This window comes from Tachysurus fulvidraco, chromosome 8 (assembly GCF_022655615.1).
Source record: "Tachysurus fulvidraco isolate hzauxx_2018 chromosome 8, HZAU_PFXX_2.0, whole genome shotgun sequence".
Classification (NCBI taxonomy): domain Eukaryota; kingdom Metazoa; phylum Chordata; class Actinopteri; order Siluriformes; family Bagridae; genus Tachysurus; species Tachysurus fulvidraco.
The window spans coordinates 5,064,558-5,208,736 of NC_062525.1; the positions used below are offsets into that span (position 1 = coordinate 5,064,558).

Here is a 144,179-nt window from a genome sequence, read left to right on the forward strand (position 1 = left end):
AACGTTACAGAATTTGTGTGTGGTGTGTGTGTGTGTGTGTGTGTGTGTGAGAATTCACTTGCCAATTTTGTAAAGGATATTTTTTTCAATTCTAGTAGTTTTCCAAAAGAATTACAAAGAAAATTTACTCAAAGAAAAAGAAAAAAGCAAAATCAATAATTTTTTGACCATAACAAAAAAATTCTGTGAAATCCTGAAGGAACTGACTAGTAAGAAAAAGCATAGACTATTCTAGATTAATGCATAAAGAAGTACATCATTGATGCTGTATATTTTCTCAGCTACAGCTTCAATGCCACATCTGCAAAATGTAGCAGTGTGAAACCACTTGAGGACACAAAATAGCACATAAACTTCACACTACATTCTGCAAATTGAAAAAAAAAAAAAACAGCTGCAAAATCAGACATTAGTCAAACCATCTTAATCTGGCCTCCCTAACTTTGTCTCCCAAATGTCCAACATGAGCTGTCCCTCTGATGTACTCGTTCCTATTCCTGTCCGATCTTGTCACTCCCAAAGAGAACCTCAACATCTTCAGTTAGGCTACCTCTAACTCTGACTCCTGTCTCTTCTTCAGCGACACTGTCTCTAAACCATACAGCATGGCCGGTCTCACCACGGTCCTGTACACCTTTCCCTTGATTCTCACTGATATTTTCCTATCACAGACACAAACTCCTGAAGACTTTCTCCAACCACTCCAACCTGCCTGCACTCGCTTCTTTAACTCTTTCCCACTCTCTCCATAAGTCTGGACTGTTGACCCCAAGTACTTAAACTCCTGTACCTTCTTCACCTCTTCACCTCTTCACCCTGTAACCTTACTGTTCCACTTCCCTCCCTTCATTCACACACATGTACTCAGTCTTACTACGACTGACTTTCATTCCTCTTCTCTCCAGGGCAAACCTCCACCTCTCCAGGTTTTCTTCCACCTGCTCCCTGCTCTCACTACAGATCACAATGTCATCTGCAAACATCATCGTCCAAGGAGACTCCTGTCTGACCTCCTCTGACAACTGGTCCATCACTATAGCAAACAGGAAGGGGCTCAGAGCCGATCCCTGATGCAGTCCCACTTCCACTTTGAACTCCTCTGTCTGACCTACTGCACAACTCACCACTGTCCTGCTCCTCTCATACATATCCTGCACCACTCTGACATACTTCTCTGCTACTCCTGACTTTCTCATACAGTACCACAGCTCTTCTCTTGGCACCCTGTCATACGCTTTCTCCAAGTCTACAAACACACAGTCCAACACCCTCTGACCATCCCTATACTTCTCCATCAACATTCTAAGAGCAAAAATTGCATCTGTTGTGCTCTTTCTGGTCATGAAGCCATACTGCTGCTCACAAATTTCCACCACTGTCCTTAACTTTCCTCCTTCCAGATGAGACACCCAGCACCTTTCTCCCTGTCTCCCTGATCACTTCTGCTGTAGTTTCCCAGTCATCTGGCAGCACTACCTGACCACCCAGAGCCTGCCTCAACTTCTGTCTAAATTCCTCACAACATTCCTCCTTTTTCAGCTTCCACCGCTTGGTTTTCTTCTCTATCTTTGACCTCTTCTTCTTACAGACCACCAATTCAATTCAATTCAATTCAAGTTTATTTGTATAGCGCTTTTTACAATAGACATTGTCTCAAAGCAGCTTTACAGAACATAAACATAGAGCAGAAGGTAAACATAATTAATGATAAAGGAAATAACGAATAATAAAAGAAATAAGAATTAACAGAATAAAAATTCTAGATTATTATTAGATGTATATAGTTCACAGTGTGTATGTATTTATTCCCCTATGAGCAAGTCTGAGGTGACTCAGGCAGCAGTGGCAAGGAAAAACTCCCTTAAATTGGTAAAGGAAGAAACCTTGAGAGGAACCGGACTCAAGGGGGAACCCATCCTCATATGGGTGACACTGGGGGTGTGATTGTAATATACAGTCAGTTAAATGTTGTATTGGTGTGAGGTTCAAGGACTTCTGATCTCCTGAGTACCACAGAGTCTAACTGGAGATGTCTCAGGATTCTTAGAGTCGGCCTCGGCTCAGTGGATGTCCAAAGGCTTCGTCCCACAGAGGACGATGGGAGCTGGTACAGTGTCTGGATGCCTCGGGATGGGTACAAAGAGAAAAGCAGTGGAAAGGGATTAACATATCTGCCGTTCATAAAAAATGCGCTGGTCTGATGTACTGGTGCATGATATTATGGGATGTATTATGTGTACGCCTGACTGAAGAGATGAGTTTTTAATCTACATTTAAACTGGGAAAGTGTGTCTGCGCCCCGAACACTATCAGGAAGACTATTCCAAAGTTTGGGAGCTAAATAAGAAAATGCTCTACCACCTTTAGTAGACTTAGATATTCTGGGAACTACCAGAAGCCCTGAGTTTTGTGATCTCAGAGAGCGTGAAGGATTGTAACGTGTTAGAAGACTAGTTAGATACATGGGAGCTAAACCATTAAGAGCCTTGTACGTAAGTAGCAGCAGTTTGTAGTCAATTCTATACCTAACAGGTAGCCAGTGTAGAGATGATAAAATTGGGGTTATATGGTCATACTTTCTTGTCCTAGTGAGAACTCCTGGCAGCTGCATTTTGGACTAACTGTAACCTATTTATTAAAGATGCAGGACAACCACCTAGTAATGCATTGCAATAGTCCAGTCTAGAGGTCATGAACTGCATGAACTAGCTTCTCAGCATCAGATACAGACAGGATGTTTCTCAGCTTGGCAATGTTTCTAAGGTGGAAGAAGGCTGTTTTGGTAGTATGGGCGATATGATTTTTAAAAGACAAGTTACTGTCTAATATAACACCGAGGTCTTTCACTGTCGAGCTACTAGTAACAGTACATCCCTCTAAATGGGAGTTAAGTTGTGAGAGTTTATGTGCACTGGTTTTTGGACCTATGAGTAGTATTTCAGTCTTATCGGAGTTTAACAATAGAAAGTTGCAGCTCATCCAGTATTTTATCTCTCTTAGGCACTGAGTTAATTTGGACACTGTGGCTATTTCATCTGGTTTTGATGAGATATATAACTGTGTGTCATCAGCATAACAATGGAAACTAATCCCATGTCTTCTAATAATGTTCCCTAATGGAAGCATGTATATAGAGAAAAGCAGAGGTCCTAGAACTGATCCTTGAGGGACCCCATAATTAACTGGTAGTAAACTGGAGGATTCACCATTTAATTCTACAAAATGGTATCGGTCAGACAGGTAGGATCTAAACCAGCTTAAAGCCTGACCATGAATACCTGTGTAATATTGTAAGCGATCTAGAAGAATGTTGTGATCTATAGTGTCGAATGCAGCACTAAGGTCAAGTAGAACTAATAGTGACATACAGTCTTGGTCCGAAGCTAAGAACAAGTCGTTTGTAACTTTAACAAGTGCAGTTTCTGTGCTATGATGGGGCCTGAAACCTGACTGAAACTCTTCAAGGATGTTGCTCTCCTGTAAGAAGGAGCTCAGTTGAACAGACACAACCTTTTCAAGTATTTTAGACATAAACGGGAGGTGTGAGATAGGTCTGTAATTTGATAGTTCATTTGGGTCTAAGTTAGGTTTTTTGATGAGTGGCCTAATAACTGCCAACTTAAAAGACTTCGGGACGTAACCTAAAGATAACGAGGAGTTAATGATATTAAGAAGAGGCTCACCAGCTTTATGTAACACTTCTTTCAGTAATTTAGTTGGGATGGGGTCTAGTGAACATGTTGTTGATTTAGCTGTAGTAATAAGTTTATCTAACTCTTCCTGTCCTGTACTTGTAAAGCTGTGTAAAGCCTTAGGTGAGATTGTGTCACTGGTTGCTCTCATATGTTGGGTGTCACCTATTTTATTCCTGATACTTTCGATTTTATCAGTGAAGAATCTCATAAAGTCCTCACTACTGAAATGTGATGGAATAGTGTGTTCAGATTTCTGATTTTTTGTTAAACTAGCCACTGTGCTAAATAAAAACCTGGGATTGTTCTGGTTATTTTCTATGAGTTTGCTCAGGTGCTCAGCCCTAGCAGCTTTTAGAGCCTGTCTATAGCTGGACATACTGTCCTTATACGCAATTCTAAACACCTCTAATTTAGTTTTTCTCCATATTTAGTTTTTCTCCATGAGTGATCACCAGAGTGATCCTACACACCACCATCCTATGCTGTTTGGCTACACTCTCTCCCACTACCACTTTACAGTCACTAATCTCTTTCAGATTGCCTCTTCTACAAACGATGTAGTCTACCTGTTTTCTCCTACCTCCGCTCTTGTAAGTCACTCTGTGTTCCTCCCTCTTCTGAAAATAAGTGTTAACCACAGACATGTCCATCCTCTTAGCAAAGTCCACTACCATCTGTCCTTCATGGTTCCATTCCTTAACTCCAAACTTGCCCATCACCTCCTCATCACCTGTGTTCCCCTCACCAACATGTCCGTTAAAGTCCGCTCCTATCACCACTCTCTCACCCGTGGGAATACTCTCCATCACCTCATCTAATTCACTCCAGAATCTCTCTTTCTCTGCTAACTCACAACCTACCTGTGGGGCATAACCACATTGACAACATTCAACATCAATATCTAACTTCAGACTCATCACCCTGTCTGACACTCTCTTCACCTCCAGAACATTCCTCACAAACTCCTCCTTCAGGACCACACCTTCCTCCACCTTCCTTCTCTCCATCATATCAGCCAGCTCTCTACCTTTCCCTGTCATAGTACCAACATTCAGAGTTCCTATTGTCAGTCCTACACTCTTACCTTTCCTCTTCTCTCTCTGTCTGTGCACTCTCCTTCCTCCTCTACTATTTCGACCAACAGTAGCCCAATTTCCACCGGCGCCCTGTAGGTCAACAGCGCCGATGGCGGTCGTTGTTAACCCGGGCCTCGACCAATCTGGTATGAAATTTGTATTGACGATTTGCATAGTTAGATTTGGCAATGTTTTACACCGGATGCCCTTCCTGACGCAACCCTCTCTATTTTTCCGGGCACAGAGGTCACTGGACTGTGACCCCCATGGCTAGATTAAAATCAGACATTAGTGTTATTTGTTAATAAAACAGCACTCAGATATATTTACTTGTTTACTTAATATTAGTTACTTATATTTAATTGGTTAAAATGGGGAAAATCTTCAGAGCTTTTATTGGACTGTAGATACAGCTTATATCTGGTGCTTCTAGTGTGAGAAAGTCTATTTTACTTGAATGTGGTTGTTATTTAATATTGCTACCTTTTTGTCGCAGTTTGAAACTGTGTTTGAACCAACATAATTTACACTGAATATTTAATACAGTAGAACTACACAATCTACTCAATCACTCACTCAAGCACTCTTTGACCCATAGTAGATTTTTAACCTTAATGTAAAGCAAAAATAAAGCGTAATCCACAAACTTACATTGACTCTGTCTTTACGTCAGTTTGACTTACTGTACGATCTTTGAGCTGATAAAAAGAAACATTTCACAAATTTGGATTTCCAAAGTTATTCTTTACTTATGCTTTTTATCTTATAAGATCTACTACTGAAGCTTTACATTCGAGCTGAAAAGATTGAAGGTGTGAAAAGCTGAAGGTCTGAAAACTGAAAAAAGCACTTGTATAATAATGGAGGACCTGGCAGGGTCATAGTGTAGGATATGATGAACATGTGTACATGTAGTTCTGTAAGAAACTAGAGGAGAACATTATGTGTGTGTGTGTGTGTGTGTGTGTGTGTGTGTGTGTGTGTGTGTGTGTGTGTGTGTGTGTGTGTGTGTGCTGAACACAGACACAAGAGAAGTCAAGTGTGTGTTAACAGAAGCATTATTTATAATCACAGTGCAACAAATAAATACATTAGGCAGCCACAGGTAAAAAAACAAACATAGACTCACACAGATTAATATGTAAAGAGGTCCGACATTGTTTCTCAAACATCGTGCACCTCACCTTTAATGCAAGTTAAATTGAAATTTAAAATGAGAAAGTGTGTCTAAGCACCGAACACTATCAGGAAGACTACTCCAAAGTTTGGGAGCTAAATACGAAAATGTTCCACCAACTTTAGTAGACTTAGATATTCTGGGAACTACCAGAAGTCCTGAGTTTTGTGATCTCAGAGAGCGTGAAGGATTGTAACGTGTTAGAAGACCTTGTACGTAAGTAGCAGCAGTTTGTAATCAATTCTAAATTTATCAGGTAGTTAGTGTAGAGATGATACATTAAAATACTGCATGCTGCACATTTTGAAAAGAAAAATCTAATCAATTATAGACTAGTAAGACAAAACATAGACTATCCTAGATTAATGCATAAAGAAGTACAGCATTGATACTGTATATTTGCTCAGCCAAAATACATGTCCAATGCCACATCGGCAAAAATGTTGACTCATAGTGTGAATGAGAAAACATGTTAGAGCACACTGTCTGTGTGTGTGTGTGTGTGTGTGTGTGTGTGTGTGTGTGTGTGTGTGTGTGTGTGTGTGTGTGTGTGTGTGTGTGTGTGTGTGTGTGTGTGTGTGTGTGTGAGCATTGTGTCTACTCAGAGCTGTGAGGGGCTGAACACAAACACAAGAGAAGTCAATGGTGTGTCAACAGAATCACTATTTATTATCCCAGTGTAATAAATAAATTAGGTAGCCACAAAGGGGTGAAAGCTAAAAACCATCAATGAAAGGTGACTTTTTGGCAGCGATGTTGAAGGCAGATTTCCAATGAGGTGTCTAGTGGCAGGGCTGGACCCAGGAGACTGTCAGCATGCAGGAAGCATGTTCAGGAAGACTTCCTCTTCTTCCACAGTGGTTTCCCTGTGTGGGAGAACAGAGAACATTCATTATACTCTGCACTCTAAGGCCCCTTATCTCTGTGGAAGTGCTGCACCATGTGGTCTCCTGCTGTCCAGGAAGAGTAGGCTGAAATCTGGGTTTTGGAGAACTAGGCTCCCTGAGAGGACTTTTTCCAGCAATTGGAAGGCCTGTTCTGTCTTCTCTATCAATTGCCCCCGGTTGTCCTTTTTTTGTGAGGTCTGAGATGGGGTAAACTGTAGAAGAGAAGTTAATCACAAATCTTATGTAGTATCCAGGCAGCCCTAAAAAGGCATCTGCTTTTTGGTTAGCCTTTGGAATTCATTACATAGGTGCAGGCTTCCGTCGGGCTTAGGCACAATCACGATGGGGCTTGACCTGGGGCTGGCAGACTGCTTGATGATGTCTTTCTCTAACATTCGGCCTACCTCCAATTCTACGGCCTGATGGCAGTCTTCGGGGACCCGGTATGGCCGCTGCTTTACCACCACCTTGGTGGAGGTCCTGATCTTGTGGAGGCCTGGAGAAGAGGAGAACACATCCGCATATTGATCCACCAACTCCGTTAAGTCTTGCTTCTGGGGCAGAGTAGGACTGGGCCCCCGCTGGACCACGCTCTCAGGGATCTGTCGGAAAGGGATCTGTAGTGAACACACATATAACAGCAACAGGTTCCAATCATTTGTTGAGCAAATTTATGTGGTAAAGCTCTTTATTTGCATGCTTACCCGGCTTTTGCAGGTGGTTGACTGTACCCACCCTCTCAGACTATGTATGGGTTCTGCTACTAGGCCAGGAATTTGATTGTTATTAATTATTGATCATTGTTATTTGATTGTTAAATTAATTCAGCCACAAGTAACTTAACTATAAGTCTCTTTCCTATTTGGCTGAAGAGCTCTATAAAATTATGGTAAATGTCATAGCCCTATGTCAGCCCTGTGCTTTACTTTTGCTTCATGTGTCTCAAAGATCTTGTGAGATTTTTTCAAAATTAAAATTTCAAAGGTGTAAAAGAAAGAGAAAAGTGTGTGTGTGTGAGTGTGTGTGTGTGTGTGTGTGTGTGTGTGTGTGTGTGTGTGTGTGTGTGTGTGTGTGTGTGTGTGTGTGTGTGTGTGTGTAAACCCATTTGCCAGTTTTGTAGAGGACATTTTCCCCAGCAACATTAAGCATTAAGCATTTTGGCCACAGCATCAAGACCCCTGAGCAAGAACACGTTCAGTTGTATTGAAATTAAAAAATATGTAAGTCACTCTGGATAAGGGCCTGCTAAGTGCCATAAATGTAATACATATTAAATATCATAATTAAATATTATACATATGTTTATAAAGCTGTAACAACCAGGATCTCTGAATATCCAGAGTTAAAGTTAAAGCAGATAAACCAACGTAAATGAATGTGGATCTCTATCTATCAAATTAAAACGATAGAAATAGATTTAGTCAGTTCTGAGTGCTAATAAATAAATAAATAAATCGGTGTGGCCAGCAGGGGTCGTATAAACATTATTTATTAAGAATTATTTACAGAATTTAAATGTTACTCATTTTGTAAATGTGTTTTCGTTTCCTAAACAAACTCAGAACTTAAAATAATAAAAGCAAATCATGCTGAATTGTAGAGTAAAAATTAATTTGTAGAGTAAAAAGCTTCAATTTTCTAATCTTTTAGTCATCACTAAGGATATATTGTTGTCTGTTTATGTTGTTTGTTTTGTTTGTATATTTTATTCTTAAACTAATTAAATCATCATATCTGTTAATTGTTTCATTTGTTTATTATTTGACTTATTTGGGTTTATTTTATTCTTATCTTGTCACTAAATGAAAGTGTTCAGCAGGGGGCACTGTAACATAATCTTTACTTTCTAAAATACCTCCAGACACACACACACACACACACACACACACACACACACACACACACACACACACACACACACACACACACACACACACACACACACACACACACACATTGTGAAATACTTAATATTACAAAATACTCATTTATTAAAATATTTCTCCTCAATATAAAGAGTTCTAAAAGTTTGACATGACAGTAAACTAGTCAGAATGGGAGTGAAGTACAAGCTGAAATATTTAGTATACATTTTGCAGTCGCATTATCAGCTCTACACAAACATTGACATTGTTCTTTAATAAAAAAAATAGTTTTACCCCCTTTAATAACGCCCCTGATGACGTCAACACGTTCTTGCTTGGGATTGGACCAGAGCCAGATTTTGGTCAAACCGAAACTGGTAAGTGTGTGTTTAACAGAGGAGGAAAGGACAACATAAACGTTTTAAATGTCGTTGGGTGAGTGAAGTAAAAACATTATTGATCATTATATATATATATATATATATATGTGTGTGTGCGTGTGTGCGTGTGTGTGTGTGTGTGTGTGTGTGTGTGTGCGTATGCGTGCGTGCGTGCGTGTGTTAACATTGCTGACATCAAAACATGCATGATATGAATAATAACACAGCGTCTGTCAACATAATACACTTTGATCTTTATGTACATTTTCTGTTATTCGTTTTATTTGCTTAGTAAGATCCATCTTGTACCAGTTTTCCATTTCTTATTTATTTCCTTATTCATACAGTATGTCACATGGCCTCCTTTCTCCTACAGTACGGGCTCGTACACACTTGTTCAGCTAATGTTGCCCACAATATTAGAAAATAATGAAAATAATACATTAAATGATTAGTATGAAATAAAGAAAAGATGAAATGCGACGAGGAGTTTGTTTACGATGTGCGTAACTAGGCAACCTTCTAATGAACTTCCGTTATCTGATCTGTACTAATATCCGGTTATATGTTACATAATATTACTAAACAATTTAAAGCATGCAGTTTTTCTTCACATACTTTTAGTGTACAGTATAAGTGAGAGAATTACATGTAACTTTATATACAAATAATTTAATTAACCTTGTTTTATTATTATTATTTTATTATTATTATTATTTTATTATTATTGAACTTTTTTATTCTACTTTTACCTTGTCACATTTTTGTCTTCAATTAAGTCAAATTAAAAACAAACTTCAGATTTCCATTTTTTATAGAAAGAAAAATCTTGTCGTTTCTGTAACTTCACTTCAAGTTTCCTTTAATCGTTTATTAGCTTTGCTCACTGAGGGACAAGAAAAAGAAGAAATGATTCAAGACTTGGTTTAAAACGTCTTGCTGTCCCTGCTGTCATTACTAAGTCAAATACAGTTATGTTAGTTTAATGACTCAGTTTTTTTTATCCGAAAAAACCTTTAAAAGTTCACTTTGTGTTGAAAGAGATTGTTCAAAAGTAAAAAAGTATGACATTTCAACATGGGTTTCTCCCTAATGAGAAAGCCAGAGGAAACAGTGATTAGACAAAATAAGGTAAAAACCTTGAGAGGACTCAAACCATGTCCTCATCTGAGTGACACCAGACAGTGTGATTATACCATACCTCCCTGGAAAAATTTAGTCTCCCTTCTCTGTTATAATAAGCTCTTCTCTTCTCTTTTCTTCTCTTCTCTTCTCCTCTCTTCTTTTCTCTCCTTTCTTCTCTTCTTCTCTCCTCCTCTCTTTGGAAGGTTTCCAAGTAGATGTTGGAGTGAGGCTGAGGGGATTTGTGATCATTGAGCATTGAGGAAGCTTCAGTTCATTCCAAAGTCAGGGCTCTGTGCAGTATTTAAAGATTACTGCATTAAAATTCCTGATTTAATAAAATTCTATAAAGATTACTGATTCATTCAACATTGAACATGTAAGTGTGTTCTTCCAAGCTTGTCGGTGATGGTCGGGGTGCACATATTTTTGCTCATATTGAGTACGTGTTTAGCAGTAAATATTTTTATGCGTTTTATTTGGGGGGTGTTATCTTTTCATGCAGATTCGTGGAATGCCGGTTTCGATGATAACGCTGCAAACCTGTTGAACGAGTAAAACGAGTAAAAAGTATTACATCATTGCTATCAGTATGATGTAACTGAACAATGGAATCCAAACAAGCTGGAATATCTCTTTATAATTCATTATCACAAGCCGGTTTTTTGTTTTGTTTTGTATTTATTAATAATTTAATAATTATTCTCAAATTCTGCATTTGTAAATCACTTTGGATTAAAGAACCAGAATGAATTTAAATGTCATCTAGAACTAAAAGTTCTATGTGAAACCACCAAGAACTTTTATTTACAGATTTTTTATGATTTTTTTTATTTGTTGGCTTTCGAGCGTGGTAAGGGATTTTTTTTTCCCCTTATAAGTTTAATAATGTTGCATAATAAAAAAAAAAGAAGAACAAAGTCTTCCGGGGAGAAAGTAGGGAATGTAAGGCATGTTTTTTTTTGTTTTGTTTTTTCCATTTCTTTATTTTTACTTCACTGCAGTTTTCAGGAGGAAGTTATCATTACATTAAGACTGTATGACTAAAATCATATGACTTTATGAATTAATGTCACAGGGTTTAACTGCACACTGAACTGAGAATGCAGCATGAGCCTCTCTATATATAGGGTGAGCCATCAAGTGGCCTCTAAACTTTGGCGGTTTTGTTTTGAGAGACGGTACATGAAACAAGACGATGAAGCCTGATGGCATAAGATGACAGAACATTTGTGAGTTTTTTGTTTGTTTCATTGGATAATAAGCAAGTCATTTGGACACTAGCCATCATTTAGTCATAATAGTGAAAATCCATACCATTCTGTTACTGTAAAGAAACATTCATTTTTTAATTAATGATCTCTTTGGTTCAGTGTGTAAAATATTAAGTTTACCAGTGCATGGTGGTTTAGTGGACCTCAAGGTTCAGTTCCTGAATCCACCCTGTTTATGTGGAGCTCGTATGTTCTAAAAGTGCTTCAGGGGTTTCCTCTGGGTACTCTGGTTTTCTACTCCAGTCAAAAGGCATGTGTTGCTGGATGATTGTGGTCTCTAAATTGTTTTGTGTGTGTGTGTGTGTGTGTGTGTGTGTGTGTGTGTGTGTGTGTGTGTGTGTGTGTGTGTGTAGGGAGTCCCCTACCTTATGCCCTGAGTCCCCTGGGATAGACTCCATGCTTCATCATGACCCTGTGTAGGAAAAGTGCTACAGAAAATAGATAGATGGAAGGATATTAAATTTCCAGTTTTTTTTTTGTCTATATCCTCATTTATATACGTTTGTATCTGTTTTTATATTGTTCATTCATTCATTCATTCATTCATTCATTCATTCATAAATTTGAATGAATATTTTCTTCTGCAAGTGACATATTTTTAAGTGGAACTACATATATTGTGTGCATTGAGATGTGATGTCATAGACGAGTGCACATCTGCACACTTTTTTTGGTAGACAAAGTCAATGTTTTAATACAACTGGAAGGCTAAATGACTAAAAATCAGTGCAACTAGAAGACTAAATGACTACAAAACCTGGGACTGGACATTGACATGCTGTGTGTATTAATGTTAGATTAAATTACAATACATTGAATTCAGGCTATGGTATCTTCAGGTACCCTCTCTGGAGATTTCTCAGATTTGATGTTGAAAAAGTTTTTAAATGTTCTTGAGTTCATGTGAGGTTTTCCCCTGGGGCAAATGTGAGTGTGTGAGTGTATGTTCTTACCTTCTAATATATAAGTACCCACTGTGACCCTGAGGTTAATGATAATAAATAAATGGAGATCTCAGAATGCTGTGCCACATAAAAAGTGTGAATACATGGCTGATATAATATTTTCCCTGAGTGGAAGCATGTTTTGTATATAAAGTGCAACGGTCGTTCTTTTGTGGTTCTGCAAATGTACCAGAAGTTTCTATAGATGCTTAGTTTTTATGCGTCGATCATAGTTCAAGCACTTTGTAGCTTGAACTAAGGTCCAAATGATAAAGTGATGCAACTTACCATCTGAATTACTAAGCCCAACACATGATGTATTAAATTTCACAGAGATGATGGGGTAAGCCTTAGGGAACTGAAAGTGCAGCATGCCCAGCACCTAGCATGAGTAGCATAAAAAATGCATTTTCCTCCTGTCATAAAAGTAGAGACTCTGAACACAAATGTGGAACTTTTTATGCAAAAGTATGTATGTTCAAAGTAAACATTGATTTCGAACCTGTTATATCTCTGAGATGCCCCAAGTTCTTGTTCATAATCTTCTCAAATTTGAAGGTACTATCTTAAACCATTAAAATTTATGTAGAGGGAAAAGCACACAGCTCACACTGAAAGCCAACAGAGTCCTGACTCATTTTATATCAGACTCTTATGTCAAAAAAATATTCATTTGCTACAACTGATTGAAAATATCATCATGAAACACCAGTTTGCTAGTAAGGAAGGCTTATCTTTCCTGGTAAATGTGCTGAATCCAGATCAGCCCCGGTCAGAATTGGACCGATGTACAGTATTGTAGAGCAGCGGTGTCCAATTTTATCCGGAAAAGGCCGGTGTGGGTGCAGGTTTTCATTCCAACCAATCAGAAGCCACACCAGAGTCTACTAAAAGCCAGGAACAACTGATTAAACAGGTGGAATCAGGTGTGGCTTCTGCTTGGCTGGAATGATAACCTGCACCCACACCGGCCCTTTGTGGATAAGATCAGACACCGCTGTTTTAGAGACTACGACTGTAATTAGGACCACATTGTCAAGCCCAGGACTAGGACAAGATCGAACCAGGACCAAGTCATAAGGGACTCAAGATTAAATCATAATTGAGTCCAAATGAAGGTGAAGACTAACATAGAAAACCAACAAATCCTTTTTAAAGTCTGCCAAATGCTGTAAATATATATGTAAAGCTAAGACGTTTCTACTTGGCTTCCTTCATTCATAATGCTTATAAACTCTCAACCAAGACCATATACCCTGCCAAGCACACCAAGAACAAGTCCGAGTACTAATAGACTTTTCAGTCCCATGATCCTATGTAGCATCATGGTCCTGGGGAAACCTTGTTCACTTTGTACTGCATCAGCTAGATATGGTTGAAATGACAATAAAAGCTTCTTGACTTGACTAGACTGGCTTCGTTTACAGCCTATGTATGTAATATGTACCTTGTGTTTAATGATTTTACACCAGAGATACAGATCCAGTTTCAGTTTCATTAGAAATTATTCAGGATTAATCATTTTAATGCATGTTTGAGAAGTGCAGTTTTATTGGAATTATTTTTAATCAAGTTCTGATGTTGCAGGATTAGCGTTAAAGACGAGCGGTTCAATGTAACATTCACTTTGACCGGAGAGCATCATCAGAATCATCAGCAGCATCAGCAGATGCATCATCATCATGATGTTTAATGGGGTTACCTCCAGGATGATGCTTCCTTTGAGCAATCATGTGGAAGGAACACCTGAGACAAAGTAAGTAGCCATGTATTAGCATCAAATGTGAGTTGAAGAATTGTTTGTATGTTTTAGAAATGTAATTGAGCAATAATTCATGGTATCATGTCATGGTGGACTTCACACACAGGTTCATGACAGAATCTCCAGCTCCCAGCTGCGTGTCCATGAAGAGTGACAACTCCATAGAGCAGCCTCCAAGCCTGGATAAAGATGGCGCCGTCCCTGAGAGCAGGTGAGTGCAAACCCACATGAGTACATTTTTCACCCTCGCTCAGATTCCGACTCCAGCTTCTCATGAAATCAAGCTGCTTCGCAGTCGTTGTTTTTGTTGCTGCTTTTCTATGGAATAAAAACACTGTCAATAATAATCGTACGTAATTCAAAGAATTTGTGTGTAAATTTTAATTTTGTGGAGTTGGATCCCAAAATTTACGGCCACGACAGTTTACACATACGAGATTTTGTGTGTTTGTTCAAATACAACTCTAAAATGTACGACTATGACAGTTTACACACACAATGCTTCTTTTCACAACACCTCTTTTTCACACACGAAAACGGTCTGCGAAACAACTGTCAAAAATACGTCATCACGTTCACAGGCATTACTATCCGAGGGAAGATGAATCGATTCCACGAAGTGCGCATGCGCCCCGCCCTCTTTTAAACCACTGGCGAAATGGTGGATCAGCAGCCAAGCGCTCACTCATCGTCAGTGTTGTATAAAGTATTAGAAAGCAATACTTGAGTAAAAGTACAAGTATCATACTAGAAAAAGACTTTGGTAGAAGTGAAAGTCACCTTTTAGAATACTACTCAAGTAAAAGTCTTAAAGTATCTGATATTTACTGTACTTAAGTATCAAAAGTCATTTTCTGATATTTAATGTAATTAAGTATTTGAAGTAAAAGTACAATTTCAGTGATTTTCGGTAGGTATAAGATCAGGGACGGTTCTAGGGTTTCATCTTTAGGGTTTTTAGCCCTCAGTGAGAAATTAAAACAAGAAGAGTTTTATATTATATATTATATGACTACATAGTAAGCCAAAAGTTATGGTATTATTAAATCGAAAAGTGGACACCAAAACGTTATGCATGATGTAATGATGCCAGTCTTGAATCAGATCAGTTCATGTATGTGTGCATTCTCTACAAACAGTGTGTCCAATGTATGCAGTCATTAATAAACAAATATTTACAAAGACCAAATCAATAAATGTTATTTTTATTTAGTATTGTATGGATTGTTTGCATTAATATTTTGTTTGTGCTACAACTCTGGTAATAAGAATAGTGAAATTTCACTGCTTTTGGTTGCTGTATTTGCAGCTTTCCGATTAGCGTTAAACATTAACGCCTCCAGCTCTGACTGCGCGCGCACGCTGCGCGTACCTGTGCTTCTCCGTACAAGAATCCACAAATAGGTGGACTCCGCCCACCGTCTACTCCAGCCAATCGGACAACGGTCTCGTGGCGCTGACCAATCGTGGCACGGTCTACCTCCAACCAATCACGTTCTGATTTACTCGCTCTTCACACTACCCCTGGACACATTGATGATGCTGAAATCGTTTCCAAAGAAAGCAGAATTGAACTAACCCTTAGTGCTGGCTACAATCCATACAGGGTTACCAGATTGGGCTCGAATCTGCTACAAATGTTTTTTTAAATCGTATTTTGCAGTACATATTACCCTGTGATAGTGCGAGTAAATCAGAACGTGATTGGTTGGAGGTAGACCGTGCCACGATTGGTCAGCGCCACGAAACCGTTGTCCGATTGCCTGGAGTAGACGGTGGGCGGAGTCCACCTATTTGTGGATTCTTGTGCACGGCTAGAAATGTTTCAAATCCACAAATGCACAGAACGCGATCCACAAATGAGCAGGAAGCCATTCACAAATAAATACAATTAAATATATATTTATAAATATTTTTTTTTATTTGCAAATCCCATTTTATTCATTTGTGAATTTCATTTCTTTTTGTGAAATTTGTAACATATTTACGGTTTGCTTATTGTGCATTTGTTGACTTAAAAAATATTTGTGAAACTCTTTATATTTATTTGTGGATCATAGTATATTTATTCAGAATATGTGGATCATAGTATATTTATTCAGAATAACGAAACAATTCTGACCCCATAGTGATTCACCAAACCTCTCTTATTGCAGTCACACACATTTCTTCTGATTCTATTTTGTAGTAATGAAGATGCTTAGTGGAAATATAACAGAGTAAAAGTTTACATTTTATCTAGGAAATGTAGTGGAGTAAAAGTGAAAGTTGACATAAATTTAAATAGCGAAGTAAAGTACAGATACGTGACATTTCTACTTAAGTACAGTAACGAAGTGTTTTTACTACGTTACATTACAACACTGCTCATCGTCTCAGGTAAGTTGTTTTTTTTTGGTTATTTTATTGTTTATCAGGTTCCATTAGGTGACATCTTGCACTCAGCCCTGAATCTGGTGTCGATGTTGACCAACACCTTAAGTGTTTTGGGATCCAACTCCGCAAAATTAAAATTTACACACAAATGCTTTGAATTACGTACGATTATTATTGACAGTGTTTTTATACCATACTTTTCAAAATGCTTAATAGGTAAGAAAAAGATGTTTGTCTACGATATTTCCAGATCCACTTCTGAAAATGCCAGACCTCCAGCACCCAGCTGCGTGTCCATGAAGAGTGGTAGGTCCATAGAGAAGCCTCCAAGCCTGAATATGAAACACCCCGTCCCTCAAAGCGGGTGAGTCCGAATCTGGATGATCTCACACTTTCTAGCAAGTTAGAGAGGAACTAAGAAGGTTAAGATGAAGTTTAGTTTAGTTAGTTAGTTAGTTAGTTGGTTAGTTAGTTAGTTAGTTTATCTATCTATCTATCTATCTATCTATCTATCTATCTATCTATCTATCTATCTATCTATCTATCTATTTATTTATTTATTTATAATTAAAAAAAAATCCACCACTTCATCATCACTCATTCAGATAATTCTGTCTCTCATCAAATCAGGCTGCTGCAAAGCCTTTGTTTACTTTATAGCTTATCATTAGGCTTGAAAAAGATCTCTATGATGTTTCCAGATTTAATTCATCTCCCCAAACTGCCCACTCTATTGAGCGGCCTCTAAGCCTGAGTGGGGAAGATCTAGATCCTGAAGGCGGGTGAGTTCAAACCAGTCGTTTTTAGTTGCAAACTTTTTGCAAAAAAAAAAAAAATGTTTTTGTCAATGTTTGGCAATGTTAGTCTATGATGTTCCCATAGTTCAGTTCAATTCAATGCTATTCTGTTTGCATTGGTGCTTTTAACTATACACATTATTCAATTCCATTCAGTTTTATGCGTATAACTCTTTTATCAGTAGATGCTGTCACAAAGCAGCTTTACAAAAATATAAAAATTACAATAAAATAAAATTTATATTTATATCGTAAATATGCTCTAAAATACAGACGTAGAAAAATCCAGATGTGTACTGATGTTTGTATTACTCTGTTGACTTTCATTAGACAAAAACTTCGAGCAGAAGCTCTGCAGGAACCCACACTGATGCAGATAACCACAGACTTCCTGCTACATTCTTCCCAACCGGTGAACGACCTTTTATGCAGAGTCGTAAAGGTCCACAAAACCAGCATGTGCAACAGGAACCAGAGTTTATTCGAAGGAATCAAAATGCCCAGAAATAAAACCCCTCTGAACTCTATATACACGCAGCTCTACATCATAGAAGGAGAGAGCGAAGGAGTAAATAATGAACACGAAGTTTTACAGATAGAGAAAAGGCCCAGAAAACAGCACTTCCATGACACGTCAATCAACTGCTTAGACATATTTAACCACATTCAGGACCTCAGCGGAGGAAATGTTACAGATAGAAGTGGAGCAGGAATACAGAAGCTCAGAACTGTGTTAACTAAAGGAATTGCTGGAATCGGGAAAACCGTGTCAGTTCAGAAATTCATCCTGGACTGGGCAGAAGAAAAAGCAAACCCAGACATCGATTTCATGTTTGTGCTTCCTTTCCGAGAGTTGAATTTGATTAAAGACGAATGCTACAGTCTTCACAAACTCTTGTGCGACTTCCATCCCGAGCTAAAAGTCTTGGACACGCATCTGTACGAGGAGTGTAAAATCGTCTTCATATTCGACGGCCTGGACGAAAGCAGGCTCCCGCTGGACTTCTTCAACGATACGAAAGTATCTGATGTCACAATGACATCATCAGTGAGCACCCTGATATCAAACCTCATTAAAGGTGACCTGCTTCCCTCTGCTCTCATCTGGATTACCTCCAGACCTGCGGCGGTCAGTCAGATCCCTCGAACGTACATCGATCGCGTGACGGAAATACAGGGGTTTAGTGACACACAAAGGGAGGAGTATTTCAGGAAGAAAATCGCCGAGCCCAAAAACGCAGAGAATATAATTTCACACATTAAAAAGACCAGGAGTCTTTATATCATGTGCCACATCCCAGTGTTTTGTTGGATATTAGCCACAGTGCTACAGCAAATTATGAAAGAAAATAATCACACAGAGGTTCCTAAAACTCTCTCTGAGATATACGTGCACTTCCTGCTCATTCAGATGAACATAAAGAACGAAAAGTATGAAGAAAAGGATGAAAGAGATCCAAAGAAACTTCTGGAAACAAACAGAGCCATAATTTTAAAACTAGCACACCTGGCTTTTGAACAGCTGATGAAGGGCAATGTGATGTTTTATGAAGAAGACCTGACGGAGTGTGGGATCGATCTTACCGAGGCCTTGATATACTCTGGGATTTGCACTGAGATCTTCAAAGAGGAATCTGTGCTGTTCCAGAAGAAGGTTTTCTGCTTCGTGCATCTGAGCTTTCAGGAGTTTTTCGCTGCTCTCTACGTGTTTTACTGCTATCTGTCCAAGAGCATGAAGCCATTGCATCATTTCATGGCGCAAAACCAAGAAAGATCTGTTGACGTTTCTTTGGACGACTTGTTGAAGGTAGCAGTCGATAAAGCCTTACACACTGACAACGGACATTTAGACCTTTTCCTCCGATTCCTGCTTGGCATCTCGCTGGAGAGCAATCAGAGACTTCTACAAGGCCTTCTGACCCACACTCACAGCAGCTCGGAGAACATCCAGAGTATAGCCAATTACATCAAAAGGCAGATTCAAACCGAGGACCTTCCGAGTGACAGATCAATCAACTTGTTCCTGTGTCTCACTGAAATGAAAGATCAGTCTCTCTCGGAAGAGATTCAGGAGTTTCTAAAGACACAGAAGTGGTCAGAGAAGAAGCTCTCGGCCGCACACTGCACGGCAATCGCGTACATGTTACAGGTCTCAGACCACGTCCTGGAGGAGCTGGATATGAAGAAATACAACGTGTCAGAGGAGGGATGTAGGAGGCTGATTTCAGCTGTGAGCAACTGCAGAAAGGCTCGGTAATAGTTCATTTCAATAATACTAATAAAGTTATAGAACGGATAGTTTTAGGACCAAACTCATATATTTACCGAATATTATTGATTAGAAATTCTCAATAGACTTGATTTTATACTATCATTTGGGGAAGAAACTTTATGGTGTCCCCGTGGGACCTTCCAGCATAGTCAGATATGCAGAAGTCTTAAAGCAGAAGTTGACATTGTCCCTCACAGAAATAGCAATATAAATATATCTCCAGTGACTCACATGTGACTCCATGCAGTTTTTAACAATACTGTATTCCATAATTATTGTTTGTTTGTTTGTTTGTTTGTTTCAGACTAGCAGGCTGTTATCTCACCTTGAGTTCCTGTGAAACCTTCACTTCAGCTCTGCAGTTAGAAAAGTCCCCCCTGAGAGAACTGGACCTCAGTAACAACGACCTGCAGGACTCGGGAGTGAAGCTGCTCGCTGATGGACTGAAGAGTTCACACTGTAAACTGGAGATACTGCGGTGAGCTCACTGCAAATCATTTTAGAATCTGAAATATTAACTTGGGAAAGCACAGCAAAGGTTAGCTACATCATATTCAGTACATTTTTATACCCTAACACTGTTGAATTCTTACAGCTGATTGGTTAGAAGGTGATGAATAGTTTTCTATATGAGAAGTAGCTCCATTTGTAATTCCAAGACAGGTTACTATAGTAACAGCTTGTTTCTATAGTACCTCAAATCTGTAGTTACAGCTCCTTTCTATAGTAACACCCTGTTTCTATAGTAACACCCTGTTTTTATACTAACACCCAATTTCTATAGTAACACCCCATTTCTATAGTAACACCATATTTCTATAGTTACAGCTCCTTTCTATAGTAACACCCAATTTCTATAGTAACACCCCATTTCTATAGTAACACCCCATTTCTATAGTAACACCCTGTTTCTATAGTAACACCCTGTTTCTATAGTAACACCCTGTTTTTATACTAACACCACATTTCTATAGTAACACCCCGTTTCTATAGTAACACCATATTTCTATAGTAACACCCTGTTTCTATAGTAACACCGCATTTCTATAGTAACACCCTGTTTCTATAGTAACACCCAATTTCTATAGTTACAGCTCCTTTCTATAGTAACACCCCATTTTTAGAGGTACACCCTGTTTCTATAGTAACACCCCATTTCTAGAGTAACACCCTGTTTCTATAGTAACACTCCATTTCTATAGTAACACCCTGTTTCTATAGTAACACCCCATTTCTATAGTTACAGCTCCTTTCTATAGTAACACCCTATTTCTATAGTAACACCCCATTTCTATAGTAACACCTCATTTCTATGGTAACACTATTTCTATAGTAACACCCCATTTCTATAGTAACACTGCATTCTATCCTAAACCTTTTGTCTCTCTACTTAGACTAGCTATTTGTAATCTTGGAGAAAAGGCTTGTGAATATCTGGCATCAGCTGTCATGCAGCCACACTCAGCTCTGAGAGAACTGGACCTCAGTAACAATGACCTGCAGGACTCAGGAGTGAAGATGCTCGCTGACGGACTGAAGAGCTCTCACTGTAAACTGGAGATACTGCGGTGAGCTTTTAAGCTTCCTGAATGAATTCTTGAATCTGATTGGTCAGAAAGTCAGACAGTAAAGACTGTTCTGCTGATCACAGCTTTAAATTAATGCAAATTTAAACTGGTGCTTACGTCTACTTTTGTAAATGCCTCTTACACATTTTATACGTCTGTGATTTTTCACTTTCTTCCTGCAGACTGTCTGGATGTTTAATCACGAGTGAAGGCTGCGATTCTCTGGCTTCAGCCCTGAGTTCGAACCTGTTACTGCTGAGAGAGCTGGACCTGAGCTACAACCATCCAGGAGACTCGGGAGTGAAGATGCTGTCTGCAAGACTGAAAGATCCAGACTGCAGCCTCAGGTATTGTGTGTATGAGAGATTGTTTTCAATATATTTATAGGGACCAACCGTCCACACAAACAGAAATATCTGATAGTCTAGGACTTTTTTGCAGATTTAATAAATATATTAATAATAGTAACTAAAAGAGACAAAATCTTTATATTTGTTTAGTGCTTTAGGTGGGGGTTATGTTTAGTGTGTGTTTTATTATCCTGGTCGGTGTCAACTGTCCCCACAAGGATAGAAATATCTGATCTTGTTTGAATATCTAGTCTTGAGAGGACATTTGTCTGGTCCCCATGAAGAAGGATTATTTTTTTTTAACTAAAAGAGGAAAAATGTTTACTTTTGGCTACTGATGTTAAGGTTGGGATTAGATTTCGCTGTAGTGTGTATTGTGTATTACACAGAATGTGTGTATCTTGTTTAGGTTGGACCATGCAGGTGAGATTAGGCTCACAGCCGGTCTAAGAAAATGTAAGTTCAGACACACACACACACACACACACACACACACACACACACACACACACAATTTGTTTTGTAGATGATATCCAGTCTAATCTCTCTCCTCATGCGCAGATGCCTGTGAGCTCACGCTGGACCCAAACACGGCACACACTCGCCTCGCTCTATCTGAGGGAAACAGAAAGGTTACCCATGTTAAAGACAACCAGCCGTACCCCGACCATCCCGAGCGGTTTGAAGACTTTAAGCAGGTGATGTGTCAACCGAGTCTGCGTGGACGCTGTTACTGGGAGGCGCAGTGGTCTGGCGGGGAAGCTGTGATCTCCATGAGTTATAAAGGAATATGCCGGAAAGGACGCAGCGGCAACTGCATTTTCGGAACCACCAAGAAATCCTGGAAGCTGGACTGCTCGAGCAACAGCTACACCGCCTGGCACAACAAGAAGAGGACGGACATCCCGACACCGACGTACTGCTCTAACAGGGTAGGAGTGTATCTGGACTCACTGGAGGGTTCTCTGTCTTTCTACAGCATCTGTCCTGACACACACATACTCACACACCTACACACTTACCACGCCACATTCTCAGAGCCGCTTTATGCAGGGTTTTGGGTTGATTGTGACTCGTCTGTGAGTTTGGGTTGAGATCATGTTGATCTGCCCTGCGAAGATTTATTCTGTATCGCACTTTTACATAGCTCCATTCTGATTGGTCAAATGGAGTTCGGTTCCAGTTACATGCTTACGTTAATGCATTTGTTATAATACATTATATTTTATAAAAGTTAAAGGGATTTGTTCTTGATCCTCGGTATCATTTATTGTACAAAGTCTTTTGCACATTGTGTCATTTCGATGGAAAGAGATTCCAGTGTCATACCTGCAGCTCATTTTTACTCGGGGGGGTTAACAATAAATCCTGGCTCTTCATAATCAGACGTTTCTGTATACTCTACATTCCTAAACATACTTATTTACATATTTGCACCATAAACAACTCTGATTGGATAAATCCAGCATGCGACAACTTTTAATAAATTTGGTTTGTCTCGTACTTTCACATCAGTGAGGAAAAAAGTTGAGGTATTTCCTCCTGCAAGCTAGAAGGTATTATCATTCACAGCTTTCTGTCTTTTTTTATGTTTTTTTGCACTTTAAAGTTTGTTGTGTAGTTGACCAGCCGTTCGTTTATACAAAAAAAATCTGTTAATTTTTCAGCGTGACATATATCCCCCTCGCTACAGCACATATTTCCGTGATATTCCGTGTTTTATCTCCCGACTCTCTCTACCGAGCCGATTTTGTTAAGCATCGCTACGTCCTGGTTTTCTCCTGATATCAGGTTTTCACACGCTGTTCAGTTTCTGATTGGGTGTCTATTACTAAGCAACCAGCTAAAAGTAACGTTCTACCAGCGTATGGTTTCACACTGTACACGTCTGATACCACAGTGTGAAGCTTTAGAGCAGAGTTTCATAACCCTGGATCTACATTACATGTGTGAAACCTTCCTTGACCTGGGATTAAGAGCAGGCTTTACAATGTCCTTATTTTTGTTAAGTGCAATCTGAAAAAAGTTTTATTTTTATCACCAGTTTTATTATTTTAACAGTTTTCACACCTTTAACCAGCTTTTTGCTGTAGTATCCTACGATTTGATGATAAATCATCAATCACGTTTGTTGCTAGACTTTATAGCTTCCATCAGCAGTAATTCTCCACTGCTCTTTGAAGCACATTTTTTCTGCTGCTTTTTCTGCTGGAGAACTTTTCCCCTTTTTGTTGATAAGTTTGATGTGTTATATAATGTATGCATTATGTATGTGTTATTATTTTTGTTTACTTTTTGTTTACTATTTTTGGGAGGAGGACCTTCCTCAGGCTTTCCCACGTGTGTACGTCGCTCTGGATAAGGGCGTCTGCCAAATGCTGTAAATGTAAATGAGTGTCTCTGTTCGTTTGCCGTTTACTGAGTGAAGCATCTAAACACTTTTACTGTGTCTGTTACATGTATTGATTATTATGATGATGGTGATGATGCTGCTGCTGTCATCCTCAACATTCATGAGTTACACGAATGTAATTAGGTCAAACTATATTCTCAAGTCAGTTTTGTTTATTGTCTATTTTTTTACTGGCTGCTTGTAATGTAAAGGAGTGTTGAAGGCATTAAATAAAGTATTTTATTTATGGATACGATAAAATCAATACGATTTTCTGAAGACCCTGAACTTATACCCAACAACTCACACACATACACAACAACCCAGCCACCCACCCAAGCACACACCCAAGCACACACTCACCCACATGCACACACTGGAACTTTCTCAACAGGAAAAAAGAAATAATCAGAAACCTCAGTGACAGGAAGCAAGAGCTTTACCTCAAAGCCACAAACTCTTGTGGTTAGAGAATAGTGACAGGTTCTTAAAAAATGACATCTTACAAGCTGTTTTCATGTAATACTGAATGTAATTGTGAGATTTTTTCTTTTTGGAGGATAAACAGCTCTAAATAAGCCCTTGGTTATGGAGGTACTGCTGACTCATTGGTGTGAGGATGAGCACAGCATAAAAACTTCATGCAGTAGAGTTCATACCAATGACCATGTTCTTAGACTTTAGAAATAAAGGATAAATAGATAGATTATATACATTATATAGATTATATACATTACATTAGATAGATAGATAGATAGATAGATAGATAGATAGATAGATAGATAGATAGATGTTTCATCGTTCTCCCAACCATTTAACTCCAACAGCTCAACACTGGACTACACACACCGCATGTATACTACATTTATAAACACTGGACTTTACATACACACTGCATTTTATTTAATATAATAATCTATTTGACATTAATCTATCTGTTACCAACAGTCTGTTGCACCTTAACATATTACATATATATATATATATATATATATATATATATATATATATATATATATATAAAGTACATATTGTATATAATGTTTAGTACATTGTAAATATGTCTAATAGTACACTGGTGTGTACTGATGCACTGACTATGTATGAGCATATTGCATCTTTTTCACATTTGCACATTTCACCTGGTATTGAGCAGTTTGCACATTTTCACCCGTATATAAACTGTTCTTAATTTCTGCTTAATTACTCTATGAATGAATGAATGAATGAAATTGCTCTGTGATTTCTGGATTTCGCTCCTAAGAATTTCACTCACCAAGGCACATATGCTGTGGTGATGTGACAATAAAAGTGACTTGACATGACATTTTCTGGTGACTGAGTTCAGAGGCAAAATTTTCTCCACTTGAATATTTTGTACACAAAACTAGGAAGTGATATGAACTGAACTGTCAGGATGTCGGGAATCTAAACAAAATAACATTAAAAATTCAATTTGTGAGCGATCTAGTTTATGTGATTTACAAATAAACATATAAAATTTAAGATGTACAACAGTTTTATAAAAATATTTATTTACATGGTAATGAACAATGACATCATTTTGTTAGTAGCTTAGTTTACGGGAACGATTTTATTGCTCTACATTGCCCGCTAGTGGAATAACAGAGACTAGCGTTTTTTTCCCCAAGCCTAATGTTTCGATCAATTTTTGGTGGATAAAATCCTTCATCATAAGCTGCAAATTTGACATCACTGATTTATACAAGAATACAAATCTGACCTTGGCATAAATGTTAGTTTAGCACGTCATGCTTTATTTACAAATAAATTCTATTACAAACAAAATTTTTCATTCTTTCTTTTTTTCTGTTTTGAGCTGCTTTCCTCCTCAAACAGCAGTCAGTTTTACGGTCTCTACTTGATGCACAAGCACACACATTGCCAATACTGTGTTTGCCTTAGAACTGATACAACCATATTCATATGAACACTACAGTAATCAGCTCTTGAATTATTGGCACCTTTTGAGAGAACTGCCAAAAAGTGATTAAATCTAATAAACCATAATATTTACTCAAATATATATATACTCAAATAAATGCAGAAAGTATTTCATTTTCATCCAAAAAATAAAAAATAAAATCATTCTCATAAGAACTGATGGGTGCCAATAATTCTGAAATTGACCATCAGTTGCAAACCGTATTTATACACTATCTGTATGCTGAAACATCAACTGAATGCCTGCTTAAACAAATCTGATTAAGCATAGAAATGATATAGACTTTATAGCCACTGACATTCTTCTACATAAAAACATGCAAGTTTAGAGAAGATTATTCCTCTTGCAATCAGATCTACACTTGACTCAGCAGGGACGAGGACGTTAACATGAATAAATCGTTACACAAATATAACAAATCTTTTTTTTTTTCTTTTCAGTCAGCTGTTGTACTGTACATGCAGAGTATACAATTATCTAAAATAAAATATAGAATAAATACAGTAGTGCATACAGTAGATGTACAGTGCAAAGACAACAAGAGTAGCAAAATAAAATCTATATTTATATTTGATTAATAATTATTTTAGTGTGTTGAAATTCAACAGTAATGCATGGAAGAGAGAGTAATGCTATAGCTCTTCCTCTTTCTGGTTAAACCGCGTTTAGTACGTCGTTTTGAGGAAAAGTGGTTCTGTGGTTAGGATTACATAATTATGGGCCGGATTCAGAGTCTGTGGCTGAAACATTCCTGTTTTTCGGGTCACGCACCTGCTAAAGTTGATTATCTGGGCACCGCATTTATTTACATCAACTATTTTAGCCAGAACTTCCTTAAGTTCCCATGACAGGGTCCTTGTACTGTATGGCATTTAGAAGGGAAAATAGGGCTAGAAAATACTGACTTAAGAAAGAAATTGCTGTTTCAAACAATCGAAAAGCAAAAAGACAATTTATTAACGAAAAATGATAAATAATATTATTATAATATATAAATAATAATAAAAACAGGCATATAATAATGCAATAAACACAGTGTGTCTATTATATTGCTTTTTATTTTATTAAAATTTGGGTTTAATCTAATATTTAAAATAATGAAATAACTTTCTCTCTCGTTATTCAGCAGTTTGTTGTAAAACGTTAGCGATTGATCCAGCACGTGTTTTAATTGATTAAATATTAAATCCATGCTTAGATCAACTCTGAATATGGCCCAAGGTGACATCTTATTAAGATTCAAAGAACTGAAATTTCCCTATTTATCAGCAATTACAGTGACGTTTCAAACAGAAACACTATACATGCATTTGATGCTACGATACGTTCTCTTGCTATAAAAAAAACTAGGACTGTTCATTATTAACACTATTAACAACTCATGCTGGGAGTCTGTGGGTCATATGAATGTGCTGGTTGTTTATTATATTCTGTTTGTATTTACAATAAAATTTCTATATAGATAGTCGGGTAACACTTACGATGAATCATGTATTCATTTCGCATTATAAACACATTTATAAAATGCCATATGTATTAAAGCATACATAATACGTTATGATGTGTGAAAAAAGGGTGTAGTAACGCGTGTTATGTTTTCATCAAAGAATATTTATCAATCAGTTGCTGGCACTGTAAGATATCATGTTTGCTATGTGTTATAAATGCATCGGAATGCAGGTTTCATATTAAGGGGTACTAACGGTTGTGCAAATCTAGCATTGGTCCCAATTCTGCAGTCAGTCGCTGACAAATTTGGTCCATAGTGTTTATGTGCTATTTAAAATCTCAGTGATTACCGATACGGATCACGTTACTCACACGTTAGCAGATCCTCAGCTTTGGTACTAGATATCTTTTAAAAAAATAGAATTATATCCCTCAAACAGGTACAGCAAACTGACATATTTATTTTGCACCATCGCACTTTTTCAAGGCAAATTTTTTTTTCCATTACATTTATTTGCCCATTTCTAGGTGCAGTTATGATGATTCGTTTTAGTGTTTTTTATGATAGACGTGCTACTCCTGAAATGATGGTAGTTTTTGGTGTCTTTACATCATGGTGTATATTATAGCATTTTTCTAGGCTGTTATTAGATTTTAGCCATTTGTTAGAGTTGCTACAACATACAAGTTTACAACATAACAATGAAAGTCACATAGCTGTGTGTGAGACAGTATTACCATTAAACAAGATAAACAAAAAGCTACTTAGAAAATTTGAGTAAATTAGACGTTTTTTGCATGAAACACGGACTTATTGGTAACCTTCATCAAAGATGATCGTCCGGCAAACAAACATATAATTAGTATCTATCGTGCTGTTATACAGTTTATGATGCGATGCGTTACTTTTTGAGCCTGAACAAAGCAGAGATGAGACGCTAGATTTTATCTCTGTGTGCAACAGGAAACGAAAAGCTTTTCCTTAAAAATCTGGGACACAGTAAACAGTAAGTGCTATCAAGTCCTGGCAGAAGCAAAACGACCACACCTTGTCCGAGGCTGGCAACTGAGCGAAATAGTTTGCCTCTCGTCTCATTCTTACTTCTCCTTCTTTCCTCTGGCTGCATGCAATCTTCAATCCAGTGATGTATTGACCATGCAGAAGGAAAGCATCACTCAGAAGCAGTAACTGACAGGACCTGAAGATTTTATCAAAATCTGGCAGTACATCTTACAGCGTGCCAGAACACTCTCTGTCCACTCCGAAGATGGTATACAAACGGTACAATACAAAAATTTGGGTCAATCCAACATGGCATCCAGCTGGTAGGCAAGATCATCAAACATGTTCCCGATGTCATCCAGAATGTTCCCTGCTGATCTCACTGTGTAAACACTGTGACCAGAAAAAGAAGAAAAAAAAACATGAACAAGATCTGAGTCACACATCTATGCAATATTTAACCAAATGTTTCCACTTTGATGTAATATAGTGTGTCCAGACTTTTGCATATTCAGTATAAGCAAACAAATTCTTTTTTTAAGTACGATATAGATTATAGAGTCACGATTTGTGATTTTTTTTTTTTTTGGAACTTTTGTATGAATATATTGCTGCTAATAGTTTAGGTAAAAACAAAATCCTGAGTGTCATATTAGCTTCATATTAACCACAACTGTGGAGTGAGACATGAAAAAAAAGACATTCAATGTTGAACACGGACCCAACAAATACAGCGGAAAAAAAAAGAGTTAATGTCTCCGGCTTTTTAGGGCCTTTTATGCACCTGGTTACTTCATGTGTTGTCTCTGATCCGATAGCTATCTGATTTGTTAAAACTGTACCATTTACATTACGCCACATAAATGCGTCTTGGCGAATCGGATATCGATCCGATCTTTCTGCTCCCGCCCAAAATGCTAATATATTTTACCTCATTTCCGGGGTAAATGAAATGGAACACGCTTTGGTGTATGCGGTTTTCAGAATGCGATCAAAATGAAGACGAAAAAACTTGTTACGACGGTTATGCTACAAAAAACAGCATTTACTGTTTGCTGCATTTTCGCTGGCGGCAGCAGCGCATTTTAAGACCCGACGAGGATGAAAGGTCACCTGCGAGTGACGTACTTCCGTTTGGGAGGAGTATAGCGCTGACGTATGTGGCTTGAACAACCACATTCATTCACACCTGTCCAGTTTCATCTGAAACGCGTCCCAGACCACCTCCTGAAGGGGTTTGAACCATCGGATTTATATCCGTCTCAAAAACGTTTCGGAGAGCATTTAGACCTGGTCTTTTTACCATCGGATAGCTATCTGATCACAGAAAACATATGAAGTGACCAGGTGTAAAAATCTCCTTAGCCATTTCACTTTTCCACCTTGATTCCTACTTTTTGTCAATTGGCTCTATAGAACTTTGTTCCTAGTTTCTTAATTTCTAGTTTTCCTAAATATTTGTTGCTGTGTCAGTGGCTTATGTTTATTTTGTTCATCTAATTTAGTCCTAACTCTTTACCTTTAATACTAAGCTTTGTAGTATGGACCGTGGTCTCTTTTCTTGAGCTCAAGGTAAGCGTAATCATTAAATGTCGTAAAAAACTAAGATGAATAAATGGCAACCAGAAATTCTGTTACCCGTCAGTCTGATCCGTCTGAGCTAAATTTCTCTCAACCACCTCAAGGGCTGCCTCCAGAGAAGTACTGGTCTGCTCTATTCGTTTGTGAACAAACTGATCTGGTTTTTGGTCCTGGGGTCCACTGATACTTGGAAACTCTCTTCGTATTGGAGAGCCACCAAAGGCAATGTCCTGCCCCATCCTGGCTGGCACAACATGAGGATGTCCACCAACAGCTACATGAAAGATATAGATATTTAATTATTTTAAACACATTACATACTGTATAATTATTATAAACATATAATTCAAGCATATTAGCAAATATTAAATTCCCAATTATGGGTTATAGATTTGATCAAATCTAATAGAGTTCTGATGCAGAAGGTGTCTTACCCAATGGTGTTGCAGCAGATTGCCGTGTTGGTTTACAGGGTGTTAGAGGTTTCTGTGTAGACAGATTCCCTATTAGTCCACCATTTGGCATGCAGAAGGAGATCTTCTCAGGCTCTGGGGAACTCTCCCTTCCCAGGAGTGTGTCCTGACTGGTGAACTGCAGTTCCTTTTCTCTGGGTTTATGCCTCCTCTTGACAGTGTCTGACTCTTTAAGATTGAACTCTGGTAATTTTAAGGATGGTTTAGGCAGCTGAGCAGGTTTCAGTGGTTGGAAGCTGGCTTCAGTGTCCATTTTAGTCACTTCGATTCTTGGCCTCTGCTTTATGGTCCCTTTGCCCTCTTGAGCAAATGGAATGCTTTCACACAAATTTCCTTGAAGGGAAACAGGTGGTGTATGCTCTTGGCTTGAATGAAGCTTCAGGTCTTGCTCCTCGGGTTTTAATCTACTAACCTCTGTCTGAACAGTTTGACAGAGAGCTCTCTCACTGGTTGCCTCTCTTTGAATGCTTATAGTTTTAGATTGGGTGACCAGTGAGGGAGATTTAAATGAGGGGCTGCTTGGGGTCTTACTGGGGCTTTGTCCACTCTTTTCCAGCCTGGCTGCAATCATTTGAACACTCCCAGCACTCTCAATTTCCACCCCACCACTATTTCCTCCACTGGAGGCAGAGCTCAGGCGCTTAGGAGGAGGTGGAGGTGGCCCTTTTCTTTTGGCACGTATCACAAACGATTGAGTCCGACCCACCTGCCGGTCACTTGAAGCAGCACCTGTTTGACCACGACCAGGTTTACGTGTGAGTGTAGCATATGAGATCAGGTTTGGTGGTAATACTGGTGCTTCATTTTCTTCTTCTTCACCATCAGAGAGGGCATATCGTGACAGGCTTTGTGTGCGCTTCTTTGGCTGGCAATTCTCACCAATGGGTCTGGATTGAGCAGTGCCTAACTGATCTGAATTTTTTTGCAGGTAGTTAAATCCTCTCTGGATGGGGGAACCATCCGGTTTTGTGGAGATTCCAGGGCTAGACTGGGCAGCAGGGTAGGCTAATCGAGTTGTCTTGATTGGTGCTATCGGTGGGCTGCCACGTGTAGACTGCTGCTTCTTTAGAGGTAATGGTGGTGCGATCTTGGCCGGCAGAACTGGGCAATCCTTGATGGCACTACAGTCTAAGCTGCCCAAACTCTCATTTGAGTGGCTGTGGGGAGTAACAGAAGTCAAAGGCCATTCCTGTGAGTTCCCGGTCCCCCGTGAACGCATACTAATACTCTCTTGACTCAGAGACACAGACGTTGTTCCACTAAGCATGGCACCAAACCCTTCCTGACAGCCACCATAGCCACTCTGAATCATAGCATTCTGCAGCTCAGTGCTTAGCTCGCTATCCTGGAAGGTGAGCATCTTTGGAGTAAGTGGTGCGGAAGTGTCATCGGCACTGTCGGTCGACTCTATAGCTACCAGCTCCAGGGTGGGAGGGTGTCTCTTTCTCTGCAAGGTCCCATTGCCCTCTGCTTGGTTCCTCAAAGCCTTATGCACATCACAAAGTTTCTTTACTGCAAGCATCAACTTCTTCTGGTGGCCTATGGGCATAATATGGGCATTCAAACCACACATGTTATACATATTATATCAAGAGTATGGTCAGTGGTTTGCATCCAAACCATGATTTTTAAATCAAGTATGAGCATAATTACATGTTTTTGGTATGTTATCAAAACATTTAACCTCTACAGAGTAAAAAAAAAAGCACAGTACCAAACCGATAACTCGTACTAGGATCAGTCACTACTGGTATGCCTATTTGAAACCTTTTCATACCGAGCTTATTGATGCCAATTTCCTGCAGATCCTCCCAGGTAATGTCTCGCACAATGTGAATAGAGTCGTAGCCATTCTCTGCTAGCCTTTTCTGGTACTGAACAAGTCCAATGGTATTAAGCCATTCACCAATGTCAGCCTAAAACACAACAACACAGGCATTACAATATTATCTAGAAATAAACTCTAGTTTATCTATTAAATTGATGCTTTTCATATCTGAACGGATATAACGAATACTTTTAGGGCTAACTAATTAAAAATCTTACTGGAATGTAGTCTGGAAGCCACTCTGGGATGTTCAGCTTGCTGATCTCAGTGGAGATCTTCTTGCGATGACCTGGCTTAGTCACACCAATAGCTGTGAGATCCTGGCATGAGAACATGAATATAACCAATCTAAAAGCGGGTCCAGACTTACAGTACATTACTCACACGCTTAACTACAGACCTTTCCTATAAGCTTTACTGTAATTACTGACCGAGTCCAAGTAGTTACTCAATATTCTTTCAAAAGAATAATAAAAAACAAATCGCAGACTTTAAGGGGGTAATAAAGATACATTACCTCGGGAGTCATTCTGCTAATGGTAGGCACATCATAACCAGCAGTGAGGAAGTTTGTAGTGTACTGTTCCAGATGAAACTCACACAGCCACTGGTAGATGGCCTCAGCATCCTAAGGGAAACACATACACTTTATTCAAACAAACAAGCAACCCTGTAACTATGGGCTTTTTTACACCTGGTCACATGTGTTTTCTCTGATCCCATAGCTATCTGATTTGTTAAAACTGTACCATTTACATTAGGCCGCATAAATGCGTCTTGACGAATCGGATATCGATCCGATCTTTCTACCCCTGCCCAAATGCAAATATATTTGACCTCATTTCTGGGGTAATTGAAATGGAACACGTTTTGGTGTATGCGGTTATCAGAATGCAATCAAAAAGAAGACGAAAAAATTGTTACGATGGTTATGCTATGACTCGTGACTCGAAGCACGACTCGTGAGTCACCTGCGAGTGACGTACTTCCGTTTGGTCGGAGTATAGCGCTGACGTTGTTCAAGCCACATTTACATGAACATTTACACCTGTCCAGTTTCATCTGAAATGCGTCCCAGACCACCTCCTGAAGTGGTTTGAACCATCAGATTTATATCCGTCTGGAAACCGTTTCAGAGGGCATTTAGACCTGGTGTTTTTACCATCGGATAGCTATCCGATCACAGAAAACGCATGAAGTGACCAGGTGTAAAAAGCGCCTATATGTCCAGTGGATTTAAAAAGACTGCAGTTAGCCTGGCTACACAAGTGTGTACACCTGTTAACCAGAACATTTTTCAGGTTTGGGGGTTTAAGAAATGAACAATTTAGCACATCTTTTGGCAATTTTATTCCTCTCTTAAATAGAAAAATGCTCCAGGTCTACAAACTGCAAGGGGATCTCCTTTTCATAGCATTCTTCTCGTTATCATGCTGGAAGTTGAAATGTTCTTCAGCTGCCTAACAGAGGCCAGAAAATTTTGTGCTAAAATAGACAGGTATTTGGAGGTATTCATGCTATCCCTATTTTGTATATTTTGAGTCCCAGTCCAAGCTGAAGAGTAGCAGTCCGATAGCATGATGCCACCACCACCATGCTTCTCTGTGAGTATAGTGTCTTTAGTCTATAAAGAGTCTTGTTTTGGGGCGAAAAACTTCTTTAAGAATTATGCCCTAATGGCTCTACAGTACCTTGGTCTTACCAGACCTTGGATTGTTGTGGAATTTTTGCTTACATTGATATGTGCCAATGTTTTGTCTTCTCTTCTATCTCAACCATTGCTCTGTTACCTAAAGTGTGCACCTGTTCGGAGTTCTACATACATTCTGAAGCCTTGTACTTTGATTCATTGTTTACTGGGTTGGACTTTTCTCATATATTTGTTTTTGAATTATGACATTTACATTTATGGCATTTGGCATACACCCTTATCCAGAGCAACTAAAATTTCATCTCATTTATACACCTGAACAATTGAAGGATAAGGGCCTTGCACAAGGGCCCATCGATGGCAGCTTGGTAGTCCTGACTTTGTGTTACAACGTTCTGATCGGTAGTCCAAGGCCTTGACCCTTTGAGCTACCACTTTGCTCATGACACATTGACTTTGGTTTGTTCTAAATTGGCCATGTAGACAGGGTTCTCAAACATCTGTGTAACTTATTCCTTCAGAATGGACTGCATTGTATGTTAGAAGATTAGAATCTGAAGACTGAAAACAATGTTATATTTGCAATGTACGAACCCTGCCCTCCAGCTCTGGATGGATAACATGTGGCCTGACAGCTTGGTCACCAGCTCTTGAGCTGTTCTGGTCCGGCCTGCGACCTGGAAGAATCACACACACACACACACACACACACACACACACACACACACACACACACACACACACAATTACTACAGCTACCAAATCAAATATAAAGTGAAGAGGTGAGTTTTCATTCTTTGTTTAACCTATGTGATTTTTTTTTTCCACTGGATTCATGGCTCGGTCAGCAGATTACACATGAGCAAAGAATGCTTTTCACCTCATCATAAACAAGTCTGCTGTTTACATTACATAACACATTACATACATAACATACCATCTGATGACTGTATGCGAGATACGACTTCATACAATGCGATTCAATTCTGTGCCTTAAACACAATCCGCCGTTTTTCTTTTTAGACTTGTTAAGCCATATGATTTATGGCTAAAGGGGTTGCCAGATCTACAAAAAGCAACTCGATGCATTTCCAAACCATCGAGCACTCAATGGTTAATACATTTTATTCACATATTCAGTTGCTATATATTTGGTGCAGCTTTTACACAGCGAATCGCTCATATCATCAATTTCGACGCCACTGCTCCAATTCATAAAGATGAATATGTACACTCCTAAATACTGTTTTATAAAAAGTCGACATTGAAAATAAAATGTAATCTGAAAAAGTGCATTTGAAATAACATTTATACGTTTTTCAAGTAAACTCTTATCCAGGAAGATCAAATGTGATGCAAAATGTGGTCATACTGATCAAGTCCCAAAATTGTCTCCAGTAAAAAAATAAAAATAAGTTATAGGTTTGATAATCAACGCATTGTTTTGCAAACAAACAGACATCTACACATCTTTTTTTTTATTTATGCCCAGAACGATATGATAAAGGCTAAAAATCAGACCTTAATATATTAAACACAATTTTACACAACGATTCTTTCACCAAACATGCACTGAGAAGTCCTATAAGATTTATACACATCGCATCTTACCTTTGTAAAATAAACCAAAATTGAGACTGTTTCTTGAGCTCATGCCTGAACTCTAGAGCTTCTACAACAGAAAAACATCCTTCAGTCTTCTTTTTCTTCTTATCAGTATCTCACGATCTACACAACCCTCTCTCTCTCTCTCTCTCTCTCTCTCTCTCTCTCTCATCTCCTCCCATGCTGGAATCCCACACTGCACGTAAGCCTAGAAAAGCTTAGGAATGACTGACTCCTGTAATTCTGACTTGACTCCCATCTCTTTCTTCGGGTTTATTGCTTTTTTATTACTTTTCTGAGGCAATAAATTGTTTTCTTTCCACATTCCACAAATGCCAGTGAAATACACGGTGATCCTCCTCTGCAGATCATCCCACACTCGTTTAACAGTATGAGGTTTTCTGTCATTTTTTTAACAGTTGTATTAGCACTAAAACCGACAGAATTTGAGTGGATGAAAAACATTTCAGTGTATGAGCGCATTATAAAAAAAGCAGTGTACTGAGCTCATTGTACTAACCTGCAAGCTCAGGGTTGATGATGTCAGAAGGCAGGCCCTGCTGTTCTAACACTTCACCACCAGAGGGCGAGACCTGCACAAAAACGACAACAAAAACATTCACTGAGGTTGTTTTGAGACTAGGCATGTTTGGAGTCCACAATCAAGCTAATCCTCTCATCCTGGTGTTAAACACCAGCAGGTGTACTTTTCATCTGCTTATATTTTTCTCAGATAGTGGAGACTCCTTCCAATTCAATTCAATTCAAGTTTATTTGTATAGCGCTTTTTACAATAGACATTGTCTCAAAGCAGCTTTACAGAACATAAACATCGGGGCTTCCAAAATTTCATCTTATCATCCATTACACTTTAAGTCTTTCTGAAACTATGACACTACAATCAGAGCTGCTGTTGTCGTAAATTAATCAGTACCTTCTGACCAGTCATAAATGATACCTTGTTGACGTCCTGTGCAGTGGTGATGGGGTGATACTGTGCATTGTGGGTAACGTTGCCCTCAGTGCTCTGTCCGCTGCCAGCGCTACGGCTGCTTCCGACACTGCCTGCACTCCCAACACTGCTTCTGTCTCCTTTGAGAGAGAGAGATAGACAGAGAGAGAGAGGGGGAGAGAGAGGGAGAGAGTGAGAGTGTGTGTCAGAGGCAGAGAGAGATATACAAGGAGACAGACATACAGAGCAAGAGCCATAAGAGACAAAGTGAGACATACAGAGAGACAGCGAGAGCCATAAGACAAAAAGAGAGACATACAGAGACCGCGAGAGCCATAAGAGACAAAGAGAGACATACAGAGAGACAGCGAGAGTCATAAGAGACAGAGAAAGACATACAAAGAAGCAGAGAGAGCCATAGAAGAGAAAAAGGGAGTAGGTCCAGACAGAGATAAACATACAGAAAGACAGAGAGATGTACAGAGGGACAGACAGAGACCGACAGACAGATATGGAGAGTAAGAAATAGTGATGGACAACAGTCGGCAGAGACAAGACTTCATACATAAACCGTTGTGATTATAGGGGATGAGACAAGGAAGAGACGGCACTACTAATGAGTCAGTACACTGAAGATCACAGGTGAGTCTGACAACTGGTTGACCTGCTCTTAAAGACCTTCGAGTTATCATCACGTACACTGGAGTTAGTAGTGCTCACTGCTCACTGCTCTCAAGCATCAGTTATGAGAACTGGCCAGACAAGGAAGCGATGAGAACAGGCTGGGGGTACAAGGGGAAAGACAGGACAGCTGATGGGGACTCTTACCACTGAAAGAGCTCCTGAGGACCCAAATATCCTCTGGCTCTTTGGTACTAGCTGGAATACACAAGACACTGGGACTGGTGGGAGGAGAACCTAGCAAACACACACACGGTTCTGTGGGGGTATTTGGGCGCAGTGGATAAACAGCTGGTCAAAAAAAAAAAGGCCTTCTGAACACACGAGGATTGTAAAATTGTGTGGAACGTGGGGTAGATGGACGCCAACAACGGACTGGTCTGAACAGGTGTCAGGTGCCGGTGATGATGTGGCCTGAGAGGTTCTAAAATGTTAATCTAGGTTACAAAGAACCCATGAAGAACAGTGTACTGTTATTAGTGAAGTGAACTGATATTTACAAATGAAGGAGTTATAGAGGTCTAAACTGACTTACAGTCGGGTCTACAAGAATCTGGACAATGAGAATTTTCGTAACTTTGCTTCTGCACATAACTACAACACAAATTATAGTGTAGACCTTCAGTGCAAATCTGTATAAGAGGTTTAATTGGTTTATGTTACGAAATTAGATCATCTCAAAGCTAGGAACTATCCAGAACAGCTTCAAGATCTAAGAAGAGTTTTCCTAGATTGGTTTAGTGTAATTAGATTTCCTCTGAAAGAAACATGAGAAAGTGGGAGTTATCGGAGCGTACTGATGACAGCGTGAGCTGAAGGAACACACAGTACCTGGATGCAGGTTCAGGCCATTTTGGCGTGGTGAGTTGGGATGAGTGGGTGAATACAGGGTGTACGAGTCATCGGTGTGGGAGGCGGAGCTCGGGCCACAGGGGGGCGGAGCTCTTGTTAGAGTATGATGTCTTTGGTTGGGCAGTGAGGCCTGGCGAGAGAGAAAGCCCCCTGCAGACATAATACATGCAGTGATAAATTATTCATTTTAACAAGCGGAAAGGGGTTTCGTGGTTAGTTCTAAGGGTTTAGATTCAGTGTTTAGTTTTCACATTGTAGCATTTCTATCTGTAGTATATAGTTTTAATGTTTAGTTTAGTTTCATAGTTTTTTTTATTTCTTAGTGTTTTATTTTTAATGTTTTAGCTAAAAAGATTTTACATTTAAGTGATTTTTTTTTATCAAATCAAATTCGAATTGTATCTGTCATACACAATCATACACAGTATGACACACAGTAAAGTGCTTTTTATGACTGTGTTTAATATAAAAATAGCCAAATAACACTAGGTAAAGAATAAAAATAAGGTAAAGGGATAAAAATGACAAAACTTAGCATTTAAACAGTTTTTTTAAATAACAAATTTGCAATGCGTGTGTGTGTGTATATACACACACACACACACGCATTGCAAATTTGTTATTTTTTAAATAAAGCATTTACAATTTAAGCTCTAAAGCACTAAAATCTAACTACATCTGAATATGGTACAGTGATACATGTAAATAAGAACATTCAATGTTAAATATGTTGTGTTTGAAAGTGCTTATTGATTTTAAGCTTTAAGTGGTTTAATTCTTCTTTGCACTAATTTAGACTACATTGCACTCTTCTAATTTTCTATCTGTTCATTGTTTCCGAGTATTTTGTAGTTAGATTTTCGTGCTTTAGAGCTTAAATTATAAATGCTTTATTTAACGTTCAGTTTTGACATTTTTTTTGTCATTCAAAGTTTGCAATTTAGTATTTATTTCAGTCTTTAGTAGTCATTTTTTAATACTAAGTTTCTAACATTCTACCTTAATGTTTGGTATTTTTGGAATTTCTCAGCCTTTGTTTTTAGCGTTTTTTTAACGTTTCGTTGCTTAACGTCTTTAGTCATTAATGTTTGGTGTTTAGATTTTAGTGCATCATTTTTGGTATGCAGAAAGTTAATTGTTTGGTGTCCAGTGTTTAGTTAAAATGATTATGGCTTGTGTTTTAACTTGTATAGTGTAACATGCATAGTGTTTAGATTTTAGTCTAGTATATAGTTTTAATAGTAAGGTAGGTTAGTGTTTAGTTATTAGTATAGAATTATAGTATTTTGTGTTTAGTTTTTAGGTTTAAGTGTTTTATTTTTTTTAATTGTTTGTTATGTAACCATGTTCCACAAGGTTCAGCAATACTGAGGAAGCTGCTTAATGGACACTGACAATATGACATGACAGACTGCTGATTTTCTCTCTCTCACACACACACACACACACACACACACAAAATGTCAACAACTCTTCATTTCAGCTCCGATTTTCTACTCAGCCCTTTTCAGCTTAGTTCCGCCAACAGCTGATTATATCCTTGTTAATCCTATTAGAAATGTGTGTGTGTGTGTGTGTGTGTGTGTATACACCTATCAGAGGTTGCCATGGATTTCTTTTCCTGCTTATAACTTACTTTAAAAAGTTTTGTTCAACCAAAACATCTTCATCATCACCACCAAAACAGAGAAAAGCACTTGCGCACACTGAGCATTTAAAATTTATTTTCAGAATTTTTATATTTATGTATTATTTGTAAATAACACTGAGCAAAACCTTTAGCAGGCTCTCTAAAGGAGAACAGCTGAGGAACCCATTTTAACAGTCACTGCAGTTACACAGAAATAGATGTGTATACATCAGCTGCCACAATGCTGCGCTGTTGCGGCCTTCTCGGTACACTCACCCTGCTGTCTTCATTCCTACAGCCACCGTTTACATTGAACCTTGTCAAATTTCAGGTTGTCCACCTTGTGTGCTGTAAATCTCAGACTTACCTGATCTCCGGTTTATGACCTCCACGATGGACGGAGGGAAGTATCCCACCCGGTCCATGCCTCTCTGACTGTCATGGATGTGTCCTTTCCAACGTCCGTCTACGTGCTGCTCCAAAACCTAAAACACACCAGCGTTAACCTTGTTAAATATTAGCATAAAATCTTTCTTTGTGGATTCTAGCTTCCTTTCTGTATTGCTAACTCTTTTTAGGTTGCACGAGGTCATATTTTTTTTAAGTCTCACTGTGCGTTAAATATTCAGGACCTGACTGTGATCTTCTACCAAATGTCACTCCAAAAAGTCTGTTGGTTTTTTAGAAACACTGTTTCTAACCTTTCAGCTTAACCTCTCGTGTTCCAGTACTGATTTAGCACAGCAAGCTGAGCAAACGAGTCCATTAGCATTCCACAGATGCTCCACAGCGTTAAATTTTAGCAGAGAGCGCGTACGTGACGCTCAAACCGATATGGCAGTGGACAAACCATCAGTCTGGGTGCTTATTTTGCGTCAAGAAAAGTAGTCTTTCATGAGTAGTTTGCTTGGCGAAGTAACAACTCAAGAAAAAAGACTGAGTCCTTAACTGACTTTCAGAAAACAAGTTTATTTTATATGCGTCTGTGATTAAAGTTCATGCTCATGGTGATGTAAAGAAGCTCCATGCTGTGACTATAAGTGTGAGCTACTCATTACAAATCCCACCACATACTGTGCTACAGCACCCTGGCTGAGAATGGAGCTTATGGCAGAATCAGGAAGACATAGGAACAAGGAGACGCTGTTGAAAGTCTAGCACAAAGCTGTCATGCTGTGTAACTAACTGCTTACTGCACACAGTCACCTCACTGCCAAATCTAGCAAACACACAGGAGCTTGCGATTTTTCTAAACAAGCGCAGATTTTCTGCAGAAATCGGGCCGAGATGCGTGATGTCATCATTCAGCCGAAGCCTTCCTCCTGTTCACGTGTGTTTTTTTGAGTTCACTGAAAGAAGACTCTTGTACTTGGTATGTCAGCAATTCATGTAGTTTTCAACAAAAAAAAAGCACAAAAACACAACTCTGCTTTTTTAAAAGATATTTGCATAATCTATATTTAAAAAAAGCTAAATTTTAAAAAAGCTGCAGTAAAATCAAGCAATGTTGATTGTTGATTGTCTTGTTCACAAACAAGACTCGACTATGTTTATTACCTGTGATACGAGGACAGAACACCACAACTCCTAGCAGAACCTTAGTACAACAATTTACTGAAGGCTTTTGCTTTTTTGTTTGTTTGTTTTTACATTAGCATCTATCATTTACTTCTTGTCACTTAAAAAAAACCCCACAAAAATAAAAATTCATATCTTCCATTTGAACGGATGAAAATTTGAACAAAGCTACATCCGAAATCAAGCTTTTTGGTCTGCTTTTTTTTTAACAAACTAACAAACTAACTAGCTAACTAACTAAATAAATAAATAAAATCTAGAGGAACTGAATAAAGGGACGAATAAGACATGACTATGAACCTTTGTACTACAATTTGCTGAATTTTTGTCAAGGAAACAACATTTGTTTTTTTTGTTGTTTTTTTAGAAACTTTCTCATTTACTTTATCGACTGTGTCATTTACTTCTTTTGCACAGATTAAAAAAAAATATATATTTTAAAAAAGCCACAGCAAAATCCAACAAAGAACTATGTCAAACTACCATCTGCTGTCTGGATTAAAGACATTATGATTATCTATATTTAAATTAAATTAAAATCTGTATTTTATATTAGTCAGTTTCCGAGCAAACAAAAGCTGGGACTAAGAAACATACTGTTGCTTTTTTTCTTGCCTGATTTTTTTAAGGGTTTTGTCCAACCCTAGCAGTAACATGGCATAAAAGTCTATAAATAAAGTCTATATAGTTTATAGAAGTCTGTATAAAATAAAGAAATGCTCTGACCACTAATCTACATATTCCTGTATCAGCTGTAAAAGACTTGTGTTTAGGATCGCTCTCAAATCCTCAACACAAGCAAAGACCATTTTACATGTTTAGGTTTAATTAAAAACAAAACATTTTCGACTGAAACTTAAAGCATTTAAGTATTTAGTGTTTAAATTTGTTCAGTTTATTTTTTTGTGTTCAGTTTTTTAGGAGTTTGTATAGTTTAGTCATTGGTGTTTAATGCTTCGTTTCTAGTGTTTGGTGTTTATTATTTAATGTTGGGTATTTAAACATTTTTACTCTTTCATTTATAGTGTGTTTTTTAGTATTTATTGTTTTGTTCTTAGGGTTTTATGTTAAGGTTGTTGGTCTTTAGTTGTTTGGTGTTTAGCTTTTAGTGCTCTGTTTGGTGTTTAGTGTTTATAAACTTCTCGTATAAAACAGATTACATACCGTATGTTAACGATCGCTTTAGATTCCTAAACAGTTTATTTGAAGATCCTTAACAAACACTACCAAACAAACAGTAAACATTTTAACATTTCAACTAGTTTTAGTGTTACGTTCATTAAGGTTTAGTTGTTAAGGTTTTTTTTTATTATTATTGTTTAGTTTTCAATTTTGAGCATTTAGAGTTTGATGTTTATTTTTTTTATCTTGTAGTGTTTAATGTTTATTCATTTGTTTTTTATGTTTGGTTTCTCATTTTTCATTTAAAATGTTTAGTATTTAATGTGTGTTGATGTTTGTTGTTTCAAAAAAATTTTTTAGAAATCTTTTTTTGTGTGTTTGCTTAGATTGGTTTGCTTAGATTTTTGGTGTATCAGGTTTAGGCTTTATTATTTGGTGTTTGGCTTTTGGTGTAGCATTTCTGGTGTTAGAAGGTGGTAGAAACGTCTTGTGTAAAATGAAGAAAACGTGTGTTTAGTATCTCTCTAAATGGTTATGTTTATTTAAAGACAAAAAACTCGACTGAAGCTTGAATTATTTAGTGTTTAAATTTATTCAGATTTTATTTTTTAGTGTTCAGGAAACATTTTTAACATTTTAACAAGTTTTAGTGTTATGTTCAGCAATGTTTATATTTTAGTGTTTAGTTTTTGTCTTTTTTTTATTGTTTAAACTTTTTGAGTATTCAGTTTGATGTTTATTGCTCGTTTTTTAGTGTTTGATGTTTAGTCATTAGTGTTTAAAATGTTAAGTGTTTTTTTAGTGTTTATTCTTTTGCTTAGATTTTTTTGTGTTTCATGTTTAATATTTAAACATTGTTATTTGGTGTTTGGTTTTTAGTGTAGCATTTATGGTGTGTAGAATGTTATCTGTTTGGTCTTCATAAGCTAGGTGTTTATAAACCTCTTGTGTAAAATGAAGATGTGTGTTTAGTATCACTCTAAATTAAAAAGTTAATGTTAGTTTGTGTTAGTTTTAAAGTTATGGTCTCTCTTGTTTATTACTATTTTTGGTTTTATTATCAATTGAAAGTTTAAAAAAATAAAAATAATTGATTGTGTTCAAGGTTTATAGTTTTTATTTTTTTATAGTTTTTAAAATGTTAATAAATTCCTTTTTTTATGTTGTGTCATTGTCTGTAACTGTCACACAAAACATTTAAGTGTTTAGTTTTTGATGCTTATTAAAATGAAGTGCTTTTTTAATGTTTAGTTTTCAGTCTTCTGTAATTATTTTAGTGTTTCGTTTGTAGTCATTTAGAGTTTGGTGTTCCATTTTGTCTTTGGTTGGGTCTTTGGTCATTAATGTTTAATTTTTTGTTTCTTGTGTTTAATTTATACTGCTTGGTGTTTAGCATTGAATATTTGGTATTTAGGAATTGTTGTCTTTTGTTTTTAGTGTAATGTTCAGTTTTTGTCAAGTTTTTAGTGTTTTTTTAATTTGTAGTCTTTAGCATTTAGAGTTTGTCAGTATTTGTCATTTAGTTTTGGGTCTTTAGTCTTTAATATTTAGTGTTTTATTTAATGTTTGGTATTTTGGATTTTTTGTTTTTGGCCTTTGTTTTTAGTGGTCGTTGTTAGGGTTCGTTTCTGTCAAGTTTTTAGTGTTTAATTTGAAGCCTTCAGCATTAAGAGTTTGGTGTTCAGTGTTATTTTTTTATTTATTAATGTGTAATGATTTAGTTTCTAGTGTTTTAGTGTTTAGTATTTGAAGTTTGGTCTTTAGTACTGTTTAGTGTGGGTTTTTTATATATATTTATTGTTTTGTTGTTAAGGTTTTATGACAAAAACTAGATTGCACACTTCTTTTTTCACTAGACCCTTTATAAACATTGTCTGACAGCTAGTTGGCATAAATATCCAACTCACAAACACAAAGTCACGCACACAGACACATAAAAGCCCGCACCCACAGCTTGCCATGTGTTTAGAGCAGCGCCTCGAGGCACACGTTTCCAACCCTGCTCATGAAGTACAAAACAAGCCCGAGGGCTGAGGAGAAAAGAAAAGTTCCAAAGAGAAAGAAAGAGGGAAAAAAAACAAGCGAGCACGACAGCGTGTCTGTTGTTCAGTGTACGCCAAGTCCCAATCACTCCACTCGCCCATCACAGTGATTGAGAGAAGCCTGTTGCGACATGTGCGACCACAGGTCTCCAACCCACACAGCTGGTGTTACTTTTCTTTCCTTTACGTCCTACTCAATAACCTTCTGCAAGCGCAGTGTGTAGGGTGCAGTTCAAAACACCGCCATCGATCACATGGCTTGTTGAAAGTGCCACCGTTGGTCGTTATTTATATGCAGCATTTTGATTTGTCATGTACAAGGTTATATACAGTATACAACTTAGAGTAAAATGAAAACAAGGCTACACTAAACTGCCTACACTGCATATAACCAGGCTACATTTAAAGTTAATAATAAAATGAAGATGTAACAGAAATATGATGTGTGTAAAATATAGTGGAACATGAGGTGTAATTATTTTTTATATAAAAACACAGCAGAATGGAAAGTAAAGTATTAAAAATTCAGAGCTACGTCATAATAGTAAAAGTCCAGTGAGCAGAATGACAGTAGAGTTTAAAATCTTCATGGGCTCCTAAAAGATCTCTGTGTTGAGAAGTTTGAGGGCCTAAAAGAAAACGCTCCTCCGTTTTAGCCATCAAACTTCCATTAATGTGTGGAATGAACAATTGTCACGTAACGTAATGTAACGTAACATCACGTCGCGGCTCTTGTTTCTCTGCGGCCAGCAAACATGGCTGCCAGGAACTCCCGGCATCCACCGGCACTTTTTAAGGCACGCAGACTTTTAATTATGTGCGCCTGTTTCTTATTATGTGTGTTCGTCTATTATGTGAAAGGCTCTATTCCTTTTTCAATTCAAATCCATTAGGTTTTATTTCTATAGTGCTTTTAACAATGCACATGATCTCAAAGCAGCTTCACAGAATATAAAATGTTTTTGTAAATGTATTTGAATTTATCTCTATTTATCCCTGATGAGCAAGCCTGAGGCGACTGCGGCAAGGAAAAAACACCTTTAGATGTTATGAGGAAGAACAGATCCAGATCCAGACTCAAAAGGGAACCTCATTCTCATTTGGGTGACACCAGAGATTGTGAATAGAAATTATTATAAACCCCGGAGAGTGTGATTATAAATATTTTCCTTTCTACAGTCGGTGGAGTTGAATAACCAGGAGCTCCTGAACAACTCATAAATTAGTTTATCATCTGAGTTCATTATAGATTCACACCAATCCCTCTGTGGTAAATATTCCTTTCATCCATATATGTTCCTTTCATCCGTGATGTTACTAAGCTTTGGGTTTTTTTTCTGTGATTTGGTGTCTTTTGCTGTGATTTGGAAAGTTTTTAAACTTTCAGACTTTGACCCTGAGCATCTAATGCTCAAATCCCAGAACTACCCGTCTGCAAATGCTGGGCTTTTGGGCAAGGCCGCTAGCCCTCAAACCGCAACTGCTCATTTATATGAAAATTTAGATGAAATGTAAGTCTCTCTGGATAAACACTTCGGCCATATGGCATAAATGTGTGTTTGTTTTGGATGACCCTCTGTGCACGCTTATATGTTCCAATATTTTTGACTGTTCTTGTGCACTTTTTTATTGTGACTTTCAGTTAAACTTGAGCCTTGGGTTTACATTGAGCCCCTGTGAGGCTGCTTCGGGACACCTACAAATAGGTAACGTTCTGATGACTTTCGGTGGCAAATATTTTATTCCTTTTCAAAGCTATCTGATGGAAAAAGACCAGGTCTAAAAGCCCTCAGAAACTTTTTCGAGACGGATATAAATCCGATGTGTCAGCAAGGTTTGAAGAGTTTGTGGCTGTAAAAGAATAGATCCAGTGAATCATGGTGGTGGAAGCATCCTCTTGGCCTCTTGGTTGCTTCTCTGAGGTTCTTTTTACACCTGGTCACTTCATGTGTTTTCTGTGATCTGATAGCTATCCGATGGTAAAAAGACCAGGTCTAAATGCCCTGCCGAAACGTTTTCGAGGCGAATATAAATCTGATGGTTCAAACCCCTTTAGGAGGTGGTCTGGGACGCGTTTCAGATGAAACTGGACAGGTGTAAATGAATGTGGTTGTTCAACCCACATACGTCAGCGCTATACTCCTCCCAAACGGAAGTACGTCACTCGCAGGTGATTCACGAGTCGTGCTTCGAGTCACGAGTCGTAGCATAACCATCGTAACAATTTTTTTGTCTTCTTTTTGATTGCATTCTGATAACCGCATACACCAAAACGTGTTCCATTTCAATTACCCCGGAAATGAAGTAAAATATACTTGCATTTTGGGCGGGAGTAGAAAGATCGGATCGATATCCGATTCGCCGAGACGCATTTATGTGGCCTAATGTAAATGGAACAGTTTTAACAAATCAGATAGCTATCGGATCAGAGAAAACATACGAAGTGACCAGGTGTAAAAAGGCCCTTAGATTAAAAAACAAAAACACTTTTCAGTTGACAATTTGCTGTGGTAGAAAAGAAAAAGAAAGAAAGAAAAAAAAAACACACACACTTCATGACGTGTTATTGGCCTAGAACAGCACACTTTTATATGTCTATTGAGATGTGGAAGGCTTTGAGCCACATGATGTCAGAAGGATCATTTGGAGATAAAAAGCAGAAAACAAAAAGTGTTTGCTAATGAAATTTATTCACCGCTTACCATGATGACGTCTCCGGCCCGTATGTTCAGAGCTGTAGGGTCGTGGAGGTTCCAGTAGTCTTTCAGTGCTCTGACCTGCATTGCTCCCGAGGCTTCTAACACACACACACACACACCATTAAAGGCCCCATATAGATTAGAAAAGATGTTATTCTAAAAGATTAGCTGTTGCAAATGTTGATGGATTGCACTGCCTTTGTTTTCTTGTTACTACACCAGCAATATTTAAACACGGTAAGTGTTTGTGCCTGGGGCTTGAACACAGGGCTCTTTGTAAAAGCCCTGTGGGGATTAAAGAGGTAAATTAGAGCATTAGCTTCAATAACACATTGAATGAATGATGGGAGGCAAATGATTGAAATTCTTCCACACGATCATTGTGGTTTTTTGTAATCGATTAAATACGTTACAGTTCCGAGGTAATGAGTTGAAAGTTGTGAGTCGAAGTTGTGTGTTACCGTGACAAAAATCTGTTGAAAAAACGGCTGAACTAGCGCCACTAATTGAAATGTCCTTGTGGGTGTGGCCTAATATTTATTCTTAGGGTCCCATTTGATTATTCAACTGGAAAAAAAAAAAACAATTGCGGAATGTTGCGTTTAATGCACTAAACACTTGCAGATTTTCTTACGTAGTGGAAGAGGGGCGGAGCTACCAGGTCGCTGACGCTGGATAAGAAAATGTTTTCAAGATGGCCGACGACACTCCGAAGGATGAAACCATCTGACTGGGAAACGGCTTATACTTCCCGGGTAGTTAAAAAAAAGTAAATTAGCCGTCCATTCGAGAGGATACGATGGTTCTAACATTCATACTCTAGACACTAGTGTACATCGAGCATAGTGTAAGTGTGTGCAGTATGTCATTTGGGACGCAGCCGAAGTCTGAGGCCATAATCAGAGCCCATAATATAGACTGAACTGCAGATTTTTACATTCACTCCTTACATCATTGACTCGGAACTGCACTTATGAATAGATTAGAATGTTTATTGTTATTAGAATGTAATTATATTGTTTCTCTACCTCAAATTACCTAATAAAAAAATTCACATTTATAAAAAATGATGCCAAGATTGTGAAAATGCAGGAATCTGCAACTAAAAGAGCTCAAAGTGACAGACTGGAGCCAGCAGCCAATCAGAGCATAGAGAGACAGAAAGGAACAGGAAGTGCGAAGCCTCTGACCTCGGAGCAGTTGTTTGATGTCTTTGCTGGCGTGCGACGTGGTGAACTGGTTCACGATGTCCAGGGACGTTTGGTTATACGTGTTCCTGATGTTCACGTCAATCCCAGCCTACAAAATAAAATCATGAACAACCAGATTGTGGTATAAAATTGGTTCAATTAGGTTCTCTTCGTCAAACCGATGTCTCGGTTTGTTAACGGTCACAATTCTTACATCCAGTAGCAGCTTGACGATGTCGGTTTTGCCGTAGAGCGCCGCCTCGTGAAGCGCCGTTCCAGCCTTTGTGGTTCTGTTGATATCGATTCCCGCTTTCAAGAGCAGCCTTGTGAGAATTGTGAGAGATCACAAGATAAGATCAGCATTTTATTCTTTTTAGCACACAGGCTTTTCTTTTTTGCATGCTTTTGGCATGTAGCGTGTAGCGTGAGCTTGTTTCTCTGGGAAATGACTTGACCGCCGAATATTTGTAAAAGGAAGTACGCCTTGATTATCGCTAATGAACTCTGCTGTGGTTTCTGACATACACCTCCTCTTACACGTCTCATATCTTAATTCGATTTCAAATAAACAGCTGAGGACCAGCACGTATGCGCACACACACACACACACACACACACACTAACTCTAATGGATATAATTACATACAGGTCTCAGGTATCAGAGATGTTCAGTGTGTGTGTTACACATCTACACAGCTGTGTGGAGAGTGAGAAGTAAAAAAAGAAATAAAAAGAGCCAGGAAAGAAAAATTAAACCTCCTGAAACTCCCACACCAGCAAATATGTTCCTAATCCAGAGGAGTACCAACATTCTGCTCCAAAACATTCCAGCTGTGTTCATCTGCAGTATGGCATTAGATACACAGTCTCCAGGCAGACAGCTGCTCGTCAACTAATCTTGAAGGAAACTTTACTAAAAATTGCTTAGCTAGCAGGAAAAAAAAAAAAAACATTTGAAGCTCCGAAAACTCAGAAGCACTCCATATAGATTCCCATATAATTCATAACGTCTAAATTTCTTTGCATATTAAAACGTTTCTTAACGAGCATCAACGTCAACATTATTCATTTTGACACTATAAAGTTTGACACTTTTTTTGGTTAAATCATCATTTATTTTCCTCTTTGACCATTTTCATCCCTAAAGAAATTATTTCACCTTAATAAATTCGAAACATTACTTAACATCTATTTGCCTTGACAGGAAGTGAAGGAGCCAACACAGTAGAAAGGGGGCGGGGCTACAATTGTTTAAAGCATAATTTCTGGTCTCTGACTAGGAGCAACCTAAATAAAACGCCGCTTCACCTGGGAATTCCTAGTCTGGATCTCTAGATGCTCTTCTCAGCTCAGTAAGTCACTTAAGGTGAACTGAACTGAAATAAAAAGTAGTGGACCTGGGAACTGAACTCATGACCTTCCGATCATTAGTCCGACACCTTAATCACAAGGCTATCACGATTATAGACATGTCTAGGAGTTTAAAAGAGGAATCCTGGGTTTGAGATTTCAGCAAAAAAAGATAATAAAATAAAAAAAGAAATTAGGGCAAAAAAAAAAAAAAAAAAACGCAGCTAAATCAATCACAAAAACACTGAGAGCCAGCGTCGAGCTCTTGAGAAGAGCCGTCAGCTAGATGTAACAGCACCGTGATTATGTACTAAATCTCTGCAAAGAAGAAATGAAATGCAAATGTAAGCATGTCTTCCTCTAAGCAGAGCTGTGCTGATTCAGTACAACGCTTTAATACTGAAGATTTCTGAGCCCGAGCCTGCTCTCAAACTCCGCACTGCTTTCTGAACGGATTAAAGACATTCAGGGAGGAAAAAAAACCCCCCACAACATTAAAAAACCCACATTAGGACTATTTGTTCCACAGAGATTGGTGTTTTGCTTCATTTCAGATGTTCAGTGGTTTGATGTCTGAAAGGAAGCAGACAAAAAAAAAAAAGAAGATGTTGATATTATCCATAATTTTCCTTATCCGCTGGAATTCCAAGAAAGCCGTTCAGAATGATGCTTTTTATTATTATTATTATTATTATTATTATTATTATTATTATTATTATTATTACGTTGTCTCTAATTCGTGAAGCGCCGTTGCAGCTTTGCCGGTTCTGTTGATATCAGCTGAGCTTTGAGAAGCGAGGAAAGGCGGGAATGGGAGATGGGGGATGGTGTTAGCGTGTTTGGGAATGTGGGAATGAGCTTTCATAAAAGGAAAAGCAGTGGAGCAGTGTGACGGCGGAGCAGCTGACTGGCCGGAGAAAGCCAATCTGTCTTCACTCCTACACCATGTCAACACTCATAGACATATCCCACACAGTGTTGATGAGAATGGTCCACCACACACACACACACACACACACACACACACACTCACACACGCAGATATATACACACACAGAATGAATTCAGTCAACTCTGTACTCAATCAACACTCCCCTGTCTCAACACTTCATTTCCTTTACAAACACACGTCTGACATGAACAAGAGGACTACACACACCTGCGTTTAAAAGACACAGACTCTCAAACACACACATACACACACACATCACCATAAGGAAACTGTTCAGATAAAGAAAGTGAAGGAAGAGGAAGAAGAAGAAGAAGAAGAGGGGGAGGAAGAAGAAGAAGAAGAAGAAGAAGAAGAAGAGGAAGAAGCAGAAGAAGAGGAAAAATAAGAAGAAGAAGAAGAAGCAGAAGAAGAGGAAGAAGAAGAAGAAGAAGAAGAGGAAGAAGAAGAACAGGAAGAAGAACAGGAAGAAGAAGAAGAGGAAGAAGAGAACCTGATGATGTCTTTGTGGCCGTTGCGGGCAGCGAGGTGCAGGGGGGTGTTGTCTCTCCCGTTGCCCTCCAGAAGAGCCACCACCATGTTACTGTTCAACAGGAGCTGCACCACCTGACACACACACACACACACACACACACACACACACACACACACACACACAGACACACACACACAAATTAAACAAACAAACAGAAATTTCACAAACTTAAAATTAAACAAACTTTTCGGGACTGGACTCGAGATCATCTGAGGTTTAAATTTTAATCATGTTTATAAATCATTTATTGTAAAATTCGTATCCTTATGATATCAGTAAACAAAGTCATCCTTTAGTGAACTACATTCCAACTACACTTGTCATAATTCATTTTATTTCAAGCACCAAAATGCTCATTAAAAAAAACACTAATAATTCATTATTTTATTTTATTTTATTTTATTGGGGGGGGGTGGGGGTGGTATACATTTTAGCACTTTCAAAGAATTTCAATTTCACAGAAAACTAAATACTCTAAATAAACCGAATGGCCTTGAAAAAAAAAATTCTTGAACGTTTCTTTAAGCGTCAGCAATTCCTAATTATAAAGTCGCATCTAAAATTGGCTGAGCCACGTTGTAAGCCGTTGTAATCCTCCCTCCATGCACGAATGTCCACATCACAATGACTCAATACTGTATTAATGCGTCGGGTTTTAAACCAATAAACCTGAAGCCATTGTTCTGTCTATAGAATACACTAATCTTTGCCTGCTATGTTGCTTAGCAACCTGAAAACTACAATGTGTGCTGGGAGCATTGATGCATTGTTTATTGGGAAAATTGTTAAACCCCAAGGTTTTATTTTAACAACACACTTAGCCATGATACAACCGCTGTAACACACGCCCTTTACACTCTTAAAAATGCTGAACCCTTGAGGTTTATTTTGGTTCTCTCTGTGGTGGAAGCCTTGAAGTTTCTCTGAAGAAACCTACAATAAAATGTTCTCAGATCCAGAAGGGATCCAATTAACCCTAAAAGAACCCTTGAGGAACCTTTTATTTATGTATTTATTTATTTATTTTAGAAAAAGAATGGATAAATTGTGGTGTGATACAATCTCCAAATTATTTTAAATATTTTTCATCTGGAACTTGTTGAAATGTTAACAGTCTTGCTTCCGCACTCATAAGGTTCTTTAAGGGTTCTCTGACGGTTCGCCAACTTGTTCCTCTCCATGCGTGTTCAGCGTAGAACCTTTATCAGGATTAAAGAGCAAAAGTTCATCAAATTTACTGATGTAGTTAATGAGGTGTGTGTGTTGCCCCTTTTCCACCGGAAAGAACCGGGTGCTGGTTCAAAGTTGGTTCCACTAGCGAACCTTCTAAGAACCGGTTTGCCTTTCCACCGGCTAGAGAGCCGTCACAGAGCCGAGTGTGACGTCACTGTATACGTGTCACGTGTCCCAGCAACGTTAGCGCAGCAGCGGCAAACACAAACACAACAACAATGGCGGATGTTACGTTACTGTTAATGCTCATGGCTTTGCGAACCTACATCGGCATCCAAACGTGGCGAATAAAACGTGTATGTGCAGCTCCGTGTAATCTGTATAAACGGAGGTTGTAATCGATAAAGTACATAACGTTATTTTATCATTAACACAGAAAAAAGTTAGCCTTAGCATGTAGCTACCTACTATCATGTGTGCTGATAATTGATCATATTGCGGTAAAGTAAAAGTGTATTTAACATTAATACTTAAGGTACATTATCAAATGTGCTAACAGTAACCCCGCCCACAGCCCCACCCACAGCCCCGCCCACAGCCCCTGGTTCAGAGCCGGTGCTTTGGCTGTTGAAAAAGAAAGAACTGGTTCTAAATTAGGCTCCGAACCAGCACTCAAATGCCCCTTTTCCACCGAGGCAGTTCGAGTGCTGGTTCGGAGCCAGAGCCTTATTTAGAACCAGTTCTTTCTATTTCGACAGCCAAAGCACCGGCTCCGAACCAGGAAAAGTGGTTCTTAAGTAGCACCAAAACGTTGCTGGTCTAGACTTAAGAACCACTTGGGGCGGGAGCTGTTGGCGGGGCTACTGTTAGCACATGGCGGAAAGGCAAACCGGTTCTTAGAAGGTTCGCCAGTGGAACCAACTTTGAACCAGCACTAGCGCTAGCTCTGAACCAGCACCCGGTTCTTTCCGGTGGAAAAGAGGCAAAACTGCCTCGGTGGAAAAGGGGCATGTGTGACGCCGAACCGTCGGGTTCTTCTTTTCGCCTGAATTGTGTCACGTTTCAGCTGGTACGAAGCTTCCAACAGAGTCTCCATCGGCGTGCAAAAAAAAAACAGGCCCTCAGACTTCCTATGTGTAGCATGCATATTCCCTAGAGCGAAAGATTAAAGAAATAGAAACTAGCCTACCCAGGCAAATCTAGATTAAAATGAAATAAAGACTTCAAACCGCAGCTTATACACAAGAAGAGCAGTGAAAGCCTCAGTGAAAGCCTTTCACATGCCGTCAGGCCTCCGCAGACAGCTGCTGTAACCACTTAACTGAAACTTCCCGACCTCGGATTACACAATGCAGTGAATCCGTACTGAAATATCGTGCATGCAAAGTATTCGAGCTTCATTTCCCAAGCAGCTGGTGGCTGATATGGATATATATCATAATGAAATCATGTGAGAGCGTTACTCTGGATACGTTACGCAAGATAATGACGTTTTCTTTTTGAAAACAAAGTTGTTTACTTGCTGTTTAAGGGACAAAAACAAAGGAAAATGAGAAAAACTTGTACCTAGTATTCAATTCGATTCAATTCAGTTTATATGTCTGGAGCTTTGAGCAGTTCACATTGTCTCAAAGCTGCTTTACAGAAGCAGAGAAAGAGAATAAAAATTCTAAAGTTTAAAATTTAGTTACTATTTATTTCTAACAAGCTAAGAGCTAGAGGTAGCCGAACTAAAGATGTTGAGGTTCTCTGTGGGAGTGACAAGATTGGACAGGATTAGGAACGAGTACATCAGAGGGACAGCTCATGTTGGACGTTTGGGGGACAAAGTTAGGGAGGCCAGATTAAGATGGTTTGGACATGTTCAGAGGAGGGAGAGTGAGTATATTGGTAGGAGAATGTTGGACATGGAGCTGCCAGGCAGGAGGCAAAGAGGAAGGCCAAAGAGGAGCTATATGGATGTAATTAATGAGGATTTGAAGCTAGTGGGAGCAAGTGTTGAGGATGCAGAAGATATGGATCGGTGGAGAGAGATGATTCGCTGTGGCGACCCCTGAAGGGAAAAGTCAAAAGAAGAAGAAGATGATTTATTTCTAACAAGCCTGAGGTGACGGTGGTGAGGAAAAACTCCCCGAGATGATATAAGAAAGAAACTGTGCGAGGAACCAGATTCAGAAGTGAACCTCATCCTCATTTGGGTGACGCTGTACAGGAAATAATGTTAATGTAAATAATGTCATTTCTACAACAGTTTGTAGTTGAGTGAAATGAAGCTACCAAGAGCTCCTGAGGAACTAATAGGTCTCAGCTATAGACACTCCATTTCTTGGCCACAAGCTTCAGGATCTTCAAGGTTGCAGTCTGATGTATATGCATTTTCATGCACGGATTTTCAATGTTAAAACAAAATTTTGAATATTTCTAAGCAAGACAGAATGACAGGACTAAAAAAAAATAATTCAGTTAATCCCATCTTTGATTTGATTGAATATGGAAAAACCTAAAAGTAAGAAGTTTTTGTTAGCTTAATTTTTTTTAGCTCAACTCAACACTGAATGCCACGCCCCTAGATCATGGTCACAGATAACAGCAGAAAGGAAATGAAAATACTTAGAATCAAGAACTAATAAGGCACAATATGGAGACATATAATTACAGGGTTGAAGAGAAGGGTGAAATTAATTAATTAAGTAATTGATTAATCGATTAATTAATCGATTAATCAATTACTTGATTAATCGATTAATTAATTAACCAATTTATTAATCGATTAATTAATTGATTAATCCATTCTTTATTTTTCAGGTTAAAAGTATTGTTTATTTAAAATGTTTAATTAAATGCAACCACATAAATAATGTACCAAACATTTGTGGAAAAGAATCTTCAATAGTAATATGTCATTTTCCTGAAGTTCTCAGATATTATATTTTGGATATCTATGGTTCAGTCCACAGAAAGGGAACCACTTGGTTTCTACATAGAGGAGCTCTGGAAGGGTCTAGGTTTAATTCTCTTTGGTACTGTCACACACCAGTACCATTAAATTACTTAACATACCTTTAGCCTGCCGAACTCACAGGCCAGGTCCAGTGGGGTCTTCTTGGCCTTGTTGACCATACAGGCGTTGGACTGGTGCTGGAGAAGCATCTCGGACTAGGCAGAGAGAGGGACGGAGAAAAAAACGACATTTAGCAGAGGATCTTTCACAACACGCATCAGGTTTCTACGATCACACGGTGAAAGATGTCCTGCTGAAATGTCCTTTGGCAAAAAAAAACCTAAAAAAAAAAAAAAACATCGATTCTTTCTTTCAGAGATGTATGCCGACATATTGTGATCAGCGTATCATCTTACACGCTTTGTGAGAAAGTCCGGCACTCGGGAGAAAGCTAACACTCGGGGTGTTTTGTATGTGAAGCAGCCATTGTACACCTAGTTTTGGGTGCTAGTTCAAAAAGCTATTGTTCAGAAACAATGACCAGTAGCGTAACGCCATCAGGACTGAGGACATTTCTTAAGCCTTGAGCATGTGAGGACATGTCTCATTTTCCATTTTGTTTTCTCTTCCTCCTTCACCACAGGCTACAACAACCATCTTTACTCTTTGCTGTTTTATGTCTCCTAAAAAAGAAAAAGCTGTCCTCGAAACATAATCCGTCATCTTTATAAGCCAAGATAGGAAAAACACCACTGCATAAACAACATGACTTACTTTTTCTATGTGTACAAATTTCTACCACAATGCAGCTGAAGGCTTGATTGAGACGGACACAAGCGATACCTTTCCTGCAATACATGTAACTATAAACATATAAAAAAAAAGTATGACCTGTTGTTCATTATTAAATTTAACATCTGTACTATAATTACTAACAAATTGCTGTGGTATAAGGGGAATAAAAAAAAACTTTAAGACATGACATTTTATTGGAAAATAGTGAACAGGGTGGAAACAATAACTGATTAGTGATGAGCTACATCACACCACACCATCACTGATGATTCTGATATATAACACTGGGTCACGGAGTGTAACTTATTACATATATGATTGTAATGTGGTGTTATAAGATGATCTTCCCTTAAAAACAGCTTTAAAGTGTATTAGTTTGATCATGTCTAAGTGTAGTTTCTTTAAGCATAAGAAAAGTAGTTGGTATTAGACATCTGGTCATCCACGCCCTACATCTGGTGTAATCCAACTCAACTCAACACCAAGTGTCAATCAAATGAGCCACAATGAGGCTATGATGTAACCATGATCTAGGGGTGTGGCTTATTTCATTGACATCTGGTCAGAATGTGTCATAGCAGCAGAAATAAATGTTTCTGTCTGAATCGAAAACTAATAATACACTAAGATGCAACCGTAAAGCGACAAAACCTTGATGCTGGTAATAAATTTGTTTACTCCTTCTGCAGTAACTACTCATTGTGCAGCTTTACTCTCGTTGTCCCTTCATTACCGTTGGACACTTAGGGTGCAGCACTTACCACTTCGTAGTGTCCGTACTGAGCAGCCAGGTGCAGAGGAATTTGTCCGTCTTGTGACGCTCCGTTAACAGACGCTCCAGCTCTCAGCAGCATCAGCACAGAATCAGCCTTTCCCTGCCAGGAAGCGTAGTGGAGCGGTCGCATCCCTACAGCAAGCACACGGCATGTTAGATCTCCGGAAACATCCGTCCCAATTATAGATTTAAGTCCTGAGCACTGGAGCTGACCATATATGGTATTATTTATATACATTATTATTGCATTAATGCACCATCTGGGTTTATACATCTCAGTTTGTACCTTGTATTGTTAAATCACTATTTATTTATATACATAGTATTCTTTGCAATTCTGGTTATATGCTAATTGCATTCCATCGGCCCTGTACTTGTTCTCTGTGCAATGGCTCTTATTTAACCCCAATTAAATTTCACCAACAAAGTAAACAAACCAGTCTGAGGATGGATGGATGGATGGATGGATATGTGGATGGATGGATGTGTGGATGGATGTGTGGATGGATGTGTGGATGGATGGATGGATGGATGGATGTGTGGATGGTTGAATGGATGGATGTGTGGATGGATGGATGGATGATTTATCAAGCCCACAGGAAATTCAAGCATTCAGTAGCAACATAGAGAATCACAAACACAGCCACCACCACCCCGCTATCCAAATATGTGCAAATGAGGTCATTTTTCTTGCGTATTATGATTTGTTGTTTCAGTATATGTGATGAGATCTGCTTACATTTAGTTTTGTTTTTGAACGTCTGTTTACTTTACCATGTGATTTTGTCCTGTCTCCTGTGCTGTACTGTTGTCTTCACCTGTACTGTGTTTCAACTTGATCAGTTTAGTTATTTCTACCCTGCTGTTTCACCTCTGCATTACAAACTCTGATGGTGTCTTTTGTCTGATTAAATCCAAGTCTCGTTCTCTGCTTTACGCCGTTCTGGTTATGACCTTGCTCATTTTTGTTTACAAATTTACGGCATTTGGCAGATGTCCTTATCCACAGCAACTGACAACAGTGCTTTTAAGTCTCTATCGAAGCATACATTAACAAGGTTAAAGACTTAGGATACCATCAACCTAAAACTGTTCAGTTTTGCCTCTTTTCCATCGGAAACAACCGGGTACTGGTTCAGAGCTAGCACTAGTGCTGGTTCAAAGTTGGTTCCACTGGCGAACCTTCTAAGAACCGGTTTGCCTTTCCACCGGTTAGAGAGCCATCACAGCGCAGAGTGTAACGTCACTGTATACGCGTCACGTGTCCCAGCAACGTTAGCGCAGCAGCGGCAAACACAAACACAACAACAATGGCGGATGTTGCTTTACTGTTAATGCTCATGGCTTTGTGAACCTACATTGGCATCCAAACGCGGCCTATCATGTGTGCTGATAATGTATCATATCGCGGTAAAGTAAAAGTGTATTAAACATTAGTATACTTAAGGTACATTATCAAATGCACTAACAGTAGCCCCGCCCCCAGCTCCCGCCCCAAGCGGTTCTTAAGTCTAGACCAGCAACGTTTTGGTTCTACTTAAGAACCACTTTTCCTGGTTCAGAGCCGGTGCTTTGGCTGTCGAAACAGAAAGAACTGGTTCTAAATTAGGCTCTGGCTCCGAACCAGCACTCGAACTGCCTCGGTGGAAAAGGGGCATTTGGGTTTTTTTTATATACACATACAACAAACAGTGAAAAGAGCTAGTTCAAGTGTGAAGATATCAGTGACTTTAGAGAAAGTTAATTCCAGCACCTCGGTGCCAGAACATAGAATACTCTTGATGTACTGTATATCAACCTCTTACTCAGAGATGGTAGGACAGTCGAGCAGTGCTGGTAGATCTGAGGGAGCGAGGTACAGTGCAAAGAGTGATAAGAGCTTTGAGGTAAGATGGAGCTGGTCCATTTTTGGCTTTGTAGGCAAGCATCAGTGTTTTGTTTCTGATTCATGCAGCTACCAGAAACCAGTGGAGGGATCGCAGCAGTGGGGAAATGTGTGAGAACTTGGGCAGGTTGAAATCACGTACTTCAGCTGCATTGTGGATCATTTCCAGAGGACGTATTGCGTTCATAGGAAGACCTGACAGCAGTGAGATGTAATAGTCCAGTCTTAAGATGACAAGAGACTGAACAAGTACCTGGGCAGCCTGTGTGGACAAAAATGGCCGAATCTGATGTTGTAGAGAAGAATCCGACATGAACGAGTCGCGTTAGCAGCATAAGAGGAAAAGGACAGTTGATTGTTAACAGTAATCCGAAGGTTGCGAGCCGTGACCCAAGGAAAGATCAGATTGTTGTGTAGGGATATTGAAAGATCAGGACCTGGAGACGAATCACAAGGGATGACGAGCAGTTCAGTCGTTCTAACTTACAAACTTTGAAGAAGTTTCCTGGATTGCGCTCAACAAATCACATGCTGTGTTTCACATGTTTTCACTGCAACTCCATTTATCCACTGATGATATCCGAGACTTGATAAATGCTTGTGGCTGCCAAGTGTAAATAGTAAAAGTCCAGACGTATGCATGGCTATGTGTTAATAATTAACTTAATAAATACTTAGTCCTCAAAACACATAGTATTTACTTAAAATGACCCAAACAAAGACAGTAAGGAGCTCTGAATGATATATATTTAATCATGTCTTTGTTTGGGTCCTAATTCCATATGCATTAATATCTTGATTATTAATGTAAAAACAGTTGTTAAAAAAATGTTATGAGAAATGTTATCCAAACCTTTTAACTTTACTGTAATCTCTCAATCATTTGCTTTAGGGTGCTGAACTTCTAACTGTCTAAATAACATCGACTGCGAACTATTTTTAAATGCTGCAGTTCATCCTGCATGAATACCTAAACGAGTAAGTTGCTACAGAAGAGTTTCTCACCATTGCGGTCCTTGATGTCCACTGTAGCCTGGGCGTCCAGAAGCAGAGACAGCAGGTCTGTGGTGCCTGTGAGAGCCGCGTGGTGCAGAGCCGAAAACCTGGAAAACAAAATAACATTTTAACAATATTAGAGTTTAGGGAGGGGCTAAATCACAGGCACCGCTAGAATCTCTGGAACAACAGACGGCTTGATCTCGGAGTAAAGAAGCCATTTCGGATTCAGACAGATTCTCCATTTTTAAGCGCCTTAAAGCTTTCGAACAATAAGTCTTTACTAAAACTGTTTGTCCTCTACCCACAATGCTTTAAAACTGACGACACGCGTCATTACAACTAATAGCTGGATAATAATCCTCAGATTAAAGTAGTCTTTTCCTCTGAAGAGCCACACTCAAATTTCTTCATGCTCTAAGAGACAGAATCTGGTAAAACTGCAGTAATCTCAACAAAGTCCAACCGTGTGAACGCGATCAAAGTTTATGCTATTATTATTTTTTTGAATCGGAGGAATTGAATTTTACCTTTTTCTCGTCTCGTGACTCATAACAGAAAGAACTGTTTTCTAATAACAATGTGTAGCTTGGTGTGGCTTTATTTTGCAGAAATTTAGGAGGTGTGCTGTTAGGGGAAAATAATCAACAACGGAGTTACTGTTACTAATCCAAAGCTCATCGTTTTACAATAACACAAACGGAAATCCTACAAAAAATGTCAGAAATTTCAAATTGGTAAAATACTCATAAAAAATTATTTCATTCTTTTTAACCATTTACAGCTACATTTACTGTTCATGTTATCACTTGATACCAGTTATAAATAGTCGTTCTGACATCCAGTGTTTCTTTTATGCTGAAAAATAAGGAATTAAAAACGCAGCTTATGTTAGTGAGTGTAAACTTTTCTGACATAAAGACTTTATTATTATTATTATTATTATTATTATTATTATTATTATTATTATTATTATTATAGCAGTCGCTATTGTTACTATAGAAACCGTCCTCGTTTGACCGATCAGAATTGAAAATTGAACAGTTCTCTGGTATGAACTTGATAGCAACTAAATCTATAGCACACAAATTTGTCCACAAAAAGCAGTAAATAAAAAACAAATTAAATTTTAAACACATAATAGCTTAATGTCCCTGTTTCCTGTAAGCACTCTACTGCTGATTTAAACACTTTTATAGTAGAAGCACTTTCACTGTGTTACAATTAAACCAGCCATGAGTGATTAAAGGACTCGGAGATTGCGAACGATAGGACAGATTTACGAGCGAGGGCTTTGTAGTGGTTATAGATGCGCATTAAGGTGTATCTCTCTGCAACGTTCAGGAATTTGGGGGGGGGGGGTGAAGCAGGTGGAATAAAAGATAGATACCCTGTTTATTAAGGAGATAAACTGCTTCTCAGACTGTGTGTGTGTGAGGAGTGAAGAGAAAACTATTTTACTTAACATACAATATTGAAGTACATTCAAATTTATCATATTAGATTTTTGTACTTTCTTTGGTATGTGTGTGGTGTGTGTGTGTGTGTGTACGTGTGTGCACTGTAATTCACCCTGTTCCTTTCATAGACAGTTTTTCCTCTATATTCAATAACTCTAACACTTTTAGACCAAACAGCAGCCAGGGTCTCACACACACACACACGCACACACACAATAGTTTTGGTGTAGCCCCTATTTTATACCCTTATCTTGTCACAGATCCATGATAAAGTGATCCAGCATGTACACGCACGTCAAGAAGATGATCTAAAAGCAAGAAAGAGAAGAGAAAGAAACCCCACAGTATTTTTGAGGACCGGGTGAATCTGAGGACATCTGACACGATCCTATCATTGTGAGGACTTTTGGTCTATGTTGGTGCTTTGAGGTCTAAAAACTGCACATACCCACAGAGTAACAGACAGGCAGACTCGCACGCACACACATACACACACACACACACAAATACAGTCACATACCCACAGAGTAACAGACAGGCAGACTCGCACGCACACACATACACACACACAAATACAGTCACATACCCACAGAGTAACAGACAGGCAGACTCGCACGCACACACATACACACACACAAATACAGTCACATACCCACAGAGTAACAGACAGGCAGACTCGCACGCACACACATACACACACACAAATACAGTCACATACCCACAGAGTAACAGACAGGCAGACTCGCACGCACACACATACACACACACAAATACAGTCACATACCCACAGAGTAACAGACAGGCAGACTCGCACGCACACACATACACACACACACAAATACAGTCACATACACACAGAGTAACAGACAGGCAGACTCGCACGCACACATACACACACACAAATACAGTCACATACCCACAGAGTAACAGACAGGTAGACTCACACACATAGACTCACACTCACATACACACTCTCACATACACACACACACACACTCTCACACACACACACTCTCTCACTCACACTCACTCACACTCACTCACACTCACTCACACTCACTCACACTCACTCACACTCACTCACACTCACTCACACTCACTCACACTCACTCACTCACACACACTCACTCACACACACTCACTCACTCACACACACACTCACTCACACACACTCACTCACTCACTCACTCACACTCACTAACACACACACACTCACTCACACTCTCTCACACTCTCTCACACTCTCTCACACTCTCTCACTCACACACACTCACACACACTCACACACACTCACTCACTCACTCACACACACAGCTAGTCATACAAAGAAACATGAAACACAAGCCAGACAGACAGACAGACAGACACACACACACACTTCACCTGAGAGACAATGGAGAATCTCCATTGTCTCTCAGGTGAAGTGTGTGTGTCTGTCTGTCTGTGTAAGCCTAAATATCTCTAAGCTAACATGATTAATGACTGACACACATCTGAAGAATGCAGACTTCGGTCTCTAAAACAGTTAAATGCTTTACCTCAGCGACACCGTCAGCTTTTGTTTTCACAAAAACCGACAGGCAGACAAACTCTTAATTAAGGAATTCATTCATTTCAGAAGGAAAAGTGAAGAAGAAAAGCAAACAGTCTACAAGCAATGAAGAGGAGAAGAGGAAAAAAAGAGCTGCACAGTGCTAGTGGCAGTGATGAATAATAAAATGTTTTTCCTCTTCCTCGGCTGCTGCTCCCCGAGGAAGCCGTTTCTTAGCTCTGCTCATGAAATTACAAATTAGCGCTGGGATCGACTCCACACCACTCTCTCCTGCACCCTGGGTCAGGTCTGAGGGACAGGACCTGCTACATGCTCCTGTCCTTCTCAGGTTCCTAGCCCTGCTTCTGGAGAGCCCTGTGAGAGCAGGGAAGGAATCTGGTCCCTTCTTTAAAGCCTCGGTGGCTTTCATTTTAGCTTTAAACGAAGCGGATCACGAAGAGACTCGTTGATTAAATTATTCCTCCGTAAATAGGACAGTGACATAAAGTATTCCTCATTTCTTATTTCCATAATCTACCAGATTCCCTCATGGTAATACAGAACATTCATAACTGAGCAGAACCTTTCCTTTAAAAATGTTCCTTTCCTTTTCTTGTTTCTTTTTTCCGTTCCTTTTCTTCCCTTTCAATTTTTATTTCAATTCCTTTCCATTTCCTTTTCTTCTTCCTTTTCCACCCTTTCCGTTCCTTTCCTTACTTTTCCATTCTCCCTTTTTTCTTTTCTTCTTTCCTTTCCTTCCCATTCTTTCCCCCCCCCCCTGTTTCTTTTCTCATTTTTCTTTCCTTTTTCCTTTCCTCGTTATTATCTTAAGAGTAAAAGTCATTCGTTTGGAAGTGTTTTTATAATTGACCTTTTTAAAAAACGGTTATATATAATATTCGTACACGCTGGTCAGATTTTCAGATGGGTGTCAAGAAACATAACGAACCGTTAAGGACGAAGCTAGGCGTGAGCCACAACTCATTCATTTTCATTTTTCTTTAAATTGGTTCACAACCAAAGGTCAAAGTTCAGCTGTGTACGGCCTCTCTTTCCCATTGAATAGGTTATCTTTCGTTTCTTTTCCTATTTCCTTTCCTTTCCTTTTTTCTCTTGTGTGAACTATATACACTATGTAACTATGACATGACAGGAAACGTGGTATGCGCTGGAATCGATATGATGAAAAATCTTCCCAAATGGGGGAAGTCGTGGCCTAATGGTTAGAGAGTTTGACTCCTCACCCTAAGGTTGTGGGTTCGAGTCTTGGGCCGGCAATACCACGACTGAGGTGCCCTTGAGCAAGGCACCGAAACCCCCCGACTCCTCCCCGGGTGCCGCAGCATAAATGGCTGCCCACTGCTCCGGGTGTGTGTTCACGGTGTGTGTGTGTGTTCACCGCTGTGTGTGCGCACTTTGGGTGGGTTAAATGCAGAGAACGAATTCTGAGTATGGGTCACCGTACTTAGCCGTATGTCACGTCACGTCACGTCACTTAACGGCATACTCCAAACTTACACAATGTTCCCTACTGTATATCGTACAAATTTATTTTAGAAGGTTTCTATAGTAACTGGGATTATAAGCCATTTACTACTCAACTGCAAATAATGTCAGAAGCACGTAACGGGCGGGACACCGCTAGCTTTAGCACAATGACTAAGTTGAATTTTTAAAGACATTTGTAAGAGTATTTATTCTGCGCAATGCTGTAGAATAGTGTAGAAGTATGAGATTCGGGACGCGTCACCTGAGCACCCGAACACTTACCCGTCCGTGTCCTGGTAGTTGATGTTCAGTTTCTTGGTTGAGCTGAGTAACTCTGCGAACACAAGGAGAAGACGAAAGAAGATGAAGTCAGATTGATCACGAATAGAAATAAAACATCATCATCATATCCTGTTAATCTCTGATTGCAAAAACGATCTTAAATTTCCTGGTAAAAAAAAAAATGACTAACACATGATCCCGGCATGAAGGAGCTTGTTTCATGGTTACAGCTCATCGGGTTTCCACCCAGATGATACAGCGGCAGATCGATGACGTTCCTTTTGTGGATTTCTAGACACCGGTTGTTTTTTTTTTTACGTTTAATTTGGCTTGGGATCCGTAACAGTGGCCTGAAATGTCGTGTTCGGTTCGGATTCCTTCCTGCCGTGTGAATTTGTTTGGATTGAGATATCTGCCGAATGATTACACGTTAAAGGAATGCTTCTGGATGAGTATCTGTAACTCAATAGTGTTGTCATCAGAGGGATAAGCCAGCGCTTGCACATAGCCTCGCTCCTGTACTCTGTCCAAACAATGCTGATGTGACTTCATGACCATGTAGGTGCGTAACTAACCAAATTAGGAGTGTTTTGCCTTCAAGCCAAGAACCTAACCTCCAGAATAACGTGGATGTTGTTTCCAGCAACTTTTCAACTCTGTAAATGAGTGTCTATGAATAGCTCGCTCTCTAACTGCATGCAGACCGCAAAGACTGAAGGAAATCCAACAGCCTGCTTATATTTAGTTCCAGTTTGTTTTTCTGTGAGAAAAACGCCAAGACTCTTATCTTCTCTGTAATTTTCAATCCCAGTGCTGAGGAGGAAACCCTGTTATTTATGCAGCCCGAGCATAGTTTGGGTTTCGTTTAAGCATTTATAGCGATCGCCTTGAAAGGACCGTTTGCTGCGGATTCTTGTTTTTTGTTTATTATTATTATTTCATTTCCTTTTTTATTCATCAAAAAGAAAAATAAATAATTTCCGGTTTCTTGCCAATTTGACAAAAGCGTTGTTTTTGCTTCAGGACATGCTGTCAGAGTAAAATAATCAATTTCAAGATGTGAACACTTTCTAAACTTTCTAAAACACTATTTTCTTTCTGGTTTGATTCCTTATCTTTATTCCACTCTAATCGCAGATATCGGTTAAAAAGAACTTATAAAAAGTTCGTTTAAACCTAAGCTCCTGGAACTGCCGAATTTTTGGATCACTTTTAAGCCACCGAACTGCACAATTCCCATCGTATATTTTTGAAATGTTTGCGTAACACACTTTTTTTTTAAATCTTTCATGTAATGAAGTGACTTAGTAGATCTTCTGCTCTACGCTTAGTTGGCGAAGCCAAGTCGCTTAGTCGTTTCGGCTCGTTCGTACGGCAGTGTTAATAAAGCGTGTTGTACAAAATGGCTGGACGGAAACAACCCGTGAAACGTGATCTAGGTCGCCTGAGTGAAGAGATTCTGAACGAGAGATGTGTCGAAACTGTCAGCAACTGAACAAAGCATGGAAGTCTGTTGCTGTTACTTTTATCATGAAACACACACACACACACACACACACAGATTCTTAAATCTCTTATCTGCACACGTGATGAGACTTCCATTCCAGACAAACCGATGAACGTCCTCATAAATGTCACTAGAAAAGTCTGCTGTGTAAATGTTAGGCTCTATGCGATGATTGATGTCAGTTGAAAGCAGATCGCTGATGTGAGCAAATCAAAGGAAATATTTCATTCAATAGGCTCAGACTTGCTTAGTGTCTGAAGAATTAAGAGAAACGTTGACGTTGGGTTAAACACATAGCTGCACACTTACTCACCAGTCAGTACAGACACAACCACCTGCCCCATCCTGTCTACTCCAAGGCCTCACTCAGTTATCCACTTACTTCAGTCATCAACCCCAGCTACCCAGTCTCACATTCACACTTGCTTAAACACTCATTAAACTTTCGCAAAAAACAGCTTCCAGCGTCCCTCTTCCCTCTTCCTCTTCCTCATGCACACTGAAGGAACCCTGTGCCTCCAATGATTGTTTCTTCCTTCCCAAAAATTTCGTGGGAGTAAAAACACAAAATGCAGCAAATACTTCCACCCCACGTCGTTTGGCATACGAATAAATCTCTGAGCTGGGAGGTGTGGACTGACCGGACTACTGTCGAATTCTATTCTTTTATTTGTAAAATGATGAAAAAATTTATATCGTACGTCTGTTTTACAAATGAAAAGTGGCTCAAAACAAAGTAGGTGTTTCCTATTTACAATAAAATTGAAAAAGCTTGAAAAGAAAGAGTTTATCATCATTTTTAATAGATCTGACCATGTTCTTTCATTGCTAATTATTACACACCAGATCCAACCTTAGAAACCTTAGAACATCATTTTTAACATACAGTATAAAACAATAAAATGGTGTGTCAAAAGTCAAAAGATTCAACCTTTCACAAGATCAAGCATTTCTTCTCCGTCTCTTTTTAATGACGGCTAGGAAAATGATAATCTGTTGGCTAAAGCCTGAGCCACCTACTGTTAAGCAATGGACACAAAAGTTAAAACAAGTTTACTTAATGGAACGGTTGACAGCACAACTGAAATTAAAAGTCACAGCTTTTGAAAGAAGATGGGGTCCAGCTATTGACTTTCTGAAATAGGACACAATCTACTGTATGCCTTAATATGTATATGTTATGATGGTAAATAATGTATGAAGCCCACTCTCAGGACAATGATCATGTGTTTTTGTTTTTATTTTTGTTTTGTCATAATAAAGTTAAAAAAAAAAAAGTCAAAAGATTCAAAAGTGTGTCAGCAAGGTTTGAAGAGTTTGTGGCTGTAAAAGAATAGATCCAGTGAAGCATGGTGGTGGAAGCATCCTCTTGGCCTCTTGGTTGCTTCTCTGAGGTTCTTTTTACACCTGGTCACTTCATGTGTTTTCTGTGATCAGATAGCTATCCGATGGTAAAAAGACCAGGTCTAAATGCCCTCCAACATTTTCGAGACGGATATAAATCCGTTGGTTCAAACCCCTTCAGGAGGTGGTCTGGGACGCGTCTCAGATGAAACTGGACAAGTGTAAATGCATGTGGTTGTTCAAGCCACATACGTCAGCGCTATACTCCTCCCAAACGGAAGTACGTCACTCGCAGGTGATCAGACACCTAGGTGAAAGATCGCCTGCAAGTACTTCCGTTTGGGAGGAGGTTTCGCTGCCGCCAGTGAAAACGCAGCAGACAGTAAATGCTGTTTTTTCGTCTTCTTTTTTGATTGCTGTTTTTTGTAGCAACCAAAGCGTGTTCCATTTCAATTACCCCAGAAATGAGGTAAAATATATTTGCATTTTGGGCGGGAGTAGAAAGATCGGATCGATATCCGATTCGCCGAGACGCATTTATGTGGCCTAATGTAAATGGAACAGTTTTAACAAATCAGATAGCTATCGGATCAGAGAAAACACGTGAAGTGACCAGGTGTAAAAAGGCCCTGTGTAATACCACAGTTAGCTGCATGCAGTCTTTTCCTGAGAAACAGACTCATGGATGCGCCAAATTCTTTTTACTTTTTTTAAATTCAAAGTTTAGTATATTTTTATGAACAAACCCTAAACAATAATTTTCCAGAACTCCAGGATCTTCCAGAAACAAATTCATATTGAGATCATGTGGCTAATTAACTGCAAAAAGGCTCTAACTACATTTACAGCATTTGACAGATGCTCTTATCCAGAGCGACATTTTTAATCCAGCTGAACAATTGAAGGTTAAGGACCTTCCTCAGGGTCGCAATGGTGGTAACTTGTACCCCTTTTCCACCAAAAAGAACCGGGTGCTGGTTCGAGAGTGCTGGAGCTGGTTCCACTGGCAAACCTTTAAAGAACTGGTTTGCCTTTCCATCGGTTAGAGAGCCGTCACAGACCAGAGTCTGACGTCACCGTACACGGGTCATGTTTCCCATCAACGTTAGCGCAGCAGCGGCAAACACAAACACATCAACAGTGGCGGATGTTGCTTTACTGTTAATGCTCATGGCTTTGTGATCCTACATCGGCATCCAAACGTGGCGAATCCAACGTGTACGTGCAGCTCCATGTAATCTGTATAAACGGAGGTTGTAATCGAGAAAAAAGTTAGCCTTAGCATGTAGCTACCTACTATCATGTGTGCTGATAACTGATCATACTGCGGTAAAGTAAAAGTGTATTAAACATCAGTATACATAAGGTACATTATCAAATGCGCTAACAGTAGCCCCGCCCACAAGCGGTTCTTAAGTCTAGACCAGCAACGTTTTGGTGCTACTTAAGAACCACTTTTCCTGGCTCAGAGCCGGTGCTTTGGCTGTCGAAACAGAAAGAACTGGTTCTAAATTAGGCTCCAAACCAGCACTCAAACTGCTTCGGTGGAAACGGGGCATTAGTGAACCTGGGATTCCAACTTGCAACCTTCTGATCAGTAGGCCAAAAGCTTAACCACTGCGCTACCACATCACTCCAAAAACAAGAATACCATCTAACCATTTTTGTTGCTTGTCCGTATTCCTGCATTTTTCATTTTGACCCAAGGGTATGAAGTGATCTGTTTCGCGTCATTGTTTTTTTTTAACGATCATTATCTATGCACGTTTCTGCATGTGCTAAAAAACCTTTTGATCGTTAGATGTTATAACACAACCAGAAAAAGAGCTCTTTTCTGATCATGGGAACGTTTGCATTTTTTTTTGGTACTTTTTGCAATATATCTTATGTTCTTTAAAGCTGCTTTGAGAAGATGTCCATTGTTAAAAGCGCTATACAAATAAATTGGAATTGAATTGAATTTTAAAATCATTAACTCTTTTTCCCCAGAGGAAAAAAATATGGCATTTGTGACCGTTTTGGGTTTGCACATGTTGAATTTCTTTGTCATGTCACACTCATGTCATATTTACATCTTCAAATTCACATTTTTAAAGTACAGATCTTTAGAGTAAATGTTGATATCAAACCTATTTCTTCTCTCTGAGATTCCCCAAGTTCTTGTTCATAAGCATCTAACAAGTTTATCTTCATCCAATAAAATTAAGTGTAAGGTTATCGGCAGAGGGAAAAATACACGTCTCACGATGAAAGCCAACGGTGAATCAGACTAACGACCAGAAAAATCATTCGTTTGTTTTTTTATACTGATTGAAATTCCCATAAATCCATTTCCGTTCCTCCGGCAGACTGGAATGCCAGTAAACACACTGATAAATGGGATAAATTATGAAAATGTATTTCCAGTTAAATATTTTAAATGTCAGCTCTAAACCATTGTTCCTGATCGCTCAGAGTGGAACCATGTTGGAATGTAAACATGACAAAGACTGTAAATAACAGTTAAGGTTAAGCCTTTATTTATGCAACAGTACAATGTACACTGTTAACCTGTGGGTGTGACTCCAAGTCAGCTACATGAAATTACAATGATTTTCATATGGTTTGGTTATGACTAAGTAAAACGTGTGCAGACCTGAGTGTGTAGTCAGATAGCATCAACTAAATACCCTGAAATCTAAAAATCTGAGAAGACTTGCTCAAGGAAACAAGCTTCCTCTTTAGAGCTTGGTGTCATTTTCCTTTTATATATCCAGTCAAGGTTCGGATCTGTCACATAAGAAGCTTTTACACGTCTGAACTGATATCATTTGAGGCCATTTCTGGATAATTTAAAGATAACGTTTCTAGTAAAAGATCTCCAAAAGACGTTTAATGAGGCACTTCGTTGGTAGATAGAAGAAAATAATAGTAGACATCATGTATGGAACATTTTTCATGGCAAGCCCTTGAGGCTAGCAGATATCAAAATACATTTTAATACATGGAAAATATTTACATGCGATAATGCAAAATGGTTTGAATGTGGACGTAGCTTCGCTTCCCGGCTGAGGAGAAAAAAAACACAGAGACAGGATCATGAGTGATATCAAGACTTGTTGATGATGATTTGGGAGTAAAAGCTAGCCTTTGGGTTCTGATACCACAGAACATCCTCAGCAGAACAATCTGCTGAAAAGGTTCGTGCTGGTTCTGACAGGAAGACTGCAAGCACACGAGGGGACATGGTAGCTTAGTGGTTAAGGTGTTGGACTACTGATCGGAAGGTTATGAGTTCATATCCCAAGGCCACCGAGCTGTCCCTCCTGGGCCCCTGAGCAAGGCCCTTAACCCTCAATTGCTCAGCTGTATGAATGAGATCAATGTAAGTCGCTCTGGATAAGAGCTTCTGCCAAATGCCGTAAATGTAAATGTGTGTCACAGTTTTGGTGGCACGAGGAGGATCTACACAATGATTGGCAGGTGGGTTTAATGTTTTGCTTTGGTTAGATTGAGTGAGCTACTGTACTTCTCAAGTCAACATTCAATTCAAAAAACATTTACTATATAAAAGGAATATATAAATCAATAATGGCTGCCATTTTTCAGTGTAATGTTTGTTTGTTGTTTGCAGAGCTTTAGGCTAAAAACAAATCTACATTCATGACTTAAGACATTCACTAAATCAGCCATAACATACATGTCAACTCTATTAATGCCCCAACCTCTTTTCCTGCTTTTTTACATATAATGTCCTCAACCTCAGTTATTGCCCCATCCCCAAATTCCTTGCCTCTTCTACATTTAAATGTCCCTAAACTGCAATTAATGCCCCAAACTCTTCTCCTCCTATTTTACATTTAATATCCCAAACCTCAAATAATGCCCCTAACCTCTTTGCCTCCTTTTCTACATTTAATATCCCAAACCTCAACTAATGCCCCTAACCTCTTTGCCTCCTTTTTTACATTTAATGTCCTCAACCTCAGTTATTGCCCCATCCCCAAATTCCTTACCTCTTTTTCTACATTTAAATGTCCCTAAACTGCAATTAATGCCCCAAACTCTTCTCCTCCTATTTTACATTTTATATCCCCAACCTCAATTAATGCCCCTTAACCTCTTTGCCTACTTTTCAACATTTAATATCCGCCAACCTTGATTAATGCCCCTAACCTCTTTGCCTCCTTTTCTACATTTAATATCCCCAACCTCTTTGCCTCCTTTTCTACATTTAATATCCCCAACCTCAACTAACGCCCCTAACCTCTTTTCCTCCTTTTTTACATATAATGTCCTCAACCTCAGTTATTGCCCGTCCCCAAATTCCTTGCCTCTTTTTCTACATTTAAATGTCCCTAAACTGCAATTAATGCCCCAAACTCTTCTCCTCTTATTTTACATTTAATATCCCCAACCTCAACTAATGCCCCTAACCTCTTTGCCTACTTTTCCACATTTCACACAATTTTCCAGTTTATCTATGCTTCATAATATGTTTTAGTTTAGTTTAACTAAACTAAACTTCATAATATAGATTTTCTTTCTTTTTTTTTTTTGGAATTCTTTCAGTATACCCAATATATACCCTATAAAACATTGTGGTGAGTTTTATATGGTCCGGCATGTGTTCAAAGCATGATGCATGTTTCAACAGTCAACAGAAATGCACGTGTGATGACTTTAGACAGATGGATGGCAAATTTTCTACACGCTTTTTCAACCTCGTCCCACTCGTGAAGGCCTGATCACAGAGCCCGTTGTGCTGCCACAGAGCCTCCCTATAAATCTGCATGCCACGGCCAGCGGGCAGTGGGCACTCCATCTACAGACGCCTGTCTGAACTTTACAAATTACAGCAGGGGATGGAAAAGATGTGGCACTGAAATGGTTGCTGTGGGCCTTTTTTTTTTTTTTTTTAAAAAGAGTTCAAGTTTCAACATGATCCAACATTCCAGACATTGCTCACCCACCCAGTGTCTCTCTCTCTCTCTCTCTCTCTCTTTCTCCTTTACATACGCATTACACACACACACATTTTAACACAAACAGTCTTTGTATCAATCAACAGTGGTCTTTTCTCTTTGGATGGTGTGCCATATCGTATGCGGGCATCTCTTTGGTAAATGGGCCGCAGTCAATTAACAAAGTTCACTTGGTACAGAAATGTACACACAATGAGCATGATGACGATGTGACCTAAACCTAACACCGGCCCATTTACTTCCTATTGTAGGGGTGTTAAATACCCTGGGATTGCCTAAACACTTTCACATATCTGTAACAGATCTACACCATGAAGTAGAAAGTTCACCGTCCTTCAGGGACTAAATACCAACTGTGTGGCCCTCACCAACCTCCTTCTACAGTGGTCCCATATACCTCTAAAAATGATGTGAGAATCTGATAAACTCCTTCAAGTTATCCTTCATAAAGATGGTTCTACAGCTCACTTCATTTTTAAATAGCTGTTTACTTTTTGGAAAAAATGCCTAGACATTAATTTTTTTTTTTTGTCACAGTGAGATTCTATGTTTTATTTATAGATGTTACACACTAATGCTAATTAAGCCCTGATAATAATAATAAAAAAAATTAAATAAATTTAAAAGTAAAAAAATTAAAGAAGAATGAACGTTCTCTTTTCCATGGCTGTATCGCCCGTCACACCCACAGTCAAGTAATTAGTTAGTTGGTTATTAGCATATTATTCAACCCGTCATTTAGTTATTTATCTAGTCAGCTTGATCATTACTGGATTGATTAGACAGTGAGTCAGTCAGCCAAGTCATATACTTGGTTAACTAGTCAGTCAACCAGTTAGTTCAGTAGCAATTTAATCAAGTCTGGTGGTCAGTCAGTTAGTTAGTTAGTTATTTAGTCAGTCACCTACTTATTTCACGATTATTCAGTCAGCCTGTCGGTTACTTAGTTATCTAGTCAGTTGCTTACCGTATTTTCCGCACCATAAGGCGCACCGGATTATAAGGTGCAGTCTCAATTACGGGGTCTATTTCTGTACTTAACCCATACACAAGGCGCACCGTATTATAAGGCGCATGCTAAAACATACGGTCTACAAAAAAGGTAACAGAAGCAAAACAGTGAGTTTAGTTGAACTTTATTCTACTATTGATGTTGAATTCTTTCGCAGCTGCTCTATTCCCATTTACAACCGCGTAACTGATAGCCTGTAGTTTGAATTGTGCCTTGTAAGCATGTCTCACTGGTGCCATTTTTGGGGGATACCTACCGGAGGCGTGGTGGAGGTAACCGTACGTACTGTACGTATTACGTAATGTTCTCTGATTGGTTTATTGCTGCTAGCGTACGTAGTGTATGTATTACGTCCCCGTGTCAGCGGGAAATGGTTCGAGAGTCAAACGAGCGGAGCGCTTACCGAAGTCGCACAACAACATTTTTACAGATTTTTGGAACTCAGTGCACACATAAGGCGCACCGGATTATTAGGCGCACGGCCGATTTTTGAGATAATTCAAGGCTCTTAGGTGTGCCTTATAGTGCGGAAAATACTGTACTTATCTCATAATGATTTAATCAGTCAGTTAGTTAGTCAGATATCTAGGTCAATCCGATCGAGTCAGTCAACCGGGTAATTATCAAAATCGGTTAACCAATCAGCCATGTAATCTCCTGTGCTGTACATGTGTTCTGGAAACCATCTACAAGCAAAACATTGGGAATGTCACATACTATTATGAGCAGGGGTTCACATTTGAAACACCAAGCCACAAAATGTAATTCCATAGCAGCAGCCGAACACAACGGAAAAATTTTGGATGGGACAATTCTACACACGACCCAAAAAAAAACAAAAAACCTTTCTTTACACAAAAGTGGAGCAAAACATCCACAAAAGATGTACACCGAGTTCATTGTTGCTCAAAACACCCAACTGCAGATTTGTGGCAGACTTTGAGTTGGACTGTAGATCTGACGTTAACCACGGAGCTCATTTTTAGCCTGAAACACTGTGGAACTGCTTCAGGATTCCACGTCTGCAGGTTGGGATATAAAGTGAGGCAGAGCGTACAGTAATTCTTTCTCCATACATAGCCAGCTGAGTGTCAGCGCTGGCTTACAGCCCAGAGCAGCGACTAAATCCATGAGGATGTGTGGCTATGTGACTATACCGTCTCAACAAAAAGTGCGACTTCATCTCTCACACTTCCTACTTAAACACAAGAATAGCAAGCGAAGGAACATACATGTGAACTAGATTCTAATCCAAACCTGATTCGATGTGAAAAATGTATACAAAATATCAGCTACAAGACAAAAAAAAAAAAATTCATGTTAATTTGCTTCACGTTCAAAACCAGTGAATCGTATCTGTTCAGAGTTTGTCGTGTTAATGTGACACTCCACTATGGAACAAAAACTTTCCAAACTCTGTCATTTATATCCATTGACTAATAACTTCCACCGAATGTAAATGTGGTCTTATGCTACCTACTTATCCAGAGAAAGGAATTTCACGTTGCCGAACTCGCAGAAAGACGACCCTTACTCTTGTGGCTGGATTGAAATCCTCACTTCCTTCCTCTCTCTATCATTCACTTCACACGGCATAAGTTTCCTATACGCTTGTGTCTAAAGTCCAAAGTTCGAAGGAATGAAAATGGACTTGTGGGGCATTTTCAATCAGTGTAAACAAAGGATTTATTTATCTAGCCACGAGTCTGATCTAAAAATGAGTCGTTTGTTTTTACCCTCTGTTGGAGAACCTTACACAGAATTTTAGTGGTTGGAAATAACGCCTTCAAATTTTGGGTGCTTATGAAACAGCACTCAGGGCATCCGGGTGACCAGGACTGGGTTTGATAATCACCCATATTTACTTTAAAGATACAAACATTTGTGTGGAGAAAAAAAACTCACAAAAAGAAAACATACTACAAATTCTTAAAGTCCTGAGTGTCTACTTTCATATGAGCTTCATATTAACCACCGCTGTGGAGTGAGACATGACAAAGACATTTAGTACTGAACACGGACGCAACAAAAACAAGAGCAAAGTCCATTTTCTCGCCTGTGGGAAAGAGAGTCGAGTTAAAGCTTCCTTAGCATCGGACCAATTAACTGATCAATACCTGCAAGATGACATGATGCTGTGAAGTAGAGGACATGAGCTGAGAATAATTAGAAGGTAGAACAGAAGTACCCGTAGTGAAAAGGAGGACAACACTGTCCATACGTGGTCTTTAACCTTTGTTTTTAGAACGACATTATCTCCAGCAAAACAGGAAAGGAGTATTATTCTTTCCTTAGTCTAACACAATGGATTTAACCAAGCCATCTGGGCCATGATGGAAGCATTCCTAGAGTTTTCCTTCTCCTTTATTTTGTCCTGTGATGTGAATCTATTATACCTTCACATTCACACCACCAACACCACAATATAAGTGTCGTCCTCCATGTCCTCTTGCACAGCACAGTGAAACTTTATACACTATTTACACACCATACTGCACCTGGACACTTTAAGGACAATCTTTAAAAAAACCATACACATTTATGTATATGTACTGTATATACATTATTTCTTCATATTCTCCATAGATTTCATATTTTTATATAGTTTTTTTTATATAGTTTTCTTATAATAAGAAAGTATAAACTATATTTTATTTTTTGCTTTTTTATACTTTTTTATACTCTTTATTCTTATACCGGACAGTTGCATAAAGCATTTCACTGCATATCGTACCCTGTATTTATGTGACAAATAAAATTTGATTGGATTTTTATAACTTTTATTAACTTTAAAAAGCAGAAAGTATTTTGTTCTGAAAACGGGTCATACCTGAATGTCGACAGGTTTAAACATGAAGGTGAAATAAATTGGTAAATCTGCACCATCAAATAAGTATGCCTTAATTAAATATGTATTAAATAAATAATTTGGGTTCTTAGAACAGACATGTGGCCTGTTGTTTGTGTCAGCATTAGTCTGAGGTTGTGGGTTGCTAGAGACACCGAGTAATTTATCTTTTTCTGAGCTTGTTGTGAATTGTTGAACCTTCCCCACCTCCTGTATTTCAACACAGGATGGCGAGATGTTTGTTCTGCCAGGCCACGACGGAGCGTACGCGTAATGGCCGTAGTGATGTATGAAGCTCGCAGGCTATGTAAACACAGCAAACCCTCCGCAATCAATCCTGTGACGTCGTACGGTCGCAGCAGGAAGTGAAGGGAACGGACAGCGCAAATGGCAGGAAAGAAAGAAAATGATGTTAAAAAAAAATCGATCTAGAAAGAAACAGATAAGCCCCTTTGTTGTGTTGTGATGTCAGGAAAAGAAACGTTTAATGACGTCACAGAACACACAAAGGTACAATTTTATTACTCTAAAAAAATTTTGCATACGTATAAACCCTGAACTATTTTTCTTTACGAGGTGTTAAAGATGGAACTGGATGGAGACATGCAGCTTATAGCTTCAGCTTTAACTGGTCAATTTTAAAACATTAGATTCCTGGTTTTGAAGCACTCCACAGTACCTATGGCAGTATGTTAGTGCTGTTGTCCTGTCTAACGGTGTATCTTATGCCCCTTTTCCACCGAGACAGTTTGAGTGCTGGTTTAGAACAAGTTCTTTCTTTTTCGACAGCCAAAGCACCGGCCCTGAAACAAGAAAAGTGGTTCTTAAGTAGCACCAAAACGTTGCTGGTCTAGACTTAAGAACCGCTTGCGTCAGGAGCTGGGGGGCGGGGCTACTGTTAGCGCATTTGATAATGTACCTAAAGTATACTAATGTTTAATACACTTTTACTTTACCGCAATATGATCAATCATCAGCACACATGATAGTAGGTAGCTACATGCTAAGGCTAATGTTTTTCTGTGTTAATGATAAAATAACGTTATGTACTTTCTCTATTACAACCTCCATTTATACAGATTACACGGAGCTGCACGTACACTTTGGATTCGCCGCGTTTGGATGCAAATGTAGGTTCACAAAGCCATGAGCATTAACAGTAAAGCAACATCCGCCATTGTTGTTGTGTTTGCCGCTGCTGCGCTAATGTTGCTGTGTAACGTGACACGTATACAGTAACGTCAGACTCGGCTCTGTGACGGCTCTCTAACCGATGGAAAGGAAAACCGGTTCTTAGAAGGTTCGCCACTTTGAACCGGGTCTTTTTGGTGGAAAAGGGGTATTAGACACAAGTTAGCATCATTTCTAACATGATGCAACCACCACCATGCTTCACTGACCGGATCGTATGTTAGCTTTCGGTCTGACAAAGTTTTCGATCGTATTTAAAGGACAGACTTATACTGTACATACTACATGAGGTGTAGAGTTGCACAATTCCACGGGACTACAAACCGTCGTAGAAAGGACATTATTTACATTGACATTATTTACAGTTCAGTGTCAACCAAATGAGGATGAGGTTCCCTTCTAAGCCTGGTTTCTCTAAAGGTTTCTTCCTCATATCATTGCAGGGAATTTTTCCATGTATATTATTAAAAGCGCCATACAAATAAATAGACAAAATCGAATGAAATTCTGCTGTATTAAAATAGAATATATTTGTAACCATTTTCTATTGATTTCCTTCCACACGTACGTTACCTGTAGAGTCGCATTTCTGCTACACATCCAAAAATTCAACTTTTACACATTTTGCAAAGGAGCTAAAAATGAATGCATGACACTGTATTTTGCATTCATAAGCCACTTGTCACCTTTGATGTTCGCTCTGCATATTTAACACCTTACAGACACAATACACAGTTCGGCACTTCTGGCTGATTTGGATGATTAATAGAAGCTTTGTGAAGCTTTCTTTTTTTTCCTGGCCTACTTACTGTATGTTCACCTGGTTACATAACAGATACAATAGGAGGATGCGTATAGATGCCGTAGAGCCTGTATTCTGAGCATCGTTTTCAAAAACACAAGAGAAAAATAAAGCTGAAAGCCTGATGAGGATCAAAGCTACTAGCGCAGGGCAACAACAAAAGCAACTACATGCACATATTCATTAGAGCAAGACTGCTATTCCCACAGGACTACAATCATACACCAAATAACACATTTCTATAAAAACACCACTGAGAAATGAGACACTGAGAAGGTCTACACAGTTAGCTTGGGTTAAATTAGTCTACGAGGTGATGCTCACTGGTGCTCGTATCTTTAATAAGACAACGTGGAGGTGAAATGAGGCCGATCTGGAACTATATGCACGCCTACACACATTGTGTCTAAACAGTTATCAGGGTTGATACAGAGAGATAGGATTTTGAGAGTAAGTAATATTTGTAATGTACCGTACAGTGTAATAGCAATGCTGATACGCTCGAATAAAGACGGCGCTAAATAAAACAAAATCCACCTGACGTAGTGTGGCAAATGTAAAGAATTTGATAACGCTAAATGCAGATGGGGGCACGGTGGCTTTGTGGTTAGCACGTTTGCCTCACACCTCCAGGGTTGGGGGTTCGATTGCCGCCTCTGCCTTGTGTGTGTGGAGTTTGCATGTTCTCCCCGTGCCTCGGGGGTTTCCTCCGGGTACTCCGGTGTCCTCCCCGGTCCAAAGACATGCATGGTAGGTTGATTGGTATCTCTGGAAAATTGTCCGTAGTGTGTGTGTATGTGAGTGAATGAGAGTGTGTGTGCGTGTGCCCTGCGATGGGTTGGCACTCCGTCCAGGGTGTATCCTGCCTTGATGGCCGATGACGCCCGAGATAGCCACAGGCTCCCCGTGACCCGAGAAGTCAAGAGGTAGACAAGCGGTAGAAAATGAATGAATGATTGAATGAATAAATGCAGATACATTTTTTGAAATAATCTGTTGACATAAATACGATTCCAACGTTAACATACGTTCAAATGGTCCCCAAGATGCAGTTCTTAAAACAGCATTGTTGCCTTCATCAAAGGACTTTCTTTCCCAGAGGCCAAAAAAAAATGCAATCTCTGCCTGTTCTTTGTTGTGCCAAGGTTTAACATTGAACGTCTTTGTCACGTCACGCTACATTTTGTATGAAAGTAGACACTCTGGACTTTAAGTATTTCTGTTTTTACCTTACCTACTAGGGGAAATATATTCATGGAAAAGTTCCAAAAAAAAAAAAAAAAAAAAAAAAAGGGGTTCTTTTTCCCCCATACACAAATGCTTGTGTCTGCAAACCCTACAAGCTTGTTCATAAGTATCTTGAATTTGAAGGTATTATCTTGTCTCGCACTGTTGCACTAGGTTGCGTTATGTGGCTTTGACTTAAGTCCTTAGCTCTATTTTGTTTTATGTAGCTTTATGTTGTTTTTATTGTTGCACTATGGTCTTGGATAAACATTTCATTTCATTGTGTACTGCATCAGCTATATAGTATATGGTTTAAATGACAATGAAAGCTTCTTGACTCTTGACTCATCTACAACCACTAAAATTTAGGGTTCAACAGATGCAAAACAGCTGTAAAAATAATTAATTTGTTCATAGTGACTGAAATTCAGTGGAATTCAATGACAGTGTAAATAGGTTTAATGGCAGGGTCTCTGATTTTTGAGGAATGCTTCAGAAAACGGAGTCTGAAATAATAAACAAAAATCAAAACAAAAATCAAAAAAATGTGTAGCCAATGAGCAGAAAGGGGCGTGTCTTGTCAATATGTGCGGAGAGCGTGTTCAGTGCGCATGTGTGACATTAGCAGAAAGCGGTTTTAACATTGACATGGAGGATAAAAACAAAGAAAGAAAGTGAAGAAAGGCTTACGATAAGCAAGAAGTAGGACGTGTTAATATAGGATCAGCTTTCCAGCGCTGGAGAGAACCGAAGGAGCAGGAAGTCGGCCACATATTCACAGGTTGGAGTTTCCCGAGTCAATAACTCCTGAGCTAAACGCTGTTACTACACAAATAACACCTCTTTTCTATCGTAGTAATGTAGAGAGGCAGCTACAACCGCGTTTTGTGTAGTAACAGCGTTTAGCTCAGGAGTTATTGACTCGGGAAACTCCAATCTGTGAATATATGGCCGACTTTTCTTAAGACACAGAGGCGCTTTTTTCCTTCTCGTGACTAACGTTGGTTTTGCTTTGTTTCACAGAACTAACATATGCCTTTGTCCTTTGCATGATTATGCTTGTGTGTCATTTTTGCTTGTTTGTTTATCTGCAATCGTATTGTTCTTCCGTTCAGCTATGATAAAGACACATTTCTTTCTATTAGTTGCCTGGGTATGTGTGGGCGGAGCTATCAATAGAGGAGTGGGACCCATTTTGGTTAGGGGCGTGTTTTTTTTGGTGATTTCAAATGTCGACATTGGCTTTCAAAAATCGGAGACCCTGCCTTTAAGTGATTGAAGCCGTTTAATTGGCAGCTGGGCTGATAATGTATTACCTACCATGACTTCAGTTACACTACCTAGCTAATTTGTTAATTAGCTAGCTTGCCAATCGGCGATCCTGCCAAAGTATAACCACAGCTTCAGAGCTCTTTTCTGTTCTTTATAATCATATAGGCTGCATTCTTATTTGTTAATAATTTCTCATTTCCTGTTACATTTTTCAACAGGCAGCAATGGCATCTAAAAAATTTTTTTTCAGAGCAATTTGGTAAAACTTGCTGATCTGATTGTCTCGTGCTACAAAAGCAGATCGTTCTTTGGCCATGTTTAATATCAAAATGTACATCTAGAGCTGTCGTAGACATCTGGCTTGCAAGGCTAGCCTAAATATGTCGCAAATGAGAACGTTAAACGGTCAGTCGTTCCTGTTTACGTTCATAAACAATGCTTTTTCATCAGATTCCTGCTCCGGAACTCTACAGTTAGGTCAACACAAAGTGATCAGGAGTTCTCCCAGGGGTAAACGGAAAGAGGAAGTCGATAATGGAGTGTTAAAGAGTTTTTGATGTATTAAAACAAAGCCATGGAATGACTCATAGAGGAGATTTCTTAGTGGTTTGTCCATCTGTTCTGATAAGAATGGGATCGGGATTAAAAACTCTACGCGCTCGCGTGAACAGCCTGCTACTAATTGAGGTAGTCATATCTGCATACAGATAAAAAAAAATGGCTTGGATCCAATGGTAGCTGATCCTTTAAGCCGAGTAAACACGGGTGTGCTAATATGCTAGGTGACATGAACAAGCCACAACAAGCAAAGTAAGCGTAATTATCTTGTTCATTGTAGTCTTATGGACTACAGAATCCTTGTAGTCCTTCCCTGGAAATTCATCTGGCAGACAGAAATATAGGCTCTGTTTTGTAAACGTATTTGAATAATACTCCGAGTTCACTGTGGAAGTCACAGTGAATCTGACACCACAGTGGGTGAGATTTGAGGCTCTGACTCATTAAAGACTAGAACACCAGAAAAAGCTACTTCAATACTGTAAGAATTGAAGATAAAGACTATAAGAAATTACTGTGTGTGGAGAAAATACAGTAAAGATCAACGGGGATGTCTCTTGATTTGAACCAGTGAATGAAAAGATTCTGCCGGGTGATGGTTTTTATAATATATACGTGTGTGTGTGTGTGTGTGTGTGTGTGTGTGTATGTGTGTGTGTGTTTCTTCTCCTCAGAAGAAGAACATGTAAGGGTGTGATGTCTAAAATAACAATAAAATGAAATAACAGCTTAGCACACCTTCTGTCACCGTTATGATACAAGTTTTATCAAAATGTCAGTGTTAAGCAAAGCCATATAATGAGTAGTAAGATCCACAAGAGTCCTCAATAAGATATTACACTATTTGGCCAAAAGTATGTGCACCCCAGGCCATCAGAGCCATGTTTAATTCATCCCTTAATCTGTTGCAACACACCTGGAAGCACACAATTGTATAGAAAGTGAATCTATGGTGTTTTCAAGTTTGCACTGGAAGAGCTTGAGTGTCCTACACAGATCCCTGAACCCAGATCTCTACACCTGACATTAATACAAGATCTCACTAACGCTTTTGTGACAAATTCCAACAGCCACGCTCCATCATCTAGTGGAAAGCTTTCCCAAAAGGGAAGGGAAGGGAAGGGAAGAGATCTCTGTGGATTGGGATTTTTTAACAACATATATGGGTCATATGATGGTCAGGTGTCCACAAACATTTGGCCATATATATATATAGTACTTCCCTGAAAAAACTATTAAAGCCATTGGGAAGGCTAGTACAGTATATGTGCTCCTGGACTTTGGTAGAAAGAAATGAAAATGAAACCTCTTTGCATACCACTGACTATCAACACAGCCTGATTTTATCTACTGATACATTACTTCATGTAACATTAGAACCATTACATGATTCTGTACCTGTTTAAATATAATGATGAATTAGATCTTTATTCCTCAAGTGTGTCATTACTTTATTTAACTGGTGTAATAAAGCTGTGACCGGAGCTCAGGGACACTGCAAAACAAGTTACAGGCTACAATGGTAGGGGGGAAAAAAAACGCGATATATTTCTCAGAGCTGATTGAAATCTAAAATATTAAATCACTACATTAGCTTGGAATAATCTCATAATATCAAAATGCATTTGTCTATATTGAATTTTAACTCCTATTGGTACATTAGTGGTAAATTGTTAAACCCAAAGAGACCTTTCCATGTAGAACAACATCGGGAAGTTAAAAGTCCTAAAAACTAAAGACCCCTCGAGAGTATATGGCATGTCCTACGAATTGTTGGCATTTAATCATTAAGCAATTAATGTTTTGTTGCATCCTTTGCAAAAATATCACCTGATCAGCATCTAAATTGAAGTGTGTGACTGAGCATCAGATAAACTAATTAGCGGAGTTCATCGACCATTCGCTCTGATTTTTGCTGATCTTGTTAGGCTTCCAGGTCATGTGGCCAAAATCTGGCTAATTACGATAAAGTACAGCACTAACTTCATCAGCGTCCAGCAGAGGCTGAAGACGATCATTAAACATCAGGCTTCTGTTCAGTTATCAAGCTTCATGTGTCACATATTTACCAAAATTGAGATTGTGTTAGAAGTGAAATAAATGTGAGATGATCTACGGTGATGAATAAGATGTTCATCTGAAGTGTATGAGATATTCGTTCATTCTTCCAATTTCTACCGCTTATCCAAACTTCTCGGGTCACGGGGAGCCTGTGCCTACCTGAGGCGTCATCGGGCATCAAGGCAGGATACACCCTGGACGGAGTGCCAACCCATCGCAGGGCACACACACACTCTCATTCACTCACACACTACGGACAATTTTCCAGAGATGCCAATCAACCTACCATGCATGTCTTTGGACCGGGGGAGGAAACCAGAGTACCCGGAGGAAACCCCCGAGGCACGGGGAGAACATGCAAACTCCACACACACAAGGCGGAGGCGGGAATCGAACCCCCAACCCTAGAGGTGTGAGGCAAACGTGATAACCACTAAGCCACGGTGCCCCCTGTATGAGATATTATTCATGTGTAACGTGTAAAGAAATAAAGACCGAAACTTGAAATATGTCACAACAGAAATGCTGAATGGTAATTTGTGATAAAAATTAGTAGAAGTATTTCTGAGTGACCTTTTTTTCATTATGCTGCGTGTGTAAACTCAAAAACTTCCACTAATCGAAGACTTCCCTTCGAAAACTCGGCTTCTTAGCCGTCACTCACTTACTGTTTCGGTTGGCCTTGATCTTGGCGAGAAGTTTTTGAGCAGCGAGAACATCTCCGTTCTTCACAGCCAGCAGGAGGTCCTGCTCTTTACCCATGGCTGCTGTCCAAACCTGATGATTTATAGTCTCACTTCAGATAGGCGTAACAACATGTTCTCCACAACAGGCTGCATGTCTTTGCTTTCCAAGCATCACGTTAGCTGTTAATTCCTTTAACAGATGCACTCTATATAGTCTGGGTTTTCTTATTCCGACGGCTCAGACATCACAAGCAAGAGACGCAACTCCACCCGTCCTGTTTATATAAGAAAGTAGTAAATATCATTTTGTATCCTGGAACTTGCTGAAGGTCCTAAAAGAGAAGAAGAAGGGAAAAAAAAAGTTAGGCATCAAAACTGCAATTTCAAACTTAAAGCGTTCTGAGTAAAGTAGCTGTCTGGGAATAGGCTGGAGATCCAGGACTCACAGCCAGGCTACTATTTTCAGCCGTTCATGTCCAAACACACCTCAGAAAGCTAAGTGAGAGCTTCGTGGCCATTCATTAGCAGGTTCAGGACAAAAAAAAAGCAGATCTGGGTGGAGATCCCTAAGGACAGGATCAATAACAGGACTGGATCGGCTTTAGAAAAAAGTTTGAAAGCGTCTGATTGAGGGTTTGAAATCAGAGTCAGGACTTAGGAGTCTCAGGAGATTCATCAAGGTTTGGTTCTATTCAAATTGGATTCGACTGTATGCAGCTCGCTGAGAAAAAAATCATCTCTTTTTTTAATATCACACGATTGATTCGTTAATCTGGAAGAAATTTGACAGACATCTATTCAAAGTTAATAAGATATCAGCACCACATTTTTGATTGTTGTTTTGTTTTCATAAAACTGGAGAAGTGCATTTCAAGCTCAAAAATAAAGATGTTTCAATTAAACCGCACGAACTCGCATGAACGCACGTGACATCACGTAAACAATCTGTAATTGCATGGGGAAAGGACTGTACATGTGAGATCACTGCTGAAAAAAAAGGAAATTACATGAATAGAAATGAATCGTGGGAGAAAATCTTAAAAAAGGAAATCGTGCAAAAGAAAATTGCAGTGAAAAATTAATCATGAAAAAAATTCATAAGAAAATGATCAGTGAAATGAAATTAATAATTTAGGTGAGAAAATCATCCCTTAGAATAAAAACATTATTGTACAGGTGAAAAATGAAATTAAATTTGGGGTTGGGGACATAACATGTAAAAATATTTTAATTATGCAAAAAAAAAAAATCACTTGTACACAAACAAAACACACATTTTGATTTGTTTTGTTTTCAGTTCAAGGGCTAATATTAAAACAATTAGAATATTAGAATTGTAAACAATAACAGACTTCCTGTGTTCATTCTAGTGGATAGAATCGTTTTACACACACACACACACACACACACACACACACACACACACACACAGCATGTGAAACGTTAATGTAGAAATAACGTAATCATGGTAGAAATAAACACGTCACTGTCTTGTGAAACTTTCCTGTGATAATAAATGAACTATGATAGAAAATAACACGTGAAAAATGATACAAAATCACGTGCGAAAATACGTTTATATGTTTAAAAAAACACATAGCGTGAATGTGAAACTTCACAATTGAGAACAATTAAAATCAACCAAAGGAAACATCTGTAAAATACACAACGTCTTAAAAGCACACGTGGTTTTTCACGTGACCTTTAGGTGACTTTTTCTCTAAAGTCAACACCAGAAAGGATTTGTTTTGTTTTCAGTTCAAAAGCGAATATTAAAACAATTAAAATATTAGAATTGTAAACCATAACAAACTTCCTGTGTTCATTCTAGTGGATAGAATCGTTTTACACACACACACACACACACACACACACACACACACACACACACACACACACACACACACACACACACACACACTCTCTCTCTCACACACACACACACACACACACACACACACACACACACACACACACACACACACACACACACACACACACACACACGGTGTTTATCCACAGTAAACTCACCGCGTAAAATGAAGTTGATGTAGTCTAATAACCACAAAACATAGTGTTAATAATAAACGATTAATCCAGTTCTGTGAGCTCAGCCTTGTGTTTCGTCACACAGGAGACGGAAACCGACTCCGGTAGCGCGTGAACGTGTTTGACACTAAACCGAGCGCTCGCGAGTCAGCAGAGAAGCGCGCGCTCGTGTCTCCGTTAAGCTCCACCCAGAAATTCTAAACACAACTTTATTTGCCCCAGAGGTAGTAACGTGCAAACTGGAGAAGGTCAGGAATTTAAAAACTTAGTCCTAAACCACAATCTGCTGTAGTAGTAGTAGTAATAATAATAATAATAATAATAATAATAATAATAATAATAATAATAATAATAATAATAATAGAGAATAAAAAGTTTTTAAAAAGTTTTTCTTTTCGATATTTTGTCACCATGAGATCCAGATTCATATATAAAAAAAATAGTTTATTATTTCATTATTTATATTGACATTATTTCCTGTCCATTATCACCCACATGAGGATGAGGTTCCCGCCTGAACCTGGTTCCACTCAAGGTTTCCTCCTCATGTCCTCTCAGGGAGTTTTTCCTTGTCGCCTCACTCACGCTATCTCATTAGGGATAAAGACAGATATATAATATTTTATTATATAAAATTAAATATATTACGTTTATATTTTTCTGAAATAGTTTTGAAATTGTATTCATTTCATTTCATTTTTTTTATTTTATATATGAATCTATTTATTTTTATCCTTTTTTATTATTTATTTATTTATTTATTTATTTATTTATTTATTTCTCTTTCTCTTCTGTTTCCATACTTTTTTTTTTTTTTTCCTGGTCATCAGAATCAGGTTTATTGGCCAAGTGTGTACAAGGAATTACTTCATTCTCTCTCTCTCTCTCTCTCTCTCTCTCTCTCTCTCTCTCTCTCTCTCTCTCTCTCTCTCTCTCTCTCTCTCTCTCTCTCTTCTGTTTCCACACTTCTGTAAAGCTGCTTTGAGACAATTTATCCTGGTCATCAGAATCAGATTTAGAATCAGGTTTATTGGTCTAAATGTGTTGACACACACAAGGAATTTGGTTCCAGCTGTTTGTGACTCTCAGTACAGCCATAAGTAACACAATAATATACAAACTATACAAGACGATGCAGACGATGAGATACAATGTAGACAGAATGAGTATTAATATGAATACAGAATATATGACTGATCAGTTAGTACATAAAATGTGGGAGTGCAAATAACAATATTGTGCAATATGCTTTTTGTACAATATATATCAGCAGTATTGTGTGTAATTGTGTGTAATATATACACACTACTTCATTCGTGTGCGTCCACTTTATTAAGACCACCTGTACACCTGCCTATTCATTAAGTTTAAGTTTAAGTTTAAGCATTAAGTTAACATGACCTAATTTGCACATTTTTCAACCCAATATTTGCACAATATTTCTTGTATCTGCACTAAACACTCAACTAACATGGGTTGACATTTTAATCAGTACAGTCTTGAGTGCAATGTTTGTTGCTTGTAATTTATTTGCTGAGAAATAGTTTGGGTGGTGATGGGTGGGGTGGTGGGGGTGGGGGTGGGGGAGGGGGTTGACTGTGTTGTGATAATCTTGTTTTTCTGTATGTTGCTTTGTTGTTTTTCTGCTACTGGATGCTTGAATTTCCTCCGGGATCAATAAAGTATCTATCTATCTATCTATCTATCTATCTATCTATCTATGTATCTATCTATCTATCTATCTACATCTTTATGTACATTACCGATCGTTAATATATTTTATTCATTCTATATTCATATTGTATACTTATTCTATCTATATTGTATCTCATCACCTGTGCTGTTTTATAGTATTGTATAGTATAGTGTTATTTATGTCTGTACTTTTGAAAGTCACAAACTGCTGGAACCAAATTCCTTGTGTGTGTCAACACACTTGACCAATGAATCTGATTCGGATTTTGATTCTGATCTATCTATCTATCTATCTATCTATCTATCTATCTATCTATCTATCTATCTATCTATCTATCTATCTATCTATCTATCTATCTATCTATCTATCTATCTATCTATCTATCTTTTAGAAGTTGAATGGTTTATGCATACGGTTATGATGATGACAGGCGAAAAGGTGAAGAGTTTCAGATAATGTTCACAATCAGAGTAGCTGAAACTTTGTCACTTGACCTTGGCGTTCTGGTTGGTCTCAGATTTTTAACGGTCCTTTTACAATCTTCTACAGAATAGTAAAATAGTAAATAGTGACTATTACAGAATAGTGTTTAGAAATTACAATAACAACAAAAAACATTCAGTGAGCGGAACAAGGAACGGCTTGTTGATGAGAAAGGTCAGAGGAGAACTGATTGCTTCAAGCTAACCGGAACAAATAATTTTTTGCATGTGTGGTGAGAAGAAAAGCAACTCCAATCATGCTGAGGTCATGATGTATCTACACAACCATCCATCCTGCTATTTATTGTAGTGCTTATCCTACCGGGTCGAGTGGAACCGGGAGTCTGTTATAGTGAAATATCCTCGAGGAGGAAACCCAGAAGAAATCCTCGAAGCACAAGGAGAACATGGAAACTCCACCAACATGGGACACAGGGTGGGAAAATGACCCCAACCATGGAGGTGTGACACAAACATGATGACCACAAACCCACTTTGCCCCCCCCCAAAGGGACTGTTCATTAATTATTATTGCCTAGACAAATGTTTACCTTAGGTCGATCTCATTCGTATGCTCCTACACATCATATATTATTTCCCACAGAAAAAAAGAAGAAAACATTTCAGGTGCCATAGTCAGTCATCTGTACAGTCTGGTCTTTATCAGCAATCAGGTTTATGCTGAACTCAGACTCATTAGTTCCTCAGGAGCTCTCTGTTTCACTATTATAAACTGTTGTAGGATGGAAATTTTTTTACATTTACATTATTTCCTGTTCATTAAGACCCAAATGAGGACGAGGTTCCCTTCTGAGCCTGGTTCCTCTCAATGTTTCTTCCTCATATCCTCTCAGGGAGTTTTTCCTTGCCGTCATCACCTCTGGCTTGTTCATTAGGGATAAGGATAGGTATATAATATTTTACATTTTAAGTAAATATTTTTATAATTTTTTTTAAATTGTATTCATTTCATTTCATTTTTTATTGTATATATTTATCTATTCATTTTTATCTTTTATTATTATTATTATTATTATTATTATTATTATTATTATTATTATTATTATATATTTATTTTTTCTCTTTCTCTCTCCTGTTTCCATACTTTTGTAAAGCTGCTTTGAGACAATGGGGAATTGTTAAAAGCGCTATACAAATAAATTGAAAATGTAATATAAATAGTCTGAAAGCGCCACCTGCTGGCAGAAAAAAAACACAATTACTTATTTAGAGACTAGCAAGTGCAAGATTCTGAAAGGTTCAGCATCTTTTCATAGCAGAAAATGGGTTTAATAGTTATATTAACAATCTCATTTTTACTTCTGGATTTCTACATAAAAAAATCCACACAACAGATCAGACAATAACTGAAAATGCCCCAAATGTTTTTTTTTGTGTTAAGGTTAGTCACTGTGGGTAACATCATTTAATATGAATAAAATCTTGTTCAAAACATATTTTCATTAGATTCAAAATCCTGTACAAGATTAAAAAAAACACATGTAATTGACACATGTAATTGATGTCGCTGCGCAGGTACCTAGGGTCGTGAGCAGAAACACCGGAGCAGTGGTTCTTCATGCCGGCTCAAACAACACCAGCCTGAGGCAGTCGGAGATCCTGAAGAGGGACTTCAACACCCTGGTGGAGACAGTTCGCTCCACAACGCCCACGGCGAGGATCATTGGGTCCGGACCGCTTCCAACATACCAGCGAGGAATTGAAAGGTTCAGTAGACTTTTCGCTTTAAATGAATGGCTTCAGTCGTGGTGTCAGGCTAAGAATCTACTCTTTATTGATAACTGGAATGTTTTCTCGGAGCATCCTAGGCTGTTCCGTGCTGACGGCCTTCACCCCAGCAGAGTTGGAGCGGAGATCCACTCAGACTACATCTCCAGGGCGCTGCACACCTTTTGACTGATAAACTACGCTTTAAATTTAAATTTCAATAGTCATCCTTCACCTCAACACATTGACACAAATGCATACATAGCTCACCCTATAGAAACTGTGTCTGTTCCCCGAGCAGTGAGATTAAAAAGTAAATACGTGAGAAGTTCTCGAAATAATCTTACTGTAATTAGACCAGAAAAATGCCAAAGAAACAAACAAAAACAGTTCCTAAAGTTTGGGCTTCTGAACATTAGATCTCTTGCACCCAAAGCACTTATTGTAAATGAAATCATCTCAGAAAATAGCCTTACTGCACTCTGCCTTACCGAAACATGGATTAAACCAAATGACTACATCGGTCTAAATGAGTCTACACCATCAGGATATATCTATAAGCATGAGCCTCGTCAGACTGGTCGTGGAGGTGGTGTCGCCACTATCTTTAGTGATCTCCTTACTGTTACCCAGAGAACACAGTATAGATTTAGTTCTTTTGAAGTGCTTGTTCTTAATGTTACACTATCGCACATGCACACGAAGACATCCCTGATGTCTCTTGCTCTAGTGACCGTGTACAGACCCCCAGGGCCCTACACCGATTTTCTTAGAGAATTCACAGAGTTTCTTTCAGACCTATTGGTTAACTTTGATAAAGCATTAATTGTACTGTAGGAGACTTTAACATTCATGTTGATGACACAAACGATGCTTTAGGACTCACATTTTTGGACTTACTAAACTCACTTGGGCTGAAACAAAACATCACTAAAGCAACTCTTCATCGTAATCATACACTAGATTTAATAATATCACACAGAATAGATGTCACTGATATAGATATCATACCTCAAAGTGATGACATCACAGACCATTATCTCATAATGTACACACTACCTGTAGAACAAACTACAGTAACTGTGTCTCACCACGTTATCGACTCGGTAGAACTATTATTCCGACCACTAAAGACAGATTCACAAATAACCTGCCGGACCTGTCTCAACTTCTTACTATACCCTTAAACACAAACGACCTAGATGTAATGACTAACAGCATAGGCGCTATATTCACTAGCACAGTAGACACTGTTGCCCCAATCCGATTACAGAAGGTTAGAGATAAAACGCTTGCACCGTGGTATAATAGTCATATGAAACTATTATATTATATGAGAGCAACTAGTGACCCAGGCTCACTTAAGGCTCTAGACACAGAACAACAGTGCTTTGCAAGTACAGGACAGGAAGAGTTAAATAAAGAGTCAAAAGTCAAGTCAAGAAGCTTTTATTGTCATTTCAACCATATATAGCTGTTGCAGTACACAGTGAAATGAGACAAGGTTTCTCCAGGATCAAGGTGCTACATAACACAAAGACAGGGCTAAGGACATGTAGGTATTCTTAGCCACATAAAGTGCAACTGTGCAACCTGGTGCAAACAGTGCAGGACAAGACAAAAAAGACAGTGCAGGACAAAAGGCAGTGCAGGACAAAAAGCAGTGCAGACATAAAGTTAGAAGACAATACAAAAAGTACAAAAAATGCAATACGCAAAAGACAATAAACAAACCGACCGACCAGTGTAAATACTGAATGTTCAAACAAAATTTGTGCAGTAAAAGAATGAACAAGGCACCGAACCCCCCAATTGCTCCCCGGGCGCCACAGCATAAATGGCTGCCCACTGCTCCGGGTGTGTGTTCACGGTGTGTGTGTTCACTGCTGTGTGTGCACTTTGGATGGGTCAAAAATGCAGAGAACAAATTCTATGGGTCACCGTACTTAGCCGTATGTCACTTCACTTCACTTAACATGTTAACTAGACCCCATCCCAACTAAATTACTGAAAGAAGTGTTACATAAAGCTGGTGAGCCTCTTCTTAATATGATTAACTCCGCGCTATTTTTGGGTTACATCTCTAAATCTTTCAAGTTGCCAGTTATTAGGCCACTCATCAAAAAACCTAATTTAGATCCCAATGAACTATCAAATTACAGACTTATTTCACATCTGCCGTTTATGTCTAAAATACTTGAAAAGGTTGTGTCTGTTCAACTGAGCTCCTTCTTACAGGAGAACAATATCCTCGAAGAGTTTCAATCAGGTTTCAGGCCCCACTTGTGAAAGTCACAAACGACTTGTTCTTAGCTTTGGACAAAGACTATATGTCCCTATTAGTTCTACTTGACCTTAGTGCTGCATTCGACACCATAGATCCCAACATTCTCCTAGATCGCTTACAACATTACACAGGTATTCATGGACAGGCTTTAAGTTGGTTTAGATCCTACCTGTCTGATCGATACCATTTTGTTGAATTAAATGGTGAATCCTCCAGTTTATTGCCAGTTAATTATGGGGTCCCTCAAGGATCAGTTCTAGGACCTCTGCTTTTTTTGATATACATGCTTCCATTAGGGAACATCATTAGAAGACATGGGATTAGTTTCCACTGCTATGCTGACGACACACAGTTATATATCTCATCAAAACCAGATGAAATAGCCTCAGTATCCAAATTATCTTAGAGAGATAAAAGACTGGATGAGATGTAATTTTCTGTTGTTAAACTCTGATAAGACAGAAATACTACTTATCGGTCCAAAAACCAGTACACAGAAACTCTCACAATTTAACTTCCATTTAGAGGGATGTACTGTTACTACTGTAGTAGCTCCACAGTGAAAGACCTGGGTGTTATATTAGACAGCAAATTGTCTTTTGAAAATCATATCACCCATACTACAAAAACAGCCTTCTTCCACCTTAGAAATATTACCAAGCTGAGAACCATCCTGTCTGTATCTGATGCTGAGAAGCTAGTTCATGCATTCATGACCTCTAGACTGGACTATTGTAATGCATTACTAGGTAGTTGTCCTGCATCTCTAATAAATAGGCCTCAATTAGTCCAATATGCAGCTGCCAGAGTTCTTACTAGGACAAGAAAATATGACCATAAAACCCTGATTTTATCATCTCTACACTGGCTACCTGTTAAGTTTAGAATTGATTACAAACTGCTGCTACTTACATACAAGGTGCTAGCTCCCATGTATCAATCCTTCACGCTCTCTGAGATCACAAAACTCAGGACTTCTGGTAGTTCCCAGAATATCTAAGTCTACTAAAGGTGGAAAAGCATTTTCATGTTTAGCTCCCAAACTTTGGAATAGTCTTCCTGATAGTGTTCAGGGCTCAGACACACTTTCCCAGTTCAAAAGCAGATTAAAAACTCATCTCTTTAGTCAGGCATACACACACACATAATACATCCCATAAAATTATGCACCATTACATTAGACTTGCACATTTTTATGAACAGCAGATGTTAGTCCCTCTACACTGCTTTTCTCTTTCTACCCATCCCGAGGCATCCAGAAATTGTACCATAAATATTTGTAATCACACCCTCTGATGTCACCCATATGAGGATGAGGTTCCCCTTTGAGTCTGGTTCATCTCAAAATTTCTTCCTTACCAATTTAAGGGAGTTTTTCCTTGCCACTGCTGCCTGAGTCACCTCAGACTTGCTCACGGGATAAATACATATACATACATACATACATACATACATACATACATACATACATACATACATACATACATACACACTGAACTATATATATCTTGAATTTTTACTATATTAATTCTCTATATTTCTCCTTATGTTTACCTTCTGTTCTATGTTTATGTTCTGTAAAGCTGCTTTGAGACAAAGTCCATTGTAAAAAGCGCTATACAAATAAACCCGAATTGAATCGAATTGAACAAAGAGGTAAAGTAGCAGGAAAAACTGCTCCACATTGTGGAACAAATCTTTCATGACCAAATAATTCAGTAAAAACCAAATCCATATTACAACAAGAAAAAAAATGAGAACAAATTATAAAAACACACCTGAATGCATGTAAATATATGTGATGCAAACAAGTCCAATAATGTCAGACATTGGTGTCATTGGTCCTGTCTTTGATAAAGGTTGATGATTCCAGCATCGTGCAGCTTCTTCCAGGTTTTCATCTCCAGTTCATAGTCATGATTGATGTAAAAAATAACACTGGTTTTTGTGGTTCGTTCAAAATAATAGTTGGAGTATTTGCTGTAATCTGCAGTTATGTATCCGTAAACGTCCACCTGAATTACGATAAAAAGAGACGTGAGCTCTGCAATCAGCAATAACATATCGTTTATAAAGTAAATATAAAAGAACTGTATTTATAATCCTAACATTAACATCTATTACTATTAATATTAGTAGTAGATGTAGTATTGTTGTTGTTGATGATGATGATGATGATGATGATGATGATGATGATGGTGATGATGAAGACGATGATAATAATAATATATTAAGATTAAGATGAAAAGAACAGCAATACTTACTCTTATTAACCTTCATATTATAATGAGGTTAATAATAATTTACTATTCTTGCTGTTGTTTTTAATAACAACAACAACAACAACAACAACAACAATAATAATAATAATAATAATAATAATAATAATAATAATAATAATAATAATAATAATAACCAATATAGCTGCAAGCAGCGATGGCGGGCCCTCGCACGTTTTTTTATCACTATACGGTGCCTCCCAGAAAACTTTGCACGGTGGGCAAGTGCATGAAGTGGGTAAATATCAGTGGACTATTTTATGTTGTTACTGACCCATTTGGGGACTGTAGGTAAATGAAACCCCACATTTTAGACAAACGGGGGCGCTAGTGAGCCACTTAAGAGACACACCTTTGTCTGACCTTTTTGTCCACACTTACCAGCCGACAAATGTGATGTATGTGTCAAATTTCAAGTTAATCTAAGCACGCCAAAAGCCTTAAATATGCCTGAAATAAAAGTAAACTTTGACACGATGCCATGGCAACAGTGCTTGAGATATCAAAAATCTGTTCGCAATTTCACATTAGATTCAATCGCATGAATTTCCCTAGGAGGAGTATTTAAAAGTTCATTGCATGCAACTGTGAAAAAATCCTTTGCCAGCCTTTGCCCAAGCCTAGCGACGCCCGACCACAGTCGATGAGATCTATATGCCTACCAACTCTCCTACATGTGCGTACATAATTGCCCGAAGTGTGCACAAATGTCTGTTTTTGCATTACAGGGGGCGCTACAGAACCCACCTGCCACGCCCGTATTCCAGCCTTTGCCCAAGCCTAGTGTCGCACAGACATAATAAACCAGAGCAAAAACAATAGGGCTTCACACCATCGGTGCTCTGGCCCTAATAATAAACCCAAGCAAAAACAATAGGGCTTCACACCATCGGTGCTCTGGCCCTAATAATAAACCCAAGCAAAAACAATAGGGCTTCGCACCATTCGGTGCTCGGGCCCTAGTAATAATATAAATATATAAATGAATGAATAAACAAATTAATTCTTCTTAATGATAATAATAATGATAGATAGATAGATAGATAGATAGATAGATAGATAGATAGATAGATAGATAGATAGATAGATAGATAGATAGATAGATAGATAGATTTTTATTATTAATAGATTTTTATTAGAATTGTTATTATTATTATTATTATTGTTGTTGTTGTTGTTGTTGTTGTTGTTGTTACTGAAGCAACAACAAAAGACAACTGTTTACTTACAGGTAAAATGTATCATGAATTATTTATTACTGAATTAAAATCTTTGCTCTCAGTAAATTTTTGTCTTTTGTTAACACTTCGGCGTAATTTATACACACAACAAACAGAAAAGCACAGCTTCGGTCTGATGTGAGATAACAATAATCTATTAGATCTTCTCACAATATCGCAGGTATGAAGAGCCAAGAACAATGTGAAAGCTCCATTGGTTGGTCTGTACATATGCCAGTACGACTGCTCTAGACTTTTAGATGGCAGGAATCTGAAATCATGAACACACACACACACACACACACACACACACACACACACACACACACACACACACACACACACACACACACACACACACACACACACACACACAATATCAGTAAGTGTAGCTATGTTTGGTCAAATAGAACACTAGAGAAAGTGTGACAAGATATACTGGTACATCTCAAGTTACTAAAGTGAAACAAATATGCTTATGTGATTATGAATAAAATACACACATATTCAGGATTAATTTGTTATTTTGTCCTGAGAATTATTATTATATACACAATACAATACAAATGTATTGTGGCAACTCTTAAAGGTGGGGTGTACGACGTTTGAGAAATGCTTCAGATACCCGAGTCAGACCGACAAACAAATCAAACGTGTAGCCAATGAGCAGAAAGGGGCGTGTCTTGTCAATATGCAGCGGAGAGAGTGTTCAGTGCGCACGTGTGACATTAGCAGAACGCGATTGAAACACTGATATGGCGGATAAAAACGAAAAGCGAAGAAAGGCTTACGATAAGGCAAGAAGCAGTAGGACCCGTGTTAATATAGGATCAGCTTTCCAGCACTGGAGAGAAATGAAGAAGCAGAAAGGCCTGCGATGGGACACCGAGGTCACTTTTTTCCTTCTCGATAGGTGAGTAACGTTGGTTTTGCTTTCTAACACAGAACTAACATATGCCTTTGTCCTTTACATGATTATGCTTGTGTGTCATTTTTGCTTGTTTGTTTATCTGCAATCGTATTGTTCTTCCCTTCAGCTATGATAAAGACACATTTGTTTCCATTAGTTGCCTGGGTTACGTATGTATGTGTGGGTGGAGCTATCAATACAGGGGTGGGACCCATTTGGGTTAGGGGCGTGTTTGTTTTGGTGATTTCAAAAGTCAACATTGGGTTTCAAATATCGGACACCCCACCTTTAAGAGAGAAACAAAATCATTAAAACATAACACTTATGTGTACACTGTGAAATATATACAAGATTGCACACAAATGTATTGCCTTGATCACGTTATATCTTTTTCCCAGAGGCCAATCAAACTCGAGTCTTTTTTTTGTGAATAATTGTCAAGCAAGTCTCAAGTCTCAAATTTGCAACTTAAGTCTGACACAAGTCAAGTCATATGACTCGAGTCCCCCATCTCTGTTGTTCATAAGTATCTAAACTTTGAAGCCGTTATCTTCAATATTAAAAACATCCCATAAGAAGATGTCCATTCCACTGATGGAAGAGAAAACCAGCGTACAGAGACAAAGTGCACGCTGTAGTGTATATGAAGTGTATTGTGATGCCTTTTATAAAGTCTTACCCAATCAAAGAGACATTATTTTCATTACAGGAGGAAAAAAAAGAATTTCTTCAAACCTGTTCCGAACGTATCTTAAAAAGTCAGGATGAAGAACATATAAGGAATCCTTTTGGAACCGGTCGCTGTAGTAGGTATATGGTCTGAGTAATAAAAGGTTCATCAGAAATATTTAACAGTTCTTTATAATAATTATTATACATATACATAGAAATTCACACTTCTGTTTACTCGGCAAATCAGACAATTAAATCCGCATCAATCATTACGAGCTTGGTAAATATTTGATTTTAGGTTTTATGAAACACAAATAGTCCTGTGTCTAAGACCGACATCTTACCTGTAACTTTCGTAATATCCGTATGTCAACGTCTTGTTCAGCAGAAGGCCTTCGAGCCACTCGAAATCTCTAAGACCCTCTGGGATCATCACATATTTAATTCCCTTTGGGTTTGAATTTAAAGTTTGCACCCCAAAATAAAAAAACAAAGACATAAAAAAGAGAGAGAGAGAGTTGGATTTATAATAAATGTAATAATAAATAAAATAATACAGCAAATAAATAAAATAATACAAATGAGTTTACAACTAATGTGTATTCCAAAAGTATGTTTAAAGGTTTGCATTTTAACAAAAAAGTAAATAAACTAAAAAAAAAAAATTCTGCATAAGGCATAAACATTCAAAATCATTCAAAAATGTGTTTAAATTTAGAATTAAAATAATAAACAAAAAAACACATTTCAAATAAATGTACATTTTCCACCCAGAGATCACAGTACGCAGAAATTTTTTACGCTATTTAGACGTGACAATAACACGGCACCGACCTCATCCTGTGGAATGCGTTCGAAGCCGTAACTTGCTAGGCTTAAAAGAGACTGGCTTAAGGAGAACGAGGTGTGAACGTACACAGAGGTTTTATTCCCCACGTCTTCCTCGAAGCCTTTCGTTACTGCTCCGTTCACTCTGTTGGAAACAGAAGTTAAAGGTCAGTGGATATGTGTCCTTAATATCAGAGTGCTATAGAAAGCTGTTCTCAGGTTTCAAACAATGTCTAGAAAGGCAAGTAAGTCAAGAGCCACAGATATTTTCTTCTTTACCGGAAGACGTAATTGTGAGCGTCTATCTCTTTGCCCATTCTGGAGCCGTTGAGAATGCCACCGGTGCCAACGACAGCGCAGCGGATGCATCCATCTGGCGAGTCACTGGGCACTGGTAAAAGCTGATTGTATATGGGCTTGGGGATCAAATCGACTGCCTTTCTGATGTCTTTAGATAAACCCAAATGAACAAGAAGGAGAAGAATGAGTAGCATGTTTTTGTGTTGTTTTTGCTCTGAGAAAACAAACCAAGGACTTTTTGATGTACACTAATTATATAACATCAGCAGCTAGATGATATTATCAGATTACAGATGATAATAATGTGTACATAGTAAACCACTTTGTTTGAACATTTACTGGAGCCTTTGAATAATCCAAGATGTATTCGAACCATTAATCCATCCATCTGACTCTAGTCCACAAGGCAGGGCACGCCCTTGACAGGACGCCAGTCTACTACAGGCACAATTGCACACACCCTCATACACCTGTTTACATGCTACAGATAATGTTGGGATTTCAATCAATCTACAATGCATGTCATGCATATCTTTGGACTTGTGGAGGAAATCGGAGTACCTGGAAAAACACCCGAGACGCAGGGAGAACGTCCAGAAACTCCACACAAACATGACGGAAACGAGAATCAACAACTGTGGAAACATGTTAACCACCAAGCCAGCCAACCTGCTCACCCATATAGTTATATTCCATAAACCCAAAGGGGTTGTTGAAGTGTGCTAGACGGTTCCACTCGTTCATATCGAGGTGGCCGTTGTGAAACCAAAGCTGGATGTTCCACATTGCAGCCTTCTGAAACTCTTCATCTTTGGAGTTCTGGTGAGACACAGGGCAGACCTAGACAGTAACACAAGGCAGCATTAATACCATCCACAAAAAACATATTTCAGAATCAATCTAGTTAAAGAAGATGAAGGAAATTCAGACCGGTCGTCGTGCTTCGCTGCTCTGCATATAAACATCCTCAAAGTCCCACCTGGGCATCTTTGTGAATTTGTCTTTGTAGATGATGGGAAAAGGTGTTACGTTGATCGGATGTTTAAGCTCCGAAGCTTCTTTCATGGTTTTCCTGGGAGACAAATTGAACAAAGGCGTATTATCCACATTCCTGGTTAGAAGATTTCTTTTGTTTTCTTCTCCACCATGCCAAAATAAATCTGAATTCCTTTTAGGATTATCAACTGCCTGAAAACTCGAAAGACAACAGGATAAAAATAAAAAAGATTCATCCTGATAGTAACTCTGACATGACAGTACAGACAGAAGACCACTGGTTTAACTGGAAGCTATTTCTAATCCAAACATAACACTTCTAGTTCAAACAAGTAGCAGAAATCACATATCTATACAAAAACACATACAAAAACATACCAAATCCATTTTACTGGAATGTTGATCCAAATTAAAATATAAATCAGGCTACAGAAAACCAGGAATGTTGAAACAGCAACCGCTTGGCTTGGCATAGTTCAGGATTGCGTGTTGAAATATAAGGCGTGTGATGTGAGTGTCTTAAACAACCTTAACTAAAAGGGGACTACACCAAAACAAACTTGTAATGAGGCACACGTGATTGTGACGTATTGCTCAGCCTTCCTTGTAAACAGATTTAATATCTATCTATCTATCTATCTATCTATCTATCTATCTATCTATCTATCTATCTATCTATCTATCTATCTATCTGTCTGTCTGTCTGTCTGTCTGTCTGTCTGTCTGTCTGTCTGTCTGTCTGTCTGTCTGTCTATCTATCATTAGCAACATTATGCTTATGTACACTAAACGTATGTACTAATGAACACTGAATAAACTCATGACTCAGAAAACTCAGGTAACAATTTATTTACTTAATCCTTTTCCTCGAGGCCACAAAAATGGAGCTTTGTTGTGTCTCACTTTACATTGGTGGTTAATACAAAGCTTGTTTAAAGGTAAACACAGCCTTGGGCAAAATTCATAAAAACGTTCTAGTTGTTTTTTTTAGATTTTCAATTTTTCTATCTTGAAAGTAAATGATGATATCAAACTTTTTTCTGCTCTCTGAGATGCCCCAAGTGTTTGATCATAACCATCTAAATTTTAAGGTGTTTATCTTAAAATCCAAGGCTATAAAAGCATTTATTTCTTTATACTGATTGAAAATGTCCATTTCAAGCTTCATACTTGTAAACAGGTTAATTGGCAAGAATACACAATACATTACACTTTAATACAACAAAGTTGACATTAATGTATATCTGTTTAATTGTCAAATAAATACATATGCTTTAATTAAAGTGTATTATACAGAGCTCCTGAGTTCTGGATTCTGATTGGTCCAAAGGTGCTGCTTAATTTTCTATAACAATTTCTAACATTTTTTAATTTTATTTTTTATAAAAAAGCTGCTGTATTTGTGTGTGTGTGTGTGTGTGTGTGTGTGTGTGTGTGTGTGTGTGTGTGTGTGTGTGTGTGTGTGTGTGTGTGTGTGTGTGTGTGTGTGTGTGTGTGTGTGTGTGTGTGTGTGTGTGTGTGTGTGTGTGTGTGTGTGTGTGTGTGTGTGTGTGTGTATTATTGTCTGACAGAAAGAGAGAAAACCTGGTGCATAAATGATTGCGGCGTAAGTCATAGCAGGAGCTTCCTTGATCCACAACATTAAATAAAATAACAAATTAATAAATGGAAAAGAAAAGATGCTGAAATTTATGAATGTTAACATTTAATTTATGAAAAATAAATAAATAAATAAATAAATAAATAAATAAATAAATAAATAAATAAGCAAAAGTAAAACCCAGTATTGCATCTTTTTACTATTTTTTTTTATTTTCATTTTTTTTTTTTTGCTTGCTTCAGAAGTCAGCCAGTCCAAAATATTAAACAAAACAACTTCTACAGTAAATATACACAATTACACTCGCAATGAAGCAATCACAAAAGAAAAGTATCACACAATAGTAAAGTTTCCTGGCTTGCCTCACCAGAGTTGTAAATAATAATTATTTGAGTTTGAAAAAGTCTGCCGTATTGTGCATGAAAATCCCAAGAGTTCAGCAGTTTCTGAACACTTAAACTAGCCCATCAGACACAAACATTACCATAATTAAAGTCAAACTGAACTTTAATCTGAATGTTAACTTCTGCCACATGATTGGCTGATTGGATAACATTTTTTATTTGTCTCACACACACACACACACACATACATACTGGGTACAACATGCAGTCAAATGCTTTATGCAACTGTCCGGTATATAAGAATAAAAAAAAATGCAATTTAGGATAAAAAATAAACCAAAACCAAAAGGAGATAGATAAATAAAAACGTATAAACTATATAAAATGTGAAAATATAAGTGGAGAAATAATGTATATACATATGCATAAATATACATATGGCTTTTAAAGATTGTCCTTAAAGTGTCCGGGTGCAGTATGGTGTGTAAATAGTGTATAAACTGTATAAAGTGGCACTGTGCTGTGCGAGACCACAGTATGTACACAGCATGTGTACTTGTGCTCCTATTAAAATGGACAGTGTAAATACATAGTCCTAGTGTCTGTTTGCGACTAACAAGGCTAGACCTTTTATAAGATGAGTACATGTGATAATAAAACCTGTCAACCTGGGACTACTTTGGTTAAAAAAGAGCATAATAGAAAAAAAAACAAAAACAAAAAAACAAAAACAAAAAAAAACAGTTCCTCAACAATATCTAGCTCAACTATATATTCTACATTATTTTGTTCTAAAAATGTGTGAAAAAATGTGTGAAAATAAATCGATGAGAGTGAAGATCTTAATGAAAAACAAGAAGTTTATTCCAGTGACAAAATACATGACGTCCTTTGGGGTGGAAGTCATGGCCTAATGTTTAGAGAGTCAGACTCCTAACCCTAAGGTTGTGGGTTCGAGTCTCGCCCCCCCACCCCCCGATTGCTCCCCGGGCGCCGCAGCATAAATAGCTGCCCACTGCTCTAGGTGTGTGTTCACGGTGTGTGTGTTCACTGCTGTGTGTGTGCACTTTGGGTGGGTTAAACTGCAGAGAACAAATTCTGAGTATGCGTCATCATACTTAGCTGTATGTCACGTCACTCATCGGAGTCAGTAAGAACACAGGACAAATCCTGCTCAAACGTTTTATACTGTTTTCCCTTTTTTGTAGTATAAATGAGATTCTGCTTTGAATGTGTATTGGGCGTAAGAACCGAGTGTCTCCCAAATGGCTGGGTCACACGTTGTTATCTAGCCGGATGCCTTTAAATGTTAATCATGGTCACGTACACCTTGGCTTGGTATTGTCACAATTGTTATCAACCAAATGGTCACTTTAAATGGTAATCGCGGTCACGTAGACCCTTTGTTATTGTCGATCCTTGATGTCCTGCTGCCGCTTCCATACTAACGATTGAATCAAGTTTATTCATTTAGAGTTCTAAATGAGCTCTTTTCGATGTGTATCTTGGAGTAGAATTTGGGTGCATTTATCTGTCATTTCTTACAAAACCTTGGAACTCAGCAGCCCAAACCCTCAAAAACAACCCCAGACCATTAGTATTATCCTCCTCCACCCAAACTACTTGGTCCAGTTTGGATCAGTGAGCCTTGATCGCTCTTGACTGGGTCCTTTGGAATTTTTATACCATGCTAATAGAACATTCATTCATTCATTCATTCATTCATGCATTCATTCGTTCATTCATTTTCTACCGCTTATCTGAACTACTCTGGTCACAGGAAGCCTGTGCCAGAGGTGGGAAGTAACGGAGTAAAAATACTTCGTTACTGTACTTAAGTACATTTTTAATATCAGTATCAGTACTTTACTCCACTATTTATTTTTCGGACAACTTTTTACTTTTACCCATTACATTTTTACACAAATATCTATATTTTTTACTTCTTACATTTTCAAAAAGGACTCGTTACTTTTAGTATTATTCCTTCTCATTGAGCGCTGTTTCCAGCCTATCATCCTATCATTGTGCGGCTTTTTCCCCATGTGACTGGTGTACTGTATTATTTACTGGCTATCAGACATAGACTAAGGATAGCGGAGCTAACAATGAGCAGCGCCTACAAAAGGAATGGCTAATGTTAATTCAGAGGGAGTCACCGATGTTAAAATAACTAACAACGAGGACATTCCTGAACACACATGGCCATATATGAGGGAGATGTTTGAAATAATCGGCGTCAAAAAGGATTCCTGGCGAATGCGTTGTGAATCGTGTCACCCAGGGGCGGTTCTAGCCCTTTATTAGGGTGGCTTCAGCCCCCTGTCTGTAATCTCAGCCACCCTAAAACTATAAGGATCATTTTTACTTTCATAAATAAACAATAAAAATTACTTTAAAATGCAGGACATGTCGTCGATGGGAAAGAAAATTATTTATCAGTTTGATCCAAGAGCGATTTTTTGTATTTGCTTCTACACGCGTGTGTTGTAGTCTTTCAAAAGTGCGTCTTCAGCTGTCTGCTTTATTTGAACAGAAAAGCACAGGTACGCGCAGCGTGCACGCGCAGTCAGAGCTGGAGGCGTTTATCTATAACGTTAATCGGCGGAAAGACGCAAAGACGGCAACCAAAAGCAGTGAAATTTCACTATTCTTATTACCAGAGTTGTCAAATAATATATAATATAGAGCTGTTCTTGTTTTAAATTCTCACTGAGTGCTAAACTCCCTAAAGATGAAATCCTAGAACCGCCCCTGGTGTCAACCCAAAAAACACGAAGTGCTTAAATTTAATTAACATTAATTTTGTCATTTGTAAAACATCACAATAATTTTGAGTTGTTTCAAGGACAGAGCTGGAATCTCCTCACAGTTTGGGATATGGCCTTGATACACTGGTATACATTATATTTCCAAAAGTATTGGGTCACCTGACCTTTCCTGCTATATGTGGTTGTTTTCTGATCTCATCCCTACTGAACACCTTTCTGATGAATGTGAACGCTGACTCCACCCTCCCTCACCTACACCAGTGCCTGCCTTTCGTAACACTCTTGTGGCTGATGAACACAAATATCCATCAGCACTCTCCAAAATGTTATACACACACACACACACACACACACACACACACACACACACACACACACACACACACACACACACACACACACACATATATATATATATATATACATATATATATATATATATATATATATATATATATATATATATATATATATAAAACATGACATGAAAAGTCACTACTTCTACTTTTACTGGAGTCTTTTGCCAACTCTGGCCTGTGCCTATCTCAGGCGTCATCGGGCATCAAGGCAGGATACACCCTGGACGGAGTTGTAAGCTTCAGAAATATCTTTTGTAATCTATCTCTGTGATACAGTCATGGCTGTTTTCTATTTTTGATTATTGTGTTTTCTATAAAATTTGTTTTGTTAAAGTGCCTTGGTTATTTTGCAAAACACTGTTCTATTAGTGTGGACACGGTGGCTTAGTGGTTAGCAGGTTTGCCTCACACCTCCAGGGTTGGGGGTTCGATTCCCGCCTCCTCCTTGTGTGAGTGGAGTTTGCATGTTCTCCCCGTGTCTCGGGGGTTTCCTCCGGGTACTCCAGTTTCCCCCCCTGGTCCAAAGACATGCATGGTAGGTTGATTGGCATCTCTGGAAAATTGTCCGTAGTGTGTGATTGTGTGAGTGAATGAGAGTGTATGTGTGCCCTGCGATGGGTTGGCACTCCGTCCAGGGTGTAACCTGCCTCGATGCCCGATGACGCCTGACATAGCCTGGCACAGGCTCCCCGTGATAAGCGGTAGAAAATGAATGGATGAATGAATGTATATAGTATACTATAGTATAGTACAATTATATAGATACAGATATTTATAATCTTACTCTCCAGTGTCACCTAAATGATGAGGTTCACTATAAAGTCTGTTTCCTGCCATGGCTTCTTTCTCATGTCATCTCAAGTTTTTCCTTGCCATCACTGCGTGTGGCTTTAATTTTTTTTAATTGTACATTTTTATATTTCCGTAAAGCTGTTTTGAGACAATGTCCTTTGTTAAAGGCTCAATACAAATAAATCTGAATTTAACTGAATAATCTTTTTTTGCTTCATCTATCAGTGGGTTTAAAGTGTGGGTTTGCACACACACACACACACACGTACACATACACACATATAAAGTGGTGATTTTATATTTTTCTGCATGTTTGTCACACATTAATGTTTCAGATTATCAAAAAAAATTATATATTAGTCTAAGCTAACACAAATAAGTTTTGAAATTAAGGTTTTTATTATTAAGGGAAAACTAACCTTCAAACCTTCATTGTCTTGTGTGGAAAGTGTTTACCCGAGGAGTGGCCGGCCGACCAAAATTACCCCAAGTGCGCAGTGACGACTCATCCAAGAGGTCACAAAAGACCACAACAACATCCAAAGAACTGCAGGCCTCACTTGCCTCAGTTAAGGTCAGTGTTCATGACTCCACCATAAGAAAGAGACTGGGCAAAAATGGCCTTCATGGCAGAGTTCCAAGACGTAAACCAATGCTGAGCAAAAAGAACATAAAGGAACGTCTCAGTTTTGCCAAAAAACATCATGATGATTCCCAAGACTTTTGGGAAAATACTCTGTGGACTGATGAGACAAAACTTAAACTTTTTGGAAGGTGTGTGTCCCATTACATTCATGCTCGAAAACCCTCCTGTGTGGTTGAATTACAACAATTCTACCCAAAATTTATCCACAGCACTGTAACAGACTCACTGTAAGTTATCACAAACGCTTGATTACAGTTCTTACTGCTAAGGGCGGCCCAACCAGTTATTAGGTTCATGGGGCAAACACTTTTTCACACAGGACCATGTAGGTTTGGATTTTGTTTTCCCTTAATAATATAAACCTTTATTTAAAAACTGCATGTTGTTTTTACTTGTGTTATCTTTGACTATCTTTGTTATAAGTAAAATAAAAAGTCAGGAAGGGGGCCAAGACTTTTTCACACCACTGTACACACATACATACATACGTACATACACACACACACACACACACACACACACACACACACACACACACACACACACACACACACACACACATATATACACATATAAAGTATAGATTAGATAACATACTATAGTTTACAGAGACAAAGAGAGAGATATTTTACTACAATGTTTTACTGTGCGAATTGTGTGCAGTTTAATTCTAATACACATTTACCTTTATTAAATACATTTTTTACCTCACATCCATAAAAAGTCCAGACTTCAGGACATATTCAGGACCCACACTTCTGAACAGCATTAACAATAAGTATTAGTGATAACGTTTCGTGTCCATATTGCCAGAGCAGTGTTTGGTGCAGTTCTTTTCAGATTGAGTAAAGCTTAAGCTGTTCCTCCATGTCTTTTTCCGTCACCTCTCCAAACGTGTCCTGGTTTTCTTTAAGTAGCTTGAAGATTGCGGCGAGCTGCTCCTGCTGAACCCTGAAACGAAGACGTTTAAGAATCATGCAGAAAGATATATATATATATATATATATATAGAGAGAGAGAGAGAGAGAGAGAGAGAGAGAGAGAGAGAGAGAGAGATATGTACCTCTGTTCTTCCTGCAGCTCTTCTTTACTCATCATTTTCTCAAGCTGGCTCGTCCTCAACATACCGGGCATGTACTTTAGAGCCTAATCCTCATTATCCTTCCTGTTTCCTGTCACACACACGCACACACACGCACAGATTGATGACATGATTGGCATATTTCTGCTTTCACAATTTCTAAAAAAATCTAAGGACCCCAAGAACAATCATTAACATTTATCATTAAATTAATCATCACAGTCTTCATTCGTCCTCGGATAAATTAGTACTGTTTTGTTTATATTTTTAAACTAAAAATAGACTATTATTATTATTATTATTATTATTATTATTATTATTATTATTATTATTATTATTATTATTATTATTATTATTATTAATATTAATAACAATACTACTACTACTACTACTACTACTACTACTACTACTACTACTAATAATAATAATAATAATAATAATAATAATAATAATAATAATAATAATAATGCCTGCATTTATTTTTTTCACAAAGTGACCAGTACTTTTGGTTTAAATCTGAATATAGACAATTATTTTGAGCACTAAACAGATTATTTAATTATTAAGATCATGATGTCTAGCATGTTGGGAAAAAAGTCCTGTTCAACCTGTTCAGGAACATTAGATTAGATTTGATTAGATTTAACTTTATTGTCATTACACATGTACAAGTACAAGGCAAAGAAATGCAGTTTAGTTCTAACCAGAGTACAATAGCAGTAAGTGCAGGATATACAGTTTGTACAAGAGTTCTCTCACTCATTTTCTACCGCTTTTATCCGAACTTCTCGGGTCACGGGGAGCCTGTGCCTATCTCAGGCGTCATCGGGCATCAAGGCAGGATACACCCTGGACGGAGTGCCAACCCATCGCAGGCACACACACACTCTCATTCACTCACGCATTCACACACTACGGACAATTTTTCCAGAGATGCCTTGTACAAGAGATAAATAAGTTAAATTATTGGTAATATGGACGTGATTTACAGATGTGTGTGTACTATGAACATAATATACAGATTTACAGAAGGATATGTGCTGTAACAAAATATATGGCTATTACTATAAACAGTCATTTACAGATGTGTATGTATTATGAATGTAATATACAGATGAATATAATATAAAGATAAATATATATGTGCTATGAATATAATATACAGATGTCTATTACTCAAAACTAAAATTTACAGAAGGGTATGTGCTATAAACAAAATATAGTTATTACTATAACCGAAATATACAGGGGGATATGTACTATTAACATAACATACTATATTGCTGTTACTATGGACCTTATTTAAAAAAATTGTGCACATATTGACCCCATGACATCTACCAAGCATCCATTTATTAAAGAATACAAGCAAAATAAAGGTGTATCTTTCCCCATACATCCTGTTCAGCTTGTGTACCAGGACACGGTCAAGTGACACAGGACACTTGAAATTGATCTAACAGGTAAATATGCCGTAGGAGGTTCTGGAACCGATCCAGACACTGTGTTGTTTTTTTATACTCTGGCCATTATGTACATTATTTATTTACAAACCAAGTGTAGATATGATTATATATTCTAAACGACAAATTAACAGGTTATAGTGTTCTTGTGCTTTTGGAAGACTTTTATATAAATACTTAAAAAAAACATTCTCGAAGTCTAAGAGCAGGTTAAGGTGACTTGTTCTGAAAAAATGACAAAAAAATACAGAGGATCAGTATTTGTACAGCACAACAGACACAGTCACAAAGCTGCGGATATACTGTACAGAAATCTATATATTGTACGACTTGGATCCTCGAAGAACGACGACAGAAGCGACAGCAGCGAGGATGAGAAAAGCCGTCCTGAAGAGAAAAAAACGTCTCTTCTCTTCTCACACCAGATAAAGCGAATGTAAACATTTACTCTTCCACTTAAGTGTTATTGTAAAGTAAAACAGTACTACGTGTATTGGAAGGGTGTTCAGTGTGAGCACATTCATCACATTAAACCTTTATTTCTTGGGTAAGAGAAGACTGAATCTGCATCACAAATCATCTGTTCTTCTGAAAATTTCCATTACAGACACTGTTCCTTCCAATCGAATTGGGCTCTAGATGGGATATCGTGGTCACGAGGTACACTGTCGTAAGGTGTGATCGAAAACTTGAGCGCTTCACACTTCGGGTCCTCGAGCCGAATAACATTGTACATTATTTATTTACAGTTAAATATGTGGCACAGTCTACACAAACCAAGTGTAGATATGATTATGATTATACGCTACAGGAAATGCAGTTATAGGTGGTTAAAAAAAATTAAAAAAAAAAATTAAAAGAATTAAAAACATCATAATCTGATCTTAGTCTTATTAATACCAGTTGGTTCTCTGATTGCGTGCAAACCCCACCCACCCCCACCAACCCCATACAGTGGCATTGCGGGGCATTAGAGGGCTTAAGCCCGTCATGTACTGCCAAATGTCATTTTTTTTAAAGACTGAAAACATTTTAGACCACAAATAAAGAACTTATGGGCTTATTTATATATATATATATATATATATATATATATATATATATATATATATATATATATATATATATATATATATATAGTGGTGTAAAATGTTTTCAGTCTTTCAAAAAAACCGGGGCGGTTGACAGTACATGACAGGCTTAAGCCCTCTAAAAATATATATTAATAATAATAATAATAATAATAATAATAATAATAATAATAATAATAATAATAATAATTCATTCATTCATTATCTACCACTTATCCGAACTACCTCGGGTCACGGGGAGCCTGTGCATATCTCAGACCTTCTCAACATTCAGACTTGTTCTGAAAAAATGACAAAAAAATACAGAGGATCAGTATTTGTACAGCACAACAGATACAGTCACAAAGCTGCGGATATACTGTACAGTTATTGTACGACTTGGATTCTCGAAGAACGACGACAGAAGCGACAGCAGCGAGGATGAGAAAAGCCGTCCTGAAGAGAAAAAAAAGTCTCTTCTCTTCTCACACCAGATAAAGCGATTGTAAACATTTACTTTTCCACTCAAGTTGTAATGAGAGCCATGAGGGCTCCCTCTGCTGGCCTGCAGAGGATTTGCTGCACTTTAGCATCAGGACTCCATTTCCCACTATTCATTGCACCACCAACTCAGCAAACCTGTTTCCCGTTTGTAATCACTCGGTCTATTTAAGCTCACTCAGAAGTCTTTCGTGTTGCGAGGTATTGTTAGCACTGTCTGCATGCTGAGCATTTATTCTGTTCTGTCTATTGCCCTGTTTTTGACCTTGTTTGTGGACGTTTGCTGCCTGCCCTGACCTACGCCTGGATTATTGACCTCTGCTTTTGGATTTCCTTTGATGTTGTTGTTTGCCTGATGTGTGACCTTTGCCTGTCTTGGATATTGACTAATAACCTGTTTCACGTTCATGACAGAATACCTCGCCACACAAGATCCAGCGGTTTATTGCATCCACCCTGGTTTCATCACTGCATCGGCCATAAACCCAACAACCAAATCCAGCATTCCCAAGTCTTCCGGCACCTTCTCTGACCACTCATCTAAGGATTCAGCAGTGATATTTCCCTGTTCCGATTGTTGTGTTCCCGTACCCCGACATGTACCGATACAGTGGCATACAAGTTCAAGTGTTACCCCCCTCCACTGAAGAAGAATGGTGGGACAGGTTGGACTACTTGATGTCTCTCTGCCAACAAGGATGAGCTGTGAGTGGTTTTGACCAATTGTTCTGGACATGTGTGACTGGTTTGAACCCCAGCAATGTGGATTTAAAGTTGTACTTAAATGACTGTTTGGATGAACCTTTGTCACAAGCAGAAATGCAAAGCTCACAAATTTTGGACTTTTGGGGTTTTGTCAGCAATTTAGAAAGCCGAACCCGATGGAACTTGTGGGAAACCCCGGATGGAAAATCGGGTGACAAAATGGCCGCCACTATGCCGGTCTCTGCCCCTAAACAATCGGAAGAGAATGCTTTGCAAGCCAGGCTGCCGGGTCTGCACCTACACCTAAAATGGCTACCATTTTACCTGCCCCTGTTTTCAAGAGGGCTACTACCGTATCTGCACCAGCGGTTAAAAAAGCCACTGTCCTGACAACACCTGTCCCTCAGAGGGCCGTTACCATCCCGGCACCTGTTGTCAAGGTGGCTGCCATTCCTGCATCCCAACCACTTCACAAAATGGCTGCCACACCCCAACCACTTCACAAAATGGCTGCCTCACCTACCTCTCCTGTTCCTGCAAAGCCACAACTACCAGTGTCTAGTCTACGGGACCCCCAGATGACGTCTGTACGGGTGTCTAAGTGTCAAAATCCAGTTATGTCAAGTTCCCAGGGCTACAGAGGTATGTTCTCTCAGTTCCATGCCTCCTGTATTGGCTATGGCACAGTGGTATGCTTGCTGCTCTTCTGCTTCACCAGGCAGTTCCCAAATCCATGACCATCGGAACCATCTGACTCTCCTGAGCCATCTGAATCTACTGAATCTGCTGCTGAGTCCTCTGAACCAATGGAATCATCGGAATCAGCTGGATCACCCAGACCCACTGCCCCATCTGAACTATCTGGACCATCTTTACCATCTGAATCTGCCGAAACTGCCGAATCGGCTGAATCTACCGAAGCATGTGAATCCTGAAACCTTCTGAATCAATCGCGTTGCTTGAAGAAATGAAAGGTTTTTTTTATTACAGGAGCAGGAACTTGCAGCAGTGGGTGTGGCTTTTGTTGTAGAAGCCTCAATTTGATACAAAAATGGCAGAGGATACAAAAAAAGATACAAAAATGGCAGAGGAAGATTCTGGCAATGTCAGTGTTGGTGGTTCCGGTGCAGAGGCGCTACCAAGGCCTTATCACGGTTTGGGAATAATCAGTGATAGTTTGTGTTCTCCGGTTGGTGGGCATGAGCTGAGCTTCTTCACTGAGGATGATGTGGAGCTTGTTGACACACTGACAATTAACTCTCTGGAACAGTTCAAACGTTCACCCACGGAATTGTTTCGGATCGACAGCAAGGACAGCGGTGACGGCTCCCGAGCGCTGTTCTCCACATCAGACCTGGGCTCAGAGGTAACACATCACTGAAGATCCTTTGGAGATTGAAGTAGTGGAGGTTAAAGGTCACCGGTCCGATCTGTGGCAGTTCCATAGCAATCGGGGCTCTAACAAGTCCGTGCCAGTGATTTCTTTCAAAGAGGCCATGGTGAAGGATGCAAACATGTCTTGTATTGATGAAAAGACTTTGGAGTTGAGTTCTCCAAAATATGGTCAAAACATTGGTCATATGCCATACCACATATCCCCTGAGGAGACTTGGGCCCCCAGTGACCGCAGCAGCTTAACGGCTAAGATGTGCATGGGATCAGACAGTCAGCAAAGAGCATCAGAGTCTGGATGTCCAAAGAATATACAAAAGAGCAACTCCAGTTCTTCTAAGGAGAAACACTCAAGTTTCCTGTCTTTGAGCTGTTTCAAGGACATTATTCCTGATATATCACCCACAGTGACCACCACCACCCACTCAATTCCTGCTGAAATCAGCTCACCACCGTCTTCTGAGGTTGAGGAGTCTCTATCAATGTCCGTTGAGCAGGTGCTTCCTATGGCGAGTGAATCCACGAATGAGGACGAAACGTCCTACTCTAATGGACACTATGGAGATCCTGATTTTAAAGTAGACATGTCTTTACCTGTGAAGATGGCCAACTATGAACTCTCTGCCTGGCCTGAGATGGTCGTTTCTGGGTTCCCTGAACTCTGCCTGGCCTGAACCAACAAATTCTCCTGTGTTCTCTGTCTTGTGGTTTATTTCACTGGCTTTGCCAGCCCCTCTACTTCCTGTCCCTGTTTACAGACCCAGAATATCTCCAGCACCGCCTTGTATTGCGATGCTGACCAGTCTACCGAGTTGCTCTGTGGCTCCACCCTGGTCTTCAGTCCTGCTCTGCCTGCGGTTTCAATCAGGTTTCAGATCACAAAACTCAAGACTTCTGGTAGTTCCCAGAATATCTAAGTCTATTAAAGGTGGAAAAGCATTTTCATATTTAGCTCCCAAACTTTGGAATAGTCTTCCTGATAGTGTTCAGGGCTCAGACACACTTTCCCAGTTCAAAAGCAGATTAAAAACTCATCTCTTGAGTCAGGCATACCCACACACATAATACATCCCATAAAATTATGCACCATTACATTAGACTTGCACATTTTTATGAACAGCAGATGTTAATCCCTCTACACTGCTTTTCTCTTTCTACCCATCCCGAGGCATCCAGAAATTGTACCAGCTCCGATCGTCTTCCGTGTGATGAAGATTTTGGACCTCCACTGAGATGAGGCCGACTCTATGAGAATCCTGAGACATCTACAGATCTACCAGCTCCAGTTGGATTCTATGATACCAAGAGGAGATCTGAACACCATGTGATCTTTACACCAATACAACAATTGTTTGACTGTATATTTGTAATCACACCCTCTAATGTCACCCATATGAGGATGGGTTCCCCTTTGAGTCTTGTTCCTCTCAATTTCTTCCTTACCAATTTAAGGGAGTTTTTCCTTGCTACTGCTACCTGAGTCACCTCAGACTTGCTCACTGGGGATAAATACATATACATACATACATACATACATACATACACACACACACTGAACTATATATATCTTGAATTTTTACTATATTAATTCTCTATATTTCTCCTTATGTTAACCTTCTGTTCTATGTTTATGTTCTGTAAAGCTGCTTTGAGACAAAGCCCATTGTAAATAGCGCTATACAAATAAACCCGAATTGAATCGAATTGAACAAAGAGGTAAAGTAGCAGGAAAAACTGCTCCACATTGTGGAACAAATCTTTCATGACCCAATAATTCAGTAAAATACCAAATCCATATTACAACAAGAAAAAAAATTAGAACAAATTATAAAAACACACCTGAATGCATGTAAATATATGTGATGCAAAAAAAAAAAAGAGTCCAATAATGTCAGACATTGGTGTCATTGGTCCTGTCTTTGATAAAGGTTGATGATTCCAGCATCATGCAGCTTCTTCCAGGTTTTCATCTCCAGTTTATAGTCATGATTGATGTAAAAAATAACACTGGTTTTTGTGGTTCGTTCAAAATAATAGTTGGAGTATTTGCTGTAATCTGCAGTTATGTATCCGTAAACGTCCACCTGAATTACGATAAAAAGAGACGTGAGCTCTGCAATCAGCAATAACATATCGTTTATAAAGTAAATATAAAAGAACTGTATTTATAATCCTAACATTAACATCTATTAATATTAATATTAGTAGTAGATGTAGTATTGTTGTTGTTGATGATGATGATGATAATAATAATATATTAAGATTAAGATGAAAAGAACAGCAATACTTACTCTTATTAACCTTCATATTATAATGAGGTTAATAATAATTTACTATTCTTGCTGTTGTTTTTAATAATAATAATAATAATAATAATAATAATAATAATAATAACCAATATAGTTGCAAGCAGCGATGGCGGGCCCTCGCACATTTTTTTTTTATCACTATACGGTGCCTCCCAGAAAACAATGCATGGTGGGCAAGTGCATCAAGTGGGTAAATATCAGTGGACTATTTTATGTTGTTACTGACCCATTTGGGGACTGTAGGTAAATGAAACCCCACATTTTAGACAAACGAGGGCACTAGTGAGCCACCTAAGAGACCCACCTTTGTCTGAACTTTTTGTCCACAAAGCCGACAAATGTGATGTATGTGTCAAATTTCAAGTTAATTTAAGCACGCCAAAAGCCTTAAATATGCCTGAAATAAAAGTAAACTTTGACACGATGCCATGGCAACAGTGCTTGAGATATCAAAAATCCGTTCCCAGTTTCGCATTGGATTCAATCGCATGAATTCCCTAGGAGAAGTATTTAAAAGTTCATTGCATGCAACTGTGAAAAAATCCACCTTTGTGACTGACACACTTCCTGGGGCCTGTTGGTGGCACTATACCCGGGACTCACAATAAGCACATCGATGCGATCGGAATCCTTACCCGAACATACACACCGCGTGTCATCACAATAAGACATTTTTTGGCTTAGATAGAAGACACTTCCTGTTTCTCCGAATTCGTCATAACTTCGTCGCCTCGCCATGGCAGCACCGTTCGAGCTATCAATAACCCCTTCAGAATTTAGCAAGTGCATCATCTCATCATCATGTTCACCATGTTTGATGTCAATCGCATGAATTTCCTAGGAGGACTACTTAAAAGTTCACCGCATGCAATTATGAAATAATCCAAAATGGCCGAGTTCCTGTTGGGCGGAGCTCTTAGTTTAGAGCACGAAAGTTGTTTGGGAGAGATCTATCTATCTATCTATCTATCTATATATCTATATCTATATCCAACTCTCGTACATGTGCGTACATAATTGCCCGATCTGTGCACAAATGTTTGTTTTTGCATTACAGGGAGCACTACGGAGCCCCCCTGCCAAGCCCGTATTCCAGCCTTTGCCCAAGCCTAGCGTAGCCCAACTCTGACGTGTGTGTCAAATTTCAAGAGTTTTCGAGCATGTTAAGGGACCCCAATTGGCCAATGTGTGCAAAAAAATAAATAAATAAACCAAAGCAAAAACAATAGGGCTTTGCACCATTCGGTGCTCGGGCCCTAAAAATAAACCCGAGCAAAAACAATAGGGCTTCGCACCATCGGTGCTCGGGCCCTAATAATAATATAAATATATAAATGAATGAATAAACAAATTAATTCTTATTAATGATAATAATAATGATAATAGATAGATAGATAGATAGATAGATAGATAGATAGATAGATAGATAGATAGATAGATAGATTTTTATTAATAATAGATTATTATTATTATTATTGTTGTTGTTGTTGTTGTTGTTGTTGTTGCTATTTATACTGAAGTAACAACAAAAGACAACTGTTTACTTACAGGTAAAATGTATAATGAATTATTTATTGCTGAATTAAAATCTTTGCTCGCAGTAAATGTTTGTCTTCTGTTAATACTTCACGTAATTTATACACACAACAAACAGAAAAGCACAGCCTCGGTCTGATGTGAGATAACAATAATCTATTAGATCTTCTCACAATATCGCAGGTATGAAGAGCCAAGAACAATGTGAAAGCTCCATTGGATGGTCTGTACTTATGCCAGTACGACTGCTCTAGACTTTTAGATGGCAGGAATCTAAAATCATGAACACACACACACACAGACACACACACACACACACACACACACACACACACACACACACACACACACACACACACAAACACACACACACACACACACACACACACACACACACACATACACACACACACAATATCAGTAAGTGTAGCTATGTTCGGTCATATAGAACACTAGAGTACGTGTGACATCTGAAGTTACTAAAGTGAAACAAATATGCTTATGTGATTATGAATAAAATACACACATATTCAGGATTAATTTGTTATTTTGTCCTGAGAATTATTATTATATACACAATACAATACAAATGTATTGTGGCAACTCTTAAAGGTGGGGTGTACGACGTTTGAGAAATGCTTCAGATACCCGAGTCAGACCGACAAACAAATCAAACGTGTAGCCAATGAGCAGAAAGGGGCGTGACTTGTCAATATGCAGCGGAGAGAGTGTTCAGTGCGCACGTGTGACATTAGCAGAACGCGATTGAAACACTGATATGGCGGATAAAAACGAAAAGCGAAGAAAGGCTTACGATAAGGCAAGAAACAGTAGGACCCGTGTTAATATAGGATCAGCTTTCCAGCACTGGAGAGAAATGAAGAAGCAGAAAGGCCTGCGATGGGACACCGAGGTCACTTTTTTCCTTCTTGATAGGTGAGTAACGTTGGTTTTGCTTTGTTACACAAAACTAATATATGCCTTTGTCCTTTACATGATTATGCTTGTGTGTCATTTTTGCTTGTTTGTTTATCTGCAATCGTATTGTTCTTCCCTTCAGCTATGATAAAGACACATTTGTTTCCATTAGTTGCCTGGGTTACGTATGTATGTGTGGGTGGAGCTATCAATACAGGGGTGGGACCCATTTGCGTTAGGGGCGTGTTTGTTTTGGTGATTTCAAACGTCAACATTGGCTTTCAAATATCGGACACCCCACCTTTAAGAGAGAAACAAAATCATTAAAACATAACACTTATGTGTACACTGTGAAATATATACAAGATTGCACACAAATGTATTGCCTTGATCACGTTATATCTTTTTCCCAGGGGCCAATCAAACTCGAGTCGAGTCTTTTTTTAATATTTGCCAAGCAAGTCTCAAGTCTCAAATTTGTGACTTAACTCTGACACGAGTCAAGTCATATGACTCGAGTCCCCCATCTCTGTTGTTCATAAGTATCTAAACTTTGAAGCCGTTATCTTCAATATTAAAAACATCCCATAAGAAGATGTCCATTCCACTGATGGAAAAGAAAACCAGCGTACAGAGACAAAGTGCACGCTGTAGTGTATATGAAGTGTATTGTGATGCCTTTTATAAAGTCTTACCCAATCAAAGAGACATTATTTTCATTACAGGAGGAAAAAAAAAGATAGAATTTATTCAAACCTGTTCCGAACGTATCTTAAAAAGTCAGGATGAAGAACATATAAGGAATCCTTTCGGAACCTGTCGCTGTAGTGGGTATATGGTCTGAGTAATAAAAGGTTCATCAGAAATATTTAACAGTTCTTTATAATAATTATTATACATATACATAGAAATTCACACTTCTGTTTACTCGGCAAATCAGACAATTAAATCCGCATCAATCATTACGAGCTTGGTAAATATTTGATTTTAGGTTTTATGAAACACAAATAGTCCTGTGTCTAAGACCGACATCTTACCTGTAACTTTTGTAAGATCCGTATGTCAATGTCTTGTTCAGTAGAAGGCCTTCGAGCCACTCGAAATCTCTAAGACCCTCTGGGATCATCACATATTTAATTCCCTTTGGGTTTGAATTTAAAGCAGTTGAGTCAAAAGTTTGCACCCCAAAATTAAAAAGACAAAGACATAAAAAAGAGAGAGAGAGTTGAATTTATAATAAATGTAATAATAAATAAAATAATACAGCAAATAAATAAAATAATACAAATGAGTTTACAACTAATGTGTATTCCAAAAGTATGTTTAAAGGTTTGCATTTTAAAAAAGTAAATAAACTAAATTTAAAAAAAAATTCTGCATAAAGCATAAACATTCAAAATCATTCAAAAATGTGTTTAAATTTAGAATTAAAATAATAAACAAAAAAACTCATTTCAAATAAATGTACATTTTCCACCCAGAGATCACAGTACGCAGAAATTTTTTACGCTATTTAGACGTGACAATAACACGCCACCGACCTCATCCTGTGGAATGCGTTTGAAGCCGTAACTTGCTAGGCTTAAAAGAGACTGGCTTAAGGAGTACGAGGTGTGAACGTACACAGAGGTTTTATAGCCCACGTCTTCCTCGAAGCCTTTCGTCACTGCTCCGTTCACTCTGTTGGAAACAGAAGTTAAAGGTCAGTGGATACGTGTCCTTACTATCAGAGTGCTATAGAAAGCTGTTCTCAGGTTTCAAACAATGTCTAGAAAGGAAAGTAAGTCAAGAGCCGCAGATATTTTCTTCTTTACCGGAAGACGTAATTGTGAGAGTCTATCTCTTTGCCCATTCTGGAGCCGTTGAGGATGCCACCGGTGCCAACGACAGCGCAGTGGATGCATCCATCTGGCGAGTCACTGGGCACTGGTAAAAGCTGATTGTATATGGGCTTGGGGATCAAATCGACTGCCTTTTTGATGTCTTTAGATAAACCCAAATAAACAACAAGGAGAAGAATGAGTAGCATATTTTTGTGTTGTTTTTGCTCTGAGAAAACAAACCAAGGACTTTTTGATGTACACTAATTATATAACATCAGCAGCTAGATGATATTATCAGATTACAGATGATAATAATGTGTACATAGTAAACCACTTTTTTTGAACATTTACTGGAGCCTTTGAATAATCCAAGATGTATTCGAACCATTAATCCATCCATCTGACTCTAGTCCACAAGGCAGGGCACGCCCTTGACAGGACGCCAGTCTACTACAGGCACAATTGCACACACCCTCATACACCTGTTTACATGCTACAGATAATGTTGGGATTTCAATCAATCTACAATGCATGTCATGCATATCTTTGGACTTGTGGAGGAAATCGGAGTACCTGGAAAAACACCCGAGACGCAGGGAGAACGTCCAGAAACTCCACACAAACATGACGGAAACGAGAATCAACAACTGTGGAAACATGTTAACCACCAAGCCAGCCAACCTGCTCACCCATATAGTTATATTCCATAAACCCAAAGGGGTTGTTGAAGTGTGCTAGACGGTTCCACTCGTTCATATCGAGGTGGCCGTTGTGAAACCAAAGCTGGATGTTCCACATTGCAGCCTTCTGAAACTCTTCATCTTTGGAGTTCTGGTGAGACACAGGGCAGACCTAGACAGTAACACAAGGCAGCATTAATACCATCCACAAAAAACCATATTACAGAATCAATCTAGTTGAAGAAGATGAAGGAAATTCAGACCGGTCGTCGTGCTTCGCTGCGCTGCATATAAACATCCTCAAAGTCCCACCTGGGCATCTTTGTGAATTTGTCTTTGTAGATGATGGGAAAAGGTGTTACGTTGATCGGATGTTTAAGCTCCGAAGCTTCTTTCATGGTTTTCCTGGGAGACAAATTGAACAAAGGCGTATTATCCACATTCCTGGTTAGAAGATTTCTTTTGTTTTCTTCTCCACCATGCCAAAATAAATCTGAACTCCTTTTAGGATTATCAACTGCCTGAAAACTTGAAAGACAACAGGATTAAAAAAAAAAGATTCATCCTGATAGTAACTCTGACATGACAGTACAGACAGAAGACCACTGGTATAACTGGAAGCTATTTCTAATCCAAACATAACACTTCTAGTTCAAACAAGTAGCAGAAATCACATATCTATACAAAAACACATACAAAAACATACCAAATCCATTTTACTGGAATGTTGATCCAAATTAAAATATAAATCAGGCTACAGAAAACCAGGAATGTTGAAACAGCAACCGCTTGGCTTGGCATAGTTCAGGATCTTTCAAGAGGCGTGTTGAAATATAAGGCGTGTGATGTGAGTGTCTTAAACCACCTTAACTAAAAGGGGACTACAAAACAAACTTGTAATGAGGCACACGTGATTGTGACGTATTGCTCAACCTTCCTTCTAAACAGATTTAATATCTATCTATCTATCTATCTATCTATCTATCTATCTATCTATCTATCTATCTATCTATCTATCTATCTATCTATCTATCTATCTATCTATCTATCTATCTATCTGTCTGTCTATCTGTCTGTCTGTCTGTCTGTCTGTCTGTCATTAGCAACATTATGCTTATGTACACTAAACGTGTGTACTAATGAACACTGAATAAACTCATGACTCAGAAAACGCAGGTAAAAATTTATTTACTTAATCTTTTTTCTTGAGGCCACAAAAATGAAGATTTGTCATGTCTAAGTTTACACTGGTGGTTAATATGAAGTTTATTTAATTGTAAACACAGCCTGGGGCAAAATTCATAAAAACGTTCTAGTTGTTTTTTTTAGATTTAAAATTTTTCTATCTTGAAAGTAAATGATGATATCAAACTTATTTCTGCTCTCTGAGATGCCCCAAGTGTTTGATCATAACCATCTAAATTTTAAGGTGTTTATCTTAAAATCCAAGGCTATAAAAGCATTTATTTGTGTATACTGATTGAAAATGTCCATTTCAAGCTTCATACTTGTAAACAGGTTAATTGGCAAGAATACACAATACATTACACTTTAATACAACAAAGTTGACATTAATGTATATCTGTTTAATTGTCAAATAAATACACATGCTTTAATTAAAGTGTATTATACAGAGCTCCTGAGTTCTGGATTCTGATTGGTCCAAAGGTGCTGCTTAATTTTCTATAACAATTTCTATTATTTTTTTCTTTTTCTTTTTATAAAAAAGCTGCTGTATTCGAGTGTGTGTGTGTGTGTGTGTGTGTGTGTGTGTGTGTGTGTGTGTGTGTGTGTGTGTGTGTGTGTGTGTGTGTGTGTGTGTGTGTGTGTGTGTGTGTATTATTGTCTGACAGAAAGAGAGAAAACCTGGTGCATAAATGATTGCGGCGTAAGTCATAGCAGGAGCTTCCTTGATCCACAACATTAAATAAAATAACAAATTAATAAATGGAAAAGAAAATATGCTGAAATGTATGAATGTTAACATTTAATTTATGATTGTTAACATTTAATTCATGAATGTCTAAAATAATAATAATAATAATAATAATAATAATAATAATAAATACATAAATAAATAAGTAAAACCAGTATTGCATCTTTTTTAGTATTTTTTTAATTATTATTTATTTTCAGTTTTTTGGTTTTTTTTGCTTGCTTCAGAAGTCAGCCAGTCCAAAATATTAAACAAAACAACTTCTACAGTAAATATACACAATTACACTCGAATAAAGCAATCAAGAAAGAAAAGTATCGCACAATAGTAACATTTCCTGGCTTGCCTCACCAGAGTTGTAAATAATTATTTGAGTTTGAAAAATTCTATTGTGCATGAAAATCCCAAGAGTTCCGCAGTTTCTGAACACTTAAACTAGCCCATCAGACACAAACATTACCATAATTAAAGTCAAACTGAACTTTAATCTGAATGTTAACTTCTGCCACATGATTGGCTGATTGGATAACATTTTTTATTTGTCTCACACACACACACACACACACACACACACACACACACACACACACACACACACACACACACACACACACACACACACATACATACTGGGTACAACATGCAGTCAAATGCTTTATGTAACTGTCCGGTATATAAGAATAAAAAGGAATGCAATTTAGGATAAAAAATAAACCAAAACCAAAAGGAGATAGATAAATAAAAACGTATAAACTATATAAAATGTGAAAATATAAGTGGAGAAATAATGTATATACATATGCATAAATATACATATGGCTTTTAAAGATTGTCCTTAACCGGGTGCAGTATGGTGTGTAAATAGTGTATAAAGTGTATAAAGTTGCACTGTGCTGTGCGAGACCACAGTATGTACACAGCATGTGTACTTGTGCTCCTATTAAAATGGACAGTGTAAATACATAGTCCTAGTGTCTGTTTGCGACTAACAAGGCTAGACCTTTTATAAGATGAGTACATGTGATAATAAAACCTGTCAACCTGGGACTACTTTGGTTAAAAAAGAGCATAATAGAAAAAAAACAAAAACAAAAAAACAAAAAAAAAACAGTTCCTCAACAATATCTAGCTCAACTATATATATTCTAAATTATTTTGTTCTAAAAATGTGTGGAAAAAAATGTGTGAAAATAAATCGATGAGAGTGAAGATCTTAATGAAAAACAAGAAGTTTATTCCAGTGACAAAATACATGAAGTCCTTTGGGGTGGAAGTCATGGCCTAATGTTTAGAGAGTCAGACTCCTAACCCTAAGGTTGTGGGTTCGAGTCTCGGGCCGGCCACGACTGAGGTGTCCTTGAGCAAGGCACCAACCCCCACCCCCCCACCCCCCAAATTGCTCCCCAGGCGCCGCAGCATAAATGGCTGCCCACTGCTCTGGGTGTGTGTTCATGGTGTGTGTTCACTGCTGTGTGTGCACTTTGGGTGGGTTAAACTGCAGAGAACAAATTCTGAGTATGCGTCATCATACTTAGCTGTATGTCACGTCACTCATCGGAGTCAGTAAGAACACAGGACAAATCCTGCTCAAACGTTTTATACTGTTTTCCCTTTTTTGTAGTATAAATGAGATTCTGCTTTGAATGTGTATTGGGCGTAAGAACCGAGTGTCTCCCAAATGGCTGGGTCACACGTTGTTATCTAGCTAGATGCCTTTAAATGTTAATCATGGTCATGTACACCTTGGCTTGGTATTGTCATAATTATCAACCAAATGGTCACTTTAAATGGTAATCGCGGTCACGTAGACCCTTTGTTATTGTCGATCCTTGATGTCCTGCTGCCGCTTAGATACTAACGATTGAAACAAGTTTATTCATTTAGAGTTCTAAACGTATTACCTTCTGATACGTAAGTCTTCTTAGGAATGAGCTCTTTTTGATTTGTACCGTGGAGTAGAATTTGGTTGCATTTATCTGTCATTTCTTACAAAACCTTGGAACTCAGCAGCCCAAACCCTCAAAAACAACCCCAGACCATTAGCATTATCCTCCTCCACCCAAACTCCACCTACTTGGTCCAGTTTGGATCAGTGAGCCTTGATCGCTATTGACTGGGTCCTTTGGAATTTTTATACCATGCTAATAGAACATTCATTCATTCATTCATTCATTCATTTTCTACCACTTATCCAAACTTCTCGGGTCACGGGGAGCCTGTGCCTATATCAGGCGTCATCGAGCATCAAGGCAGGATACACCCCTGGTACTCCGGTTTCCTCCCCCGGTCCAAAGACATGCACAGGCTCCCCGTGACGTTCGGATAAGCGGTAGAAAATGAATGTATATAGTATACTATAGTATAGTACAATTATATAAATAGTTATTTATAATCTTACTCTCCAGTGTCACCTAAATGATGAGGTTCACTATAAAGTCTGTTTCCTCCCATGGCTTCTTCCTCATGTCATCTCAAGTTTTTCCTTGCCATCACTGCGTCTGGCTTTAATTTTTTTTAATTGTACATTTTTATATTTCCGTAAAGCTGTTTTAAGACAATGTCCTATGTTAAAGGCTCGATACAAATAAATCTGAATTTAACTGAATAATCTTATTCGCGTCATCTATCAGTGGGTTTAAAGTGCGGGTTTGCACACACACACACATACATACACACACATAAAGTGGTGTGAAAAAGTGTTGGCCCCCTTCCTGATTTTATATTTTTCTGCATGTTTGTCACACTTTAATGTTTCAGATTATCAAACAAATTTATATATTAGTCAAAGATAACAAAAATAAACACAACATGCAGTTTTGAAATGAAGGTTTTTATTATTAAGGGAAAACTAACCTTCAAACCTTCTTTGCCTTGTGTGGAAAGTGTTTGCCCGAGGAGTGGCCGGCCGACCAAAATTACCCCAAGTGCGCAGTGACGACTCATCCAAGAGGTCACAAAAGACCCTACAGCAACATCCAAAGAACTGCAGGCCTCACCTGCCTCAGTTAAGGTCAATGTTCATGACTCCACCATAAGAAAGAGATTGGGCAAAAATGGCCTGCATGGCAGAGTTCCAAGATGAAAACCAATGCTGAGAAAAAAGAACATAAAGGCTCGTCTCAGATTTGCCAAAAAACATCATGATGATGCCCAAGACTTTTGGGAAAATACTCTGTGGACTGATGAGACAAAACTTAAACTTTTTGGAGGGTGTGTGTCCCATTACATTCATGCTCGAAAACCCTCCTGTGTGGTTGAATTACAACAATTCTGCAAAGATGAGTGGACCAAAATTTCCTCCACAGTGCTGGAACAGACTCGTTGCAAGTTATCACAAATGCTTGATTACAGTTCTTGCTGCTAAGGTCGGCCCAACCAGTTATTAGGTTCAGGGGGCAAACACTCTTTCACACAGGACCATTTGTAGGTTTGGATTTTGTTTTCCCTTAATAATACTTGTGTTACTTGTGTGTACTTGTGTTATCAAAAGTCAGGAAGGGGGCCAACACTTTTTCACACCACTGTATACACACACACACACACACACACACACACAAAGTATAGTTTAGATAGCATACTATAGTTTACAGAGACAAAGAGAGAGATATTTTACTACGTTTTACTGTGTGAATTGTGTGCAGTTTAATTCTAATACACATTTACCTTTATTAAATAAATTTTTTTCCAAACATCCATAAAAAGTCCAGACTTCAGGACATATTCAGGACCCACACTTCTGAACAGCATTAACAATAAGTATTAGTGATAACGTTTCGTGTCCATATTGCCAGAGCAGTGTTTGGTGCAGTTCTTTTCAGATCGAGTAAAGCTTAAGCTGTTCCTCCATGTCTTTTTCCGTCACCTCTCCAAACGTGTCCTGGTTTTCCTTAAGCAGCTTGAAGATTGCGGCGAGCTGCTCCTGCTGAACCCTGAAACGAAGACGTTTAAGAATCATGTAGAAAGATGAGAAATGGACAGTGCAGTAAAGTTTGTGTCAGATTTGTCATTGTTTACACAATCACCTGTTTTAATAATTTCCTGCTTACAATGGGGTGTGTTTGCTTATTCTGTTATTTGGTTTGCTAAAGCTTACAGAGAGAGACAGAGACAGATATATATATATATATATATATATATGTGTCTTTCTCTGCCTCTGTCTCATATATATATATATAAAGAGAGAGAGAGAGAGGGAGATTTACCTCTGTTCTTCCTCCAGCTCTTCTTTACTCATCATTTTCTCAAGCTGGCTCGTCCGCAACATACCGGGCATGTACTTTAGAGCCTGATCCTCATTATCCTTCCTGTTTCCTGTCACACACACACACGCACACAGATTGATGACATGATTGGCATATTTTTGCTTTCACAATTTCAATTGGCCACTCGGTGGCACAAAACTAAGGGCCCCAGAACAATCATTAACATTTATCATTAAATTAATCATCAAAGTCTTCATTCGTCCTCGGATAAATTAGTACTGTTTTGTTTAAATTTTAGGACCAACTAAAAATAGACTAATAAGTAAGTAAGTAAGTAAGTAAGTAAGTAAGTAAGTAAGTAAGTAAGTAAGTAAATAAATAAATAAAAACAATAGTGCATGCATTTATTTTTATTCACAAAGTGACCAGTACTTTTGGTTTAAATCTAGAATATTGACAATTATTTTGAGCACTAAACAGATTATTTAATTATTAAGATCATGAGGTGTAGCATGTTGGGGGAAAAGTCCTGTTCAACCTGTTCAGGAACATTAGATTAGATTAGATTAGATTCAACTTTATTGCCATTACACATGTATTGTACAAGTACAAGGCAAAGAAATGCAGTTTAGTTCTTACCAGAGTGCAATAGCAGCAAGTGCAGGATATACAGTTTGTACAAGAGTTAAATAAGTTAAATTATTGGTAATATGGACGTGATTTACAGATGTGTGTGTACTATGAACATAATATACAGATTTACAGAAGGATATGTGCTGTAACAAAATATATGGCTATTACTATAAACAGTCATTTACAGATGTGTATGTTTTATGAACATAATATACAGATGATATATATATGTGCTATGATTATAATATACAGATGATATATATGTGCTATGAATATAATATACAGATGTCTATTACTACAAACTAAAATTTACAGAAGGGTATGTGCTATAAACAAAATATAGTTATTACTATAACCGAAATATACAGGGGGATATGTACTATTAACATAATATACTATATTGCTATTACTATAGAGCCACTATGGAGCCAGGCCCGGGGTTGGGGCTCGCATGCGAGCGTCTGGTGGCCGGGTCTTACCCCACGGGGCCCGGCCGGGCTCCACCTGCAGGAGAAACCGTAAGGGGCTGGTGCAATGTGGATTGGGTGGCAGTCAAAGGCGGGAGCCTCGGCGACCCAATCTCCGGACACGGAATCTGACTCTAGGGACATGGAATGTCACCTCGCTGGGGGGGAAGGAGCCTGAGGTGTCCTCTGGAGTTGCCCGCGGTGAGAGGCAGCGGGCTGGTGTGGGCTTGCTCATAGCCCCCCAGCTCAGCAGCCATGTGTTGGAGTTTACCCCGGTGAACGAGAGGGTCGTTTCCCTGCGCCTTCGGGTCGGGTGAGAGGTCTCTCACTGTTATTTGTGCTTATGGGCCAAATGGCAGTGTTGAGTACCCGACCTTCTTGGCGTCTCTGGGAGGGGTGCTAGAAAGTGCCCCGACTGGGGACTCCGTCGTTCTACTGGGGGACTTCAATGCTCACGTGGGCAGCGACAGTGACACCTGGAGGGGCGTGATTGGGAGGAACGGCCCCCCCGAACTGAACCCGAGTGGTGTTCTGTTATTGGACTTCTGTGCTAGTCACAGTTTGTCCATAACAAACACCATGTTCAAGCATAAGGGTGTCCATCAGTACACATGGCACCAGGACACCCTAGGTCGAAAGTCGATGATCGACTTTGTGGTTGTTTCATCTGACCTCCGGCCGTATGTCTTGGACACTCGGGTAAAGAGAGGGGCGGAGCTGTCAACTGATCACCACCTCGTGGTGAGTTGGGTCCGATGGCAGGGGAGGAGGGAGACTGGGCAGACCCAAACGTACTGTGAGGGTCCGCTGGGAACGTTTGGCAGAGTCTCCTGTCAGAGAGATCTTAAACTCTCACCTCCGGCAGAGCTTCAACCAGATCCCGAGGGAGGTTGGAGACATTGAGTCCGAGTGGACCATGTTCTCCACCTCCATTGTCGATGCAGCCGCACGGAGCTGTGGCCATAAGGTCTCCGGTGCCTGTCGTGGCGGCAATCCCCGAACCCGGTGGTGGACACCGGAAGTAAGGGATGCTGTTAAGCTGAAGAAGGAGTCCTATCGAGCCTGGTTGGCTCGGGGGACTCCGAAGGCAGCTGATAGTTACCGGAGGGCCAAGCGAGCTTCAGCCCGGGTGGTTGCAGAGGCAAAAACTCGGGTCTGGGAGGAGTTCGGTGAGGTTATGGAGAAGGACTATCAGTTGGCCGTGAAGAAATTCTGGCAAACCGTCCAGCATCTCAGGAGGGGGACGCAGTGCCCTGCTCACACTGTATACAGTGGGAGTGGGAATCTGCTGACTTTGACTGGTGACATCGTCGGACGGTGGAAGGAGTACTTCGAGGATCTCCTCAACCCCACCAACATGTCTTCCATTGAGGAAGCAGAGGCGGAGGCCTCGGTTGTGGACTCGTTGATCCCCCAAGCTGAGGTCACTGAGGTAGTTGAGAAGCTCCTCAGTGGCAAGGCACCGGGGGTGGATGAGATCCGCACTAAGTACCTTAAGTCTCTGGATGTTGTGGGGCTGTCTTGGCTGACACGCCTCTGCAACATCGCGTGGCGGTTGGGGACAGTGCCTCTGGACTAGCAGACTGGGGTGGTGGTCCCTCTGTTTAAGAAGGGGGACCGGAGGGTGTGTTCCAACTATAGGGGGATCACACTCCTCAGCCTTCCTGGAAAAGTCTATGCCAGGGTACTGGAGAGGAGAATTCGGCCGATAGTCGAACCTTGGATTCAGGAGGAACAATGCGGGTTTCGTCCTGGTCGTGGAACACTGGACCATCTCTATACCCTCACCAGGTTGCTGGAGGGTTCATGGGAGTTTGCCCAACTAGTCCACATGTATTTTGTGGATCTGGAGAAGGCATTTGACTGTGTCCCTCGTGATGACCTGTGGGGGGTGCTCTGGGAGTATGGGGTCCGGGGCCCTCTGTTAAGGGCTGTCCGGTCTCTATATGACCGGAGCAGGAATTTGGTTCGCATTGCCGGGTGTAAGTCAGACTCGTTCCCGGTGCATGTTGGACTCCGGCAGGGCTGCCCTTTGTCACCGGTCCTGTTCATTATTTATGTGGACAGGATTTCTAGGCGCAGTCGGGGGCCGGAGGGAGTCAGGTTTGGGGACCACAGGATTTCATCTCTGCTTTTTGCAGATGATGTTGTCCTGTTGGCTTCTTCAAATCAGGACCTTCAGCATGCACTGGGACGGTTTGCAGCCGAGTGTGAAGCGGCAGGGATGAGAATCAGCACCTCCAAGTCCAAGGCCATGGTTCTCAGCCGGAAAAGGGTGGCTTGCCCTCTTCAGGTTGGTGGAGAGTTCCTGCCTCAAGTGGAGGAGTTTAAGTATCTTGGGGTCCTGTTCACGAGTGAGGGAAGGATGGAGCGGGAGATCGACAGGCGGATCGATGTATCTTCTGCAGTGATGCGATCGATATACCGATCTGTTGTGGTGAAGAAAGAGCTGAGCCGCAAGGCGAAGCTCTCTATTTACCAGTCGATCCACGTTCCTACCCTCACCTATGGTCATGAGCTTTGGGTCATGACCGAAAGGACAAGATCCCGGATACAGGCGGCCGAAATGAGTTTCCTCCGCAGGGTGGCTGGGCGCACACTTAGAGATAGGGTGAGGAGCTCAGTCACTCTGGAGGAGCTCAGAGTAGAGCCGCTGCTCCTCCACATTGAGAGGGGTCAGCTGAGGTGGCTCGGGCATCTGTTTCGGATGCCTCCTGGACGCCTCCCTGGGGAGGTGTTCCGGGCATGTCCAACTGGGAGGATGCCCCGGGGAAGACCTAGGACACGCTGGAGGGACTATGTCTCTCGGCTGGCCTGGGAACGCCTCGGTATTCCCCCAGAAGAGCTGGAGGAAGTGTCTGGGGAGAGGGAAGTCTGAGCATCCCTGCTTAGACTGCTACCCCCGCGACCCGGCCCCGGATAACCGGTAGAAAATGGATGGATGGATGGATGGATGCTGTTACTATGGACCTTATTTAAAAATGGACCTTATTTAAAAAATTGTGCACATATTGACCCCATGACATCTACCTAGCAACCATTTATTAAAGAATACAAGCAAAATAAAGGTGTATATTTCCCTATAAATCCTGTACAGCTTGTGTACCAGGACACGGTCTTCATAAAACTACTTGAAATTGATCTGACAGGTAAATATGCAGTAGGAGGTTCTGGAACCGATCCAGACACTGTGTTGGTTTTTATACTCTGGCCATTATGTACATCATTTATTTACAGTTAAATATGTGGCACAGTCTACACAAACCAAGTGTAGATATGATTGTATCTTCTAAATGACAAATTAACAGATTATAGTGTTCTTGTGCTTTTGGAAGACTTTTATAGTAATACTTAAAAAAAAAAAAAAACACATTCTCGAAGTCTAAGAGCAGGTTAAGGTGACGACGGTGGTATTGAGACTTATCTCGGCATCACAATGTACACATCTAGCTTTTAGGCTTTAATCCTCTTTAAACCTATTATTAACGGCAGGTGTCAAAGTATTTGTACAGCACAACAGACACAGTCACAAAGCTGCGGATATACTGTACAGAAATCTGCATCACAATGTACACATCTAGCTTTTAGGCTTTAATCCTCTTTAAACCTATTATTAACGGCAGGTGTCAAAGTATTTGTACAGCACAACAGACACAGTCACAAAGCTGCGGATATACTGTACAGAAATCTGCATCACAATGTACACATCTAGCTTTTAGGCTTTAATCCTCTTTAAACCTATTTTTAACGGCAGGTGTCAAAGCCAGTTTTTTCGGTTAGGCTGCATTCGTGTTGAACCAGAGAGAAGGTGTTTCAGCAACAACTTATCATTTCTTCATCTGTCCATTTCCATGTAAAGTATATATAAATGGACGAGAAAAACGTCAAAGGGGAAAAAAAAGGAAAGAAAACGGCTTCCGCTACAGGAAATGCAGTTATAGGTAGTTAAAAAAAATATTGAAAAAAAAATTACAAGAATTAAAAACATCATAGTCTCATTTTAGTCTTATTAATACCAGTTGGTTATCTGATTGCGTGCAAACCCCACCCCACCAACCCCATACAGTGGCATTGCAGGGCTTTAGAGGGCTTAAGCCCGTCATGTACTGTCAAATGTCAATTTTTTTTAAAGACTGAAAGCATTTTACACCACAAATAAAGTACTTATGGGCTTATTATTTATATATATATATAATAAGCATATATATATACATATATATATATATATATATATATATATATATATATATATATACACACACACACATTGGAAAATCAAATATATATTACAAAACTATATATATGTATGTATATAAGCCCATAAGTACTTTATTTGTGGTGTAAAATGTTTTCAGTCTTTAAAAAAAACGGGTCAGTTGACAGTACATGACGGGCTTAAACCCTCTAAAAGTATATAATAATAATAATAATAATAATAAAATAATAATAATAATAATTCATTTTCTACCGCTTATCCGAACTACCTCGGGTCACAGGGAGCCTGTGCCTATCTCAGGCGTCATCGGGCATCAAGGCAGGATACACCCTGCACGGAGTGCCAACCCATCACAGGGCATACACACACACACTCTCATTCACTCACACATTCACACACTACGGACAATTTTCCAGAGATGCCAATCAACCCACCATGCATGTCTTTGGACCGGGGGAGGAAACCAGAGTACCTGGAGGAAACCCCCGAGGCACGGGGAGAACAAGCAAACTCCACACACACAAGGCGGAGGCGGGAATCGAACCCCCAACCCTGGAGGTGTGAGGCGAACGTGCTAACCACTAAGCCACCGTGTCCCCCATAATAGTAATAATAATAATTATATATACACACACACACACACAGCACAGTGCCACTTTATACACTATTTACACAACATTTACACTCATTTTATTTTTTTGATCTTTTATACTTTTTTGATATTCTTTATTCTTATACCAGACAGTTGCATAAAGCATTTTATTGCATATCTTACCCTGTATGTATGTGTATGTGAGAAATAAAATTTTATTTGATTTGTTATACATTTATTATTATTATTATTATTATTATTATTATTATTATTATTATTATTATTATTATTATATACTTTCAGAGGGCTTATTATTTTGTAATATATTAGATTTTCCAGTGTGTATGGGATCAAAGTCTTAGACTTCTTAGACTATGACTCACCAATAGTTGCATTATTTTTACCTCACCAACTCGTCCAATGAATAAATAAATAAATGAATGAATGACGACTGCCTACTGATCTTACTGTCATTACAACAAGGATTTTGTAAGTTAGTCCTAGCCACATATTGTGCAACTGTGCAACCTGGTGTAAACAGTGTGAGACAAGACAAATAGACAGTGCAAACAAAAAAATACAAAAAGACATTACACAAAAGACAATAAACAGAAACATTGCTACTGGAAAATCAAATATATATCCACGTGACCCGAGAAGTTCGGATAAGCGGTAGAAAATGAATGAATTATTATTATTATTATTATTATTATTATTATTATTATTATTATTATATACTTTTAGAGGGCTTAAGCCCGTCATGTACTGTATATATATATATACGTATATATATATATATATATATATATATATATATATATATATATATATATATATATATATATATATACGTATATATATATATATATATATATATATATATATATATACATACGTACTTTATTATATTTAATATAATTATGTCTCACACTGTTTACACCAGGTTTCACAGTTGCACAATATGTATCTAGGACGAACTTACTCTCTCTCTCTCTCTCTCTCTCTCTCTCTCTCTCTCTTTCTCTCTCTATATATATACAGATATATACGTGTATATATATGTATATATACATATATATATACATATATATATACATATATATATGTATATATATATATGCTTATTATATATATATATATATATATATATACAGATATATACGTGTATATATATGTATATATATATGCTTATTATATATATATATAAATAATAAGCCCATAAGTACTTCATATGTGGTGTAAAATGTTTTCAGTCTTTAAAAAAATTGACATTTTTCAGTACATGACGGGCTTAAGCCCTCTAAAGCCCTGCAATGCCACTGTATGGGTTTGGTGGGGGTGGGTGGGGTTTGCACACAATCAGATAACCAACTGGTATTAATAAGACTAAGATCAGATTATGATGTTTTTAATTCTTTTAATTTTTTTTTCAATATTTTTTAACTACCTATAACTGCATTTCCTGTAGCGGAAGCCATTTTCTTTCCTTTTTTTCCCCCTTTGACGTTTTTCTCATCCGTTTATATATACTTTACATGGAAATGGACAGATGAAGAAATGACAAGTTGTTGCTGAAACACCTTCTCTCTGGTTCAACACGAACGCAGCCTAACCGAAAAAACTGGCTTTGACACCTGCCGTTAATAATAAGTTTAAAGAGGATTAAAGCCTAAAAGCTAGATGTGTACATTGTGATGCAGATTTCTGTACAGTATATCCGCAGCTTTGTGACTGTGTCTGTTGTGCTGTACAAATACTGATCCTCTGTATTTTTTAATCATTTTTTCAGAACAAGTCTGAATGCTGAGAATGAATTGTCTAGCATCTACATTTCTTTTTAAATCCAATTTTTTTTAAAAAAAAACTATAGACTCATCTCTCATCCCAGAACCATTGGGACATTGCTAGAGTTGGAAGGGATCAAAGTCTTAGACTCCTTAGACTATGACTCACCAATAGTTGCATTATTTTTACCTCACCAACTCGTCCAATTAATAAATAAACAAATGAATGAATGACGACTTCCTACTGATCGTATACTAACAGTGCTATCTGCTGACTGGAAAGTCATGTCAAGTAGATTTTATTGTCATTACAACCATATATACCTGTTGCAGTACACAGTGAAATAAGACAATGTTTCTCCAGGATTGTGATGCTACATAACACAAAGACACAGCTAAGGATTTAGTAAGTTAGTCCTAGCCACATATTGTGCAACTGTGAAACCTGGTGTAAACAGTGTGAGACAAGACAAATAGACAGTGCAAACAAAAAAATACAGGAGTCTAAGATCCCTTCCAACTCTAGAAATGTCCCAATGGTTCTGGGATGAGAGATGAGTCTATAGTTAAAAAAAAAAAAAAAAAAGGATTTCAAAAGAAATGTAGATGCTAGACAATTCCTTCTCAGCATTCAGACTTGTTCTGAAAAAATGACCAAAAAATACCGAGGATCAGTATTTGTACAGCAATGTACAGGATGAGAAAAGCCGTCCTGAAGAGAAAAAACCTCTTCTCACACCAGATAAAGCGATTGTAAACATTTACTCTTCCACTTAAGTGTTATTGTGAAGTAAAACAGTACTACGTGTGTTGGAAGGGTGTTCAGTATGAGCAGATTCATCACATTAAACCTTTATTTCTTGGGTAAGAGAAGACAGAATCTGCATCACAAATCATCTGTTCTTCTGAAAATTTCCATTACAGACACTGTTCCTTCCAATCGAATTGGGCTCTAGATGGGATATCGTGGTCACGAGGTACACTGTCGTAAGGTGTGATCGAGAACTTGAGTGTTTCACACTTCGGGTCCTCAAGCCGAATATTCAATCACCATAACAACAAAGAAAACAGTCTGGATCTCTGATGTTCCATCGTTTGCTTTTGTGTCAGGAAACTAAACAGCCATCTCACACAGATAAGACTGGAAAAGATGCCCTGAGGTATCTGAGTGGGGAATTCAATGAGAGACAAAGATCACATCAAGCGCTTTAAACAATTCAGGCTTACTACGTCCTGCACATGCTGAATTTATCCACTCATGAGTCATGGATTCTGGCAAACAGGAACTGGAAGCCAAGTTTAAATCAGTGTACAGTGTGAAACTGTTAACTCCCTGTGGGTAAAGTATGGGCGTTGATAACCCAGGAATCTGTTTAGCCGAAGTTTACAATCACCTGAACGTGTAGTTGTGTAGGCCTAGTGTGTTGTGATGACTCTCCAGCACCATCTACTTTCAAAACCATGTAATCTCAACTTAGAATAATGCAACGCAAACATTTACAAGATGTTAAAAGCGCTCCACAAATAAAACTCGGACATCAATCGTTATTATAAAACTCAGACATTATTCATTATAACACACTTTGTTCTTTATAATAATTTATAGTCACACCCTCCAGTGTCACCGAAATTAGGATGAGGTTCACTTTTGGGTCTGGTTCCTCTCAAGGTTTCTTCCTCTTCCATCTAACGCCTCTTTTCCACCGGAAAGAACCGGGTGCTGGTTCAAAGTTGGTTCCACTAGCGAACCTTCTAAGAACCAGTTTGCCTTTCCACCGGCTAGAGAGCCATCACAGCGCTGAGTGTGACGTCACTGTATACGTGTCACGTGTCCCAGCAACGTTAGCGCAGCAGCGGCAAACACAAACACAACAACAATGGCGGATGTTGCTTTACTGTTAATGCTCATGGCTTTGCGAACCTACATTGGCAACGTGTACGTGCCGTTCCATGTAATCTGTATAAACGGCGGTTGTAATCGATAAAGTACATAACGTTATTTTATCGTTAACACAGAAAAAAATTAGCCTTAGCATGTAGCTACCTACTATCTGCTGATAATATATCAAGTAAAAGTGTATTAAACATTAGTATACTTAAGGTACATTATCAAATGCGCTAACCGTAGCCCCTCCCCCTGCTCCCGCCCCAAGCGGTTCTTAAGTCTAGACCAGCAACGTTTTGGTGCTACTTAAGAACCACTTTTCCTGGTTCGGAGCCGGTGCTTTGGCTGTCGAAACAGAAAGAACTGGTTCTAAATTAGGCTCTGGCTCCGAACCAGAACTGCCTCGGTGGAGAGGTGACTGTGGTGAGGAAAGTTTTTCCTCACACTTTCCTTTGACACAGTCACCTCAGATTTGTTCATTAGGGATAAATACAAACACATTTAACCCTTGTATGTTGTTCGGGTCTGTGGGACCCATATTCATAAACATCAATAGTTTTGAAAAACTTTGCTTGCTTGTAAATTTGTTGATTTTTTCCCACTCATAACTTGATTAAATTTGATTTTCTTTTTTTTTTATTACATTTTATTAAAAAACAACAAAAAATGAGTCGCGCTTTAATTAAGAAATGTGATGTGATAAAGGTAAAGGGCAAATATTAACCATATATGCTGTTTATATTGCTTGTAATTGGGATGAAGTAAACATCGGTAGAGTATTTTAACATCAAATTTTTTATTTTGTTGAATTAAAAACCTTAAAATACAGCAGGTCAAATAGACCCACGAACACTGGCTGAGTAACAAAAATACGAACAACATACAAGGGTTAAATATAATTCTAAGTCTAAGTCTGAGCTATCTGTGCTACATTTCTTATGTTCTGTGAAGCTGCATTGAGACAATGTCCATTGTGGAAAACACTATAGAAATAAAATTGAATTGATTTCAGTCCTATGGGTTTGCAGTAACTAAGTCTGACATTGATATTACTCAGAATCGGCCAAATTTCCTTTTGTAAGTATTCTGCACTTTAAAGAAAAAGTCATGTCTATCATCTTAAGGATTTTTTTTTTTCAGTTTATAAAAATATAATAATAATAACAATAATAACAATAATAACAATAATAATAATGGTATACAGGTGGTGTTCTTTTTTTAATAAAATGTCTACATGCTTGTAATATAAAAATCAAATGTACTGCAGTGGAGACTGAACGCTCGCTGGTCTGTTATTTAGTGATGAAGATGATTCTTTTGATTTCCTCTTCTTCATTAGCAATAATTCAGACAAACCTTTGACAATACGGCTGTAAAGATTAAAGGAAAATGATGTTTCGAATGCAACTAATCAAACGATGGGAAACGCCTGAAGGTGACCGATCGGCTTTCGGAGAAATAACTGCTGTTAATCAGCAGGGTATCGAGAAGGTGAAAATGCAAATGTCTCACAGGTGTGAAAATGTGCTCAGGAGGAAAAGCGCAAGGATTACTCACCATAGCGACAGCTGACTTTAGACCGAAGTTTCCCTTTAACTCATCCACTGCATCCCTGTATTTAAATGTACAGTATGGACCTGAAGTTTTATGTATTCTGAAATGTTTTTCTTCTCACATCATAGGTAACAAAAGGTTAGGTTAGGTGTGTTTAACGTAGTCTCCTTGGCTTTCCCTTTGTTCCTCTGACCTCTCACTGATTTGTTTTGTTTTTCACACCATTGTGTGAACCTCTAGAGACCGTGGTGTATGAAAATCCCAGGCGGCAAAACACCTCACTTCACTTCAGCAGCCACACCACTGTCAAAAATCACCGAGTTCACATTTTTTGGTGTTTCTGATGACTAATGAATCACATTTGATCAAAACAACATCTTACCAAAACTACGTCTACGAGACTGTGAGATTGGGAGAATCACGAGGTGGATTTCAGCGTGTCAGTGAATAATACAGAGCTAAAAATATTGAGCTCCTGTTTCCAGACACTCATTAATTAAACTCTAAGGTTGAGGTAACTCTAAGCTCCGTGGTGCTCATATAGAGCTTTCACGAGACCTTGAGACTTTTTCAATCTGGACACGTTCGCTGTGGTCCGAATCTGAGTGTGTTCGTTCCCGCCGCTCGTCTCACTTGACCCTATCAATCCCCGGTGCATTTGTGTTTATCTTGGGTCAAAACAAACTTTAAATGATCAAGTGTGTGTGCCCTGCGATGGGTTGGCACTCCATCCAGTGTGTATCCTGCCTTGATGCCCGATGACGCCTGAGATCTGAGGCTTCCCGTGACCCGAGGTAGTTCGGATAAGCGGTAGAAAATGAGTGAATGAATTAATGTGAAAACTTGGAAAAACTTGGCAATAAAGACCGTTCTGATTCTGATATTTTGGTGCTTTGAATATTATGATGAGCATTAAGGCATCTCACATTGTGTTTAGTCCCACAATGTTCCCATGTCGCTCATGCTACACGTGTGTTGTGGAAACTAATGACGTCGTCATCGGACTAAAACACGGGCCGAACTCACACCACCTCCTACAGGTAGTCTCAGGTTTGGTACCATGTTGTGCTTCCCAGCTTTTCTGACAAGAACCACTGGTGTGAAGGATTTCTTATTCACCTGAGAGTGTGTGTGAAGACTCGTCGTTCTCTGACTCGTCTCGTTCACACTGATCCCCAACACTCTCTTGCTGGTTCGACGTGCATGGCTCATCCTGCAGCTCTTCAGTCATCTGTGCTGTACATTCAGATTTAGATTCAGATTCAGGATGAGGTTCGGTGAGTCCAGCGGGTGCTTCCTGAGACAAATCATACGTTCGTATTTCAGAAAAACGTGAAAAAAAAAAAAAAACGTTGAACAGGAAGATCATTTTGTGTAGAAAAATCAGTTTTTTAATTATTTTTTTCTCTCCATATTTTTAGACAATGGTTTATGTTACAAGGTACAAAATTATCAGTGATTAGGATGCCTTTAATAATAATAGCAATAATAGCAATAATAATAATAATAATAATAATAATAATAATAATATCAGCAAATGAAAAACTAATTTTTAAATGGACATTTAACAGAGTTTAAGGAAGTGAGTTTTATTATCCAGGGTGTGACACCGTCTTTTCCAGACTGACTGTAAAATGCATCACGAGTACAATAAACAGACACTTTTAAAATGTTAGTGGTCAAATATCCGGTATGCAAACACTTTTTATTAAATGACTCTGTGCATATGCACGTTATAAACACTACATAAACACTATCCTACCGTGGCGCTCGCGCCCTCCTCGTGCTCTGTGCAGGCTGTTCTTGTGGCTGTTTTTAGCGAAACTCCTTTTCTTCTAAATAAAACAGCTGTGAGAAAACCAGCGAGGGTCGTGAAAGCGACAGAAAGCAAGAGGAACCACGCATCCATAGCTTTTTTTTGGCTCGATCCGCTACCTACAACAATAAACAACAAACTATAGCTCGGGATCAAATCCTAAATCCCACCAGGCGTTTGTGTGCATCATTAAAACGCGGAGTTGCGCAGACTCAGTACTGTCGCCGTGAAAAAATAAAATGAACAGCAGATTTTAATTTCTCTCTCTCTCTCTCTCTCTCTATATATATATATATATATATATATATATATATATATATATATATTTTACAAATAACAACATTGAAGACACGAAGAACGTAATATAAATAACAAGCTATGTATTAAGCTGTAGCCTTGTGAAGAAATGGCTGAAAATAGACTTCCGGTGCATAATTGATCGGATAAAGGCTGTGATTTTAAAGGAGATGCGAAACAAAACAAAAAATCTTATAAAAATAAAAATCAAGACAGCAAAATGTCAAATTAAATATAAACTCACAATTAAAAGTCCATTACACAATTATAACCGTTCATATAAATTTAATTTCATTAAATAAATAAAACTTATTTACTTTATAAAGAAATTAAACTGAATAAAGGCAAATTTACCAATTTTTTTTTACATATTAAATGTGCAAGAACATTTCAGGCTATTTTTGATCCATAGGCATTTTGTTTGACAATCTTTGCTGCAATTGTTTTTATTAATCGTTTAAATAAATTGTGACGTCAAACCGCTTCAGTGCAAATGTTTATTTTCAATAAGCTATTTGAGTCAAATTAGTTTCTGTTGGAAAAATTACACACAGTATATTAAACATATACGATCCCTAACCTCTTTTACCAAAATTCCTTTTCTGCACCAAATATTTAAGAATTTAAATAGTTTATCATTTTAAACCTGCACAGAGGGAAGATTACAACAACACAAGAAAATAAAAGATAACCCTATACGGTCAAAACATTTTCTCCTGGAAGTCTATTTAGTCTTCATTCTGCAAGGAACTTTATTTTAAAACAAATGAATGCCTCATGGTGAAACTACAGAAAAGTTAACTAAAAATTAACGTAATGCAAAACCATCTCAGGCGTGTTACAGTATAAACCATCCTAGAATCTTGGGGGCTTTATAACAAGATTCCACATGTTGGCACGGCGACTCTTCAGACAAACGCTTTAGACCAGCTGCTAAATGAACACGTTCGCAGAATCAAGACACGCACGCTTAAGCTTTAACACAAAAAATGTTTATTAGCATTCACATGGATCTTACAGCCGTGTATGTTTCCAGAGAACAAATGCTGCCATTGAAAACGTGATAATGTTGGTGCACTACCTCCCACTGCGTAAATTAATCGAACGAAAGGTTTGCAGGAAGGACCCACGCAGGTCATTCTGCTGCAGCTTTTAAAACCGTCAAATCAAGGGTGTTACACGGGAGCAATCAGGAGAATACTGGAAACAGCCAAGCACTCTGCACTGCAACACGCCACCTTAACAGCTAACCAGCAATACTCAACTGCTGCGCAACTGCGCCTAGTGCACAAAAGATACAAGGGAGAGCATTAGAAAAATCACAGACTTGCCAAATTAGAAGGTTGTTAAAAAAAAAAAAAAGAAAGAAAAAAAAAGGAAATCCGAATGCAACAGGTAGAGAACGGAGTTTTTACATGAAATGTCCAATTTCTTAATCACTTGCATGTGTTAGGGTTAAACATCTGGCCAGAGGTTACATACAGAGTTGAAAAAAAAAAAAAAATCAGCTTTATTACATTACAGACTTGAATACACACTGCATTAAAGAAAAAAGACGTAATGGATTGAATAAAATGAACTTACTTTATTGGCTGGAAGATTACTTACATGAAGTACTAAACAAATGCACAAACTAGCAAAAAAAAAAAAAATGAAGAAAATCTTTCCACCTAAGAATTTCACTTAAGCGCAAATATTAAATTCAATGATCACACTTCAAAATACGATACAGAAAATTCTGGTCAACTGAACAAAGGCAAAAAAAAAAAGCTAAAAAGATGTAGACCAAGTGTTTGCAACAACCTTTTGGTCTGATAAGGTGAATTTAGAAATCCTCAGATGGACTTTTCCTTTCGATGTGATCCTCCGAAATGAAGACTCATTCATCTGACATCATCTAGGAAAGAAAAAAGTCAGTGAGTTTTGAAGAATTTAAGAGAGTATTAATTATACAAGCTTCTGTTTGCTTGTATAGTTCCTACATTTCCATAAAAGCAGCCATCACTTAACTAAGCACTACAGGCCACCTTCAACTTTGTTTAAAAGAAAGAAAAAAATCCTGTGATTACAAAACATCAAACCTTACATTCCTTTTTTTTGTGAGCAACAGTATTTGTAGAGTTGCTCAGTTGTCAAGTTATTTACCCTAAATTGGTGTTGAGCAACCTCAACGAATGAGGAAAAACCTGGGGGTAGGGGATGCGTTTCTGAAAGCAACTTTAAGACGTCAGCAAAAGAAAACAAATGAAGTTATTTTTAAAGAAATCGTGTGTCACTTCTGACTCCTTACACGAGCTTTGAGAAAGCATCCCTCTCTCTGTCCTGCTTTCGTCTATGGGCGTGTGACAAGGAAGATGGAAAAAAGGCCTCGGTCCGTCGTCCTGCGAACGTACCTCAACACCACCTCAACACTCATTGAGACCGACCTGCTCCATAGCAACCGCCAAGCAGCAGCAGGCAGCCAACGGTCGGATCACACACTAACTGCTCTCAAACTGCCCCCAAACTCCTCTTTTGCATACGGGAATCAGCAGCTTGGAGGAAAGAATTCCACATTAAGGTAAAATGTTTACCACCCAGAATCTATTGGTTGCAAATAAAGAAATACTTACGGTTTTACCTGTCGTGGCTTCCAAACCGGGTTCTGGTTGTGCCTCTTATTTATTTATTACACAGTCATACATGTCCTAACGCCATTGCCGACGGCAAAGCACTAATCCGACACCTGCGTAATATCGCAATCTCTTTATGAAAAAAATAAATAAAAAAAAAAAACCTTTCCTGTAACTGCTGATATATTTGGGTTCTTGTCCTTTGCATATGATTTTCTTTACAAGAAAACAGACTATGTAAAATAAATGACATCATTTAAGCTTCTTTCCTGTAATACCATAGTTCTCCAGGTCTACAAATTATTTTGTTTCCCAGAAATATCCAAGAACCCCATTTTAGATTAGAGCATCAATGTGCCACATGTCATTGTTTAAAGCCATTTTGTAATGGGCTTGTATTAAGAGTGTGTGTGTGTGTGTGTGTGTGTGTGTGTGTTATTGTAGTAGTTTTAAGCTAGTTGTGTAAATATGTTTGAGGCTTAACAAAAAAAAGAGAATAAAGCATAATAAACAACAGTAACAGACCCAGAGGTCACTGTCCTGGGACTGGGTTTTTACCTGTACTCAGGCTCACGACTCTGTTCCGTTGGCCTCAGGGGATTTAGGTCTGCTCCTGCTCCTGGACCGGGACTTGGATTTAGACGCTCTGTTGGAGCGCGGACTGCGACTCCTGGAAGGAGACTTGGTCTTAGATCTGGATCGGGACCTGGAGGGAGATTTGGATTTGCTCCTGCGGGGTGTGCGGCTCTTAGACCGGGAGCGGGACCGAGAGTAGGACCTGGACCTGGAGCGGCTGTAGCGGGACCTGCTTCTGGAGCGAGAGCGGCTCCTGCTGCGGGACCTGCTGTGTCTCCTGCGCCGGGGACTGCGACTGGAACACAAATAACGCGTCAACACAACATACAAACTGAACGGCGGGTAAAAAAAAAAAATGGCGCGAGAAACGTCCGGTGACGTTTGTATTCGACGTCACCGAACGTTCTTAAAATCGCTAAATATCTGTTTATTAATAATTACTATAAAACGTGTTTTTTCTACAACTCATCATGGTGTAATACTGACTAATTAGCTACTCATTTATTGTGTAGACAAACTAATGTGGCTCGGCCTTGTAGGCCGCAGTTGCACCGCGCTGGTAGTTTCCTTATAAGCGGCTAAACAACGCTCTATTTCGGTTCCCTTCCCCAGGAAACACCGAGGCTCGAATGTGCTTACCAGGCCTCGGCTGCACAAAATATGCACAAATATAAGCTAAAACATGCCGCAAACAAACATACTTTACACACGAGGAAAAAAAGAATAAGTTTTGTATGGATTTCAAATATGGCAGAGTTGTATAGATGGATTTCAAAAATGGCCCTGTATGGCCGAGTTCAACAGGTCGCCATTTGTAATCCGGCCTTAATCACGTTACCTGTCGCTCCCGACGGCGCCATGTTTGTGTCGTGTTTGTGTAGTGAGGACACCAACCTGCGACTCCTCCGTCCGTAGCCGCCATATCTGCGCGGAGGTCCTCCCCTGCGGCCGTAGTGCGAGTCTGGCGGCCGGCCGTAACGCGCCATCTGCACGCGGAGCTCCCGTCCGTCCAGGAGGGCGCCGTCCATGGCGTCCATCGCGTCCTCGGCGTCGCGCTTGTCGTGGAAGCGCACGAAAGCGAACCCGCGGCTCTCCTTGGTGTAGCGGTCCCTCGGGATGTACACGTCTCCAACGCGGCCGTACTTCTCGAACACACGCCGCAGAGTCTCGGGCGAGGTTCGGTACGTGAGATTGTCCACTTTCAGCGACGTCATGCCCTCGACATCGGGCGGCGGTCTACCGTAACTCATGTCTACAGCTCTGTACTCACCTGGTCACAGCAGAACGTGTAAAGAGAACACAATCGATAAGACTGGAAGGAAAGAAAGAAACGTTACTCAACGCACAACCGAACACGCCGCGTTGATAAACCTAAAATGGCGGCAGGTTCACTTCCGGGGACGGACTTCACACCAAGCGGAACTCTTTATTGCGTCATCGCTTCAGCTCCTGGTCATAATACTGTATTGTTTTGTTTGTTTTGTTTTGTTTTGTTTTTTTGCCATTTTATTACTTAAATTCTGAAAGTATTACATGCATATGAATTATATTTTTGTCCTAAACGTACATATTTAAAAAAAAAAAAAAAGTATTTGTTCCAAATTTGGCGTTTTGGTGAAATTTTGTGTTGTGTTTATTTTTTATGTTTTTGCTTTTAATTAATGCCTGATTAAAATAGCGATTAAATAAGTAACATAATTAAAATAAATGGACGAATATATACAACACAAGAAGACTGAATATTTTGTCTTAGAATAATACACAATATCATGTAATACCACTTCACCTCCGGGAGGTGGCGCAAATCCATCTTCACATGAATGTTATTGCCGTTGTGCTCATTATAATAAGTTATCATTTCTCTGGAAGCATCAAGCTTTATTTTTGTCACATATACATTACAGTGAAGTTCTTTCTATGTGTATATCCCAACACGGTGCCAAGTCTCAAACCCTGACCAACAACCCAGAGATTCAACTGCACAAACTACACCGATTACAGTATTCACAGGCACCTGTGTGACCGACATATTGTATAAGGCAAACAGATCACGAATAAAAACACGTAATTGTTGATACAGTGAAGCTTGCATGACATGCTGCATTTTTATTTTGTGTGTTGTTTCTTTGTTTTTGTTTTTGTAAATTTAAGAAAGAGAAAAACAAGTGGATGATGACAGAATGTTTATAGCTGAAAGAATCAGAATCAGGTTTATTTGTCTAAGTGTGTTGACACACACAAGGAATTTGGTTCCAGCTGTTTGTGACTCAAAAGTACAGAAATTAATAACACTATGCTATA

The 144,179-nt window shown here is 38.7% G+C and overlaps 6 protein-coding genes and 2 long non-coding RNA genes across 22 annotated transcripts; 1 reads left to right on the forward strand and 7 right to left on the reverse strand.

The window, feature by feature from the left end:
* Window positions 1-14,024: 14,024 nt before the first annotated feature.
* LOC113640964 lies at window positions 14,025-21,014 on the reverse strand. Of its 5 annotated transcripts, none has more exons than XR_007143695.1 (5): window positions 20,323-21,014; window positions 19,953-20,145; window positions 16,832-16,972; window positions 14,287-14,500; window positions 14,025-14,166 (listed from the first exon to the last, which is right to left on the reverse strand). It is a non-coding gene; the product is annotated as an uncharacterized LOC113640964 (long non-coding RNA). The 5 variants fall into 5 exon arrangements; XR_007143693.1 differs by having other exon boundaries at window positions 19,953-20,091; window positions 20,221-21,014; XR_007143694.1 differs by having other exon boundaries at window positions 19,953-20,114; window positions 20,221-21,014.
* On the forward strand, window positions 14,034-24,188 carry LOC113640963 (NLR family CARD domain-containing protein 3-like). Its single transcript, XM_027143520.2, has 10 exons — window positions 14,034-14,176; window positions 14,289-14,393; window positions 16,809-16,922; window positions 17,260-17,340; window positions 17,686-19,608; window positions 19,932-20,105; window positions 21,022-21,195; window positions 21,378-21,542; window positions 21,955-22,001; window positions 22,107-24,188. The coding sequence occupies exons 1-10, from the start codon at window positions 14,103-14,105 to the stop codon at window positions 22,637-22,639; spliced, it is 3,390 nt and encodes a 1,129-aa protein (XP_026999321.2). The 5' UTR covers window positions 14,034-14,102; the 3' UTR covers window positions 22,640-24,188.
* Window positions 24,189-25,455: 1,267 nt separating this feature from the next.
* Window positions 25,456-86,092, reverse strand: LOC113640962 (caskin-2). 5 transcript variants are annotated; one of them, XM_027143516.2, is made up of 21 exons: window positions 85,903-86,092; window positions 83,854-84,203; window positions 64,400-64,451; window positions 59,648-59,745; window positions 56,744-56,889; window positions 55,307-55,402; window positions 51,032-51,144; window positions 48,454-48,562; window positions 48,240-48,348; window positions 47,053-47,144; window positions 39,976-40,093; window positions 37,958-38,128; window positions 36,452-36,585; window positions 36,014-36,086; window positions 34,483-34,565; window positions 32,755-32,865; window positions 32,456-32,557; window positions 32,187-32,325; window positions 30,371-31,948; window positions 29,994-30,210; window positions 25,456-28,748 (listed from the first exon to the last, which is right to left on the reverse strand). In XM_027143516.2, the coding sequence occupies exons 2-21, from the start codon at window positions 83,945-83,947 to the stop codon at window positions 28,655-28,657; spliced, it is 3,729 nt and encodes a 1,242-aa protein (XP_026999317.2). In that variant the 5' UTR covers window positions 83,948-84,203; window positions 85,903-86,092; the 3' UTR covers window positions 25,456-28,654. The 5 variants fall into 5 exon arrangements, with proteins under 5 accessions (XP_026999317.2, XP_026999316.2, XP_047673270.1 ...); XM_027143515.2 differs by having other exon boundaries at window positions 47,053-47,147; window positions 85,903-86,091; XM_047817314.1 differs by lacking the exon at window positions 37,958-38,128 and having other exon boundaries at window positions 47,053-47,147.
* A 7,787-nt stretch (window positions 86,093-93,879) lies between these two features.
* On the reverse strand, window positions 93,880-99,824 carry LOC113640966 (alpha-N-acetylgalactosaminide alpha-2,6-sialyltransferase 1-like). Its single transcript, XM_047816944.1, has 9 exons — window positions 99,697-99,824; window positions 99,253-99,394; window positions 99,000-99,162; window positions 98,302-98,470; window positions 98,029-98,167; window positions 97,539-97,642; window positions 97,258-97,341; window positions 95,784-95,883; window positions 93,880-94,128 (listed from the first exon to the last, which is right to left on the reverse strand). Exons 1-9 carry the CDS (start codon window positions 99,789-99,791, stop codon window positions 93,949-93,951), a joined length of 1,176 nt encoding a protein of 391 aa, XP_047672900.1. The 5' UTR covers window positions 99,792-99,824; the 3' UTR covers window positions 93,880-93,948.
* A 6,630-nt stretch (window positions 99,825-106,454) lies between these two features.
* LOC125145289 lies at window positions 106,455-107,089 on the reverse strand. Its single transcript, XR_007143631.1, has 2 exons — window positions 106,894-107,089; window positions 106,455-106,781 (listed from the first exon to the last, which is right to left on the reverse strand). It is a non-coding gene; the product is annotated as an uncharacterized LOC125145289 (long non-coding RNA).
* A 6,562-nt stretch (window positions 107,090-113,651) lies between these two features.
* On the reverse strand, window positions 113,652-120,123 carry LOC125145288 (alpha-N-acetylgalactosaminide alpha-2,6-sialyltransferase 1-like). The gene is made up of 9 exons (XM_047816945.1): window positions 120,015-120,123; window positions 119,572-119,713; window positions 119,318-119,480; window positions 118,620-118,788; window positions 118,347-118,485; window positions 117,843-117,946; window positions 117,562-117,645; window positions 116,061-116,160; window positions 113,652-114,126 (listed from the first exon to the last, which is right to left on the reverse strand). Exons 1-9 carry the CDS (start codon window positions 120,107-120,109, stop codon window positions 113,947-113,949), a joined length of 1,176 nt encoding a protein of 391 aa, XP_047672901.1. The 5' UTR covers window positions 120,110-120,123; the 3' UTR covers window positions 113,652-113,946.
* Window positions 120,124-124,849: 4,726 nt separating this feature from the next.
* LOC113640958 (matrix-remodeling-associated protein 7-like) lies at window positions 124,850-138,650 on the reverse strand. Its single transcript, XM_047817058.1, has 4 exons — window positions 138,340-138,650; window positions 137,697-137,874; window positions 125,447-125,555; window positions 124,850-125,173 (listed from the first exon to the last, which is right to left on the reverse strand). Exons 1-4 carry the CDS (start codon window positions 138,484-138,486, stop codon window positions 125,059-125,061), a joined length of 549 nt encoding a protein of 182 aa, XP_047673014.1. The 5' UTR covers window positions 138,487-138,650; the 3' UTR covers window positions 124,850-125,058.
* Window positions 138,651-139,666: 1,016 nt separating this feature from the next.
* On the reverse strand, window positions 139,667-143,308 carry srsf2a (serine and arginine rich splicing factor 2a). 7 transcript variants are annotated; one of them, XR_003442701.2, is made up of 5 exons: window positions 142,773-143,308; window positions 141,861-142,173; window positions 140,981-141,224; window positions 140,494-140,587; window positions 139,667-139,971 (listed from the first exon to the last, which is right to left on the reverse strand). XR_003442701.2 is itself a non-coding variant. In XM_027160437.2 (3 exons), the coding sequence occupies exons 1-2, from the start codon at window positions 143,126-143,128 to the stop codon at window positions 141,873-141,875; spliced, it is 657 nt and encodes a 218-aa protein (XP_027016238.1). In that variant the 5' UTR covers window positions 143,129-143,308; the 3' UTR covers window positions 139,667-141,224; window positions 141,861-141,872. The 7 variants fall into 7 exon arrangements, 3 of the variants coding, with proteins under 3 accessions (XP_027016238.1, XP_027016239.1, XP_027016237.1); XR_003442699.2 differs by having other exon boundaries at window positions 140,981-142,173; XR_003442700.2 differs by lacking the exon at window positions 140,981-141,224 and having other exon boundaries at window positions 142,773-143,306.
* Window positions 143,309-144,179: the final 871 nt, after the last annotated feature.

Coding starts and splice junctions, on each gene's coding strand:
- LOC125145288 (XM_047816945.1), bottom strand. CDS start 120,109: ATGCCAAGCCAAGCGGTTGCTGTTTCAACATTCCTGGTTTTCTGTAGC. Junction 117,646..117,842: donor GGATCTTACAAAAGTTACAG/GTAAGATGTCGG, acceptor TTTATTACTCAG/ACCATATACCCACTACAGCG. Junction 116,161..117,561: donor TTAAGATACGTTCGGAACAG/GTTTGAATAAAT, acceptor TCATGATTTTAG/ATTCCTGCCATCTAAAAGTC.
- srsf2a (XM_027160437.2), bottom strand. CDS start 143,128: ATGAGTTACGGTAGACCGCCGCCCGATGTCGAGGGCATGACGTCGCTG. Junction 142,174..142,772: donor TACGGACGGAGGAGTCGCAG/GTTGGTGTCCTC, acceptor TTTGTGTTCCAG/TCGCAGTCCCCGGCGCAGGA.
- LOC113640958 (XM_047817058.1), bottom strand. CDS start 138,486: ATGGATGCGTGGTTCCTCTTGCTTTCTGTCGCTTTCACGACCCTCGCT. Junction 137,875..138,339: donor AGGAGGGCGCGAGCGCCACG/GTAGGATAGTGT, acceptor GATTTGTCTCAG/GAAGCACCCGCTGGACTCAC. Junction 125,556..137,696: donor GTCTTCACACACACTCTCAG/GTGAATAAGAAA, acceptor TGTGTGTGACAG/GAAACAGGAAGGATAATGAG.
- LOC113640963 (XM_027143520.2), top strand. CDS start 14,103: ATGATGTTTAATGGGGTTACCTCCAGGATGATGCTTCCTTTGAGCAAT. Junction 21,196..21,377: donor TGTAAACTGGAGATACTGCG/GTGAGCTTTTAA, acceptor TTCTTCCTGCAG/ACTGTCTGGATGTTTAATCA. Junction 22,002..22,106: donor CACAGCCGGTCTAAGAAAAT/GTAAGTTCAGAC, acceptor CCTCATGCGCAG/ATGCCTGTGAGCTCACGCTG.
- LOC113640962 (XM_027143515.2), bottom strand. CDS start 83,947: ATGGGTAAAGAGCAGGACCTCCTGCTGGCTGTGAAGAACGGAGATGTT. Junction 56,890..59,647: donor GGACATCAAGGACCGCAATG/GTGAGAAACTCT, acceptor TGCTTGCTGTAG/GGATGCGACCGCTCCACTAC. Junction 55,403..56,743: donor AGTACGGACACTACGAAGTG/GTAAGTGCTGCA, acceptor CTCTCTGCCTAG/TCCGAGATGCTTCTCCAGCA.
- LOC113640966 (XM_047816944.1), bottom strand. CDS start 99,791: ATGCCAAGCCAAGCGGTTGCTGTTTCAACATTCCTGGTTTTCTGTAGC. Junction 98,471..98,999: donor TATGGAATATAACTATATGG/GTGAGCAGGTTG, acceptor GTTTATCTAAAG/ACATCAGAAAGGCAGTCGAT. Junction 94,129..95,783: donor CTCTTCATACCTGCGATATT/GTGAGAAGATCT, acceptor ATCGTAATTCAG/GTGGACGTTTACGGATACAT.